General features: G+C 43.8%; 9 protein-coding genes and 1 non-coding gene across 13 annotated transcripts in view; 6 read left to right on the top strand and 4 right to left on the bottom strand.

The window, feature by feature from the left end:
• Nucleotides 1–27,934: 27,934 nt before the first annotated feature.
• hspa9 (heat shock protein 9) lies at nt 27,935–37,370 on the bottom strand. The gene is made up of 16 exons (XM_070836528.1): nt 37,072–37,370; nt 36,257–36,315; nt 35,595–35,682; nt 34,195–34,376; nt 33,991–34,115; nt 33,835–33,908; nt 33,176–33,282; nt 32,891–33,053; nt 32,711–32,803; nt 31,825–32,034; nt 30,898–31,125; nt 30,553–30,775; nt 30,243–30,337; nt 30,045–30,137; nt 29,750–29,890; nt 27,935–29,175 (listed from the first exon to the last, which is right to left on the bottom strand). Exons 1-16 carry the CDS (start codon nt 37,150–37,152, stop codon nt 29,089–29,091), a joined length of 2,049 nt encoding a protein of 682 aa, XP_070692629.1. The 5' UTR covers nt 37,153–37,370; the 3' UTR covers nt 27,935–29,088.
• An 8,504-nt stretch (nt 37,371–45,874) lies between these two features.
• On the top strand, nt 45,875–47,939 carry rab33ba (RAB33B, member RAS oncogene family a). Its single transcript, XM_070836888.1, has 2 exons — nt 45,875–46,324; nt 47,262–47,939. Exons 1-2 carry the CDS (start codon nt 46,097–46,099, stop codon nt 47,763–47,765), a joined length of 732 nt encoding a protein of 243 aa, XP_070692989.1. The 5' UTR covers nt 45,875–46,096; the 3' UTR covers nt 47,766–47,939.
• A 1,571-nt stretch (nt 47,940–49,510) lies between these two features.
• On the bottom strand, nt 49,511–53,190 carry LOC139207233 (uncharacterized). Of its 2 annotated transcripts, none has more exons than XM_070836890.1 (6): nt 53,016–53,190; nt 52,651–52,710; nt 51,038–51,169; nt 50,561–50,707; nt 50,033–50,090; nt 49,511–49,930 (listed from the first exon to the last, which is right to left on the bottom strand). In XM_070836890.1, the coding sequence occupies exons 1-6, from the start codon at nt 53,178–53,180 to the stop codon at nt 49,821–49,823; spliced, it is 672 nt and encodes a 223-aa protein (XP_070692991.1). In that variant the 5' UTR covers nt 53,181–53,190; the 3' UTR covers nt 49,511–49,820. The 2 variants fall into 2 exon arrangements, with proteins under 2 accessions (XP_070692991.1, XP_070692992.1); XM_070836891.1 differs by having other exon boundaries at nt 49,511–49,927.
• Nucleotides 53,191–53,914: 724 nt separating this feature from the next.
• setd7 (SET domain containing 7, histone lysine methyltransferase) lies at nt 53,915–60,981 on the bottom strand. Its single transcript, XM_070837272.1, has 8 exons — nt 60,869–60,981; nt 58,625–58,754; nt 57,691–57,892; nt 57,265–57,454; nt 56,327–56,408; nt 56,068–56,185; nt 55,782–55,939; nt 53,915–54,912 (listed from the first exon to the last, which is right to left on the bottom strand). Exons 1-8 carry the CDS (start codon nt 60,972–60,974, stop codon nt 54,720–54,722), a joined length of 1,179 nt encoding a protein of 392 aa, XP_070693373.1. The 5' UTR covers nt 60,975–60,981; the 3' UTR covers nt 53,915–54,719.
• Nucleotides 60,982–62,944: 1,963 nt separating this feature from the next.
• Nucleotides 62,945–64,193, top strand: mgst2 (microsomal glutathione S-transferase 2). The gene is made up of 4 exons (XM_070837158.1): nt 62,945–63,083; nt 63,314–63,413; nt 63,609–63,761; nt 63,851–64,193. The coding sequence occupies exons 1-4, from the start codon at nt 63,023–63,025 to the stop codon at nt 63,957–63,959; spliced, it is 423 nt and encodes a 140-aa protein (XP_070693259.1). The 5' UTR covers nt 62,945–63,022; the 3' UTR covers nt 63,960–64,193.
• A 2,381-nt stretch (nt 64,194–66,574) lies between these two features.
• LOC139207136 (short coiled-coil protein B) lies at nt 66,575–71,008 on the top strand. Its single transcript, XM_070836771.1, has 4 exons — nt 66,575–66,701; nt 67,372–67,440; nt 67,545–67,625; nt 69,146–71,008. The coding sequence occupies exons 2-4, from the start codon at nt 67,425–67,427 to the stop codon at nt 69,286–69,288; spliced, it is 240 nt and encodes a 79-aa protein (XP_070692872.1). The 5' UTR covers nt 66,575–66,701; nt 67,372–67,424; the 3' UTR covers nt 69,289–71,008.
• A 1,919-nt stretch (nt 71,009–72,927) lies between these two features.
• On the bottom strand, nt 72,928–98,909 carry LOC139206925 (alpha-1,3-mannosyl-glycoprotein 4-beta-N-acetylglucosaminyltransferase B). 3 transcript variants are annotated; one of them, XM_070836539.1, is made up of 15 exons: nt 98,781–98,909; nt 98,041–98,214; nt 97,308–97,436; nt 97,030–97,163; nt 95,660–95,706; nt 92,863–92,976; nt 92,686–92,761; nt 91,870–91,984; nt 91,494–91,624; nt 83,555–83,662; nt 82,128–82,321; nt 79,563–79,641; nt 75,811–75,886; nt 75,126–75,238; nt 72,928–73,180 (listed from the first exon to the last, which is right to left on the bottom strand). In XM_070836539.1, exons 1-15 carry the CDS (start codon nt 98,869–98,871, stop codon nt 73,163–73,165), a joined length of 1,599 nt encoding a protein of 532 aa, XP_070692640.1. In that variant the 5' UTR covers nt 98,872–98,909; the 3' UTR covers nt 72,928–73,162. The 3 variants fall into 3 exon arrangements, 2 of the variants coding, with proteins under 2 accessions (XP_070692640.1, XP_070692641.1); XR_011585023.1 differs by lacking the exon at nt 75,811–75,886; XM_070836540.1 differs by lacking the exons at nt 72,928–73,180; nt 75,126–75,238; nt 75,811–75,886 and adding an exon at nt 79,253–79,467.
• Nucleotides 98,910–99,426: 517 nt separating this feature from the next.
• On the top strand, nt 99,427–99,498 carry trnaa-ugc (transfer RNA alanine (anticodon UGC)). The gene has a single exon. It is a non-coding gene; the product is annotated as a tRNA-Ala (tRNA).
• Nucleotides 99,499–107,356: 7,858 nt separating this feature from the next.
• On the top strand, nt 107,357–117,028 carry mmp17b (matrix metallopeptidase 17b). The gene is made up of 11 exons (XM_070837341.1): nt 107,357–107,558; nt 108,021–108,153; nt 108,486–108,642; nt 108,879–108,987; nt 109,089–109,266; nt 110,224–110,400; nt 111,689–111,782; nt 113,729–113,802; nt 113,948–114,097; nt 114,291–114,554; nt 116,622–117,028. Exons 1-11 carry the CDS (start codon nt 107,430–107,432, stop codon nt 117,026–117,028), a joined length of 1,872 nt encoding a protein of 623 aa, XP_070693442.1. The 5' UTR covers nt 107,357–107,429.
• An 18,838-nt stretch (nt 117,029–135,866) lies between these two features.
• Nucleotides 135,867–142,359, top strand: part of LOC139206844 (F-BAR and double SH3 domains protein 1-like) — a 15,579-nt gene continuing 9,086 nt past the window's right edge. The window contains exons 1-9 of the mRNA XM_070836439.1: nt 135,867–135,961; nt 137,218–137,315; nt 137,425–137,470; nt 139,189–139,262; nt 140,620–140,764; nt 140,930–141,066; nt 141,391–141,454; nt 142,032–142,160; nt 142,356–142,359. The exon at nt 142,356–142,359 is cut by the window's right edge and continues 119 nt beyond it. Of these exons, the coding sequence (XP_070692540.1) occupies nt 135,941–135,961; nt 137,218–137,315; nt 137,425–137,470; nt 139,189–139,262; nt 140,620–140,764; nt 140,930–141,066; nt 141,391–141,454; nt 142,032–142,160; nt 142,356–142,359 (718 nt within the window). The 5' untranslated portion in view covers nt 135,867–135,940. The remainder of the gene's footprint in view (nt 135,962–137,217; nt 137,316–137,424; nt 137,471–139,188; nt 139,263–140,619; nt 140,765–140,929; nt 141,067–141,390; nt 141,455–142,031; nt 142,161–142,355) is intronic.

Genomic DNA, 142,359 nt, shown 5'->3' with positions numbered 1-142,359 from the left:
AATCGTAACTTACTACTTATTTGAAATAAAATTTTCAAAAACAACAGAATGATATTACTTACATGTTACTGTATATCATTTTTTTCTTCTGGAATAGAAGGACTGACAGGATATTCCAGCAGTGGTCAACAAGTGTGGCTGTCTGTCGGCCATCTTGGATTCAGAGGAAATTCACTTGCAGATAATGTGTGTCTTTGTGCTCAAGGGAAGAAATTCAGTAAGATTGTGTTCTAAGAGGTCAAGATCAGCTCCAGTCCACTTTCTCTATAGCAGGAAGTAACCTGCGTCATCTCAGCAGGGCAGATAGTCACCAAGTCTTCTCTGGAATCACTGCGTCACACATTCAACAGAGAATATTTCCAAGACAGCATAAATGACACTTTATATTCTAGACAGGGAAATCCCCCCCTCTATCTGCTCTACGTATGAGGCAGCTCGGCTGTGTTTTAGGACGCGGACAACAGAATATTATCTGGGAGGGTATTGTAGTGTCTGATATGTGCCTTTAGTGAGTATAAATATGAACGTAGTGTTTGGTATGTGCCTTTAGGGCATATGATGTTGGTAGTGGTCAGTGTTTCTCTGTTTTGGATCTGTGATCGATTATCTGGAGACAGAGAGACTGGGAATTGCCTGACCTGGCCAGGCGAGATCTGACCTTTGCTCCCCCTTACTAGATACTGGGGGATGGTGTCCTTCTAATATATCCTTGTACCCCTAAAACAAAGAATAGAACTGTTATATGGATGAAAACCAGATGTTGGGATGGATGGTCAAAGGAGGTATAAGAAGTGACCAGAGAGGTGGCTCGAGGAAGACGAGGACAGAGAGACAGCAGATTCGGCTGGGGGTTACGCTGTCTGTTCCTACAATTGGCTGAACGTCTTCCCAGGCTTCCATGGTGCCTGTTAGACAACTGACCTTTTTGCAATAAACCTATTTTATTCACTAAGTCGTTGTCAGCGGAAGTTTCCTTTCATCAACTGCATATCATCATCATCAGAGAAGATACGACAGTATCATGGTTGTATGATCCTCCTTTGCAGATAAAAGTGGCAGCTTTATACAGCTTATGCATTTTCACTGTCCATATAAGAATGAACAGTGGAGCGAAAAAGGTGGTCTGGGAGGTGGACGTCTAAACCAAGGACTGTGTGCTCCTCTCAGTGCCCTGAATTTATTCCCACATCAACATAAACTATTCCTTACTCCCTCCCACTTTCTGTACTTGTGTACATTCTTTGCAGCATTTATATTTGACTTACTGATACTTCTGTAAAAGTTGTCTGAAAATGTCAGTGGGCCGACCAGATTTTACATGGTGATAAATTTATCAGCTGTTCAGAGAGGAGAATCATCTCCGAGGAAATATGAAGTTTATGATTCTGCTTTGCAGCCTGGAACAGATTGGCGACATACACTGATTTAGTTTGAAGGGGGGAGATGAAGAAGAGAAGAAGGTGCAGGAATTTAAATCTTACAATTAAACAGTTAAATCTGCCATAGTGAGAGGCAATAAGGTAATAAGGTAAATAGGGCAGTTAAACAGGGAAAGTAATCAGGGCAATTCCTAAAAGCCACTGCTCACTTTTTGTCCACCTCCGTGTGTTCTCATGTGCAGTCAGTTGCCCATTTAGACCTCAGGACCATGTGGGTGCACTCAGTCTCCTTTTACTTTGTCAGTTGGTGTAGGATAATTTACATTTAGCATTTTTATTCATAAATGGACACCAGCATGTCTGCCTACTTTCCTGCCTGAGCTAATGGAAACAGCTGTGTGAGTCTTTCAGGACAAGAACCGGAATGATTTGTCCTGAAACCCAAATGAACATGTTGAACTTTAGACATTAAAAGAAACGTTAAAAATGAAATTTGCAACAAGTGGTTATTGTGATTGGCACAAAGGAGGAGGAAAAGATTGAGAGTGGCAGAGGCTTTCATAGAAAACAAGATTTCTTCAAGTGGAGATTGTCATCCACTCCAACACACACACACACACACACACACACACACACAGTAGGAAATGTATGATACATTATAATGACAGTGTGAAATTGCCTTACTCCCTCAATTTATTTAAAAGCATTAATTTGCTGCTTAACAATTACTCACAGACTATCTGTCCAAAAAAATTACTGTGTGTGTGTGTGTGTGTGTGTACTGTGCCTGCCCAGCGGTGTGTTGTCATTCTGTCTTTTAAAGCATCTTCTATTATTCCAACATCTTGACTTGTCACTGTTCAGTCCTGACAGCGATAGCTGATAGGACAGAGACAGACAGAGAGACAGAGACAGACAGAGAGACGAGAGTGCAGACAGACAGACAGACTGAACCAAGCTGAGATGAGGACTCGTCCCAGACAGACAGCATTTAATGATGCTGCAGACACTAGAAGGTGACATTCCAAGTTTCCTCACCAAGTGTGAACGTTACAGATTAAGCACCTTGTGTATACATCTAACTGTCATAGAAACTATCAGTGCATCTTATCTGTGTGTCCACGGATTAACACAGGAGGATGTAATAGTCCCAATGCTTTTCACAACTCCACCCTCCTCACCCTTATTTTCCATCTGCATTGACTTTGAACATTGACACCCAACATAAATGAATCATCCAGCATGAATTGATTACATGACGAGTGGCCGACAATCTACAGCAGGAGAACCAGGACCAGGATCCACAGGAACCAGAGAACCACAGCAGGACAACCAGGACCAGGATCCACAGGAACCTGAGAACCACAGCAGCAGGACCAGGACCAGGATCCACAAGAACCAGAGAACCACAGCAGCAGGACAAGGACCAGGACCAGGATCCACAGGAACCTGAAAACAACAGCAGGAGAACCTGGACCGGGATCCACAGGAACCAGAGAACCACAGCAGGAGAACCTGGACCAGGATCCACAGGAACCAGAGAACCACAGCTGGAGAACCAGGACCAGGATCCACAGGAACCTGAGAACCACAGCAGCAGGACCAGGACCAGGATCCACAGGAACCAGAGAACCACAGCAGGAGAACCTGGACCAGGATCCACAGGAACCAGACAACCACAGCAGCAGTACCAGGATCCACAGGAACCAGAGAACCACAGCAGGAGAACCTGGACCAGGATCCACAGGAACCAGACAACCACAGCAGCAGTACCAGGATCCACAGGAACCAGAGAATCACAGCAGGAGAACCAGGACCAGGATCCACAGGAACCAGAGAACCACAGCAGGAGAACCAGGACCAGGATCCTCAGGAACCAGAGAGATGAGAAAAGCACAGAAAGGCTCCGGGGAAGATACCAAGTTAGTAACAGACATTAAAGAGACATGAAGCATCAGGATGGAGAGGAAGAGGCGGAGAGAGGAGCCCAGTGCATCATGGGAGTCCCCTGGCGGTCTAAGCCTATAGCAGCATAACTAGGGGCTGGTCCAAGGCCTGAGCCAGCCCTAAACTATAGGCTTTATCATTAAGGAAGGTTTTTAGTCTACTCTTAAATGTAGAGAGGGTGTCTGCCCCCAAACCCAAACTGGAAGGAGATTCCACAGGAGAGGAGCCTGATAGCTGAAAGCTCTGGCTCCATCACTACTTTAGAGGACTTTAGGAACCACCAGTAGACCTGCAGTCTGGGAATGTAAAATGTCACGTAAAAACGCTGTTCGAAACACAAACTCAAACTCAAACACACACACACACACACACACACACACACACAAACACACACAAAACCATTCACACTTTCTCAGCCCAACACATGGACAACCCAGTAACAGACTTGGTCTTTTTTTTTTAAAGTTTCACTGACTATTCACTGATTACATTTTTTTTTTAATTGTACAATTTTCACCCCCCCCCCCCTCCTTATGATTGTTTCCTCTTCTGTGTTTGGTTTATTTTTACAGCTTTAGAGCAGCATAGGGTCTTCACTAATGACTCAAAGGTAGACTGGCAAAACTAAGCAGGTGTGTAGGTACAACCTAATATGTTGTACACACAGATGTTTCAGAGTTTACAGAGCTCACTGACTGTTGGGGCAGTAAAGACTGAGCCTCCGGTTGCTGTCCAGCCTGCTGCTGCTGCCCTGTGTCTCTGCTGACGAGAGGTGCTTGGTAAATTATCTTGCCAACATGAGTTTAGGTGGAATGGCTGCTTTTGTTACAACAGAGAAATGAAACATTTCTAAGCTAAATGGAGAATAAATTGTGTTTGTGACAGACAGAGCCCATTAAACCTAAACAGAGACAGAGTGACACTATGAGCAAACCTGTGCATCGTGTTTACCATCATATGAACCGTCTACTTTGTGGCAATGACAGCTTTTTATTGGAAGATGTGCCCATGGTGGGTGTTGCACATGCTCTGTTCACGGTGGTGGGCAATGTAAATGTTCAGTTTGATGTTCACGTTCAGTTCTATTTCTCAGCTCTAACAGTTGCTCATGCCAGGCCTCTGCAACCCACTCACAAGGGGCAGGTTACATTTTACATTTCATCCTTCTGGTCCAGTCTTGAAAATGTACTGAAGTCTGTCCTCTGCAGTCGCTGCACATGCTCTCCTCTGTTTTCTTCATTGTACAGTCAGCCTCTGTGCTCCGGCTCATACCCCACTCACACTCCCCAGCACAGACCAGACCCAGCTTGGCCAGACACTCCTGAGGGCACAGCTGGGGGTGCTGGTGGGCGAGAAGCCAGTGGCGGGGCATCAGGTCCAAAAACACGTCTACAGGTCAGTTACCAACAGCTCATTCTGTCATTTAATTTGGCGTCAGATGACCTGAAGCTGAACAGAGCAAAAGAACTTCCTGAAGAACCTCCGTTGAGATGCAAACAGAAGACGTCCTCATGGACCCGTTGTGTTTGAAGGAGTATTTCGTCTTGCAAAAGATGATTCTGGAGACCCTCATTAACTCTGCAGAGGAGAAGCACCCCTCACTAGACAAAAGCTCTTGATTTGTTTTTCACTGAACATGTCAAATTACAAGAAAAACATTTTCAGAATCATTTTACATGAAAAGGTTTTCCATTTTCTGCTGGGGAAGGCAGACGGGAAAAGACAGCGTGATGCTGCAATAAAGAGATTTAACAAGGGTGAGAGTGAAGTAGAAAAACAAAAAGTAAAGAATACGCTTTCTGCTCATTTAGCAATAGATTGTTTAAACAGAATAACAAGAGCAATGGGACGAGGAAAACTGTAAAAACAGCAAGACATCGAAAAAAAACTACTTTTTCACCTTATCAGCCATTTAAGACAAAACAAACGGATAATTACATTGTGTGTGTGTGTGTGTGTGTGTGTGTGTGTGTGTGTGTGTGTGTGTGTGTGTGTGTGTGTGTGTGTGTGTGTGTCTTGTTTTCACACTTTCAGACTGAGCTGGTCTGAAGTTCACAGGACAGACAGAGTCAGCAGAATGTGTCACAGTGCAGCTGAACACAGGATCAAGAAGCCGCTGGTTCAAATCCGGACTCAGAGACCGGAGGGGGACTATGGAGTGAGATTAGTGGGTTAGCCAGGAGTGTTGAGCCTAAAGCCTCAGAGTCACTAATGTGGCTCTCTTTTCACCTGGCTAGATCACCATGGTAACTGATGCAGCAAACTTCACCTGGTGCGCATCTTCAGAGTTTTGGCTTAAATCAGTCGTAGTAGTCGCTGCCCTCATTTCTCTGATGATATTGTCCAGCTCCATAGTCTCTCATCTGAGCAAAGACCTTGTAGGTCACCTTGTAGGATATCATCATACCAACACGTTGAGGCGCTCTTTATAGCAGGTTCTAGGGCTAGGGTAGGCTTCATCACCAAATGAAGTCACACAGTTACAGTTGTGCAAACTGTAGCATTGTGTTGTCTGAAGAAACCACATGAATTCAGTTGGCGATGCAGTAAATCTGAAATATTACACACACTAACAAACGTTCCACAGCAGGTGATCTTCACACTGAATGAATGATGAAGGCTCAGCAGCTGCAGACCTCTGAGCATCACGTTTTTATGTCTGGTCCTGATTGGCTGCATAGTTCCAGGCCTGAGTTAACAGAGATGACTGATAACCAGTTTCATGTTCCCTGTTTTCTCTGGTTGGAGTTTAAGGGATGTCCAGCCAGCTCGTGCTAAGAAAGCCTGGCTCTGTTGAACTGCTTCTGGGTTTTTCAGATTGTGTGTGTGTGCTTATTTTATTGAGTTCAAAGTGTCTGGGAAGTTTTATTGCTGCGGAATCCTGAGTAATCCTCTTTTTTGTCAGTTCTTGGTAGCTAAAGCAGCTCGACTGTCTCTACGGAGGAGATGACGCTCCGCTTTTCCTCGCTGTCACAGCTTCCTGTTAAACATTTCTCAGCATAAAAACACGACAGTTTCCTTGACAGCTCAACAATACGACGGACTGCCATTAACGCCATCGGTCTGAATGATCTCCTCGATTCAGAAAACAATCACATTTTATAATGTGAAAACAGCTTCGTTACCCATGAGCCTCATCAACTGTTGCTATGGACACAGGTTTTGAAGAATTAGAGCTCTCTATATTTTATGATGCAGAATTATAAGCCTCCAATGTTTGAGTGCTTAATTGTTTTAAGAAACCTAATCACATATTAAAAATCCTCAGCCACATATTCTTCTAAGTATGAAATTAAATGAGCAACTTCACATTTTACAATCACAGGCTATAAAAAGCCTTTTCTCAAAAGATACAGGGCTGTTTGGATTCTGTTTACGGCCGACCAGCAGCAATTTGGATTATTACTATTATTTATAATTTACTGATTAAATTCAATGATGTTAACGATGTAATGTGATAGAATGTAATGCAAAGCGTGTTTGTCTCCACAGCAACAGTTGAAGAGGATCATGGGTGACGACGCTGCTATTGCAGAGATGATAACATAGCTATTGTCACTTCGTAGCCTCCCTCAGGGCTGGGAAACACTGCGGCACAGCATGGTGATGTAGAGGAAATCCCTCAGCAACTTGTCAGAAGATTTGTGAAATCTCCAGAGGCTTCTGCTCCAGCTGCAAAAAATATTCAACAATATTATGTGAGACATTCTAGAGATGTGACGTGATTCAAATCCAGGGATTGAGAGGCCACTCAAGGACATTCCAAGAATCGGAATTTGAATTCCATTGAAAATCTTTAGTGGGATTTAAAGATCAATGGCAGCAAGAAACCAAAGAATATTAGTAAGCTGGAGGCTTCATGCATGAGTAATGTGTTAAAATTACAAGAGGTCTCAGAGGCTTGTGAGAAAGTACCACAAACCTTTTATTGGAGATAAAAAAAGGTCAAAGGATGCTCAACAAAATATTGATTTTTGGTTTAAGGGCCCTTTTAGAAAACATCTTACTTATCTTTAGAACTATCAGCAGGATTAACCTTCTGTTCTGATCTTCCTAATAGCATTAAAGAGGAGTGTGCCTGTTCTCTCTGGGTACTCTGGCTGCCCCCCACAGTCCAAAGACATGCAGGTTCTTTGGTTGCTTGGTTCATTGATAGGTCAGTGTGAATGGTTGTCTGTCTCTATCTATCTGGGGTGGACCCCACTTCTTGACCAAGCTGGATCAGCTGGACTTGGCTGTAAGCCTCGTCGTCACTCTGCTCCTCTTTGACTTTGTACAAAGTTTCTACATCTCTGTTTTGTCCACCTGGAGCTGAGAGTAAATACTGTGAAGTGAAGTGACAAACGCAGCAGTCAGCTGTATTGCACCATGTACTGGAAACCCTGAGCAACAGTCAACAGTGGAGCTATTAGGCACACGGAGGTTAGACTTGTTTGCTGTCAACTCATCTGGAGCCCAACATAACTTTCAAATGAAAAGCTGATTATGAAGCAAGAAAAGGGAAACGCTGTTGTCAGCTTTTCATTAGGAGTTGATGGAGGTCCACAGTAAGCCGTGTTAAAACACCCACACCAGCAAAGAGTACAGCCTTAGCTCCCCCAATGAGTCAGGAAATTCCCTGTAATGCTTTTGCTGCTGACTTCACTGCTATGATGTTAAATACTTGTAGCATCACTGTTCCTTTTCACTTACTTGTAATAAAGTTTTAGTGCTTCTAAAGTTTTGTGATGTTACTTATTCAGATTCTTAATGTAGTTTTAAAGAGTACAGGACCTAAAGTATAAAAGGTCATTCGATCAACACAAGAAATGCCGACCTCTCACTGACAAGAAGGTGTCTTTTAAAAGTGTGTGTCATACTGAACCACCTCAAACCTTGAGGGTCAGGTGTGTGTTTCTTGGATTTGGTTCCATTTCTGCGTATTTGTTAACTTCTTATTTAGTTACTTAGTCAGCGAACATGGTTGTTGTGATCCAGTCCAGACTAATCTGGGTTGTCAGTCTCAGGTTCATCTATTTCAACAGTGTGGGAAATCCAAGCAGCTCAAAGCTCAAATCCTTCTTTAAACTTTTCAAACCATCATTTAAAACTTCACTTACGTTGAGCTCATGAAGTCAGACCCATTCGCAAATGTGAATTAGTTTGAAACCCCTCCCGTCCATTTCGGGCATTATCAACAAGCGCAAACCAAAATGCCACTGGATGGATTTACAATGAAACGTGACTGAGCGCTGAGCATACATTCAACCAAATCCTGTGGGAAGCACAGCAGATAAGAAGTAAGATTGATTATACTGTCCTCAATGGCTCCATGTTTGATAAACACTTGCGATAGGCTGACACGGGTCAGGTGGCCTGGAAGGGGGACTAGACGCATGAGTCAGTGGTGGGAAAGTAAATGAGCGAATTAATAGAAACAATTACAAAGTAAACATGAATAAAGCCAAACATGGGCCCGCTATGCCTGCTATGTTTAATGTTAAGATTCTTTGAAAAAGTCCCTCCATTGTTCTTATTTTTATCTGATGTAATGTTCATGTGCATCTCACGGACATGTAGCGTGAATTCCTGAGGACACAGTTGCTGACAGGATGCAGGATACGCGGGGTCAGGAGCGTGAGACGCCTGTGGTTAGAAGCTGACGTACGTTAATCAGAGTTAAAAATGCACTTTATCGATTCTTATTTAAATGTGTGAATTTTAGCTCTCTTATTTTTGTTATATTTTTTTTAGAGATGTTTCCTGTGGAAATTATGTAGCTGCATATTATCCTTTTTGGGCCTCCTAAGCCTCCTTAGTGCCCTTTGCCCCTCCCTCACAGCGCCATTTTGCATTGCTGAGGGTAAGTAGTGTGGAAGAATCCTGCCACGACACGTTAGAGTTTTATTTAGAAATACAACTGTTCATGTTGTAGCCGTTACTGCACATTGTTAACTGTTACAGCTGTTCTGTTCTCCAGCTGTTTTGTGTTGTTTTGACCGCTAATAGAAGTTTTGTAGAGGTTTCCATCTTTATACCGTGGCGGGCCGCCCTGTGCCATGTGAGCTACACTCAGGGATGTTAGCATCCTGAGCAGAGGTGTGGAAAAGAGAGCAGCAGGTATTTAATGGGTTATATGTCTTCTGCAGGAGCAAATGAATGCTGTAAAGCGGTTCTTTGAGTTGTTCCTTACCCTGCCCTGTTGACCTCCGTTACACAAGCACTCCTATATAACTGTTGGCTAATCCTCCAAGTCATCTCAAATGAAAAACGTTCCATTCATTAAAAGGCTGACTAAGCTTGACTTTGGTCCATACTGGGTGCACCCCCCCAGTGCAAAAACACACGGTGACTGTGCCCAAACTAGTCCAAACACTCTCTGTCTGCCCAGCAAACAGAGTGACGCTGATGTGAAACACTGGAATGACCTCTGCAGTTCTTAGAAACTAAACTGTAGCTCTGCTATAATATGAGACTTTCACCTTTTCCTGCATGGACACGACACTGTCACATAGGATGCCCCCCCCCCCACCCCCCACCCCCTCAGCTCATCTATAAATGATTACCTTTGGTGGAGTTAATATGCCTCACGTATACAGTACCTCTTCTAACGCAGTTCTGTGTTTGGAATGCAGCCATCCTGCTCTGCCTCACACACACACACACTTATGGCAGACAGACACACACTCACATTTCTTACAAACGCACACTCCTGTGGCTGCTGCATATTACTTTTGCTACTCGTCTTCATTTCAGTGTCAGCCTGCAGGAATATTAGTTTGTAAGCAATGTTTTATGGAAGAGTAACTTCACACTAAATCCACTTTTGAAACTAATAAATCACAGTTGCTTTATTACTCTATCTGTTCCTGGTCCCATTTTATTTGGTTCACTGTGACAAATGTAATTATTTTCCTTTTTCCAGAGAAAGTCCAGTCAGTCTGTCATCTAGACCCTCACTTACTGTCTGAAGATGACCCCAAAACACGGAGGCCAGCAGCAGTAGCACAAGAACAAAACTAGCATCTCACACCGAAACAAATGTGCACCAGACAAACAACTACTCAGGGAGATAACAATAAGGTTAGGAATAAGGCTGCCCTGTGAAGTTACCTCCACAGACCGGGCAGCTCCTCTGGAGGCAGTGGAAATCCCTTCAGCCGAAGGACGTGGTTTACTCAGCGGAGGAAATTCTGGAAGGCCTTCAGCTGAGCATTGAGCATCTCAGAGGGGCTCAGATTCTAATATGCACAGGACACCATGACTCCACGGTAGCTTAATACAGCAGATCTCACTTTTATTTGTGCAAAACTTGTTTTTGTGATTCTTCACCGTCCTTCCTGTGACTGAACACTCAAAGTATCGTTGTACAGACCCAGAGCTGAGAACGACAGCTGTGTCGCTCTGTGTCAAAACATCTTCAGATCACTTACAAAAGTAACAAAGCAAGTTAAAAAGTCAGTCAGACATTTGGAACTGCAGCTCTTACAGTTACAACGTGGATATCGAACAGCAGTGCCTCTTCATCTTCACTGTGTGCTCTGAAGATATGGAATAGTCTAGATTCACTATTCACTTCCACTGAATATGAGCGATAACCGCACTAATACAATGAAATAATCAAGAATTCATCTTTCTCTGCATTCATTTACAAAGTGAACATTGCTTTATTTGCTTAAAAAAACTTGCTTTATTTTCCTGATAAAACCAGAGAAATGTTTCTGTGTTACATGGTAAAAACACAGCACAACTAACAGCAGCATACACACAGCAACGAAACCATCACACATAAAGTAAAAAACAAACAAAGTAAGGCAGTGGCAAAAACCTCAGTGTGTAGTAAGCTGAGCAAGAGTGTGTGTTAACTTCTGAATTCAAATCATTCAATTGTAATTTAATGTTGATTGCTAAAAGAGTTCAGCTATCACTACAGCATGAACCCCCAGAGCACGGAGGATTGCAGTTGTCATCTGACGGTGCGTCACAGAGACAGACGGGAAAGACGGAGGGGTGGACATGCAGCGAGGGGCCCGGGGCGGCACAGCAAGGACCCAAACAAGAAACGTGAAGTTAACATTTGGTTTTTGATTAACCAGAGACACCAAAGGAACTGAAATCCTGACTTACACTCAGGCTGCAGTTTGGCTTCAAGGCTTCCAGGACAAGTCAGACACAGAGGAGGGTTCCGGAGGACAGTTACTTGTCGACATAACAAAGAGAGATGACAGATCAAAGTTTCCGACATGGCAGATCAAAGATGTACATCAGCAGTATAAATAGATCAGTTCTTCTCAGCATCTCCTCGGGATAAATGGAATGAACTTGGATGGCTTGAAAGGGGGTTGATGCAACCTCTTGCAAACAGGAAAGATGGGGAGACAGTGAGAAAAAGCTCACTGTAACCTTATAGTGGCGTATTTTTATCAGCTCTCATATTACTTCAATGTCTGTATGCTGATTAATTCACTTAATGCAGGTACTGAGAAATGTGTGGAGAACCAATTTAAACTATGGTAAAGGATCACCATTTTTCTAATGGAAATATTTGGAAATTCAACATTTTCTTGAGGGTCTCGATGGTAAAATTGCTCTAGTGCACTGAAGGTTTAGCCCCCCCCCCAAATCCCAAATTGCAGCATAAAAATCAGTGTGCATCATTTGTAAATTACGTAGTGTCTCAGTGCATGTTCTTGCCAAAATGCCAAAATTAAAAACGACTGCAAAACAAAATGAAATTTACTTCCAATTGATTTGAAGAGCCTGGTGCTGGCTCACATACATGTCTTACAGGGACACTTATATGGAACAAAGCCATCAGTAATGTAATTATGCTACACTTGTGCTTGTTTTGCTCTGAGACAGTGTACTATAAAAAAAACTTGAACTATAGTAGCTCTTGCTGAGAACACAGACCAAATCAACCTTTTAATTAGTTTAACTGGCTGCAGCTGCTCTCAAATGTGTGTGTGTGTGTGTGTGTGTGTGTGTGTGTGTGTGGAAAGTCTCCTTTGAGAGACAGAGTGCAGTCAGTGTGCACAAAACAAGACCAAACAGTTCCCTTACTATGTTAATGCTGTTACAGTTTATTATGGGCATCTTGTCTTATCTTGTCTGTTTTCCGGGCAATCGGGCAAAGCCTCCTTTCCACCACCCTGGAGTAGACTTTCCTGGGGAGGCTGAGCAGTGTGATACCCCGATATTTGGAGCACACCCTCCACTTGAAAATGGGGACCACCACCCTGGTCTGCCAATCCACGGGAACTGTCCCCAACCTCCACACAACACTGAAGAGGCGACACTGTGCGTGGAGGCGAGCCTAACTATATCTAGCTAGTAGTGCTCAGCCTCCCCACACCAGCTCCGGCTCCTTCCCCACCAGAGGGGTGACGTTCCATGTCCTTAGAGCCAGTCTACAATGCCGGGGGTCCACACATCCAGGACCCTGCTTTGGCCTGTCGCCCGGCTTGCCATGCACCCAACCCCTGTAGTGGCCCCTGCAGGTGGTGAGCCCACAGGGTTGTGGTTTCACGTTGTTCCTTCAGGCTTGGCTTGGCTGGACCCCGTGGATCCAGGCCAAGCCACCAGACGCTCACTGGTTTCCCTAACCTGGGCGAGGGAACATTGTCTTTGGGTTCCACTTCATACAGGGTTTTTGAACCACTCTTAGTCTGCCCCCTCCCCTTGAATATGATGTATGATAAGCCTAATGCTGTGCATGGCAACACTTGAGTTTACTGAGGCATCAGTGTGCTTTAACAGTGTCAGAGGTCACGTCCATGCAGTCAGTGAGCCAATTAGACATCACTGAAGTAAGGTAATGTGGGTAGATACAGAGGGAGAGGCAGAGCAGAGGCACGTCTGCAGCAGAAGACGTGATGGCAAGAGTCTGAGACCTCATGTGTTTAGAGAAGGATGTGGGCCGCTGGTCGGGCTCCAATGGAGCTAATTAAGTGACTGCTTCCTGCATAATTTAAAGTGTTTTATGTTAATGAGGCAGAGTGATGACAGCCGCCTGGATTCTGTTTCTAGGCCGGAATGAGATCGATCAGTGGTGCTGCATTTCTTCTCCCAGAATTCCCTCTGACTTAGTGGTCACAAACACAAACACACACACACATACAGTGCACTCTGTGTTCTCTGTGTGTTTCCTGGGACAAGCTGACATGAGATAAAGGAATCATGGGGGTTTATTGACGTGCACGTCTCCTCTGGCCATACCACTCTGTCTCATGCACACACAACCATAAGCAAACTGTATTGACCTGTCCATCAAAAATGAGCAGTTAATTGCATCACCCGGGCTTTGTTAGTTTTGCCTTACACGTCCCATCAATCCATCATTGCTCTGAGTGAATATCAGAATATGAACTAAAATATGCAGATGTGTCAGTCAGCACATTCCCTCCAAATATATTTTGAATCTCTTAGCAAAAGTTAATGAAATAAAGCTGGAAGTGATGAGAACTTGCTACATGACAGCAGTGCCAGGCAATTGCAGGAACAACCGGAACCAGTTACACAATTTTTGGGGGGCATGCAGAAAATTACGATAATAAAAAAGGGAGGTGATGAAATATAATTGTCGTCAAACCGATTTCTCTGCTGGAATCCCTCCAGTCAGTGTTTGCCTTGGGATTCGGTCTGCCTTTCAACTCTCTGACAGTTCATTCACAGGCAAAGTCACAGGAGAGCTGAGCGGAGCGGCAGAGCCGAGCTGTCAATCACACATGCACACACATATATAAGAGCAAGCACACATCTATCCCAGGGACATGTTATAATGATTCCTCCATGTGAGTTGGTAAGACAAGCAGCAGGTGTGTGTGTGTGTGTGTGTGCGTGCATGCATGTGTGTGTGTGTGTGTGTGTGTGTGTGCGTGCATGCATGTGTGTGTGTGTGTGTCTTGATTTTTCATCCGACTGTGGATTTACAAAATGGACAAAGCTGGACTAGCTTTAAAGGAGAACTCTGGTATTTTCAAACCTGCACTCTATTTGTGCAAAAAGTGTTGGAACTGGTCCAGTAGATCACCTCAGCTGCAAAACGGGCTGCAATGTGATCCTTTGGGACAACTGCCCCTGATCACAGTAGGTCCACTAAAAGAGCTTGTTTGATCCACTGACTCAGACTCACCACTCAGAGTGTTATTCTAAGTGTGTGACAGCATCATGGAAAGGATCCCTACAGAAAGAGACCTGGAAGATCCTTTTGGTTTAACCACAGACAGATGTTATATCGCTCTCTGCACACACACACCAGACTACACTGACAAAAACACAGGAGTTGCTGGTCTACTGCTGCCTCCATCAGTCAGTTTGTTTCCGTTATTAAATGCTTAGTTTGCTCATAAAATTAAAGAGACCAGCAACACCTGTGTTTTTGTCAATGGAGTCTGGAGTGTTTGAAGTTAAACCAAAAGGATCTTGTGGGTGTCTCTGTAGGGATCCTTTCCATAATGTTGTTAGAAAAGTTACTAAAACTTAATAACTTAGATGAAACGTTGAGCAGCATTCATTGATTTTTGCCCAGTTACAGGCAGCACAATGTGGAGATACAGCTTTGACACACTGTGACCTTGTGACGTTGTTAAGCTGGTGTTGTTAGTGAACACCTGACAGTTTACTCATTGAGCTGACAAAGAACAGCATCAGCAGTCTTATTTTTCTGTCCGAGTTACAAATGTAAGCCCAATATTGACACTCCTTTTAGCTCTGGTTTGGTCTCCACCAAATCCTGAGAAATATATCTGACTCTTGAGCTGCTTAATGCATCACTGTGTTCACCAGCCGGTTGCTAACTTTGTATGTATGCTGTTTGGTGTTGGGAAGGTAGAGTACAGTGAGTTTATCAGAGCTCTTTCACTGAAAACAGCTGGCTGCTCTTCGTGAGCACAGGACTCAGTCAAACCACGTGTCTGTCTGTCTGTCTGTCTGTCTGTCTGTCTGTCTGTCTGTCTGTTTGGCTGCATTACATGACAGTCAGAAAGGAAAATGATGTATGCAACTGCTTAAAGAGAATAGGCCAAAGGTGGCGATGAAACAAGCACCCAGTCTACATGGTTATGACCGTCTGCCCAGGGGGCCACACGGACTTGGACAGATGATGAAATGTATGCCACCCACACCAAGAGTTGGCTTTTAGGTTTGACAAATGGAAGCACAAGATGGAATGTTGAACACACGGAGGACATTTTCCAATTTGTTTAGTTAAGAGGCAGCAGGGAGAGGAGTTACATCACCTAACAGATGAGAGGAGAATCTTGGCTTGGCAGGCAACTCAGGGAAAGAAAGAACGAAGAAAGAAGATCCTGTGGATCCTGTGGATCCTGGTCCTGGCCCTGCTGATGTGGTTCTCTGGTTCCTGTGGGTCCTGGTCCTGGTCCTGCTGATGTGGTTCTCCATCAGCCAATGGATGTGCGTCTGTCCAAGACTACAGCCTGTCCGTCCTTGGGAGCTGGATCTCTCCTTCACTGTGGTGCTCCCGGAGGTTTCTCTTTTCCCACTGGGTTTTTTGAGTTTTTCCTTCCCGAAGAAGGAGGGTCATAAAGGGCAGGTGATGCCTCGGACTGATCCATCGGACTGATCCCTTGGCCTCATCGACTGCTGGACTCTTTATTAGATTGTTTGTTCGCTTACACTTCTTGTTTATTTCAGTGAACTTTGTAAAGCACTGTGAGACACTCTGTTGTGATATTGGGCTATACAAAATAAATTGAATTGAATTGAATTGAAAAGAAAGAAAGGAGAACTGATTTAGCTGTCTGGTCTGGTGTCTTCAACCCTCCTGATTCTTGACTCTTAGAATATTCTAATATACAGGCACAGCGCGTCCATGTTTCTTGTTGTTTAGTAGGACAAGACACCCTGGAAATGGGTGAAGGCCTCGCTGTAGCAACATGTCGTCCAGTTTGAGAAGTTCCAGGATGTGTCTGACCTGGTCATCGTCTGGCCCTGCCGCTGTGATCCACAGGTGTGTTTAATGCTGCCACACAGGCTCCACCTTCCTCCTCTTGTCCAGATCAGCCTGTTGGTGACCAGCATCAACTTTCTCATCGCAAACTCTCATCTTTAGCTTTATGACATTTACATGACATTTTGCAGTGCTAGTCTGTGATCTGTCATCCCCAGGATCCTGTCACACTGTGATGGAAATACATTTGCGCTGACTGTTCACTAATTGTACATATTCCTCATTCCCGCTAAAGGACAGTGACAGCTGCAATCTCATGCAGAGGACAGAAACTATTTCCTTTGATAAGCAAAGTGAACAATGATGACAAGCTGTGTTCATGCTGCTTTTAATGAATATCTGCAGGCTCCTGTTTCTGAGGTTCAGCTTGTTGTAGTGCTAAAGCCACTCTGTGTCCAATCTGAATGTCTTTTACTCAAACCACATCTTTACTTTTCATTTTGTAAACAAAGTAGTTACATCATTTAAAAGACCAAAACTAAATAAAAAGTCTTGGCCTGCAAACTCCAGTGGGATGAAAAAGGTGACAGTTCAGAGAACACACTGATCCACCGGACCGATCCATTGGCCTCATCGACTGCTGGACTCTTTATTAGATTGTTTGTTCGCTTACACTTCTTGTTTATTTCAGTGAACTTTGTAAAGCACTGTGAGACACTCTGTTGTGATATTGGGCTATACAAAATAAATTGAATTGAACTGCTGCTGGGCCAAGATAGTCAGAAGATTGACTAGATGTTCAGAGCTGACAGACTTTAAATGTTGAACATGTCACAGTAGAGTCAGCAGCCCACTACGACACTACGCAGGTTCCCACACAGTGACTCTCACAGGGACACAAATGGGCCTCTAGAGACTGTAAAAGCTCCACCAGACTCCCTCAGACGCTTCTCATGACTGCTCAGTTCCACATCTCCATCCTGGTCTACCAAGAGGTGGTCAGTCAGTCTGTCCCGTGTGCCCCCCCACCTCACACACTCCACTACGACACCAGGACGAGGCCTCTCCTCCTACGCTGGTTTCTCCCTCACTCCTCCGTTGCATTTCTTAAATGAGAACAAAAGCACTCTTCAGATGTCAAATCACCAGGTTACTGGCTCTGGGGGTAGGGGGGGACTAACACCTCTATGTCTGTGGACAGACTAAAATCAAACTAAATTAAAATCATGTTCATGTCCACTCCGTCCCTTGAGTCTCACCCTGGGCTGAAATCAACACTTCTAACATCAGTTTTCTTGACCAGAATGTGCTGAGATCACCTCCAAATATCCACACGCGTGGTGTAGCAGCTGCAGCTGTGTAACAAAAGTAGTATTTTAGCTCATATCGCTAAATCAATGGTGCAAAGTTACATTTTGCTGCCACAGCAGAAGAAAGCAGTGATGCCCATCAACAGCATGTTTTTGTTTTTATTTTTACCCTTTTTATCCAAAAGTTGTTGTATTCGTCACTTTTACAAGCTCTCACTTGCAGGGCTTTTATGTGCTTAGCCTTTAATCTGTCAACTAGGGGATTGTCATAAATTCTTATTTTCCCAGAACTATTTTCTCTCCGCTCATCATAACAATATTTTCAGCACCACTTGAAGGTAGCATCGTGATAGCTGGAAGAAAAATGTGAAATGTTTTCCATGATGGTGCTTAATAGCAAAAAAAAAAAAAAACAACAGCAAAGTTTCCTCTGAACTTTGTTTTCCCAGTACATGAGCTCAGTTTGCACAAAGCACCAAACTTCATGAAGAATTCAGGCAACAAAGTGAGCACTTTATTTTCGCTTTATCCCACTTCCACTTTTAAATAATCCAAGATGGCGGGATCAATAATGTATAGTTTTAACCTGGCTGTCCACAGGCTCTCACTGAGTGTGTGTGTGTGTGTGTGTGTACTTGAAGCTGTTGTCAGAAGTATAAACAACACTCACTGTATCTGAGGGAAAAGGTTGACAGTGTTGCCCTTTGCGTGTCTGGACGTGAGGGAGGTTGTGTGTGGGTGAGTGTGTGTGTGTGAGAGAGAGAGAGAGAGAGAGAGAGAGAGAGAGAGAGAGAGAGGGTTTCTGTCAGGGTGGCAGTTTGTGGAAAAACTGCTGGCCTCTGTGTGTGACTGTAGGTGTGTGTAAGAGTCCCAATATGTGTGTGTGTGTGTGTGTGTGCGCGCTGGTCTTTGGGGACTGCGGTGACTTTGCTTGGATGACAATCCTTTGCTCACAGCACAAATACACAGACGCAGTAAGCTCTTCTCAATATTTGCATAAATTCAGAAAAACCTTTTGGTCTTTGACGTTAGAGAATCAGAGGTTGTTCCATCCCGCTCTGGGTGAATACTCGATTCCGATTGGTGCAGGGCGCTTATTATTTCATAAGGTCATAAAGTGAGGGATAAAGCCCCTCAACTAATGGACTCATCAGACAGTTCTGCAGCCTCCCAGTCATCCAGTAATTCCTGATAATGGACACCGTTATTTGGGGATTGTCCTGAATATACACTGCCCTGTCTTACAGTCAGTTCCAGTCCATCTAAACACAGGTAAGAAGAATGGGGGGGGCTGTACTTCGACTATCAACCATCCAGCTTAGATTCCTCCTGTATGAATGATGTGTAAATGAGTGAATATTATGTGCACAAAATGACTAGAAAGGCTTTACAAACATAGATCATTGACCAGAAAGTGGCACATCAGAGTTCATCCACGGTCGTCATGGAATAATGGGACTATTTCCTCTATTCCTCCCCTGATATCCAAAATACAACTCTGTTTAGAACACGCAGGGTTAGGTGTAATCAGCAGTGCAGAAAAGATAATGACATCGTCATTTAAACACCGTAATCATTTTCTTTTTTATCTCCAGTAGTTGTTTTGTTCTGAGCGCTCTGCGTGAATTACATGTTGAATACAACTCATCAAATAATTTATTTGATGTGGCCCCCGTCTGATCCTGTGTGTAGATGTTTACTAGTGCAGCCAAGGAAGGAAACTAGAGACAAAGAAAATAAGGCATGTGGTAAGATGAAAAAACAGAAATAAAGCATCAAAGAGTATTTATCGGGCCATTATTAACAATATATAATGATATCATTTCAGACAACAGCCAATACAAACTATAGAGCAAAGAATAAAAAGTAGAAATGAATGTGTTGATGTAGATCAGTGACAGGTTTGTTACAGATGACTGAAGGCAGGAAGACGTTCAGTCAGCCTGAATGAGCTGCAGGTGAAAACAGGACACATTTGTTGAGTAGTCTGGCAGCAGAGCCACCTTCTCCCACCTGGTAGAGTCTTTAATGGATCTCCACTCACCTGTCTGGGCTCCAAAAGGCAGAGACAAGACGATGGGACAGAAAAGTTTGATTACTGTGAGGAGCAGACGGAGACATAATAAATGAGAGACAGGAAGGAAGTGGATGCTCCTTTTTTGTATCCTTGGCAAGTCGAGTAACCACGCTGATGTCCAACAACACCTCTCTTCGTATTCGTACAGTTTCTGTTGGCCACGGACATTAAAGGCCAACCATGCCACGCATTATTTGTAACCTGATCTTAACACTGTATTCCTTGGTGGTGGCACGAAATGTGTTAAAGACACGTCACCACCAAGGAAACAATGTCAGTGGAAATCAAACAACCCAAAGAAGTTCATGAAACAGTCTCAAAATGTAATCTATTGATTCGTGTCCGTCCATTTTGATTTCTTTCTTCTTCAATCCTGGAAAATTGTGTTTTTTGGCGGAAACAGCTCCATCACTTCTACGGAGGTGAAGATGCTCTGCTTTTCCTCACTGCCGCCGCCTCCTGTTAAACATTTTCCAACATAAAAACACAACGGTGTCCTTGAGAGCACAACACGACGGACTACGTCAGTGTGACTTATTTCCCCATCGATTCTTAAAACAAGTTTTTTCACCCGTTTGTCGAAGTGGAAGCGGCGTCTTTATGCGCCTCATTGAGACGAACACGTTACAGAACTTTTATTATTACAGTGACACTAGTAGATCATGTAGGTGCAGTGTTATTACTAATGCACCTGTACCAGATATTTGATATATTCAATAGATATATCTTTATTACAACCCTACTTTGTAATCAAAACCTAATTTTCTAGAATAGTCACTTAAATATCTGACATAAACCAACATATTTATTCTCCTCATAGATCATCTAGATGCAGTGTAATTACTTGTTCGGGTGTACTAGATATGTGATATATTCAGGTCTCAGACCTCCTATTAAAACCTGCTACTTACAGACGTTGAATCACTGATGCCTGAAGTGAATTTGCCACAACAATCAGTCAAAAAAAAAACCCCTCTACATTCCTTTCAGTCTGCCTGTTGTCAAACTGCAGAAAAAGAAAGATAAGGGAACTGAACAGGAAGCAACGCTCACAGACACTCATCCACATCAGACACATCAAACAAAGTCCAAAACATTCCTGTTGTTTTTAGCTGCTGGAACGTCATGTCAGCTGCATCAGACCTGATGTTTCTGCCTGTCAGACCTAAATTAAATCTTCAGAACTAATTACCACCGACATGAAAACAGCCAAACAACACGGCCTGGCTGTCGATCATAGATGAAAGTGGGTTAAAAAAGGCTGTTTCAAACACACTGCGAACAAAGTTCGCCTTTGACAGATAAGATATGAAGATATAGATATAGATAGATAGATAGATAGATAGATAGATAGATAGATAGATAGATAGATAGATAGATAGATAGATAGATAGATAGATAGATAGATAGATAGATAGATAGATAGATAGAAAGAAATACTTTATTGATCCCCGGGGGGAAATTCTGGTGTTACAATAGTAAAGAAGTAAAAGTGACCACCACCATGAATACAAACGAACACAAGTGTGATATACACTATAAACAGTATGTGCAAACCAAATGTAATGTGCAGAGTAAAACAGTACCAAATGTGATGTGCAGAGTAAAACAGTACCAAATGTGATGTGCAGAGTAAAACAGTACCAAATGTGATGTGCAGAGTAAAACCAAAGTGCAAGTTAAATAAAAACTGTAGTGCAAGTTTAAAGTCCAGCAGTAACATGTTAGTGTTGGCAGAGGGTGCTGAGAGTTCTCTGCCAGCCAGAGCTGAGTTATTGAACAGTGTTATGGCTGTTGGCAAAAAAGATTGTCTGAATCTGTCCTTGTGACAGCGGGGCTGAACCAGTCTGTTGGAGAATATGACCTGCAGGTCATCACACATCGAACAAAAACAACTTCATTTAATTCATTATACATACCATTCATTTGAGCCATTACAGATGCTTTTACTATATGATACATTTACATCAGGAAGATGCATGCGAGCTAAAGATGCAGCTGGAGAAGGTAGCAGTAGCTCACATGGTGTCTTCATGAGCTTAAATGAGCTTGGCCATGTTGATTTGAACTTTAAAATGAACGTAATGAGACGCATACTGTGAGAAAAACTGCTCCTGAGAAAGTCTTCATGGTGTGAAATGTGTGAAAACTGCTGTGCAGTCACTGTTTTTTCAGCACCATTTGATCTGAGAGCAGCAAGGCTCCTGTTCATAGATGTTCTCTAGCTTCTGAAGTACAGTTCAACATTTTGGGAAATACAGGTATTCACTTTCTTGCCAAGAGTCAGATGAAAAGATCCAAACCCTGTTTTCTGTGCTTTAAAGCGGCTATAATCGATATTTTTATATTGAAGAGATGGTTCATATTTTTGTTTTGATGAAAGAGGTCAATAATGACGGTAATGGGGGGCGGCTGTGGCTCAGTGATAGAGTGGGTCGTGCCTCAATCAGAAGGTCGGGGGTTCGATCCCCAGCTCCTATGGGTCAACATGTCGAAGTGTCCTTGGGCAAGACACTGAACCCCAACTTGCTCTTGAAGCAGCTTCAGTGTGTGAATGAGTATGAAAGAACTCCTCCAGCTTAGATTCCTCCTGTATGAATGATGTGTGAATGGGTGAATGAGGATGTGATGTAAAGCGCTTTGAGTAGTTGAAATAACTAGAAAGGAGCTGAACAAATACAGACCATTTACCATTTAAGATATGATGGAGCCTGACCATTAAGATCCTTGTAGGTGAGGAGAAAGATTTTAAACTCTATTCTAGATTTTACTGGAAGCCAGTGAAGAGAAGCCAGTACAGGAGAAATATGATCTCTTCTCTTAGTTCTCATCAGAACACGAGCAGCAGCGTTCTGGACCAGCTGGAGAGTCTTTAAGGACTTATTGGGGCTGCCTAATAATAACGAGTTACAATAGTCCAACCTAGAAGGGACAAATGTGAAGACTAATTTTTCTGCATCATCAGTGGATATGATGGGCCTGATTTTAGTAATATTACATAGATGGAAAAAGGCAGTTCTGGAAATCTGTTTAATGTGGGAGTTAAAGGACAAATCCTGATCAAAGATAACTCCCAGATTCCTCACAGTGGAGCTGGAGGCCAGAGTAATGCCATCCAGAGTAGTTATGTTGTTAGAAAAGGTGTCTCTGAGGTGTTTAGGGCCGAACACAATAACTTCAGTGTGAGTTTAGCAGCACAAAATTGCTGCTCATCCAGGACTTTATGTCCTTAAGGCAGACTTGGAGTTTAGTCAACTGATTGGATTCATCTGGCTTTATTGATAAATATAATTGGGTATCATCTGCATAGGCGCAGAGAAGTGTGTAAGACTGCAGCTCTGCTTCCTGGTCTCAACTCTGGACCGTCAAGTTTTAGGACTAGCCAGATTTCTAGATAAGAGAGCAGCTCCGTCCAAAGTGGGATGGATGCCGTCTCTTCTAATCAGACCAGGTCTTCCCCAGAAAGACTGCCAGTTATCTATGAAGCCTACATTGTTTGCTGGGCACCACCTCGACAGCCAGCGGTTGAATGATGACATGCGTATGACATCCATAATAACACAGCGACTCCACATTAATTTAAGTGACGCTTTCGGGACGAAACCATAACATCCACCTTATCTCCCCAACGGCAGATCTCCTGGTCCTGAAGCAGTTCAGAGAAACAAAAGCTGGGATCTCTGAGGCTTCTACCTGGCCAAGGAGACAAGGGCAGACATCCAGACATCTTGCCAAGAGGCAAACACCTGCCCGAGTGGAGACTGCAACCCTGCTTTGTCCATTTTATTTGTGTAAATCCTGCACTGCTCCTAATAATACTATAATTATTATTATTCTTAAGTCCAGAGAGAGCTTAATTTTTGCTAGATCTCTTTACATTGGCACCCCTTGCTGTTCCAACATGATAGTCTCATTGAAATGAGACTATCATGTTGGAATTTTTAATGCTGCTATCATCAGCCTGAGCGTGGCCTTGTTTGACTGGATCTGCAGTTTGGAGCACAGGTGGCATTACGCAGTCTGAATAAAGTCTACAGCTCTGGCTCTAGAGGCTTACAGACTGTGTGTACTGAGGATTGTGTACAGCTGCTGTGAACACAATTTAAGGGGCTTGTGCACCATCCATCATTGCAGCTAGTGGCCAAATGGTTTACAGAGGAGAGGCTGAACAAAGAGGCCAATCCACTGTGCTGCTCAATCAGCTCTTTACTCTCTCCTCTGCAGCTCTGATCAGAGGACTGATGTGTAAACAATGAAAAAAGAGATTGAGAGAGAAGTTCCAACCCTGTTTACTCTCTCACCTCTGCACACCTGGGCAAACACTGCATGAGGAGGGCCTGAGTGGATTTTTACTTTGGGAAAGTTGCAAGACGCTGTTACAGCAGTAAAATCGCTTCCATCACTTTTCATGTGTACACAATGAACAACAAACATGGAGGGGAGAGCACAAGACCGTCTGTATTTTCAGTCAGCCCACCCCTCTCTATGGCATTTGGGTAGAAAGGTAGAAAGACTCCTTCCTTCTCCTCCTTCATCAAGGATGTGAATGTGACATCAACGTTGCTCTCAGATGTCTCCCGTGTTGCTCTTGGAAGAATGTTTGTCGACAGTCAGCTTTCTTAATCTTCATCTAGATGTCGTTATAGCTCTGAGATCACTGCAAATAAAGGAAGGATACCTGGGGCACCGGCTGAAAGACAAGAGTTAGATTTAGCAGAGATTCTCTTAAATCTACTGCTGCCGGGTTAATCAAGGTAATGATAAACTGTATAACAGGCACAGCGTGGCACCAACGTGGCACCTCCAGACGGCCGGGGTGGACGGGGGTCTACGTGACCTGGTGACAACAGACGCAGCACACAAAAGTCACAATGTTCACTGAAGAAATGTCACTACATTGTGACAGCCGTAACCATGGTAACTGTGGCCACAGATGGGCTTGGGTCACGCAGGCCCGGCAGTAATTGAGACATTGTTCCTGTAAACGGGAGCCGACATTTCCCAACAGCATCTGCTCTTAAGAGGAGAGGAATACATTTTCTTAACCGGCTTTAGTTACGCACCGACAGCATCTGATCGGAGTGAAGGTTGTATCGAATGAACTCATCAGTTATACAAGTGCTTCCACTCCAACAGGCTGCTGTGACACTGGATCCAGGTCTCTAATAAACGCCTCCTCACGTCCACGGCAAAGCTCCATCTGTCTCATCACTGCCAGATGTCACAACATTCCACGACATTAGAAGACACAAATTATGATGACACTAAAATGTCTTTAGTTTTGAACTAAAACTATAACAAAAAGCAATTCTTTAGGAGTTGAGCAAAAGTCACCTGGACTTGCTGAAGGTACCTGAAGATGTTTCCCCTCTCATCCAAGAGGCTTCTTCAGTTCTAACTGACCGGTAGGGAGGTCAGGCATATAAACACTGTTCAAGTCGTTAGGTCCTGTGTGGGTCAATGTGAGTCACCCCTGTGTAACCATGGTTCGTTAGCACACTTAGGGTTAGGGTCACCTGATTCAACGTGTGAATGCGTGTTGAGCTGCCTGGGGAGGGGCGCTTAGGACAGCGTTTGTAAGTGGCCGACAGATAACAAAAAAGCAAATGACTACATTTTCGTCAAAGTGAACATCAGATGCCAAAATGAAGGCTGCGTTAGACGTGGTTGGTACAGTGTGTAGCACAGACTGCTCTGAAGCCAGCAAACCTTCATCCATCTGTGACCTGCTGCTGTCATCAGGTTGGAAAAAAGCCTGTATTTGGAAGCTTTCTCCTTGTTTTGTGTAATAAGGAAACATGCTCTCTGTCCATCAGCGGGGGCTGCCCCCTGCACACATGACTCTCTTCAACGAGCCATTAGAGCCCATTTGGCAGTTCTGTCTTGACTTATTGTCAATTAAGGCTTCTGCCCGCTTTCACTTTGGCTAACAGGACGAGTGAGTGGCAGCCTCTCTCTTCCTCCTCCTGAAGGGGAGGAAGAGGAGACACTGCAGCAGCTCAGCCCCCCCCGGGTGTGTTGGCTTGTGATGTTTAAGCATTGCGGATGCCGGGTGGTGAGTGAGCCCGGCTGAGTGCAGGTTCCCCCCACTGGCTTTGTGATGGGCCATCATGATGGGCAGCCCCCCCCCCTTCGGTTTACACTGTGACTCTGACAGCATGTGGACAGCATGTGGGGGAGATCTGAGGTGAAGCTGCTGGCTGTCTGTCCACCTCCCTGTCTGCCTCTCTGACCGACACATCACACACACATCACATCTCACACTGCACAACGTAGCTAAAGAAAGCGTGTCTTTGTATTCATCACGTGTGGTCACGGTGGTGTAGACCTATCTACTGCTGTACGGCAAGAAAAAGCACATAATCCCAGTGACTCACTGGCTCTTACTGTGAGCTTCATGAAGTGATTGCTCCTGTGCCTCCAGCCCATTCTATGTCTTTAAAGCAAGGCTAGGGAACTGTTAATGAGCAGCCTCCGCCGCCTCACTGATAATTACCGGACGTGGGCTTGTTAAATTCTGCTCATAGTTATTCTAAAGCAAAAACATTCTGAGGGAAACCAACTACGACATAAGACCATAAGACCAGGCCAGGAGCAGAGGAAAACTAAAACCACCGAGATAGAGCCACAGAAGCACAGCTGGTGGTGTGTGAGGAGCTTCACATCCCGTCCAGCCGTCCTGAAGGTACGCTCACACTCTGGATCTGCTGCACACGTATTCACTCATTCACTTCCTCGGTGGTCCGGATGTGCTCTTTCAGCCAACAGAAGCACAAATGTAGCATCACTGACATGTCTACAGTGTAGGAACCATCATGCTACATTTGCATACAATAATGTCACTGTCACGATTACAGGCCACACAATGATTAGTCTCCGTTTAAAGAAGTTCCTTTATTCCAAGTATAAAAACAGCCATCCTAAACCTGTCCGGTGAAAATGGAGCAGTGTGGACAGTTCCACACTGAAGACGACCACATGATCCAGCTGCAGATACACTGTAGGAACAAAGCTGAACGGTGAGGCACTGCTTCCCTCTGCTGGATGAGGAAGGGAGAGGATGCTCAGATGCCTGGGCAGACTAAACTAAAGACATGGCCTCAGTAAACCTCCTTAACTTTGACTCTGAATCAAGAAGCCGTACAGAACTTTTAGCCTCAAGTGTCAGTGTGACAGTGAAGTGTTGAACACAGGATGACCCCCTTCTTCAAACAATCAATCATCAGTAGCAGCTTACAGAGGACATTACATGTGCAGTTGGCAGTATCACTATTATGTTGTACCCCCCCCCCCACACACCATCACACCATCACACCATCTCCTCCAAGCTTCATGGTGGGAACCACACATGTAGAAGCAGTTCTCTTCTTCTTGTTGTTCCTCAGTAGTTTCTCCTTTGCAGCAGCTCCACCATGAAGGCCTGACTCACTCAGTCTCCTCTGAACAGCTGATGATGAGGTGTGTCTGCTACTGTTCCTTTCCTGGGGGGTCCTCATGAGAGCCAGTTTCATCAGTTAGATGGTTTTCACGACTGCACTTGAGGAAACAAGTTCTTGAAATCCTCTGAAGGGAATGACCTTTATGTCTTAAAGTAATGATGGACTGTTGTTTCTCTTTACTTAGTTGGCTGGTTCTGCCATAATGTGGACTAGAACAGTAGTGGAATAGGACTGTGCACCAACCCTACCTCTGTACAACACAACTGATGGTCTCAGACACATTAAAGAGGCAAGAAATTTTACAAATTAACTCCTGACAAGGCGCATGTGTTACTGAAAACCATCCAGGTGACCTCATGAAGCTGATGGAGAGAATACCAAGAGTGTGTAAAGCTGTCATCACAGAAAAAGGAGGCTACCTTGTTGATAAGACACTTCACTTTATATTTTAGATTCTTCAGTCACTGTACATCATGTGCTGAACATCACTCTGTAGCCTCTGATGCTCACTCCTAAATGAAACAGAAATATTTTGTTGAGGCTCAACACTAAAGAACATTTCTGTATTTACTCATCTGAAGATCATTCTGTGTGTTGGGCCCATTTAGACATTAAACCTCAGATGTCACCTCTCCTCCGTTTAATCATCTCATTTTTAAATATTGTTATGTGTATTCTCACTTAGAGTCTCCAGCCCTGCTAGCTAACCCTAACCCTGTGAGGCCGTTGCAGGCACAGAGGCGCTTTGGGCTGAATTCTAACATCAGCATGAGAACATGCTCAGTGACGTGCTAAAACGTATTCACATTATGTTAGAATGCTAACATTTGTAGTTTGTACAGGTAAAACTATAGCTGTGTATTCTGCAGTCTACCATCATCAACCAAACGGGGTCATTTTTCAGATTTTTATTAGAAAAGACAACAGTTATCTTGACCCTCAATTGTCACTCCAGTAATATGATCACACCCCCCAAAATATCAACACTTTGCCCCAAATTTGAGTTCACCTGCCTGCCTCTCTGCTCCCCTGGATCCCACCAGGCCGGCACACAGCAACAGTCACTTTCCCCAGAGCAGCTCAGCACCCCTGTGGAGGGGGGCCGACAGCCAGGCTCACACCGCCCCTCAGTCCTGTACCGCTTTGGCCCCCCCCACGCCAACAATACTAAGGCCTCATCCTCTACTGTGCAATGTCAAAAACACCCAGCCGCCTGACTCCTCTCCGGTTTAACTTCAGACGTGATTCAGAAGGAAACACGGTGCAGAGAACCAGAGCACAGGGCTCCTCACAGATCAAGGACATCCATTCTTCCACTAGTGAGACGCCATCTAAAGTGTCATCGCATCCTCACATACATTCTATTTATTTATATTCTGCCCCGCCCCCCCCCCGTTAGTCGGAAGGAGAATGATGCCATCTGGCTTAAAGGAGCCAGGGGGACAACGGCAACAGTTCAATAAGAAGATTGGTGAAATGGAAGCAGCTCATTAACACAGCTCTGCATCGGTTCTTCAGAGTGACGAGCTCCAGCCATTGCAAGCCAAACGCACACACACGCCTCCGAGGTGCTCTGAGCACACTACTTGAAGAGGAAAGCTAGAACTGATTCAGAACAGTGTACACATTTGGATCATGTCGACGGAGGAGGGCTTTGAGCTCAGCTCGGCTCATACAAGCTGAGCTGCTTCAGAGGACAGAGCCAAAAACATGAAACCTCCATGATGTCTTAAACAAAAAGAAGAACTTTTACTACCTCAGAATGTAAATTATCAGCTTCGTAAAAATAAACATACATGACATTGTTGATGGGACGATTAAATTACAGACAGACAGGATATAACAGGGCATGGAGAAGAATACAGTGACATTTATCTTTTCACTAGAGTATTTTACTGCCAAAACACAGTAGAAGAATATATTACGTTGAGAATGACTAAGATTCAGCTCGTCACTCAAGACCGACACCCTCCCAACCTAGTCCGCCCAGTCAGCCCCCACAGTCCTCTGTTGTCATGGAAACCCAGTGACGCCCAAGTGCAAAGGTCTACTGCTGGCCTTCTTTCTTCTCTCCCTCTGACGAGCCTGAGCTGCTGCTGCTGCTGCTGCTGCCGCCTTCCCGCTCTGCTGCCATCTGCAGGGAGGAAGGAACACGGTGGAATTAAGTAACGTCAGTGTCCCACTGGAGCCGTCAACGCTTCGCTTTACAGCTCCCGTGTCCTGCTCATTCTCTCATCAGCGACAAACATTTATGCTCATGTAGTTTGGTACAATGTTATATACATTCTTATATCATACACACTAAGGTACGAACATCTAACTCATGACAAATAATTGCTAGTGTAACCCAGAGCCTTCTAGTCAGGCCATAGCAGTCTGCTGAGCATCCCATAATGTCAAAGATCTACAGGCAGACAGAAATAATAGAGCTGAAATGATCAACTACCAACTTCTTCTTGGAAAACTTCCTCCCAATAAGATCCTTTAAAGTAAAACATAATCTCACTCTTCTGTTAAAATGCCACCAGAGTGCTGTTCTTCATTTAGAATTGGTCCAACAGCAAGAGCAGATGGTGTATGAACAGGCAAACACACTGAGACACATGGTCTCACATTTATCAGACACCACCACTATCTATGGGCTGAAGCTCAGACATGAAGAGCATCCTTTCTGACATCACATTCAGAACGTGAACGCCTGCTCCTACCTTCTTGTAGGCCATTTCGAAGAGTTTGAGTGAGGCCTGCTGAAGAGTGTTGGCCGCCTGTTTGATGTTCTCTCCGGTTTCTGAGTCCTTGTTGGCCAGAAGGTCTCTGACCTTCACGATCTCCTCCTTCAGCTTGGTGCACTGTGAGAGGAAACATGAGTCAGTGAAGCCGGGTCACATGCAACAATCTGGAAGATCGCTCACAATCACAGTGGGATCATCCGCTCAACAAATACGTAGTGCAGCACACAGCATTCCACAGCTGTGGTTCCACCCCTCTGGATAAAGGTCCTACCTCATCTGCAGGAAGCTGGTCTTTGAACTCCTCCATCTTGGATTCTGTGTCATGGATGATGCCCTCAGCCATGTTGACTGCCTCCACACGGTCCTGTGCACAATAAAAAGAGGGTTAAAGAGGGACGACAGCGTGGGTGCGAAGAACATGGAAACACAGGAAATACACAGAGATGCTGTGAGTGTTTTCCTTCTCTACCTTCCTCCTCCTGTCCTCCTCTGCGTACTTCTCAGCATTCTTGACCATGTTCTCGATGTCGTCTTTGCTGAGACCTCCCGATGACTGGATCACAACTGAGGACAGAGCAGGGAGATGAGGACGCCCACACACACTTAACTGGGTAGCAGTCTGTAAATTAAAACTAGTGACCTAACAGTCAAACGCATGTCGTCTATTCTCCAAGAAATCCTCTGCCTTTATATCGACACACATGAATAATCACATTCAGAATACGTGTAATCATGTGTAACAACATGTGAACGCAGCACTTGTCGGTGTGTCCTCTTACTCTGCTGTTCTCTGCCGGTGCCCTTGTCCTTGGCGGAGACATGGACGATGCCGTTGGCGTCGATGTCGAAGGTGACCTCAATCTGAGGAACGCCGCGGGGTGCAGGGGGGATTCCCACCAGGGTGAACTGGCCCAGGACCTTGTTGTCTGCCGCCATCTCTCTCTCTCCCTGACACACCTTGATCTCCACCTGAGTCTGTCCATCAGCTGCTGTGGAGAACACCTGGGGGGGGGGGGCAGACAGCGGTACTTCAGGACATGATTACTCACGTATCAAAGCGTGAGGGACTGCTCTAGACTGAGCCGTTTGCCTCCTTCTGTAGACTTCAATGAGGTTTTAAGTACCTGGCTCTTCTTGGTGGGAATTGTGGTGTTCCTGTTGATGAGTTTGGTGAAGACTCCACCCAGGGTCTCAATGCCCAGAGACAGGGGTGTCACATCCAACAGCAGCACATCAGTGACGTCACCGGCCAGAACACCACCCTGGATGGCTGCTCCTATGGCAACAGCCTCATCAGGGTTGACGGACTTGCTGGGAGCGCGGCCGAACAGGTCCTGGACCGTTTGTTGAACCTGTAGAGGCAAACTGAGTTACACTTGTGTAGTAGTGCAAATAAGTATAAAATTACATTAGCAATTTAAAAAATAGTTTACAGGAAGTCCAAATTTTACATAAAGGATGAGATGAACAGACACACGGGTATAAAAACACTTACTAAAAGTAAACCATTTGCTTTACAGTCTAATACACAAGTAAAACGCCATGTGGTTTCATGCTTACAGAAACACTGCACACTTTTACATCACAGGAACAAAATACAAATATCCTGTGGCTGAGAGCAAGAATCTATTTTTAAAAGTAGTGCATGACGGAGCTGAACACCAGTGGGTTAGAACAGTGGGCTCTGAGTGAAACAATGCTGCTTAAACCCTCCACAGCAGCAGAATCCACATTAGATGTGAAGCTACTCTTGGTCAGCAGATGTCACTCTTCACAACACTGCCTGGATAATGTCACCTTCTTCAATGACAAACGTGTTGTAACCGTTATTGACTGCCAGGCAGCCCAGCGACCACGTTTCCCCAGGAACCGAGGATTGTGTTGGATTGTGGGCACAAAAATGTCACCCTGTCATCTTTACATGGAGGACCACCGTGGAAACAAGTCTTGGAGTTTGGAGCTGTGTATGATTTTATGCCCTCCTCCTCATAGTGTAAAATACAGTGGGGAAAAGAACTGTTAGGGCCTGGGGCTCAGGGCTCATACGGTACCTTGGGCATACGGCTCATGCCTCCGACCAGCAGCACCTCTCCAATGTCACCCTTGGATACCTCGGCGTCCTGCATGGCCTTCTGACAGGGAGCCACAGTGCGGCGGATCAGGTCGGCCACGATGCCCTCAAACTGCGAGCGGGTCAGCTTCATGTTGAGATGTTTAGGACCAGAGGCGTCCATGGTCAGGTAGGGAAGGTTGATGTCAGTCTGGAAGAGAGAATACGAGTCAAATCATCATTCAGATCACCAGGAACAAAATGCCTGATGCTGTCAAGCCATAAATGCTTATTAATAGTTCAACTTTGTCAGTATTAAGAGTTGAATATTCAATGGAGAGGAAACAGATGTGTGTCAAGAACACCCCTGCAACAGCTTTAAACATGATCTCATTTCAGCCATTCAAATGAAGGCTTAAAAAAAAAAAAAAAATCATATTTTCATTATCAAACATGATGATCACTAACATACCTCAGACATGACACAGTAGAACTGATCAATACGACACAGCACACATGGAAACAAACAGATCTCCAACGGCTTCCAACATGATGTTTCTATCCAAAATGATGGCATGTGCCAACTAAAATCATGTATGGATGTTCTCAACTTAAATCAATACATACACCAGTTCATTCCATGAGTATCTGCACAAGGCTGCATCAGTCTACAAATACACTTCTTTACCTGCACTATAACACTGAGACACACACACACACACACTCTGGACAGCTGACTGAGAGCTGGGCTGTGGGTTCAAAGATAAAGACCTGATCTTAGATCAGTAACATTGAAGATCACACTGGAGGTTTTCAGTGACTGTCTGGTCTGGAGTATTTTGTGGTCAGAAATGTGTACTGTACACCTGTGAGGACGTTCTATGTACCTGCAGTGAAGAGGACAGCTCACACTTGGCCTTCTCAGCAGCCTCTCGCACTCTCTGAAGAGCCATGTTGTCCTTCATTAGATCCACGCCAGACTGAGAACACAACACATAATTTGTGAAACCCTGACAAAGCAGACTCAACTACAGGAGAAAGGCCTGACCAAAATTACAATGACTGACCTCTCTCTTGAACTCCTTGACAATGTGTTTGAGGAGGTGCTGGTCAAAGTCCTCGCCCCCAAGGAAGGTGTCGCCGTTGGTTGACTTCACCTCAAAAACTCCCTTCTGGATCTCCAGGACTGAGATATCAAAGGTCCCTCCACCCAGATCATACACAGCAATGCTGGACACAGAAACAAGTCAGTTCAGTGATGAAACAAACCAAAAACAGAGTAAAATATCAAGCGTGTCTCTATGAAGAACATTCATAATGGCGTCTCAAAAAGCAGCAGTGGCATTGCTCACATCTTATCCTGGGTTTTCTCCAGGCCGTAGGCCAGAGCAGCAGCTGTCGGCTCGTTGATCACGCGCAGGACGTTCAGACCAGCGATCTGACCAGCATCTTTGGTAGCCTGGAGGTCACACAAACACATCGTACAGTTGGGAATAGTGTGAGGTGCTGGCCACACAAGCTCCAGGGATGATAAGTAGAAAGCAACAGATGGATCAAGTACTCCATGAGAATAAAAATGCATCATCAGAACAAACTGGCTGGTTCATATCTCAGTAGAAGAATAATGAATTTTGTTTCCATCTCTTTGTGCACATTTTAATTCTTCAGTTCAATCCAAGGTGCTTCAGCAGCATCTTTCCCAGGGACCAACACTAGAACGGAGGATTTACTGGTTTGGGGAGATAAAAAGAAACTTTCTGTTTCTAAAGTCCAGGAGGTGAACACTTGATAAAATTCTAACACCAAAACACATCATGGAACCAGTACTGGTGCAGAGTGCTTGACATCCCGCAGTCTTGGTGGAGGCCTGAGTTTAGCATATTGGACATCTTAGAGCTACTCTTTGTCAAATGTGACACCTTAGCTTAATGCTCTTGTATATACTTTCATAGAAATGAAGATCAGACTGGATACACACAGGCCTACTAAACTGCTACTGTAGAGTGTGTACCTGTCTCTGAGAGTCATTGAAGTAAGCTGGTACGGTGACCACAGCATTCTTCACTTTGGTTCCCAGGTAGTTCTCTGAAACACACATACCACATCGTTACCAAAACTGACGCTCAGACACACTACAGAAATGTATCCAGTGTAGTTGTGGTCCTACCTGCAGTCTCCTTCATCTTCATCAGGACAAAGGCTCCAGACTGGCTGGGGGAATATAATTTCCCATGAGCCTCTACCCAAGCATCACCGTTAGATGCACGTACAATCTTATAGGGGACGTTCTTCCTGTAAAAGAAAGTAACATGTAATATATGTAATATCAGTGAGTGAGGTTTTTAACAAGAAGGGCAAAAGGTGCACTCACATGTCTTTCTGGACCTCGGAGTCGTCGAAGCGACGTCCGATCAGCCTCTTGGTGGCGTACAGGGTATTCTGAGGGTTGGTGACAGCCTGCCGTTTGGCGGGCATGCCCACCAGCCGCTCCCCGTCAGCTGTGAAGGCAATGACGGAGGGTGTCGTCCTGGCTCCCTCTGCATTCTCTAACACCTGACAGGCAAAGAGAAATCCTTCAGCCGTTTTGTCAGACTGGGGGCATCACCCCCACGGATCATCTGTTTGACAGACATGTGGAGTAAAGGCCAACAAACTACTGCCTCTTATCCGTGTCATAGTCTCTTCCCAGTGTCGGAGCACACTGACAATGATTGCCTCTTCAATTATTCAGTAAATTGCCTTGTTTGACAAACACATTGCTCGGGTTGAACATAAAGGGAAACTGGACCTCCTGGAGAGTCTGACGAGCCACGTGTCCACACACACAGGTTCGGTCATCCTTTGACTGTTTTCTGACCAAAAACAGACTAAATGTTTCTATCATGCTTCCACATTTTTCAGTGTGGGAGAGACACCGACTGCAGCTCACTCCCGAGGCTGATGATACCAAGCCTTTTGGAGCATGCCGTCATGTTTCTGAAACGCAAAGTGAACGCTCACCTTACGATACTCACTCGAGTTTGCTCGCCAGATCATTTTTGTTTAGTCACATTACTTGGGCAAGTAAACACGATGACAGGAGAGGCGGAGCTAATGCTTGTGCTGCTTGGAGCTTAAGCCAAGCAAGAAAAGTACGACCAAACACTAGAATTAAGTAGTTAAGGTAGTTAAAGTCACATATTTTCAGAATTTAACAGGCAGTTCGACTTTCCGCTGGCTTTACTCCAGCCCTCTCGTCTTCTGTCTGTCTCTCTGTAACGTGGCGAGTGGCATCATTGAGCTCTGGGTCCTAGTAGACTCCAGCTGGATGACAGGATGTCAGGGCCTGTTGGCGTTGTGAGTTTCCCCTCTAGGATACGTTCACTGAAGGAAACCGGAGCTCTCTGCCCGGCAAATCTCTCACTCAAGTTGAATATTTTCAACTCAACAATTCCCCTGATTCACATCGCCCACCGCATCCATCACGTCGCCTGCCGCGATTTCACATCTTTGCATTGACTTTGTATAGAACTTGGTCGCACGGAAAGTTTGCTTCCTCATGAATTCGCAAAGAAATGAGGAACATGAGCAATTCAAGAAAGAATCCAAGCCAAAAGGCACTAATTGTTGTTTGCATATTAACACTTAACTAACACTTCTATCAATGCTGCCCATAAAGGGGCCACTATACTCTTGGTTCAACATACTGAATTGTCCCGTGTTGATGAGCTGAGCTATCGAAGATAGTACCACACACGGTACTTCCCATGACAAGTGTGTGTTCATCCTCACCTTGGCCTGTTTCCCCTCCATGACTGCCACACAGGAGTTGGTGGTTCCCAGGTCGATGCCAATGACCGCACCCTTGACAGCTTCGGACCTGAACACACACACACACACACATAATTATCATCATTGTGATCATTATTTCATTACCATCAGCAGCAGCCTTATAGATGTAGCATTGGGTGTTCTAACAGTCAAGAGCAGAGATGTTTACTTCATAATGGAGGATATTTTTATACTTGTCAACATGCATCCATCATCTATACCATTTATCAGTCAGGGTCGCGGGGGAGCTGGAGCCAATCCCAGCTGACTGTGGGTGAGAGGTGGGGTACACCCTGGACTGGTCGCCAGCCAACCACAGGACCAACACACAGAGACAGAGACAACCACTCACACTCACACCTACGGGCAATTTAGAGTCACCAATTAACCTGCATGTGTTTGGGCTGTGGGGGGGAAGCCGGAGAACCTGGAGAAAACCCACCCAAGCACGGGGAGAACATGCAAACTCCACTCCTTGGCACTCTGATAGCCGAGTACACTGTGAGAAACTATAGTTCTAAGCCCTAAATGAGGACTGGAGCTCACACTGGTCAGTTTTTACACCAATCTAAGTCTCCTTAACTGTTACTGGTTCCTTTCTTAGGTTTTGTGCCACTACTCACGCATAGTCCCTCCTGGACAGAGCTCTCAGTGCATCTGGTTGGAAGCCACTCCAGCAAGCCTGTGAAGACATCACAAACAGACGGTGTCTTTTGGCAACAATTCTCAGTCTACGTGAACATGGTGTGACAATGAGCAGCGTCCGAGACATGGACAGTGTAGACATGGATAATCAGAGCAACTGTTCACAATATCAAATACTGCTATTTGGCTTTCAAATCTGACCGTGGTGCAGTGTTAAGACAGCTGACAGCTCGTGTATGAAAACATTCCGGTAAAGGATTGTTACAGAGGGTCCTGAGTCAGTGGCAGGGAACATCGTGAGGGAAGTGCTGCAGCATGTTGGGAGCGGGGGGGCACCCACAGTGAAGGTCACCGACCACCCATCCGCTTCAGTCCAGTGAGCCACAACACACACGTCGGCTTCAAGCTCGAGCATTAGAGCAGAACTTGATAGTTTCCTCGCAGACACGGCGCAGTGCGCAGATTTGATCCCGACACGTGACGTGGTTAATGAGGGAACTGGAGGCTGTGGGCACCGGGAGACATCCGAGCTGTCGGTCTCTCACAGTGGGCCGACAGCGGTGAGGTGACTTTAGCCTACAACACTTCATGTCCGTGTCACTGACCACACCGGTTCAATAAGACAGGCAGCTTCTTCATAGTGAACAACAAATGACACCTTGATGGTCACGGTTAGATAAGGCCTCAAGCTAGCACTTTCAGCATACAAAGCTAGCCGGCTATTTTCCGATAGCATAACTACGGTCACACTAGCTCATGCACAGACACTTCTATAAGAATGCCTGAAGCTCACCTTCTTTACCAGAGAGGACACATTTCTTGTACAGTTCCTTGACGGGAGAGTCCTTGAAACGCTTCTGGCGACACTCAACATTTTGACCACTCGGCTAATAGCTAACAGCTAACAACTAAATTTAACAAAACGTTCGCGGCGTATAAAGTCGAGGCAGCCTCCCCGGACAGTTGAGCAGAGAAGAAGAGCTGAAAGAGCAGAAGTCTCCGGGAGTGTTCACACGGACAGCCCAGGGTGCAGTTACGGCTCCGGTCCTGTCTTCTGATGGCTACAGCTAAGGAACTGCGAAGCTTCTTCTGGAATTATCCAACACATGTTGCACCATGCACAGCCGCAGGACCCCAAATGGGGCTGCACATGCACTGCCTGAGTGTTTCTTAACAGTTAAGCAAATGTTATGGAGCTGTTTGCTAGACGAATAAATGCATTTCATAGACCATGTGTTATGAATCAAATATTAAAGGCCTTTGATATAGGAACAAAAAAAAATCCGCTAGGTTTAGCTTTTTTTGTGATCATGAAGAGAATAGGACAGACACATGCAGTGGGCATGTGAAGGTCATGATGTAACGAGAGGTACGCGAGGTTTCACGTGTGTTACATCAGGGATGCCGAATGAATGGACGCAGTAGTGTATCATGAAACACTATCATAATAGTTTTCTGTGGACGGTACATGCTATGTAGGATTATTTATATTCACACCTGTGAGGTATCTACAGCAGACAGACTGCTGTGCCCTCCACTGGAGTACACTGAGAGACAATGACCTCCTAACAGTGTCAGCCAAGCACATTACATTCACTAGCAAAGGGCTCTGAAAAAGATGAAGAAAATGTGTACAGGTGATTAGTCTGTTATTACATCATCTGTGGCATCTGCATCATTTTCAGGGGCCAACATCAGTGATCATACACTCTGATTTATTTGTACTGCCGAGGCCTTCTCTGACAATAAGGGTGCAGCAAACAACTCTTTATTAATTTCTCTGTGGCAGTTTTTTTCTAAGAATTATTTTTGGTCTGTAAGATGTCAATAACATAGTGAAAAATACCCATTACAAAGTTCACAAAGTTTAGTGATACGTGACCAGCGCTCCAGTACCCAAAGGCGTTCAGTTTACTATCACAGAAGAAGATAAAAAATGTCAAATCATCACAAAACTCAAACTGAATTCTTATTGTCAACATCTGCTTAGCCTGGAGGCATGAAGAATCACCACAACAGTCTGCTAATTCTCATTATTATTATTACTATTATTATTATTAGGTCTTATTATTGTTATTAGCTTATTAGTTGTGTAGGACAGAGTATGGGATTAATGAAAGAATAAATGATACAGGCTGGAAAGAAATGACCTGTCAAGCATTTTCATTCACTACTGTGGAATTCAGTAGATTCCCTCTGTCATCCATAAAATGAACAATTGAGCAGACTTAAAATTCTTCTCCTAATGTTTTCAGAGTACATGGATTTGTTCTTGTAATATTCACTGATTGTTCCTTTTTATTGGTTTATTGTAATGAATCCCAGATTTCTTGTCCCATTTAAATGTCTGGATTTGCTGTAAAATTGAAGACTTACTTTCCTTCTCACCGAAAAATGTAAAATTTGAAATATATCACTACTTTAGCCAAGTTCCTCATCTTCAGATGCAAACATTGGCATTCACATACATATACTGCACATATGTGTGCACTGCATGTATATAAAGTCATGCATTACATCGATTGTTACAAAAACAGTCTGACTTGTATATAGACCTATGTTGTTGCTTTACATATATATGTTTTATACACACTGTTGCCCATAAAGTTGGAATCAAATGTTTTTTACTTCTTCTCATGAAATGATTGTGACAATGTGATTTATTCTTGATAAATAAAGTGTATATCTTCTCAACCTTATTGATCAAACTCTTCCAAACATATCACAGTGAAACTTAAACCACAATGAACCTTTGCAAACTGTGTATTCAGGCTTTAACTAAATTGGGGGTATTGAACAATTATTCCAACTTTATGGGCAACAGTGTATAATTCTACGGGCATCACAGTTTTTCCTCTGACTTGTATGTACATTATAGCTGAATGTTTCTGTGTACCCATCTTTGCTCAGCTTTGTGTCTGTTTCTGTCTTCCTGTCAGCCGTGTGTAACACCAAGTCATTTCCCATGTATGTGCACATGTACTTGGTAACTAAGGCTGACTGACCTCTGACTCATGTCTCTGTTTTTACACTGTAAATGTTGTGGTGCAAAAATGAAATGTTCATCAGGCTAATCTTATACAGCCATAACTTTTACAACACATAGTGGAACTACATCTCCCCTCTGACCCACAGTGCTGCACAGTCTCCTACAATGACAGTGGACTTAAAGCAACACAACCAGAGTATGAACAGGTCAGCAGTATGCACAACTAGCAAGATATTTACCGCTTGCAGTTAATGTGAACACATGCTGCCAGTTGCATACGGGTATAAAGGTGTATTTAGGTCCTATAAATAGGATCAAATGAATGGATCAACAAAGGGAAACACTTTACATGCCATGTATCTGACTGGCCTACGCTGTGGATTCTATTCCTGAGCAGCAAGCTTTTGCACTGGCACACCTTTATTTATACTGTAGTTGGAGGCTTCTGCATTGTGTCCGTCAGTCACACATCACAAAGTGCAAAGCAGTCGCTCACAGGCTGATCTTACGCTTCTTAAACCAAGTGGCAGAGCCTGCTTTGGAAAAAGAGCAAACGAGGACACTGTGTCTGGATGAGGCTGCTAGTAGCACACTGTTAGCACAAGTGTTGTGTAGCTATTACCTCGTGACCGGCCATCTCTTTATAATTATTGGCTCAGTGTCTTAAAGTCGACAGGACTTTCAAGATGAAGTGATTAAGGTTTCAGAAATGGGGGTGGGGGTGAAAAATGACCTGCATCACTGACTAGTGCAGGTATGTACTCGCCCCACCTCCCCCAGAGAAATCAATCCAGTCCAAAGACAGTCCAGTCTTGTTTTATATCAGTGGTATAACTGGTATTTGTCAGGACAGGGAGCTGTCCCGGCTGCTCCTGGACACTAGCTCTGGTTAGCTGGACTCCAGCTGCCAAGAAGTGATGGCCAGTAGTTGGCCTTGACTGACAGCCCGTCATTTGCCTCACGTGTTAAAGGAGCTATGTGTAACTGTAGGATCAATCAATCAATCAATCAATCAGTCAATCAATCAGGATGACACTGATGGTTAAGTGAACTGCAGTCAGAATTGTGTTCCATAGGCATCCTAGGTGTGACTCACACAAATGGTATGGTCACAAATGTTTATTAAGCCGTCTTGCCGTTATTGTCTTCTGCCTGGCAGTATCACACATTTTCTCCTGGAAGACATTCATAGAGTTGCACTCTAAAGAGAAATACGCATATAGAGTTTTATAAAGAAGAGTTATAATATGTACCCACACTGAAGTGACACTGAGGGTATCTTGGCTAGCTGCTGTAACTTTGTTGTTTCGACACATTAAACATAAGGTAACTGGTGTTTAAAAATACTAGATTTACATTTTAAGTACATCGTCACAGAGCTGCTGTCACTGCTGTGGACTTGTAGTTTTTAAGTGTTATTTTCCTGCTGAAACACCCCATGATTTCCCACAATGCTCACTCAAGTTTCATCTTATTTGATCTTATCATAGGAAAGATGGATGTCTCAGATTTACGCACAAACCGTAGAGATCTACCGTAAGTCATTAAGGGCACACACACTGAGGACATGCACCTGTAATCACACCCAATACATATAAATCATGACTTATTTCTCCAAATGGGGTCTAATGTTTAACCTGTTTTACAGGCTCAGAGTTTGGTACAGCACAGTTTAACTTCTACATATATTCAAGAATATTGTCGTCATCCTGAATCTTTGTGTTTGCCCATACCTACCAGAGGTTCCTGCACACCTGCCCTGACTGTCTGCTCAAGGACACTGTGTGCTAATGGTACCTTGTCCTACACGGCGGCACCAAAATGTTGGGGTTTGCACTGTGTCTGGGGCAATTTGGCTATCAGAGATAATTAATAATTATCTAAGACAATTATTAATTCACTTAGTGTGAAGTCCACCTTGACTGGGGCACCACCTCGATAAACAAGGAAAAGAAACCAATGTATCAGATTCAGTCTCATAAAGTAACTAAGCTATCAATTTGGTATTATGATTAATAACTAACTTAATAACTAAAACCAAAATGACCACATTGACAGCTAGCTGAAGGATTTCAGAGTTCTTGACAGAGTAGAGGTTGGCAGTATTCACTCTTGTACAATATTAAAGAAGACAGCATGTGGATGAACACTTTTCTTAAAACAGAACAAAATCAACATGCAGTACAAACAATCTAACTAAATGTGACTGTGACTGTGACTGTGCCAGCTGAAGATCAGCTGGCAGACTTCCGGTCATACATGCTGGTGCTGATAAACTTGGTTCAGGCAGGACTTTGTGTCGCTGCCATGAAAAAGGTGGTCTGATCTGGTACAGGCCACACTGAGGCTGGAGCTGGAGGAGAAAGCTGCAGGCCTGGAACTGGAAAAGCAGTGAGGGAGCTCTTGTACAGACCCGCATTCTTTTAATGGACAGCCTGAGATTATTCACAGATCAGCCGGAGGGTTCAGTCGGGTCTCAGAAGCGCCTTTAATTCAGATTCACAGGTGAAATACAATGCAATACAATGCTGGGGTTCAGGCAGCGCTGGGCTCATGACAGACCTTGGGGCGAGGTTCTGGCCAGAGGAGCCAAGAACTGGGTTTTCCAACAGATTTTAAAGGGTAGAGTATCACAATATCACACGTAACCATTGTTCGATTGGTCCGGTGGGTTCATGTGTCAGTCTCCACCAGCCGTCAGCATTGTCTGCGTAGGCATGTATCTAGCAGGAAGAACAAGAACTTTCTGCTTCTTACAATCAAGATATTACATCTGCTTCTTAAAACAATAGAGGAGACACCAGTCTGTCAGGTCACACTGACCTGTACAATGTTTGAGGAACATATGAAACACTTTATGATTTAAAGTTCTAATTAACATTGAAAACATTTTGTTGTAATATTCAATCCTAATGTAACACTCTGGTTTTGTTAACCTGAGGTTGTAGGATCATGGGAGACACATTGGCTGTAAAGCTGGATCGAGGGGTGCGTTTAGCACATATGTGTGAAACTAAAGGACTTTGAGTTCAGAGAGCCCTTTGTTCAAGAGACAAAGAAACATGTAGTCCTCACCATTTTTGGTACGTTGAGGGAATAAAAGAGCAGGTTGCCAATTAATGCACTCAGATATATACAAGACTTTAAAATCAGTACTTGGTCCAGCAGACATCTCGACTTGTCAGGTAGACGAAGCACAACTGTTAACATGAACAATGGACTAACGGTAGAAAAAGCCCTGTTGAGAGTAAAAGGAGCTAGAGTAAAAGCTTCTCAGTGAAAGACAGTGAGAATGAATGTCTGCAGGGAGGAATAACACTGTAGCAGCCTCTGACTTGGAGACCTTCAGGAAACAAGCTGCATGCATGCATGCCATAGAACCAGCTACCAGCTCACCTAATCCCCCATTTATCAGTTGTCTATTTGCAGTCCAGTACTGTAATAAAACAAAATGAGCAGGTCCAGATTAGCTTCCTTGTTTTAGCCTTTTCGTGATCATAAAGCCACTTTGTGTAACATTTAGGATCATTTTAGATCATCTACCGTCAAAGCCTGCATGTACATCATTCTGCAAAGTACAAATTCAATTCAATTCGATTCAATTTATTTGTATAGCCCAATATCACAGCAGAGTTGTCTCACAGGTGTAAGCGAACAAACAATCTAATAAAGAGTCCAGCAGTCGATGAGGCCAATGGATCAGTCCGATGGATCAGTCCGAGGCATCACAAACATCCAAGTGAAGTAACAAAAAGCAAAGCACATCCCTTAGTGTCTGGAGAGAATGATAAGTTCTACCTGCTACCTTGAGGCATGATGCCCCTAATGTGGAGAATCGTCACGAGGCAAATCATGCTCAGTTCAGTCTAGACTAGACTTTCACTTTATTCTGTTGCATCACAAAGCATTGCCCTTTCATAGCTCCTTGTATTGCTGCCTGCGTCTTTCACCAGCTGGATGGGAGACGGCCCTGCGTGATCCGCACTAAAGAGCTTAGGAAAGCCGCTGTACTCAGCACTTGATCAGTGGTGGAGGAGTTAACCAGATGTGCTTTTACTAAACTAACCATGTCCAGGCTCAGCACCAGCCCACCCTAACGCCACCACCTCTGCAACCTTGTGTGCATTGTCTTTTAATAATTAATAGGTAGATACTCAGGCGGATTTGTAAAGCACTATGAGACACTCTGTTGTGATATTGGGCTATACAAATAAATTGAATTGAATTGAATTGAATACCTGCAGGACTTGCTATTGCTGTCTGACAGTGCAGTGGCCACTGTGGACAAATCTACAACCAGCACTCAGGAAGGCTGCTGTTGAAGTTGACAAAAGCAGGAAACGCTGAATGTGATGTCTGTTGTGTGGCTGTGTGCCTTAGTCCTCATCCTTCTTTTAGCAGTCTCTTCTCTTTTAGCAGCGAAAAACTTTGGTGGTTTCGCAAAGTCACTTGTGCTTACCTTCCCCTCTACTGGTTAAGTGCACAGCACAGCTGTAAATTCACTGTGGGAAGCATCCATGTCTCCAGTGCAGCATCTCTCCAAAACAGGACACTGTAGGGGTAGAAGGACAGAAGGTTCTGCTGGTGTCAGGGTTCAGGGTTCCTTCTACGCAGCCTGGTGCATCAGAATTCACTCATCCTCTGACAGCACAGGAGTAAAGTCTGTGGTTCTTCCTCTCAGATCTTTGGAAAGTGGATGAGGCCTACGCTTTGAGCAGCCCTGACCACTTCAGCCAGACAATCAAAAATACCAAGAGCTCCCAGACTGAATTAAAGCCTTCAGAGAGCAGACAGTCATTTTCAAACAGACAAGCGTGAAGCGTGAAGTTCTGGTAGATAACCATGTGGCACAATGTTAATATGAAGGAATGTCTGTTTTCATCAACGGCAGAAACTCAGACTCAGAGAAAAATCTGAGGAAAAGGATATCATAGTGCTGGACTCCTGTTTAACACAAAAAACATGTTGTTCAACTTGAGTCTTCACACACATCACAACCTTGTTTGCCATGTTCACAAGATTCTGACAGTCCACACAAAGGAATCACCACTGTAGAAGAGACTAAACTTCACATACACTCACACTCCAAATTGAGGAATTGTGACAGGTTCTGCCCATGAATGTATGGATGCAGAAAGTCACTAACCACTTTCTGACAGACAAGAAAGGTTTTGCCATCAGCTGGCTAACTCACCAACCACCTTCACCACGCGCTTGAGCTGGTGGGCTAACCACTGAAACACCAGCCAGCGGAGTAGTGTTGTGGAAAACCCTTCAGATGGGCCAACATGTCTTCAGGTCTTTACTAAACACTTTACTTTATAATCAAAATAACACACAGGGTTCAATGCATATGGATTTACTGAGTATGGAGTGCAAATACAAAGTAAACTGTAGGTGTGCTCCATGGAAACACTTAAAAACACATCTCAAAGGATCTCACTATATACACAAACGTATCTTTTCTCCGGCTTTCGGAGGGTTGCTATCTCTTCCAGATCTTCTACCACTAATATAAATGTGTCCTGAACGTGTCAGAGCTCACCCTGAGGCTGTGGTGGCCTTTATACCATCCCTGCTCGCTGAGACACCAGTGTTCAGAGTTACTCTGGGGGGAAAAAGTCTTTTTGGGCCCAATACCATTACTTGAGGGACACCATTGTTACACAGTTTAGCCAATACGTCTAATTCATAGACTGTATATAAGAAGTGGATGTAGCGACCATGATGTCACTCATTGGTTTGTGGACCGTCATTTTGAAGCCTGTCCTCCATCGTTACTCAACACCAGCTTGCAGGTTCACGAAGATGTGGAAGGCGAGAGCGAAGCAGCAGGTCGTCTCTTCACAGTGTTCAGACTGGGCTGAAAACAGCGGCAGCAGACAGAAAATAATGTGTTTCTGAACGTCAAACCAAAGAAACCCGCTTAGTAGAAGCTCCAAATACAAGTATGAACTTGAGAGCAAGAGCTAAATGTGGGGCCTTTAAGCTGCACCTGTGGAGCAGAGACGTGTCCTGTGTGGCCTGGTAGTAACCCTTTCTGCTTCTGATTTTGAGTCACTGCTTCATTTAAATGGAGACTATTGGGAATGCCGTACATTTTTTTTCAATAAAAAAAATTCTATATTTCTGTGAAACACATGAATTTCACATTAGGAATTAAAATCAGTGTGCTACATGGGACACCTTTTGCATATTTTGCATATAATATTTTCACTAATATAGGTGAGTCAGCATGACAGAATCTGTTCAACACAGTTTATTGACCCGAAATGTAAGAAGACATCATGTGACTGAAGAGTTTAGTCTCTAGTTTCATCTGTGTAAGCAACTGAAGAGTGTCCATTCCCACCGATGAGAACAACATGATGTGTAGAACAACAGTCATTTTGATAAAGTTTCTCATTGCTGTGTCTTATTTATCATGGTGGCAGACTTCCACACATGTGAATAATATTCTGTATTAGTGGTGTAATCAAATGAATCAGAGGTGACCTGCACTCACCGCCGGGGAGTCTGACTGACCGTTTTCTCCTCAAGACATCGAGGTTACATTCTTTCCCACGGAACCTGAACGCTACATCCGACGTGTCTCGCGCACAGACAGTCTACGGTCTCGCGAGAAGACCTCCTCGGTGAACACGGCGCGTGGCTCCGGAGGGAGAGTGGGTGTGGGAGGCCTGTGTCAGAGGAAGACCCCCGCGGTCCCTGTCACATCTGGACGTCGAATAAGCGTCACGTGTTCTCCACACATGCCGTAGAGGCTCCGAGCTGGTCTCGCGGCAGCAGTCCCGTTACCCTGGCTCGTGCACCAGCCGGTCGGTGTGATATGGCGGACATCGGCTCGTCGGCTGAATTCTCCGGCTCTCTGGCGAGCTCCAGTCTGCCGCCGCCTCGGACCAGGATCTTCAAAATCATCGTCATCGGGGACTCGGGGGTCGGGAAGACCTGCCTCACCTACCGCTTCTGTGCCGGGAGGTTCCCCGAGAAGACCGAGGCCACCATCGGGGTGGACTTCAGGGAGAGGCTGGTCGAGATTGACGGCGAGAAAATCAAGGTATGCGGCGGCAGACGGGGGCCCGTGTTCACAGCCCTGGGTGGTTCTAGTGGGGGCAGGACGGGGCTCTGTGCCCCGTGGACAGTCAGTCATCCTGCAGCCTGTGCCTCTGTGGGAGCAGTAGGGGAGAGCGGGCTCACATGTACCGCTTTAGTGCTGGAGAGGCACGACTAAAAGTAACTTAGGTACAAGGTTACGTGTGTGTGTGTGTGTGTGTGTGTGTGCGCCCACAGCTGCTGAGCAGTCAGTCATATCTGATCATACCTGATCATATCTGATCATATCATATATCAGATCTGATCATACCTGATCATATCATATATCATGTCTGCGGCCCATTGGGGGCCTCCAGTGCAGCAGTTGAGGGTGAAGCTCTGTTCGAGGGCACGTCATAAATGAAGTAGTGCTGCTCACTCACTCTGGTCCATTGACCACTGGCCCCGTGGGGGAACCCATTGGGGTTATTTAGTTTTAGAGCCCCTTTCCTTCACAGCGGGCCAACGAGCCCACACTAGGTACTCTGGTGATTTAGTGTTGCCAGACACATTAAAGAACAGCCAAAGTCAAAGCACCAACGCTTGAACTATTCTGACTGTTAGTATGGGTCGAGCTCCAAAACACAGCATCCTACAGTTCCCATAATGCAACTCCTTCACATCTTTGATTAGATTTCCAGGTAAGGAGAACTTTCAGTTAACTTTGTTGTCAAATCTGAAATAACTACGTTACATCATGAAAAGTGTGTTATCTTATTTAGTGTGTGTTATCTGAGTTGTCACTCAGTGCAACAGTGTGGCTCATCGATGTGTTCTTCAGAGTTGTGGGACACCAAGGCAGCTCCAGGACACACTGGATATAGGATATCTAAGATATGTTAGACTTTGGATCACACACAATTCAATTTTCACTGATCCATTTCCACATTGTCCCCCAACAGATCCAGCTGTGGGACACTGCAGGTCAGGAGCGCTTCAGGAAGTCCATGGTGCAGCACTACTACCGCAACGTGCACGCTGTTGTTTTTGTCTACGACGTTACCAATGCTGCCAGCTTCCGCAGCCTCCCAGCCTGGATTGAGGAGTGCAAGCAGCACGCGCTGGGCACAGAGGTACCTAGGATCCTAGTGGGAAACAAGTGCGACCTCCAGGACTCCATCCGGGTAGGCACGGACGTGGCGCAACAGTTTGCCGACACCCACTCCATGCCCGTGTTCGAGACGTCCGCCAAGAACCCAAACAGCCAAGGAGATGGAAACTACGGTGGAGGAAACAGTGACCACGTGGAGGCTATTTTCATGACGGTGGCTCACAAGCTGAAGTCCCAGAAGCCCCTGGTGTTGAGCCAGCCGCCCGAGGGCTCAGGAGGTACTGTCAACCTGAGCGGGGGGAGGGAGGACAGAGCAGACGGGGCCAGGAGCTGGGGCTGCAGCAGCAGCTGCTGAGGGAAGAAAATGGAGGGAAAGAGGGAGACAAGTTAAGCCTGAAGCTGCTCAAACCCCTAAGAGCATGAAGACAGAAGGGGGTGAGGAAAGAGTGGAGGTGTAGAGAGAAAGAAGAGTGGATCCAGGACACATAGATGAAGTGGATACATCTGTTGTGCATGTGGTTGTGCTCCACTTTATCAATGACTCTACTTTGGGGGGGGGGGTCATTGTATGATTGTTGTTTTTTGAACACCAAAATCAATGGCTGCTTCATGAAGATGATCCTGAACAGGGGGGGGGGGCACAATAACACTGCTGTGTTTGTGGTCAGGCTGTTAAAGAGCTTTGACTCTGGTTAATCTTTAGGCCATCATTGTCTTATTTTGCCCCCCCCCCGTGTGGCAGTGAGCGGGGGCTTGGTTTGACTGAGGGTGTCCTGTGGAGTTCTCCTGTGAACAAACACACTGAGTGTCTTCCTCCTTCAGAAAACATGTGCATGGACAATATTTTCGATATTTGGAAACATTGGTCTTCATATTCATATTTGCCAGCAAGCAGCGTCCCCTGCTTTTGCCGATAGGCTCCTAAATGTACGCCGTGTTGCCACAGAGAGGATGTACACAAAGCGAGGCCCCCTCTGTAGGGGCCAAACACTCCACAGGGCATCTTTCAGCCGGGCTGCTCCAACTACAGGCACTATCTCTTCAAAAAGGAATGTACATGGCATTTAGAGGGAAGTCCTTTCATGTTGCTATTCTGTGTGTTGAAGGTGTGTAAGCAGGCTAACTGAAACAAACCCTCTGTCTCATACTAAAGAAAAGCTGTGGGAAACAGCCAGATCACATTGTTCACACTTATTTACCTGTAATCACAAGGGAATACTCAATCACTCTAGATATTTACTCCCATTTTAAGTGCATTTGGAAGCTTCTTCTGGGCTTTGGAGCAGTTGAGGCTCCACAAAGGCTGATGTGGAAGAGCCAGGAGCCAGGAGCCATCTGCGAACTCAGTGATAAAGGATGCAAAGGGGACCTGTGAGGAATGTGGAAATGGAAGGGGGGGAGAGTTGTCCTCGTCAGTTGTGCTTGCCTCGTCCCTCCCTTGTATATGGAAGGCTACTGTGTGTATGAAACAGTGAAAACACATCCCTCTCATCATGTCTGTACATCCACCAGGCCCGTCAGAGTAACACCACGCCATGAGAAAGGCTGACATTGTTTCAGCGTCCACGCCGTGTTGGTTCGTACCTTTGTGGTTTCAGATGTGTGCCGTGGCCACAGCTGGTCCTGTGGCCCCTGGTCGTGCTGCACATTAATGTCTTCTTGAAGGATATGGGCTATCAAACCAAAAGGCCTTCTCTCAGGACTCACCGCTCCGAGGCCGCACACACTCAATCTGTCTGCGGCTCCTCAGCAGGGTGACAACAGTGGAAGACATCATGTGGGCGTTCTAGTCTTTTAGATTTGGTTGCTGCTTTTTCCTGCTCTAAAAGTGTCCTTTGTTTTTGATAAACGTCTCCATCCGCCTTCACACGGGGTCCTACAATTTCCTTTGCCTTACTTTTCATACAGCCATGAACAACAGATGATGCCACTGTATCTTACTGCAAGTGCGACTGACATGAAAGTACTGGGGTCAGGAGTTAAAGGGAGGCGCTTGCAATGGTTTTGTCATGTGTAACCTTGCAATAAAACTACCTTGAAAATGTCAAAATATGCAGTCATCTCTTATAGAAGTCACAGAATGAGCTCAGACGGCTTTCATCAGGCTTTATTTATCAAATACATAGAAAATGTCACAGCTTTCACACAGTATGCAGGGAGTGGTCTGTGGTCAAAGAGCCACTGAAGACACTGCCACAGTGCAAAGTACCAGATCGAATCAAGAGCACAACCCTCTCTCTTTGCAATGTTCTAGTCTGATGCGCTCAGCATCAGTAGATCTTCCTTCCCTCCACCCATGCTGAAAAATAAATAGTGTAGGCACAACTTTAATAAGGGAACAGAATCATAACCATAACCGCCCTGTCCTCTCTGAAATGGAGAAAACGAACAGGAATGTGCAGGAGCGGTCTCAGGTCAGTCTGCTGTACGGAGGCAGCTTGGAGGGACCCTCCTCTTCCTCAGCGCCGTCCTGTTCGGTGGACTGGGGCGGAGAGTTGAACAGCCTGTCCTCGCCTCCTGCTGGACACACAGGAGAACTACGTCACTGGACTGCCGACGGCCAAGAAGCAAAGCCACAATCCTCCCAAACAGCGATCAGAACAGTACAACGGTAGTTCTTACCCTGCCAAGTACAAACCATCTCGGTGTCCCCAGGGTCACACTGAGGGACCAGGGTCTCCTGCAACACACACACCACAAATAACAGCACGGCCTCAGAGGTAACATCACTCTTAGCTACAGAATGAAAAAACATTAAAGATGTACAGCCTTCTGTCTGAGCTAAAGACAGCTGTGGCTTTAGCCTCATTACACGTATGTAGCCATCATGTGCACATTTACGACCCTCTTAGAGGAGAGTGCAGTAGTTTTAAAACAAGTCCGCTGGAGAGAAGATGAGCTTAATCAGCGAGCAAGCTCCAGCTGATACAAGCCAGCGGTGAGTTTGCGTTTCAGCTGACAAGATGGACAGTCATCTGGCAGAAGTGAGAAGGGGTTGTCATCTACCTCTGTGTGAAATCAAAAGATGCCGTGTTCCAAAGATAACTATGAGTGTGCCATGAGAGTGCCAACAGCTAGACGGGTGTAGCCACAGTGGCGACCTGAGGAGGGGCCTTTTAAAACCACTGGTGTTGACCGCGGCCCCCTTACCAGCCCAGTTCTGGCATCGTAGCAGCCGCAGCAGGGAAGACTCCGGCAGCCCACGTAGGCCACGAGAGAGGACAGAACCAGGCTGATGGTGCAGGTCAGCAGGATGGTGGCGTTGGCCCCCTTCACCATCCGATGGAGCACAAACGTCTGAGCAGAGAGACATGAAGTCACAGCCACTACTAGTGGTGCAATTGGTTCTTACTGTAGCTACTAGTTAGCAGTTTTAAAGGGCTACTCCAGCAATTTATTGTTGTACTTCCATAAAGCTCGAGGACTTGCAAGAGGCAACCTTAAACCAATCCTTCACCCTAAAATTCAATGACATACTGTATGTGCTGGGGACTTACATTTTGTCACCAAAAACATGAGCCACATACACATACCACAATACAAGCCACATCCACACAGACTTACACACACAAAATAGAATTTACTCTACAGCTACTGCTTGTTTCAGTGTGTGTGTGTGGTGTTTACCACTTGGGGGCTGTGGTGGTGGTGGAAGACCTCTTCATCCTCCTCCCCGTAGGTGAGTGTCAGACAGGAGTAACCAGACACAAACACTGTGGCCACACAGGAGAGTCCTGCTGCCGCCACCATGACGCTCACCTGCAGGGACAGGAGGAGTTCAGCACCAGAAAACACTGTGTGTGTGTGACAGAAGTGAGAGTGTGTGTTTCTCTTTTTCTGACTGTTACTTCATGTAATTACTTAATATTCTGTATAACAGCTGTATAACAGCTGTAGTTCAATTAGGGTAGATAAGGGGTACTTTAGAACATCATGTGGAGATGAGCCATGCCTTCCCCTGTACAGATACAAATCTAAGACATCCCTTTGCAAGTTAGGAAACATCCCTCAGCCATGATCACACTCCTAAAATCCAGCCTTTGCTGTGGGAATATTACAGGTAGAAAAAGGACCATTAGAAACAAACAGTGCAGCGTGTGGAGCAGTGTGGACAGTGTGGAGCAGTGAGCAGTGTGGAGCAGTGTGGACAGTGTGGACAGTGAGCAGTGTGGAGCAGTGTGTGGAGCAGTGTGAACAGTGTGGACAGTGAGCAATGTGGAGCAGTGTGGAGCAGTGTGAACAGTGTGGAGCAGTGTGGACAGTGAGCAGTGTGGACAGTGTGGAGCAGTGTGTGGAGCAGTGTGGACAGTGTGGAGCAGTGTGTGGAGCAGTGTGAACAGTGTGGAGCAGTGTGGACAGTGAGCAGTGTGGAGCAGTGTGGACAGTGTGGAGTAGCGTGAACAGTGTGGAGCAGTGTGGACAGTGTGTGGAGCAGTGTGGACAGTGTGGACAGTGTGGAGCAGTGTGGAGCAGTGTGGAGCAGTGTGGACAGTGAGCAGTGTGGAGCAGTGTGAACAGTCTGGAGCAGTGTGGACAGTGAGCAGTGTGGAGCAGTGTGGACAGTGTGGAGCAGTGTGTGGAGCAGTGTGAACAGTGTGGAGCAGTGTGTGGAGCAGTGTGGAGCAGTGTGGACAGTGTGGAGCAGTGTGAACAGTGTGGAGCAGTGTGGACAATGAGCAGTGTGTGGAGCAGTGTGAACAGTGTGGAGCAGTGTGTGGAGCAGTGTGTGGAGCAGTGTGAACAGTGTGGAGCAGTGTGTGGAGCAGTGTGAACAGTGTGGAGCAGTGTGGACAGTGAGCAGTGTGGAGCAGTGTGTGGAGCAGTGTGTGGAGCAGTGTGTGGAGCAGTGTGTGGAGCAGTGTGTGGAGCAGTGTGTACAGTGTGGAGCAGTGTGGACAGTGAGCAGTGTGGAGCAGTGTGAACAGTGTGGAGCAGTGTGGACAGTGAGCAGTGTGGAGCAGTGTGTGGAGCAGTGTGAACAGTGTGGAGCAGTGTGGAGCAGTGTGGACAATGAGCAGTGTGGACAGTGTGGAGCAGTGTGGAGCAGTGTGTGGAGCAGTGTGTGGAGCAGTGTGGACAGTGTGTGGAGCAGTGTGGACAGTGTGTGGAGCAGTGTGGAGTAGTGTGAACAGTGTGGAGCAGTGTGTGGAGCAGTGTGGACAGTCTGTCTACAGGTCCTGTGTTCTCTGCTCTTCATGGAGAACCAAACATCAGTGATGCAGAGAGGCCGTCACACTCACCAGGACGGAGTTTTTCCTCTGGGAGGCAAACAGCGCCAAAACACCTGGGGAGGCCATGATCTAGAGCCAGGTGAGAGAAGTCTACATGAGCTCAGACAGACAGGTGCACAGACAGACAGACAGGTACACGCTGCAGCAGGTGGTTAACACTACAAATGGCAGCCAGGCCTCAGTTCGCCCTGTTATCTCTGACATGAGCTCCCCCCGCCCAGACTACAGGACTGCAGGCCAACATACAGGAAGTTTAGCGAGACCTGCTGCCAGGTTTGACACGGGGGGGGGGGCTCGTAAAGGTCAGTCCATGAGCTGGGACACTGCTTTAACGAGCGCCTGTTGATTAAAGTGTTAGAGGGTCACCGTCTCACCAGCCCCCCCCACAGCGGAGTCCTGGTGCCACTCAGGGGGGTGTCCTTACGGAAAACAGCGTCCATGAACCCGCACACCACACAAAGACCCGCACACGCCACCTGGAGGACGCCGAGGACGAGCACGCTCTTCTGGTTGAAAATGAAGTACCTGTGCCGGTCCATCTCCGGGTATTAACCCGCTAGAGTCCCCCTACAGTACCAGTCCGGTCCTCCCCACGGTCACGGGTGAAGTTCGACTCGTGGGTCAAACTTGAGGCGAGCTGTGGGCCGTTTTTCTCCGTGTCTAAAGCAGCAGTCCCGCTGTGCCTTTCCCAGACAGCCGCACCTGTCCCGGCCTTGTGTCTTCCGGGCTGCAGGCTGGTGTCGGTGCTGGCTCTCTGGGTGGGAGGTTTATCCATTAACCTGGCTGGCCGGGGGGGGGGGGGGACTGTCGGGCTGCCAGGCCCTGCCCCTGCCCCGCTCCGGCCTATTGATTGACAGAACATTAAAGGAAGAGTCCCAAAAACAGTTTCCCTGCCTTCACGGGTTCACTCTCTGGATACTTGTCTTACTTATGACGTATAAAGATTACTGTAAAGAGAGAGAGAGAGAGAGAGAGAGAGAGAGAGAGAGAGAGAGAGAGAGAGAGAGAGAGAGAGAGAGAGAGAGAGAGAGAGAGAGAGAATCCAAACAGTCACTCTTACTGACAACTTGTTGTAATGTGACTGCTTTTTCCGGTCTCCTTTGAACACACCATTTTATTGTCTTTTCCAAAAGCCCAAATCCTAGATGAACTTAGTTCTGTTTAATCTGTTAACACCAGACTGTCTTCACTAGTTAAATAGTAGGAACAGTTTGACATAGCGGTGCTGCACAAATACACAAACTAATTGATACACATACACAAGGCAGGTGGGTTGACTTAGTTTTAGTCTGACTTTATTTCGCAGGGTATGGACACATACAGTAATTAGGTTAGAAAAGTGGAACAAGCTCACTGCAGGCCTTTCCTGTAGTGGTAGACCATCCATTATTTCCTTTTTCTCCAGTTACAAATCACCTCTACAAAAGCAAATACACATCTTTTCCAATGTCATATTATAGATAAACTAGTCACCGTCATATATTCTGTCTATACTGTATGCAAAGACAATAGGCCTATAAAGTGACACTTACAATGTATGGATCATGAATTAGTTCAAATAAGTAAAGTGAACTAAAGACAGAAATACTGTGTGGCAAAATAGTGCTGTTACAATGGACATGTTGAGGGGAGCCCTGTTTAGTCAACTGCAACTGCTGTGTAAAACAGCTGACTTACAGTTGGGTGAAGATATAGACGGTGAAAACTGTTTTCATCATAACCTGCATTTAGAAGCACCAACCACGAGCATGTGAATCTTAATTTCCATATGAGTAATATGTGATAAAGAGGACAGTGGTAAAATCAGACAGAACAGCACCTCCCACCAGAGACGTCTCCTCTAATATCTTTTGGTTTCTTGCATAGTTCTTGTGAGGATCTCCAAGGCCTCCATCCTTACTGAACTGATGGAGCAGTATTCCATCTGAATACAATATCAAGCATGGTAACTTCTCAAATATCTACAGTGTGGTTTGCAGCTGCAGAGGATGTCGGGTGCCTTGATGCTGCTGGAGTCTTGTCAGGTGGTAGCACAGGTACAGGAGGGTTTTATTGTCCTCAGGAACTCATCTGTACTCTTATTGGCCAGTGGGAGCCGCCCGTCTCTGCTGGAACTCCTCCAGCTCCTGCTTGTACCAATCAGGGGCTTCGGGGCCATTCTTCCCAGACGGCTCGTGATCATAACCATAAGCAACCAGTAGCTCCTCACCTTTCTGCACAGCCCTCAAGGTTCGGATGCACTTGATATGTCCAAAACGAGGGTGGACAAACCTGAACAATGAAAAAAAAAAACATTATGCATTTATCGGAGATGTGACGGTAGAGAGATGACCAGACGTGAGGGAAGAGAGGGATCAATATGCAACAGAGGTGCCCTATCACACAGCAAAGTTGTGGCTCTGGTCATATCATTGTTGTATCATTTTACAAATTCAATTTAAATGAATCATTTCCAGATTTGATTTTATTTGAATACTACTTAAATGAGTTTAAGTAGTAACCTTAGAAGATGGGAGTTTCTGATTGCTGCCTCAATCAGTTCATTAGTTTGTGTTATTGTGTTAAACTAAAATAACTTAACTTCTTTTTCTCAATGCCGACATCTGCCAGTCACGTGTGCGCATCAACAAATCACCATACTGCCCACACTAATCAGACATCCATGGAGCTGACCCACAAAGCACAGCCTCTGAGCCCAGTGAGCAGTAACTCTGAGGTAAAGGTAACCTTACGCTCATGACGGATAGCTCTCGTAGGCTTGTATGATTGTGACAGTTAACAGAGTTGTTTATTTGAGAGAGGCTGTCCGTCAGCTGTTGGGTACAGAAAAAACTAGAGACTTGGCTGATGAACTGTGGCAGGTTGCATACTTTCACAATCTAGCTTTCTGTCTCCAATTCTGCAGACCCTGTTTTAAATATAATTAAAAATCTGTTTTAGTTAGGTTAATCCAACATGGACGAGAAGTCTTGAAAGTGTTCAGAAACAATCTACAATTCCATGACACCAGCTGCTGAGGCAGACTGTGTGACGCCAATGAAAGCTCTGGAATAGCTTCTACATGAACCTTGTTCTCAGTCTCAAACCTTTGGAAACATGACCGTCTTCCCCTTGCTGTCCTCCTGTCACTTGGTACTCACGGGTCATATTTGCAGTTGGGGGTGAAGGAATGGTTCGCCTTGTGACCCGTAGAGGCACAGTATCTCTCCATCTGGTCAAAAGGCTGAGGGACGTCGATCACCGTATCCTCGTCCAATGAGATTGTGTTCCCGTTCAGTGCCCAGTCTCTGCTGTCCACCTGACGAGTCATGTAGAGTTGTGATTAGTAGAACTACTGTAAAATGACCCCAGGAAACTAAGGATACATGTAAAGGGTGGCTTATCCATTACTTCGAGCAGGCTGTTTCGGCTGTCCATGTGTCATACCTCAGAGTGTGTGATGCGTACTCCGTTATAAAAAGCCATCACAGTGTCGGCCTCAGCATCTGTCTTGGCAAACAGGCCCTGTCCCGCTCCTTTGATCATGGAGTCTGCTACAAACACCCTGACAACAATAGGGAGACAAAATGAGGAGGACCTCAAGTGGCTCTGCTACAGTATCACAGTGCCACAGTATCAGTGTGAGGGTGAATCCACATGCCAGATGTTTCAGGCCTGCTCTATGTACAGTACAAAGCTCACTTACCTTCGGCTCTCATAGGGGTCAGGAAGCAGAGTGTGGGTGCCGATACAGGAGGACGTGGACTTGTCATACGAGTACACAGGACCTTCAAAACAGAGTATGTCATGTTCATGTCCAGTGGAACAAAAATAGACCAGAACCACAGCACGTCCTGATGTCACCACAAACACATGCAGTACACGGTGAGATTATAATGCATATAATGGATTAGTTCAATGTGACAGACAGTAAATACACATATACACAAAGCAAACATTGCTGATAGACCACATTCTGTATTGTTCACACTATACATGCTGCAGACTGTCACTGTCTTTGTTTGACATTTGCATAGTCGTGCTACATTTTGGATATTCATAGTGAATTTATTTCATATTTTGATTGTGCAACATTTTGTATTTTCACTTTGTGCTTTTGTTTGTTGAATTCAATGTAGTGAATTTCTGGAGTAACCCTCTGGTCATGTGACTTCAGGTACAAAGTCAGTGTCAAGTGATCTGTCAAGTATTCATAGGTATTTCTAAACAGGTGGTGTGTCTGAATGGGTGAATGTGAATGTAGTGTTGAAGTGCTTGGAGAAAGGTGCTATACAAGTACAGTCCATTTACCATTTAACTGCACCTGATCACAGTAGGTCCACTAAAAGAGCTTGTTTGATCCACTGACAGGCTCAGAGTGTTATTCTAAGTGTGTGACAGCATCATGGAAAGGATCCCTACAGAGAGAGACCTGGAAGATCCTTCTGGTTTAACCACAGACAGCCGTTATATCGCTCTCTGACACACACACCAGACCACATTCACAAAAATCGCTGCCTTTATGGATTAGTTTGTGTGTTATTGTATGAAGTCACGGTTATCCAAAAGGTCACCTGTAGAACCTCTACAAACTAGAGCCAACTCAACTCAAGTGCACTTCATAAAGATGACATCTGTACTTACTGTTGGGTGCAATTTCGAAGCGTGGCCGTCCACCCTCATTGGAGATGAGGGTGGCAAGGCGAGCTTTGATTAGCTCCCCATCCACAAAGCTTCCGTAGAGAGCCGTGTGTCCGTCAGGGTAGATGTACGCTACAGATTCACCAGTCATCTCCCCCTCCTCATTCACCTCCCCAAACACACAGCCTCCATCCTAGATGTACCGCAGTACACACCAAAATGCACAAAGTTAACCAAGATTCATTTCACTTCTGTGTTCTGTGAGTGCAGAGCTCATGCATTATGTCAGAGTGCCATTATAGAACTTTTAATGGGAAGACAAATAGTTGCTAAATGTGGCCTCAGCGGGCTTGAAGTCATGTAACCAAGTGAAGCATCCATACAAGTAAACATAGCCAGGCTGCTGTAAAGAGCACTGGGCTGACTCACAGGGTAGTAGACCCGGCATTCCCCACAGCGGTTGTTGTCTTTGTACTGGCCCTTGAACACTAGGCGGCCCTCTCCATCAAACTCCTGGGCAGGCCCGTTGAGCTCACCATCCACATACGCCCCGTGGAGGACACCACCATCTTCATATGTATACATCCCCTGGCCCTGCAGAGCATCGTCTACGTAGAAACCCTCCAGAGTGCTGCGGGGGTGGGAGCAGCAATCAGAGTTCAGCAGGAGTGTTCAGATAAAAGGATCTATACAAGTTCAAAGTGTATGAGAAAAATCTCAAAAGTACAGAAACGGAAATATTTTAAAGTAATGAGGAAAAAGCTGTAATATCTTTTCAAGAAAAAAAACTGTTGTGTACAGGGCTGCAGGGCCGTGCTCTGACCAGTGCATGGCTGTGCTTCCCCTCTTGTTTGGCCATATGACAACTGTAGAGGTCCTCTACCCCGTATGGGACGGTCTGATGCACTGCGTCAAAGCTGTGCGCTGTGTGCGAGCATCTGGATCATCTTTATGGGAGGTCTTTTCAAAAGTGTGTGTGGGTTTTAAAAGGAGAAAAGCCTTCAAGGATGAAAACGGAATATTTGCTTTTGCAAATGTTTGTCTTGTTCACTTCCACACTCCCGACCCCGAGTGGTGCAGAGGACCTGCCATGAGCTTGTCAATGGAGTCACTGTACCGTCGAAATGGGGAATTAGCATGATACCAGCAGAGCACTGCTTCGAAACACGTCAGGCTGTAGACACCAACATGCATTTAAGTGGGTTTCTCTCATTTATTTTCACAAACTCTAGTAAATATGGTGCTTTTTGCAGAAAGTTGTCAGGCCGTCTGTGACATGGAAAAGCTGACAGATTGCTCTCTGTGTACTGCTCTCACTAACATTTGTGACAACTGAGCACGTCATTTTTTTTTCCTGCAGTACCTTCCATCAAAGAAGAAGAACTTGCCCTTGCCGTTCTTCTCTCCGTGGATGAAATGTCCTTCAAAGCGGTCACTGGATGAGTAGGTTACTGTGCAGAACCCATGGGGCTGATCGTCTTCATCCAATGGACCTGAACACGCACGCACACACACAAACAGACCAAAGTATTTGATCAGGCTGAATGCATTCTTGGCTCTTTGTGTTTTACTTTTGAAACGTCTCTCTGCCTCATGACACTCTGCGTAGCTGCTTTTCTAGCACCACTGTATAAAACCTCATTTAAGTGGCTCCCAGTAGCAGCAAGTGCAACAAGACACGACTGAAAGGCTCCAAATGTGCACAATACAATATATACATCTACTGATATGGCTTTTAGAGTCTGATGTGGCTTATGTGTTAGCAAACAGGGGCTTCTAAACACACTAAGCAGTGTCTTCTCTCCTGTTAGCTAGCTCAGATCTAAAATATCTGATGGAAACAGTAAACCTTCCAGCTGTACAACCAAATCAATGAGCCTGAGGACACTGAACCGCTCTCTAGATCTGAGGGGAACTCTTCACACAGTCACTTTATCCACCGGTTATAGAACAATACTGATTAGTGCAGCTTTCTGCGTCTTTGTTTTTCGGGAGTTGTACGGTGCTGTTTCAAGTTCTGTATTGTCGCAATGATTACAGTAAGGCAGTGGCATTCTTCTGCTCAGCGCCACACAAAAGGTACAACAAGAAGTCACATGAGTAAAATGAGAGATGAGGGGAAAAAAACGAGACATCATAAATAGTGCAAAGCTTAAATGTAGAACTAAAATATAATATAATACAATATAATATATATAATTAATATAATATAATATAACATAACATAATATATAATATATATAATATAATATATATAATATAATATAATAAAATATATATATATAATATATATATATAATATATATATAATATATAATATAATATAACATAATATAATATAATGCTTGGGTAAACTGGTGTTCAGCAGTGATAAAATGAATAAAGCCATCAATACTGGAAAAAGCAGTCAGATCTTTTACTTTAGTAACAGAAGAACTGCTCTGTGAAATACTCTGTTACTCTGACACTCAAGATTTCACTTTAGTAAAAGTTAAAAAGAAAAAACAGCCAAATGTTCCTTCAGTATTAAAGGAGAAGTACTTTGACAGGGACAAGTCTGTCATAGAGAGTTATATTATTTCATTTCATATCATTCATTTAAAGCATGTAAGCAGCATCTTAATGACAAAACTACAGGAGATGGAGCTCATTTACTGTTAGACAGTTCAGTCCACAGCACTGTTACAGTCCATCAGTGCATCACGTAGTCTGACAGTTTGGAACATTTCCCATCTGAAAGGTAACTAGTGAGTAAAGCTGATCTATAAAAGCAGTGGAGTAAAAGGTAGAGCATTTCTCTCAGGTGGAGTGGGGTGGAGGTATTAAGGTGGAGGACACTGAACCAGGCTGCTCAGCTGAGGGGAACGGACCTGAAACTGGCTGCTTCCATACAGCACTTAGTTAACATCCAGACACAGGTCATGTCAGTCTTAGTTTTAAAAGTTAGTTTTGCTGACTAGCTGTGTTATTAGTGTGATCAGACACCAACACCCCCCCCCCACACACACACACACACACCCTCCTGGGTCATAATGTGGACACACACACACAGACACACAGGATCCTTTCTGCCCATTAACCTTCAGTCTTCTGATCACTGGGTGTCTGCCATGTGATGGTGCCTGGTGTCCCTCAGAGAGGACCGGGGCTCCGTGGTGCTTCACCAGAGGACCTCATGATGTTGCCCACATTTCAGAGCAGCGACCGCTCCATGTTTTCCGGCAGCGTCCGCGTGTCACGGACCACTTCCCACCCGGTCAGGTCCTGTACCGTCAACTCCTCCACGGTCTAAAGTCTGGGCACCTCGCCGGACGGCCCTCGTGTCAGAAACCAGCATAGTGTAGCAGAAAAAAACATTTTACGTTTCCTTTCCTGCTCTAACGGTTCCAGCGGCACACCGACACCACCCGGGCCGCCCCGCTCGCCTGTCTAGCCGTTTAGCTTCTCAAATAAAGCCCGTGGCTCGGTGAGCTGACCGGGCGGGCCCACTGACTCACGGAGATTCACGGCAGCACCGACAGCAGAGCCTCAAAGCAGCACAGACGTGTCAACACACGCAGCCTCCATTTGGTTGTCGGCAGTAAAAGAGTGAGAAGGCGCCGCTTACCCTCCACGGCCTCCTCCACGGTGTCATCGTCGCTGTCCATGCTGCGGGACGCTGCTGGGAGCTCCGGCTGCTTCTCCTCCTCACAGCCGTGGGGCGTCACAGGCATGGCATGACGGGCCTCTGTCCCCAGCCCATACCCGATCCTGGAGGCTTCCACCGTCCAATGACATGCTCAGACCTGACTCCACATCTTAATGCCAGGCCAGTTCTGAGCTTGGTAGAATCAGTTCTAAAGAGGGGATCTGGTCTGGTCTGGGTTTACACCTGGGATTTTATTTATTTTTTCATTTTCAGTTCGTCCTGGACAGGACATGAGCCCTGTGCCCACCTCCCTGATCCAAAGCACCCGGTGACAGGGTGTAACTGCTGAGACACTAGGTGCTGATGTATCTCCCTGAAATAAGCCACATCCACATGGTAGACTGTAAAGGTCTCTCGTTTCATGACATGTTGTACTGTTCCCTGTGCCTAAAGTGTGTTTTTGTTCCTGTCAACCTGCCTGTCACATTTGGCATCTCTACAATCTGTAGTAGTCACCATTACAATCTAAAGCCAGTGTTGAGCACCAGGGGGCAGAAAACCTACACACACACACACACACACATCCCTGGTTCATCCATGTCTGATGGCCACAAAGCCTCCTCCTTTTCTTACTAAAGTCCCTCTGAACACGGTCCACAGGAGAAAAGATGGGAATGGATAAAAATGTTAACACACTGGTCTGAGTTCCAGTTACCATGCACTCACAGTTTAGCAGCAGCAGGTGTGTGTGTGAGTGCTTTGTAGACAGTGTTGCCTGGTGGGAAATGTAGCATTATTGTACCACAGACTCGAAATGATCGTATTTTGGGGTAAATTACCGTACACCCGTCATAACTAAAATAACATGCTTACTGTTATTGCGACTGTTATGTTATGGCACCGCAGCAGCTCCAACTTAGTTGTGTTACACTAATGTGTCCCCCATAAACAAATGACAGGTGGGAACTAATGAGCTAAATCATTAACTTTTTTTGAGCCAACCATGCTTGTTATTCTGAGACCAACGTCACTTGTATCCAGGTGCTCATATCTCACGCTAAACCAATTACGATTGGTTGGAAATGTCACATGATAAGAGATGCCTTCAGAGTTCACAAAAACTGTATGTCAGATTTGAGCAAGGCTGTTTGGAACCACACGTTCACGAAACTGTCAAATTATCGTACCTTTGGCCTTTTTTTGGATTATTGAGGGGGCAAAATTATCGTACAAATACAAACACTGTTTGTAGACCTTACTTTACCCTGGGTCTTGCCTCTCAGGTTACAAACTACCTTATTGCTGGAGGTTGCTGGGGCTGTGTGCAGTCTGATATGAATACCTGCAGACACTATGTTTCTCAGGTTAAAACAAGCATTTAATCTAGATTTTAATATTATCCTTAAAAACACTAAAACTGAGATACCTGCTGAAAATATTGATTGCTTCAGCAAAGAAATCAATAACTCGTAAATGGTTACAGAAGGATGCACCTACAGTAGACAATTGGGTTGAAGTTATTAGGGAGATTTATGAGATGGAAAGACAGACCTTCTTACTACGCTTAAAAGGAGTTGTACGTTGCAAAATAGACAAAACTAATGAAATACTTGTAGATATAAGATCCCCCCCCATATACACACACACACACACACACACATGCACAAGCACACATACTACCTGTGCATTGCAATAAAACATACCTAAAATGCTGTACAACCCCCTTTCTAACAATTACTTTAAGAATGTCAATCGCCTGGAGATACAGTGGAAAATAATGCCTGACAACTGAGTTGTACTGTGATACTGTGTTTTTTTTGTTTATATTGTTGTATGTTCTATGTGTTCCTTTGTGTTTATGAGGAAAAACTAATAAATTTCAAGTATAAAAAAAAAAAAAAAACCACTAAAACTGTCGGTCAATCCAGAGTAAGATAGTTCTGTGTGACAGACAAGCCTTCCTGCCTCTCATCTGTTCAGCAGCAGAGCTTGGCTTAAATAAGGCAACGTGACCGCACATGCTGTGGGATGTGCCAAAGTTGTTTTTCCTCAGGAAGTACCTCCTGCTTCTTATGTAAAGATCACTCTGTTCCAGAGACAAACGGTGTGGAGGGCTGTATTTTCAGCAGAGCGATGGAAACAGACTCCCCTTTTTTGCTGGCTGCAGTGTCTCTTCTGTCTGCCCTGCAAATGGGTGAGCTCAGTATGTCAGCATGCTTACTTTAACAGGCTTGTGCAGTAGTGGGAAGAGTGGATATTTACCAAGTGCTGTGGGAGTGTTCGTTAGATTCATGACATCGCTGCAGCTTTAGAAATGGTTGTTTGAAAGCCTTTTATATGGAGTCCTGTAACCCTGGTGCTCCGTGGACTACTGTACCTTCATATACAGTATGAGCTTTTGTTTGAGTCACTGTCTCCTTCTAGGCTACCTGGCCCGGCGGGTTGGTTTGTCCAGGATAACCCATAAGGTGCTGCCTCCCTCTGTCACTGGACCTCCAGAGTTTGAGAGGACTTTCCGTGCGCAGTAAGAGGCCTGAGACGTCTTTTCATGAGCTGCTACCGTACAGCCGGACACTCATTACACCTGAGCAGTACAGGCTCTGAGTGTCTGTATTGAATATCAGCTATCCAAAATCATAATGTGCCATATCAAGTCAGAGTCAGTCAAAGCTGTCGTGCCGTTAAAGGTGAGTGTGTGTGCTGTGTGTGTGTGTTGCAGTCAGAACTGTGTGGAGTGTTACCCTGTGTTCCTGGTCACACTGTGGACCTGTGGTCTGTTCTTCAGTGAGGTGACTGCAGCTGCTGGAGGACTGCTCTACATAATTGCCCGTCAAATATACGTCAACGGATATGTGAAGTCCACCAAGAAAAGGTCATTTACCTGACTGAACCCACAAAGCTTTTACAAAACCCTTCACTGTTAAAGTATTTGACGAGTGACTTGTGTTTTGTGCGTTGCAGGTTGCTCGGCTTTTACCTGACTTTGGCTGTCTTTGTCACTCTGTCCCTGCTGGGTTTAAGTGGAATACTGCATGGAATACTGCACAAGTACTTTCACATCCACCTCTGATGATTTCACCTCCACCTAATTATGCAGAACAACCAATTAAATACTGGGCCTATGAATTTGCTATGTACGTGACTCAACTGCACCTCTCCGACATGTTCTGCTAGACTGAGTTGCTTTCGTATGCGTCAGGATAACTTTAAGCCTGACATATTTTATGGAACTTAAGCCTAGGTTTGTCCTGTCGGCTAGTTAATATCACCACACTCTGCACAGTGACTCTGTAACATTATAATAAACAGTGTGTTTTTAATCATTAAATGGTGTATATGTACCTTTAAATATACACATGTACACACACACCTACACCAAGGAAATACTTCATAAATCATGTTTTGAATTTGCATCTGGATGAAAGTAAACAGCAACAGGAAAGTGATGACGATGATCTGCTCTTCTTCTTCACATTAATGGATCAACATCTGGGAAACACTGTCCATCACCTTTGACTGTGTTTGAGCACTATGTCATTGGAGTCCCACCCTGCTCAGTTTAAGTCTCTGTAAAGACATGGATCAGGTCTCTGTAGAGACGTAGAGACGTGGATCAGGTCTCTGTAGAGACATAGAGACGTGGATCAGGTCTCTGTAAAGAGATGGATCAGGTCTCTGTCTCTGTAAAGAGGTGGATCAGTTCTCTGTAAAGAGATGGATCAGGTCTCTGTCTCTGTAAAGAGGTGGATCAGTTCTCTGTAGAGACGTGGATCAGGTCTCTGTAAAGACATGGATCAGGTCTCTGTAAAGACATGGATCAGGTCTCTGTAAAGAGGTGGATCAGGTCTCTGTAGAGACGTGGATCAGGTCTCTGTAAAGAGGTGGATCAGTTCTTTGTAGAGACGTGGATCAGTTCTCTGTAGAGACGTGGATCAGGTCTCTGTAAAGAGGTGGATCAGTTCTCTGTAAAGACGTGGATCAGGTCTCTGTAGAGACGTGGATCAGTTCTCTGTAAAGACGTGGATCAGTTCTCTGCAAAGAGGTGGATCAGTTCTCTGTAGAGACGTGAATCAGTTCTCTGTAGAGACGTGGATCAGGTCTCTGTCTCTGTAAAGAGGTGGATCAGTTCTCTGTAGAGACGTGGATCAGGTCTCTGTAGAGAGGTGGATCAGTTCTCTGTAAAGACGTGGATCAGGTCTCTGTAAAGAGGTGGATCAGGTCTCTTTAAAGAGGTGGATCAGTTCTCTGTAGAGACGTGGATCAGGTCTCTGTAAAGAGGTGGATCAGTTCTCTGTAGAGACGTGGATCAGGTCTCTGTCTCTGTAAAGAGGTGGATCAGTTCTCTGTAGAGACGTGGATCAGGTCTCTGTAGAGAGGTGGATCAGTTCTCTGTAAAGACGTGGATCAGGTCTCTGTAAAGAGGTGGATCAGGTCTCTTTAAAGAGGTGGATCAGTTCTCTGTAAAGACGTGGATCAGTTCTCTGTAGAGACGTGGATCAGGTCTCTGTAAAGAGGTGGATCAGTTCTTTGTAGAGACGTGGATCAGTTCTCTGTAGAGACGTGGATCAGGTCTCTGTAAAGAGGTGGATCAGTTCTCTGTAAAGACGTGGATCAGGTCTCTGTAGAGACGTGGATCAGTTCTCTGTAAAGACGTGGATCAGTTCTCTGTAAAGAGGTGGATCAGTTCTCTGTAGAGACGTGAATCAGTTCTCTGTAGAGACGTGGATCAGGTCTCTGTCTCTGTAAAGAGGTGGATCAGTTCTCTGTAGAGACGTGGATCAGGTCTCTGTAGAGAGGTGGATCAGTTCTCTGTAAAGACGTGGATCAGGTCTCTGTAAAGAGGTGGATCAGGTCTCTTTAAAGAGGTGGATCAGTTCTCTGTAGAGACGTGGATCAGGTCTCTGTAAAGAGGTGGATCAGTTCTCTGTAGAGACGTGGATCAGGTCTCTGTCTCTGTAAAGAGGTGGATCAGTTCTCTGTAGAGACGTGGATCAGGTCTCTGTAGAGAGGTGGATCAGTTCTCTGTAAAGACGTGGATCAGGTCTCTGTAAAGAGGTGGATCAGGTCTCTTTAAAGAGGTGGATCAGTTCTCTGTAGAGACGTGGATCAGGTCTCTGTAAAGAGGTGGATCAGTTCTCTTTAAAGAGGTGGATCAGTTCTCTGTAGAGACGTGGATCAGGTCTCTGTAAAGACGTGGATCAGATCTCTGTAAAGACGTGGATCAGTTCTCTGTAAAGACGTGGATCAGGTCTCTCTATAGACGTGGATCAGGTCTCTGTAGAGAGATGGATCAGTTCTCTGTAGAGACGTGAATCAGGTCTCTGTAAAGACGTGGATCAGGTCTCTGTAAAGAGGTGGATCAGTTCTCTGTAAAGACGTGGATCAGGTCTCTCTATAGACGTGGATCAGTTCTCTGTAAAGAGGTGGATCAGTTCTCTGTAGAGACGTGGATCAGGTCTCTGTAAAGAGGTGGATCAGGTTTCTGTAAAGAGGTGGATCAGTTCTCTGTAAGGACGTGGATCAGGTCTCTCTATAGACGTGGATCAGGGCCCTTTTTAATCCAGGGGCCCTGAAACAGCACCAACGAACTGTCAGGGCCTTGAACGTCCCATGCCCGGCAGGTGTGTCGCTGTCACGGTCCTCCTGGTGTCATGTCGCCCCCTGGCGGATGGATGGATATACTTGGCCTGAACGGGACATACTGAACACAGCTGGTGTCAAAAACAAGCTGTGGGAATTTACACAAACCGTTTGAATTTTCTGTCGAAATTCTGCATTTGGGCGCAGCAGTCATTGTTTTTCCCGTCGTGAGGTATGTGTATGAACCCATGATGCTGTTCACTCACTGGACTGTATGTAGCAGCTGAGGCTGAACACCGTTGTGTTAGCATGCTAACGGCTAACTAGCTAGCAGCGGGCCTGGCTCCTGGTTTGCTTTCTCCGCCTGCTGGCCTCCACTGTCACCGTTTTAATGTGGCTATCCGACAAACTTACAGCTCTTTTCAGCAAGCGCAAGACATGCTGTCATTCTCTGTGTGGGCCGTTGGGCTCAGCTCAATAATATGATTTTTAGTTTAAGCTAACCGCACGGTATGTAATGTAACGGTAACGTCATTCAGTAACGATGCATTACTTGCACGAAGAGCTCGTAATGCGGAACTCCATTGAAAAGATGAAAGAAATGTATTCAGGCAAATAGGCGTAGCATACACATGGAGTTATGGTGTGTTTGGGAATCGTGATGTTCTTGAAACACATTCGGCCTATCATTAAATAGTACTTTGTGAACGTTTCTTTCAAATTTATCCTCAAAAGTGGCGTGGCTGACGGTACAAGCCCCCGCACACCACGGTGTATTTAGGCGAGATGACTTGAGGGAGTCTGGTGAAAATGCACGCGCTGTCAGTTTGATTTAGTACGGAAGTCCTCTTCATCCACGTATACACTGCATTGATTTAATGTTTATTTCCTCAACCTCGCAGTGTCCCTCAGAGTCGCAGCCCTGCATTCCAAAAAGGAAGACGAGTACTTCACCATGAGCTCAGACGATGGTGAGAAAACACACACACACACACACACGACTCTTCCCGTGTTCCCATGGCTGTCAGTGATGCGGTGTGTGACTGTCTGTGACTGTCCCTCTGCACGGCTGCAGGTGACATGGAGAACCAGGCTGAGCTGGAAGAGAAGACAAGACTCATCAACCAGGTGTTGGAGCTTCAACACACATTAGAGGGTAAGACACACACACACGCACGCACACACACACACACACACACACACACACACACACACACACACACACAAATAACTTCAGACAGGCTAAATCAAATACAGGTAGCAGATGACCAGGCGACCAGATTATTGACAGGATATCCCTGTGCGATGTTCTAGACTGGCGGCCCAAATGTGATTCACAGTACGTAGTGATCACATTATTAAATGGAGACTGAAATCAAGTGTAAAAGCTTATATATTTGAATCAGATGTTAACTAACTTGCACTGAGATGAACTACCATGAAGAGTCACAGCCTGACCACTACATCTGTGGGACACTGAATCACAATGAGTCCAGCTTATTGAAGCACACTGCCTGACAGTGTTTCTGTCAGCTGCAGTAGTTTGAATATCATTATTATTCATTATTATATATATTATATTCTAGTTATTTGAGGCCGGAGCTCACACTCACACTCTCAGAAAGCAGAACAAAGCTACTTGACCGGTCAGGTGTGTGTGCGCCCGTGTAAACTAACACAGGTAACAAGTGATGTTTGAAATAATCAGGGGTAGAGGATAGGTATCTCTGTTAGACGTATAAATATACAGTTCAGTGAGCCATACACACTGTTTCATCATTTCTAAAAGCTGCCCACGTAACTTCAATGATTTAGCTGTCAACAGTGTTTGTTTCTGTCCTTTTCAATCAAAATTAGCTTTGGTGTGGAATAAGATGGACCTGTGTGTGATCCATTGAAACACTGAAGTGATGCTGAAATGATCAAGAAAAGTTGTGGGGGAAAGAAAATTAGTCAACATATTGTAACATAATAACCTTACAAGTAGGGATGTAGTGCTACCAAAAACTCACAGTGGGATATTGGCACGGTGAAAAGTCAGCGGTACGATATTTATTAGGACATGAAGGAAAAAACAACATTCAATAAAAGCAGTGAGTAAAGCATCCTCTGACCTGTTGGTCACTCCTGTACACTCAGATACAGGATGGGCACGACGGACTGAAACACACACGTGAACACACACTTGTCTTCGGTCCGTTTTTTGCCTCGTTCTGCTTTTCAACACGTTCAGGTGATGCTGAGCTAAATGACATGTCTGAAGTGTTTTCACAGACGTAGCTGACTTCACACTGTATATGTGTCTGTTTCCACTGGGCTGAGCCGACTACCTGCTCCTGCCCTGACAAACCTGTCTGGGGACAACGCTGTAGGATTTCTGTTTGCTGTGTGTAGGATGTAATAACATGGTACATTTACTTATCCACATTGGGCTAAGGTCACGGGCAAAATAAGTCATTGTGAAGAAGAAAATCTGACGGTGCTGATGGCAGATAAAGGTGAAAATCAAAGTGAAGCAGCACTATCCAGTGTAAGGTGCTCTGCTGTTTATCTTCTGTCATGAGTCGGTGTGTTTTCCTCTAGTCTCTTTAGTGCACACGATCACAGGAAACGCCCATGTAGCCTCCATAGAGCTGTGCTGTATGAAGCTGCTGATGGCTGTGTTTGTGTCTTCAGACCTGTCTGCCAGAGTGGACGCCGTCAAAGAGGAGAACCTGAAGCTGAAGTCGGAGAACCAGGTTCTTGGTCAGTACATTGAGAACCTCATGTCCGCCTCCAGTGTCTTCCAGACCACTGACACCAAGAGCAAACGAAAGTAAGGAGTACCTGGGAGAGCCGTGACCTAGAACCCCACATACACACACACACACACACATTCCAGAACCTGAACCTGAACCCGAACCCAAACTGTCCTGGAAGACTGGACTCTGATCATCAACATCATGGACCCTTAAATACTGCCCAAGCCCAGAACATGTTTGTGAGTGTGCAGATGTGGTCATCGTCACTCCCTCAGCAGGTGCACTAGGCAGCAGTGTTGTGTCTGTCATGTCACAATGTACAGGAAAGAAAAGAGAAAGCTGGAGGATTGAACCATGTTTTTCAGTTTCTTATTCGGCATAACTGTATGCAAAGACGTATCTTTTCAGGAGCATGTTTTAGACTTTAGTTAGCTGCAGCTCAGACTCACTTCTAACTTCATCTTTCAACCCAAACACTGTAAGTCCCTGGACCTGGAGTGCCGAGCTACAGCAGACCCAGCTCTAAACGAGCAGTCGTACCAACGCACAGTGGTGCAGTGAGTCAACAGCAGGCCAGCGTGGAAAAGGAGACGGCGGTACAAGCATCTGAGCTACTTCAGTCAGGTTAACTACTGCCTGCTAAATTAGTGTGGCATTATTTTGTGCAATGGATTGAGTCTAGTGGCTCAGTAGTTGGAACGGATCAAATATAAGCCGTCGCAGCACAATGATTAAGTATTGACTTTAAGAGAGGATCAAAAATGAATCAAACAATCCAGTATGCACATGCTCCCTGTGCCACGCTCTGACAACATGACAGTGACCACACTAACCTAGGCTCCACAGGAAGTGAGTCCCTAAACATTGATGGGGAGCATGAATTAAAAGCACAGAGCCCCACTCCCATGATTAGCGTTAGCATTAAACTATATGTTGGTAACATGGAAACACCCGCTAACGGCGTCAGCTGTCTTAGCGTTATCGTCACTAGTTCCTGTGAAAAACACTGTCCACCTCCTTATCAAAGCCTGAGGCTAACTCTGCTCCCTGAGCCCACAGGAACGATTCCTTTTTGGGGCTGGCTAACATGTTTCAGGCATTACTTTTGCAGTTTGTACAGTTTATGGCACAAAACGAACTGAGACAAAGTCCTGAGCTCTCAGTGGTTTTGGTTGGTTTCCTCTCCCCTGCAGGTCAGACCTGGATGTCTGCCTGTACCGTATGTGTTATGTTTTACTTGTTGTAGTCCAGGTCTTGCTGAGACTGCGTCAGAGCCATGCTGTCCGATGTTCACTGGCTCCCAGAAATGTTCCCGCCCACCCACCTTTCCTTTAGTTATTTATTAGTCAGTATTGCTGCCATTGCTATGGGACGAGTAGCTCTGTTCACATGGTTTATTGTTACTGCTTCGAACCTCTAAAGAGAGGAGGGCCTAAAGGTCCAGTTTGACACGGTTCGGTCTTTGTCATGTCAGTATAATGTCACTTTTCTGTTGCTGCTTATACAAGTTGGGAGTAAATCACTCTGCACCAAAAGGACTTGCCGATGATATTTATAGCCAAAAGCACGTGTCAATTGTCATTTGAACTGAAAGTCTAGTTCTTGTGCTTAGCCTCCCAATAAATCAGTGACAAATATGCATACTGTATTTTATGCAGAAATGTTGAAGAAACTTTATCCATGAAGTCCTGAAACATCTTGACCCTGTTGCATTTGAACACTGTTTACAAAATGTTGCTTTTTGTTGCTATTTGAAACGACTTTGGTTTAATAAAAGTGTTGACCCTTTTACATGAAATGTCACCGATGGTTTCTGATCTCATCTCGTCTGTTTCACTGAGGGGGCTCTATGTACCACACACACAGCCAGGTGTCGAGGCGAAGGAAAGTTTAGACTAATTAAAACAGAAACTGATATAGTGCAATGAGTGCTCACCACGCTTGGAGAGTCAGTGAAAAGGAGCACTGAAGCTGCTCTGGGAACTTTAACACACGATATGATGGCTTGGCCTTTCATCTGTAGGCTGCTATGGTAAATACAAACTGACAGATACATGTAAACCATAAGGAGCCTGTGTGGAGTCATTGTTTCAGTGATTCCTCATTGAGGACATGAGCCCCTCTGTTGAACTAATGTGTATGCTGTGTTTTCCCAAGAACATCTCTAAGGAGAACACTGGGACTACTGACAGGCTCAGAGTGTTGTTCTAAGTGTGTGACAGCATCACGGAAAGGATCCCCACAGAGAGAGACCTGGAAGATCCTTCTGGTTTAACCACACACAGGATTTGTTGGTTTATTGCTGCTTCTATCAGGTAGTTTGCTTGTGACGTGATTCAAGATTCAAGACCTTTGTTTGTCACATACACACTTATACACAGTATAAAGCACAGTGAAATGTTCTGAGTGCCTGTTCCAGACTGAAACAATGATGAAATAAAAATAAAGACACAGTAGAAACCTAAAGATAGAGGTAAATAAATAGTAATGTATTTATTCTGATTTAGTCTGAAACCTGTGCAGAATATGGATGTATATATACAGTATGACAGAATATTTCAGCTTGTGAATAGATTGTCCATAAAGTCTATTGTTTCAGGTTCAGCAGGCGGATGGCCTGAGGAAAGAAGCTCCACCTCATCCTGCCTTCAGGCAGCGGTAACGCCGACCTGACGGGGGGGGGTGGGCTCCCTTGATAGCTTCGTGGCCTTTGACCTGCAGCGCTGCTGGTAAATGTCCTGCAGGGTGGGGAGGGTGGTTCTGACCCTCCTCAGGGCCGAGAAGTCCTGCTTGGTGCTGCTGCCCATCCAGGTGGTGATGCTCCCAGCCAGAACACTCTCAATGGTGCAGGTGTAAAAGTTCCTGAGCGTTGGTGTTTTAAAGGGGTAACTTAGTGTCACTTTACCTTTTTGCATACAGATACTGTGGTATTTTTAAACCTGGTCCCTATTTTTACCAGACTCCATTGACAAAAACAGTCATTTTACCTTATAGAACACTGGAATTAACACAAATAAACTAACCGATCAAGGCAGCGGTAGACAATAAATTACAGTGTAGTCTGGTGTGTGTGTCAGAGAGCGATATAACGGCTGTTTGTGTTTAAACCAAAAAAAAGTGGACCAGTTCCAACACTTTTACTACCTACCAGTCACTCAGACACCAGGATGTGGACAGAGAGGAGCCAGGTTTAAAATGACCAGAGTTCGTCATTAATACCAACATTTTAATTAATTTGGAAGTTAACAGAGAAATCTTGTGTTAAGATGTTGAGAAGCAGGTGTAACCTACAGGCGCAGCAGTGATGTGGCTCATAGTTTTTCACTGAGACCAGCGTCAGGAATCCATCAGTTTTAGCATGAGCCCATCAATTGTCTGGCTTTGGATACACACATTCCTTGTCAATGAGAGGCATCCATTGGTGCTTTGGGTGTTTTCGTAGCGTTTGTTGACAATAAGTAAGTTATTCAGTTCATCTCCAGACTCCTTCACCGGTACATTTAAACAGGCTGCATCAGACGCATGTCTGCAGACAAACCTTCACAGCTTCGCCCACTTCCTCTGTTCAGCGTAAGAACAGGGAAACCAATATATGCAGTCCACATGAGAAGACTGTTATCTGTCCTCTGGGGAACCTGTTTTGCCATGAAAGGTTTCATGTAAATGCACAAAACACAAAAACCCCAGGGAAGTGAAATGAAATACACAAAGACAGGGTGGCACTGGATGGTTTTCTTTGTTACAACAAAATACAACGTAATAGTATAATAAATTAGTCATCTTCACCTCGGAGCAAACAGAGCACGGGTGCTCCTCCTCACACACCACAGGCACCCCATGTAATCCTTGGAGGAAAAAGTGTCTGTGGTGCCTTTGTCCAGCAGGGGGGGCAGTTTGTTCAGCTGAAGCACTGGGCTGGGGTGTGTGTGATGTTTCCTCTTCTGTGTGGTCATCAAACTTTAATAAGGATCTGACAGACGGGAACAAGAGTGAGCATTAAACAAACCACAGCTGCTGTAAGACCACACACACACACACACACACACACAGACAGACACACAGACAGACACACACACACACACATACACAGACAGACACACACACACACACACACACACACACACACAGACACAGACACACACACAGACACACACACAGACACAGACACACGCACACAGACACACACACACACACAGACAGACACACAGACACAGACACACACACACACACACAGACAGACACAGACAGACACACACACACACACACAGACAGACAGACACACACACACACACACAGACACAGACAGACACACAGACACACACACACACACACACAGACAGACACAGACAGACACACACACACAGACACACACAGACACAGACACACACACACAGACAGACAGACACACACACAGACACAGACAGACACAGACACACACCTGGTGAAAATTTGCAAATACATGCAAATACAACACTGGCATATTATCACATTTTAAAAGCAGACATGAAGAAACATCATTCATTCATCGTTTGGAGTCCAGTTTGTGTCCACCTGATGACTGTCAGTCCAGTATTCATTCTTCTTTAGCTCTGTTTAGACACACACACACACACACACACACCTGGTGAAAGTTCTCTGAAGTTGGGTAAAGGAGCAGACCAAGTGGACTTGCCTTATCTCAAAGAGGACAATAAAATGATTTGGTTTTGTCCTGTTTAAAGCTGCTCAGTATTACATTAGTTTATCACGTTTCAGGTCATAGTGGGAGTTAGCCCTAACCTCACACAGTGCCAGTTTGTGCTGAGTGCATGGAGATTAAACTACATTTGATGGCTCGTGCCAGTAGTCCTGACCTTATTCAGCAAGAAGACAAAACCATGGGAATCAAGTGCACAGTAAATAACATGCACCACTGTGGCCTGGCACAGCTGACGTTGCACTGGTATTGTGCCGTCTTTGCCAACACGTCAACGCGTCCAAGGTGTCCAACGACGAAATCATTGTGGTTTGGAGTCAGTGTGGAGACGAGTGTCCAGTCATGAAGACGTGTGATGAGTACCGAGCTGAAGCCATGGTGTGGTTAGCCTAGCTTAGCATAAAGCAGGGGGAAAGAGCTAGTTTAAAAGTACTGCTATCGACTTCTCTGAAAATCACCGGACATGTTGCTTGTCATCTCGCACTTGAGAATAAATCAAATGAGCATATTTCACTAACTGTTGAGCAGTAGAACATGCTGCCCTCTTCCCCTGCTTGTAGTTCACCTGAGGGCAGCTGGTGCCAACCAAGGAGGAGCACACTGCTCTGCCTGCTGTTTTCACCATCACCAAATACAAATGCAGTATCACTTGTGCCGCCTCGTGTGCCACCTGTACTTTATGGAAAGCAGGTTTGCCAGGCCTCGCCTGTGTTCACCATACGGCGCACTGGCACCAGCCCAATGGAGTACAGCCAATGAGAATGATGAAAGTGGAAGTGGCCTCAGTCTGACGGGGAATGACAGTAACAGGAGAGCGAGGGAGGTGTCAGTCTTTACCTTCGGAGCTATACAGGAGATCACATGGATCTGGCTGTTCCAATGTGTGATCAGGCTGCTCGGTGTTCAGACTCACTCATGCGTCATGCATGCTGGTGTGGACATGAACGTTACATTTGGTTTAATAATTCGAGTTTATGATTATACTGATGATGCACCTCTGTAAGCACTAGGTATGCTAACATGTTAGCACACGGTGGCAGATTGCTTTGTGCTTCCGAAGTGTGTGTACGAGGTCAATCTGTGCACCTCCATATGTGATCAATACATTTCTTTGTTTTTAAGATTTAGATTAGGATCCAGGACAACTTTCAGAGTGTCGCTGTTTAATTAAGCTATATGTGGAAGCACACACACACACACACACAGGCTGTCAGGTCACCTCGCTCAGCACAGCCCAGACGTCAGCGTCAGAGTGAACCAGCAGGCGTAGCGCTGAGATCGGCTGCAGCACTTCTTCGATCTCCCCCTCAGCTACCCCGTTCTCAAACGCACCTGAAACACAGTGTGAGGCTTTTATGTGCATTTGTAGGCCGACGACAATCAAACTAACTCTGTCCACCATTTTGTCATTAACTCTCCGGTCCTGTCACTGAACACCACCACACCTGACACCTTTCCATTCGGAAAGAAAGCTCAGTCAGTTGTTAGCAATGTTGATCTGAGTGGATCAGCTCAGTCTTTTGTGCTATTAAAAGACTACAAACTATGATGCTAGTTTGGTTAATATTACTGCTTGTTTGTCCTCGGTCCCGGCTGCATCCGTCCAAGTTTCAGTCAGCAGATTTTCTATAACGGTGCTGATAAACAGACGATCTGCACCAAACACTGAACCTCCTTGGAGGGGGTAATGATTATCGCAGCTTATGCCATCAGTGGTGACTCAGAGGCTCTCATTCAATCATTGTTGCACTTCAGAACACCCACGCCCACGTCTCCCTGCACACAAGAATAGTTTCAGTGCTCCAGAGTGCCGCTGCAGCTCGCGCACGCTGTGTGTGAGTTGGTGACGAACGGGGAGGGCTTATCCGTTCGAACAGTCATTGGGTTATGGGTTGATTATTTACCGATAATGATGAAGCCCTTATCAGCTTCTTTGTGGGGAGAGGACGAGCCAGTCACTAGTCTGCCTCGTGCTGCCGCCTGAAGGAAGAAAACACCAGATATCAGACACATCCAGCGCTGTGACTTTACACTCCCCTCACTAAGCTGAGTGTCTACCTGCAGAAAGCAAATACATGCAAATACAACACTGGCAATATTATCACATTTTATCAGCAGATATGAAGAAACATCATTCATTCATCGTTTGGAGTCAAGTTTGTGTCCACCTGATGACTGTCAGTCCAGTATTCATTCTTTTTTAGCTCTGTTTTAGCTGCTGAATGCTCCACCGTGTCCACTGGGTCGTACGCTGTGGGTTTATCAGAGCCTTCCACAGAAAACAGCCGCCTGCCGCTGCTGGAAACGCTCATGCAGGTAACACTGAGCGACATGTCAGAATGTCCCACAGCAAAGACTTCATACAGTACATGGGATTACTTTAACATGTTTTATGACTGATCACACAATTCAAAACTTGTTAGAGCTTCACATTTCAGTGCTGACCTCTGTCAGCCACACAGGAAGTTAAACCACATTGTGGTACATCAATGAAGGAGATTTGCTCAGTGACCATAGCTGACTGTGGAAATGATCATCATCATTAGCGCTAGATGTGACTCATGTTGTCCTGTACAGGGAACTCAGGTCTGTTATTTCATTTTGTTCCTGCGAAAAACAGTCTAGCTGGATTTGAAATCTGAAAATGGAAAATGGATCGTGCTTTAGTGAACCAACAAAGTGCTGTAGCTACTGGCTTTAAAAGCTCCTGTCGGTCAGACCCTGCATCGTCTGTCTCCATCTGATTGTCGCCGTCATGAAACTGCAGCACAAAGCCGCCCTGTGAACAGCTGGAGGTTTCAGGAGAAAGAGCAGCATGTATTGTTGATGCCCCTCTCTGACCTTGTAGCTATCAAACCTGTGAGGCTGGGCTCAGATAAGGAAGCAAAGTCTCACTGAAAACCAAAGTGCAGTCACCAGCTCTTATCATTAAGCCCACATTCCAGGGTCACCACTAAGCTGTTGGGAAGAGTGAGTCACTTAAAGGAGCTGTTCAGATTATTTCAAGTGCGGTTGTATGGTTTACCCTGAGTAGATGGTGGGCAGCATCCCCCCAGTTTGGAGAAGCGTGCAGGAGTCACTAAGCAAAGACAGGAGCAGCAAAACATCAATATCACTTAACGTGTGCGCTACACTTATTTTCACTGCTTTAACTGGATCAAACAGGCCGTTCTGATGAGTAACTGAAGCCTTTCTCTCTCTGCTCTATTCAAAGCTGCAAAGCTCCATTGAGCAGCATTTTGCAAGTTAAAATTGCTGTTTTTCTTAATGGAGTCTGGTGAAAAGTCTGTCTTCAGTTCCCCGTCAGGAAGGGACGTCTGACAGCAGTGTAAAGTCAATAATATTCTACAGTGTCCACTGACCCAGACTGACCCTGCCCTCAGCAGCACATTGCTTACTGCCTGCTTCTCCAAACATGGCACGTGCTGACTGCTATCTTCTGAAGGTAATACACTGACTATAAACACAAGCAGCAGAGTACTGTGGCACCGTCTTATCATTCATATTCTAGAGGACTTCCAGAGCAACAGATCTTGGTCTGCAGTAACACTGGAACACTTTAAATATCACTCTACAATCAAACGTAGAATGACGTGTTGTCATCTAAACTGCACCCTTTTATAACAAAATGTATTCCACACTTCAGCTGACGTCGTGTAAAAAAACGTAAACATGCCTTTGTAACATATTGAGAAAGTCTGGCACTCATTCCATTCTGTTCCAGCTGATTTTACTAAGAGAACAAACTGCTGGCTGTTGGGCCCTCCACTAAAAATGGTGAGAACTACATGTTTCTCTGTCTTTTGAACAAAGGGCTCCCTCTCTGAACTCAGTTTCCCAGAGTCCTTTAGTCCCACACATATATGCTAAACGCACCCCTGGACCCAACTTTCCAGCCACCGTTGGCCGACGTTGTGTCATTTATTGAGGTGGACTTTACACTTTTTTAAGTCCCATTAATCAATATAATAATAATAATTATTATTATTATTATTTTTATCTTTGATAATGATTGATTATTCCTGAGCACAACATCAATGCTATCAACATTACTGTGAACATTAAGGCTCTTGTTTCTGGTTTCTGTGCGTCACACACCTGCACTGGGTGGGTCCATGTTGATGTGGGTGTGTTATGAATACCCCCTCTACACTCCCCTGGTGTTTGGAGACACTGATATCTGATTTAAAAAAAGCGACTGATAAATGTGGATGAAGTCACAAGTTCTAAATACAACAGTGATGAAATACCGTAGGAATATCAGAAAATGTTACAGTGACGTTAACAAAATCATTATTCAGGGATTAAAGGGGAGCAAGTGAACTGTTGGCTTGTTATTCTTATGCACACTAAAGGAGAGTTAGTTAAATAAAGCACTTAATGAAACGAGATACCGAGACAGTGTGGTGGAAACGTGATGGAGGGAGTGTTTCTCCTCAGGTATCTGTCTGCATGCTGGCCACTGCTCATTTCAACAGCACAGTCGAAGTCACGGCGGTTCTCCCTCCTCCATCCTCCATCCTCCATCCTCTGGTGGCCAAGGCTCAATTCTTATTCATTTAGTCACCGATTTATTTCTTCTTTTTTTCATTCAACCTATTTACGTTTTGGATCTTCCAGTTTCAGAACATTTATTCAGGCAAACTTCTTGCACAGCAGCGCATGTTCACACCACATTTCACATTTTTGCCCTCTTTTGTGAAAGAAATAAAAATAACTATACAAATCATGTTTATATATATATATATATATATATATATATATATATAAAAACATGATTTTTTTTTTTTAGGAGTGAGTTTGGAAACTCAGGTAACACATTGACACAAGTAATGTCATTTTTCAAACAACAGCCAGCCCTGCTATGACCATAAATATACACAGCAAGTTTGACAACATCTAATTATACGGTGTCTTGTTCACACAGTGAATAGTGTGGCCTGATTGAAGGTCTAGTTACTCGCTGATTATATTAGTTAGCCATCATACAATCAATGATATTAGAAATAAAGGAGATGACAGGTAATAAATCCAAGGTCCAGTTAGTTTGGTAGTTTTAACGTTTTGAAAGTGCAGCTTTGTGAATAAAGGAATATTTTTCCCCAAACTTTGTGGCAGAGTCTAAGTCATGTTGAGATCAGCCTGTTGCTGTTTCTTTGATTGATTGCCTTTTTAATGTTTGGTATCATAAAGTCTGCCCTCCAGGCCCTGATGCCATCCGTGGTTCATCATGACAAATGTAGCACCTCAAAAAACGCTGAGCTCACCAGGGATGAGCTTATTTATTTAGATTTACTTCATCTGCTGGCTTCACTGTTGGCTCTGTTGGACCTGAACTCATCTTGTGTCACCTGGTTTCCCTCTTATCTTCCACAAAGCGATTCCGTGTCCGTCTAACTTTACTCAAAGGTCACCCGTGGCATGACCACTTTTCCCCTTTGGTGTGACAGAAGTGTCGACTGACAAACACACAGAGCCAGAGGGAGGCAGCTGATAGCAGATAGCTTGTTGTGGTGGGTGTTTCCTGTTGCCTTGCCACTCTTTCCCCAAGGCATCAACACCTGAGATGAAAACCAAGACCTGCTCGACGGCAGTAATGGAACCAAAGAACAGGCGCGCACACACACACACACGCACACACAGGCGGGTTACTCACATTGCCGGGCAGCACTTCCACTGTGGTGTTGTAGAATTGATCTCGGCTTGTCTCGATATTTCCACTGCGAAACAGGTACCTACAGAGAGGACACAGGTGTAATGAATGGTGCTGCAGGGCAGAGGATCAACACACTGTATGTGGGCGCATCAGGGCTGAAACACTGCATCACACTGTAGCAGGTCATTAACTAATCAATCGTCATCCATCAGTTTCCTAAATGACTGTTTCCTTCAAAATGTCAGTGGTGAGTAATAACTGAACTTCCTGTTCACTGTTCCTGTTGCTTCATTGTAAAACTTAAAAACAACATATGATATGTTTCCAGAGAAATTAAAAACAGTTCCACAGTGCACAGATGTTACCCAGGACACCAGATGTTTACCATGCAAATAAAACAGTAAAAGGCTGAATTGGTACTGTGTTCACAGTCCACTACTAGCTGCTATATGAGAATCTTGAAATGTTTTACTGTTTTAAAAAAAGAACAGGAACATTTCAAACTCATTCTCTACCACAAGTGGCAAGTTCCTTCTTTTATCTCTCAATTACAGGCTTCGCATTTTGTTTTTTTCCACAGCGCTGCTAACTGACTACATAGTGTTAGCAGGGTGGGTAGTTCGGACTAAAACACTATAGAATGTTGGTCTAAGGAGGAGTGATGAAGCAGGTAAACAGCCGTGTGAATGGAAGTCCACCTCTCCTGGAGCTGGAGCTGGAGCTGGAGCAGGGCAAACAGTCCGATAAAAAGGGATGCACAGCACGCTTCACACACACCTTCAGCATGTACATATGTGTGTGTGTGTGTGTTCAGTGGGTGTGAGGCAGGTACTTCAAATACAGAACGGAGTTCATTTAAGCTCATTAGTAAATTAGTGACTCCTTGCTGTCACAGTAAATATGACACACCAAACCATCAGTTGCTGCTGGGCTCAGACTCGGCATCTGTGGCCGGTGTTTATGCACAGCAGCAGCACGGCCGCATGGAGGCCGGACACTACTTTGGTCCACACTGAATTACTTCAATGACATTTCCATAAAGTCTGGTACAAATATTCATAGGTGGACTGTAGAGAAAGGATGAATCCTAATTTGGTGACTTTTGAACCAGTGCCACTGTGAAGCTGACAATTTTAGTTGTTTGTGAAATAGTTGAATAGTTGTCGGCCAGCAGCCGGCACCGGCAGATAGATCTGGTTTGGTGCTGATCTTTATGTCAGGATAACTGGCTTTGGTAATCCCCAGATTTCTCTGTTTGTTGGTGCACGTTTGACCAAAGATGGTTCTGTTAAAAGAGAAAGACCACTCTGCAGTCAGTTACAGACAGGTAGCTAGCGAGCAGCTCCGTAGCTGAGTGTGAATGACAGCTGGTGAGTCTGTCTCTTCTTCTAAGCACTTAACATTTGAACATTTTACAAGCCCTGAACAGTAGCAGGCCCTCCTGTCAGTCTGTGAGGCTAACTAGCTCAACACATGCAAAAAGCAAGTTCCTTATTTTATCTTAATGCAGTAACAAGATAGTAGTTTACTGTCTGGAAAAGAAAAATTGCAATGTCAATATTGGTCTGAAGAACTGAAATTAAATATTTGCTTCATGTCATTGAAAGGCAAAGCTAAACTTTAATCAGACATAATCTCAATTTGAACTGATTTTTTAGGTAACAAATACTAAACTTATTTCGGCTCCCACTGGAGCAGAACATGCATGTATGTTATATCAGCTGCAGGCCTTGTGGTGCAGCTTTTAGTAGAAAGTGCAGGGCAATGTGAGGTGTTACAAATTGTTTTATAAGTTCAGCCTTGTTGGTCTTGGAGGTCATCTGGTCTAGTCTTTTTAAATACCAGTGCTGGTATTTGCAGTCACACAAAGGAAACACCAACAGAACTGTCCTGTGCTGGTCTGAAGGGATTCACATTGTGTGTGTGTGGTACTATCCACTGACTTAATGAACTGACTTCAATGGATCCAGTGCAAAAAGTCAAGAAATGCCACAGCACAAGTGCACATCTTTTGCACAGCAATTGTAATTTTACCTCACAGAATACAGAACTTTTAAAACATCAAAGTCACACAATAACACAAACACACACAGCAGACCAGCAGCTCCTGTGAGCTAAAATCCCTGTTTTAGTGAATGTAGTCTGGTGTGTGTCAGAGAGCGATATAACGGCTGTTTGTGGTTAAACCAGAAGGATCTTCCAGGTCTCTCTCTGCAGGGATCCTTTCCATAATGCTGTCACACACTTAGAATAACACTCTGAGCCTGTCAGTGGATCAAACAAGCTCTTTTAGTGGACCTACTGTGATCAGGTGCAGTTGTCCCAAAGGATCACGTTGCAGCCATTGCAATGAGCCCAGCTTTTAAAATACTGGAGTTCTCCTTTAAACATGTGAATGAATGAATGAAATGATGTGAATGAAAAAGGTGTGCTGCCCATCTGTCACCTCCAGGTTTACTGATTTTTTTCTGAATGAGGTGTTCCACACAGCACTCTCCCAGCAGAAGACTGATTGTGTTACTATGATTTGTGTTATCAACTTTTAGCAATACATTTTGAACTGACCCAGATATGTGGATTGGCTGGGGGAAGGTGAAGAGGATGTAGTCATTCTGGACGGGTGTTAGTGCCCAGAAGAAGTCCACTCCTTTGTAAGCCCTTTCCAGACTGTGCTGCTGGTAATGTTTCAGACTGCTGCCCAGCTCTGCTGCTGGGTTATTGTGGGCCAGGTACAGAGCCTGCTTCCCAAAGTCCTTATCCTGGAGGGGGGAGGGACAATTAGACACAGACACACACACACCCAACACTGTGTGTGTATCTTATCATTAGTTTGTTTACATCGTGCTTTGATGACAGCATTACCATTTACTCACAAAGACAGCTATGATCCATTTGGCTCACAACTTAGACGGCGACACCCTTTTGGTTCACAATGTCAGTAAAATATTTCCACGCCCCTTTTACCCACACAGGCAGCAGTCAGCTGCTCCTGGACAGTGCTGTGCTGCTGTCTGACAGCTCCTGACACTAACCAAACGGTCTCCAACTATATGAATCAACTCTCTCTTGACTGCAACTGTATTTAGTCTAAATGACAACAAGTGGCTGCAACAATCAATCAATCAGTCAATCTTTATTTGTATAGCGCCAATTCATAACAGCGTTATCTCAAGACTCTTTCCATAAAGAGCAGGTCTAGACCAAACTCTTTAATTAGAGAGAGACCCAACGATTCAGGAATTCAACATTAAGGATTCAAGAATCCCCACATGAGCAGCATCAGATATTATATTAGGAAACAGTGGAGGAAGAACTCCCCTTTAACGGGAAGAAACCTTGAACCGACCCAGGCTCAATGTGGGCGGCTTCTGTAGGGGTCTGTGTTGGGTGGAGTTTGGACAAAGAGAGAGAGAGAGAGAGAGAGAGAGAGAGAGAGAGAGAGAGAGAGAGCACAAACAGCAACCAACATACTAACAGTGACTATAGCACTAACAATAAGAGTGTGACTAAAAGATTAACAGTATGATATTACAACAGAGAAGATTTGTCCTGTTTCTGAAATACTAGATTTGGGTAGGTCTCCGTTTTCTGCATGTGAGAGTTCAAACTAACAAACAAAGACATTTTGGGTGATAAAGTCCTAAAAACTGAAAGTTACTTCTCACTTCCATCTGTGGCCACCAGCAAACCAAATTAACTTTAACCTGCCCTGAAAGCTGTACTGGGTACTGCATAAAATCTACTTGTGACCGTGTGTCCCAGAGGCACTAACATGTGTGCAAATCAAAGAGGTTTCAGGAGGTGTTCACTACTAGAGACTGTCTGCTGTCGGGGGTTCACCTGTTACAGACAGTGTTGGAAAACTACATTGAAACTCCAACCTACAGTACACTTTACGTTTACTGTACAGAGTACTAAGCCACACTACACCTGTTTTTCACAAATCCACGTCTGTCTGATGTGAAAATGCCTGCGAGCAGAGGTGCACCTACCTTCAGATGCTGTAATTTCCCAGGCAAGGAGGAGTGGAGGCCTACATGCTGGAAGAGGGAGGGCTTGTACCTCTGCTTGAGCAATGCCTTCTGTTCATCACAGTTTTTCTGGATGAGACAACACATCAGCATGTAAGTGAGTGCAGCCACATACACTCTGCTTCACTATCAGTTATGTACGCTCCACTGAAGAGAGAAGGAACTTGTGGTTCATGAAATGAGGATATTAGAGAGCCAGAGGACATGTTAAGACAATGCTTACATGTGGAGTCTTTATTATTCCTAATCACCACAGTCTCTTTTCCTTTATGTGGAAATTATTTCTGCTTATATCATGCACATTAACAAAGACGCATATGCAGTGTAGTTTATTGCTCTTGCAGTGGTTTTATGTTTTTTTTCTCTTATCTTTTATCTTTCCAGTGCTTGTGTCCTAATATTCACTTTACTGGATGGGATGTTTTCTTTGGTCTTGGTGTGTCCTGTTTCCAAATGAATTTCCCTCTCCTTGAATGTTACATTAAATGTCAGATTACTGATGTGGCAGTGAATAGGCACACACTGGGTTATTAGACCTGTACAAACTTGAATGCCACCCTTCAGCTGCACTTCTCTCCTGCTCATGGACCAAATATGGGGTCACCCATGTCCCTTTCTGGGTGACCAGAGGCCACATGACCGCAGGCCCAGCCCATCTGTGCATGTACCCCAATGGCTGAGATGTGTGTATACACAGTACTCTGCAAAAGTTTTGCACAGGAGTGAAGAAATGCTTTCAAAAATATTAAATTTAATTGTGTAGTGGTGTGCTTTTGTATTCCGGCTAACTTTAAGCCCCTGTCTGGTATGTCTCAAGGGGGATGTTCCATCTGCTAATAATGAGAGGGGGGGTTACGGATTTGTAGTGCTTTCATGACTTCATGTAATATTCAATTATGATGTTTAACATAATATGTAGAATGATTTAACATCGTCATGAGATTGATTAAGCACTAGCAAAATTAGTAATATTCTATATACCTTTTGTTTTCATGTGAATACGTTGAGTATTTGGATTAATAGATCACCCGCAGCATTTGGTACAGGCACGTGAGACGTTCTCTTTCAGTCTGTGTTTGGAACTGAAAGAGACAGGTATGACGACTGAGTGTTCTGCTTCTAAGTTCGATTCCAGTGTTTAATTTACAGTACAGTAACTATTTTAGGAAAGAGCAATGTCAGACAGTTGTAACATAAAAGGTGAAAGCCTGTACTGTAAAGTGTTTTAAAGTTATTGCAAGAGTTTGCATCACATTGTTCTCAACTGTGGTCCCTTCAAGTGCCAGTGCTAGCTTAAAGTCACCTTGTAACTCACAGCGTCATGGGGAGTGTATCTTTCCTTCAGGATCTATATTAAATGAATGTGAGGTGTATTGTTACTTTACTAATGTTTTGTGTGTGTGTACACATGCTGGTTAATTAATTATGCTTATCCTGTGATGGATTTGACATGTGGGGGGAACTGAAAGAGACAGTAGTCTGAGGAGAGGGCATGAACTGATGCAGTCCCTGTCACATGTGTCATTACAGACTCACTCAGTAAAAGAGATTCAAGAAAGAGCTGTGGTGTCTTGGTGATTTTGTGGTGTGACCTGAACTCGCTACAAATTAGTGCCGTGACCCGGATCAACAGATCAGCTACTGCAGGTTGCTGGGGAGTTTCCTTGACATCACAAGTGTACAGTAACTGGAGAAAAAAACAAAAAAACAAAAACAGTGATGACCCCCCTATGGAACTTGTATCAAATAGAGGTGTTAATTCTGTGTAAATATGATACCTCTTCACACGGGGGGTAATATTTTGTCACAACACAAGGGGGAACCCCCAGGGTGGGACGGGGAGCTCAGTTAGCTAGTTTGATAGAACAGAGTGTTAGAACCTCTCCTGTTCAGTCTCCAATTGGTGACCATAATTGGTCACGTCTGAACCCTGCAGGCGGTGAACCATTAAATCTGTTGCAAGGTGTTCCAGATTTGATCAAACAGCCAGGAAGTGAGATAGGAAATCAGATCTCAGCTAGTTTGTCTCAAGCAAGCCAAGCCAGTGCTAATGTCAGTTCAAACACTTCCCCAAACACAGCTCAAAACTTTGACAGGTCAAAGATGAACCTAATCCTCAAGTCTGACATTAAAGAACCACCTCACTTCAGGGGTGACAACTCAGACAGATGCACTGTGACTGAGTGGCAAGAAATTATGCAAACCTCTCAAGAAAAGGCTGTAGTTTGTCTGAGCAAGGCCAGGAAATTATGGACAGATTAATGGGTTGAGTGAGAGATGTAGTGAAGATTTGCATTCGCAACAATCGATGGATCAGACTTAATAAGGCTATTGACCTTGCTGATGAGTGCCTGCGAAGACAGGGGAAAAGAGTGGAAGACCCAGGTCATGAAGTAACCATGATATTTGTAAAACACTGTCCTGATCCCAGCCTATGCACAGCTCTTAGAGGTAAACCTCTTGAGACATGAACAATTGGAGAGGTTCAGGAATTGATTGACAGCCACCACAGAGCCAGGCAATCAGCCAGGGCATGTAAAAGACAAAACATAGTAAAAGTTAATGAAGAGATGAGCCCCAATGCTTGGTGCATGGCACAACAGTCAGTTAAGAGTGCCGAACAACCCACAAATATTGAGCCAGCCTCTCTGAGTAAAATTATCTCTCTTGTGGAAAAGATTCTTGCCATGCAGGAACAGAGTCAAAATCAAACTCAAGCCAGAGTGCCAGGAGGTGAACCCACTACAACCCTAAACTCATGTAGGGTCTGTAGAGCCCCAAACCATTCAACCAAGGCTCACTGCTTTAGAGACGGCACAGAACGCTAGCGCTGGAGGCTGGTTACCAGAAAATAGAAGATGAGGATGATCTTTTCTATGCCGCAGTAATAGTTGAAGGAAAAGTGGAACTCTTAGCTCTTGTAGATAGTGGGTCCACAACCTGCACACTGAACGAGTCTGCTGAGTGCATCCTCCAGAGTGGCAACATCATAGATGGGCAATCAAGCCAGCCAACAGAAAAAGTTCTGATAGGTTGTGGGGGGAATGAGGCAAAACCAAAATATACATACGAGTTGAATATAGATTTACTTGGTTGCACCCGGGACAAATGGATGATATGATTGTGGGATCAAATGTAATGAGACAAGTGAAAAAGAGCAACTGGTTTTAGGATAATGTTTCCCAGCCAGAGAAGACTCTCGTGAAAGCCTACTCAACCTGCTGTCCAATGTGGATCGCTGGCGACAAGATACCAAAAGGAGTGGGGACTGTTGTGCTTAAGCAGTGTGTGACCCTGGAGCCACACCACAACATTTGCTTTGGGGAAAGCTTAAGGAGGAAGTGCCAGTGTCTGTTGGGAGCACTGTTATGGTTGACCCCAGTGTATTTGTGCACTGAGAAATGTGTTGGTAGCACGCATTGTCTGTCTTTTGTGGGAAGATACATGGATCCCCATGAAAGTGATCATCCTGTTGTCCTCCATCGTAACACCAAGCTGGCTCAGTTACACCCATGCCTGGCTCTTGAGGTATTCCAGCTTGACATTGTCAGTGAAGGGTGCCCTCACAAGACGAAGGTTGTGCAAAATGTTACCACTAGACCTAGAGTGCTCTAAGAAAACACAAAGAGATTACACGATAAAACTGCAGGAACCAGGTTTAACTGAGATAGATGTACAGTCTTGTGAAGTGTCTGACAGCTGGAAAGCAAAACTTGCTGACCTGATTTCTCAATATGAGTCTTCACCCGTGACAAACTTGACTGTGGAGAGGCAAGGCAAGTTGTCCACAGGATCCGACTGAAGGATGAGCGGCCCTTCCGATTGTCATGTAGAAGGGTCCCACCATCTGACTAGCAGAAACTGAAGAAGACATTGGATGCAATGGAGGAGAAGGGCATAATCTGAAAGTCCAATAGTGAGTAGGCCTCCCCGCTGGTGTTGATTTGGAAACCGTCCGGAGAACTCAGAATATGCACTGATTTCAGATGGCTAAACCAAAGAACAGCGAGGGACACATACCCATTACTGCATCAGGCTGATGCTCTTGCCTCACTGGGTGGCAATTGCTTCTTCAGCACTATGGACTTGACATCTGGATTTTACTATATACCAATACATGAAGATGACCACAAGTATACGGCATGCTCAACTCCTGCTGGGCTGTATGAATATAACCGAATGGCTCAGGGACTATGCATCAGCCCAGCGATATTTGCCAGGATGATGACATCAATCTTTGGAGATCAGAATTATCTCTTCCTTCTTTGCTGTATTTGGAAAAAGTGAGCAGGAAGCACTGGATTGCCTGGAGATGGAAAAATTGAAAGCCACATACCAATAAACCAAGACATCTAAAGCCTGAAGATTGGACTAGCAACTGTGAGCTGGCAGTTGAGAAAATCAAAAGTGCAATTGCTCAGACTGCTATTCTGGCCCACCCAGATTTCAAGAAACCATTTGTCCTCTTTATTGATGCTTCAATGGTTGGGTTAGGGGCTGCCCTTAGCCAAATACCTGAAGGTGAAAAGAGACCAAGACCCGTAGCCTTCGCAAATAAGACGCTGTTTAAGTCACAGTCCCACTACCCAGCTTGAGTTCTTTGCTCTCAAGTGGGCTATATGTGATAAGTTTGCATGTTGGCTGAAAGGGAACCGGTTCACAGTCCTAACTGACAACAACCCCTTAACACATATCATGACAAAGCGAAAATTAGATGCCTGTGAACAACGATGGGTGTCAAAGATAGCGGCCTTTGATTTTGACTTGAAATATATATCTGGAACACAGAACATACCTGCTGACCTCCTAAGCCGACGCCCATTTGCCAAAGCTTTGGAGGCTAGTGAAGCCCAAGAGAATGGAGCACAGAATGTATACAAGAGGCCTTTCTGTTGTCAGTCAATGTCCAAACCAATGACCTGCCACAAGATCAATACAGAGACAGATTGGAATATCTGCAAAGGGAGTTAAAGCATGTCTGGAATCATGTTCTGAATGGGAAAGTAGCCAGCCAGTACGCTATGTCCAGTTTGCCCAGTGTTCTGGCAGTCTATTGCAAGAGGGTGTGCCTGCTCTCCCCACCTTCTCTGCAGAAGAAATCAAAAGGAGTCAGAAGGATGATTGTGTTATCGCTCGTGTGAGTTTCTTTGTTGAGAGGAGGCGACCCTCACGTAGGGAGAGAAACCATGAGACTGCACAAGTCCTGAGGATGTTAAAGCATTGGGAAAAACTTGAAATTACAAATGACATCCTCTACAGGAGATCCAAAGACAGAGCTGGTAAGAAAAGATATCATGCTTCATTTGGTGTGCCAAAGATTCTTTTGGTCTGGGATCAATCAATCAATCAATCAATCAATCAATCAATCTTTATTTATATAGCGCCAATTCACAACAGCGTTATCTCAAGACGCTTTACATAAAGAGCAGGTCTAGACCAAACTCTTAATTAGAGAGAGACCCAACGATTCAGGAATTCAAAATTAAGGATTCAAGAATTCCCACATGAGCAAGCATTAGATATGGAGAGGGATGGAGGGGATGGATGGAGAGGTTAAGGAGTATGTCTCTCACTGCAAACACTGTGCAGTTGGCAAAACGCGTGAGCCCGATGTTAGGGCACCGTTAGAATCAATCAAGACAAGTGCACCACTTGAGCTGGTTTGCATAGATTTTTGGTCTGCTGAATGGAGAGATGAATGGAGAGAATGTTGATGTACTTGTTGTAACGGACCACTTCACAAAGTTAGCCCTTGCCTTCCCTTGTCCAAACCAGACAGCCAAGGTGGTAGCACAGAAGTTATGGAATCAGTTCTTCTGTGTTACACTTGTTTATTTCAGTGAACTTTGTAAAGCACTATGAGACACTCTGTTGTGATATTGGGCTATACAAATAAAATTGAATTGAATTGTCTATGGTTTTCCTCTCCGGATCCATTCAGACAAGGGAGCTAATTTTGAGAGCCATTTGACAGCAGAGCTGTTACAGGTGTCTGGAATCAAAAAGTTCCACACCACCCCATATCACCCCATGGGCAATGGGCAGAGAGAAAGGCTCAACCACACGCTTGGTAACATGATTCGCTCGCTTCCAGCAAGAGCAAAAGAACAATGGCCACAGATAATACAGACGCTGATATTCTCACATATACTATACTCTCTCACTAAACTATACTACACATGAGACAACCAGCTTTGGACCTTTCTATCTAATGTTTGGTTGCCTGTGGATATCATGTTTGGTAGCACATTAAGGAATGAGGATGTGGTGAGTCATGATGTCTATGTTGAGTCTTTCCAGAGAGACTTGAGAGAAGCTGTGAAGATCGCCCAAAGCAACACGACAGAAGCACAGAAGAAGCAAGCAAGAGAGTATGAAAAGAGGGTCAAGGGCATCCCACTAGAAGTTGGTGAGCATGTTCTATTAGCGAACAGAAAAGACAGAGGAAAGGGTAAATTGACTGATCTATGGGACTCAACTGTACATGTGATTACACGGAAGGATCTGTCTGTTCACATCAACAGAGTCAAAGATACTACCACTAAGAAAAGTAAGGTTGTTCATCACATTGCATCACATTGTTCTCAACTGTGGTCCCTTCAAGTGCCAGCGCTGGCTTAAAGTCTTGTAACTCACTCATGGGGAGTGTATCTTTCCTTCGGGATCTATATTAAATGAATGTGAGGTGTATTGTTACTTTACTAATGTTTTGTGTGTGTGTACACGTGCTGGTTAATTATGCTTATCCTGTGATGGATTAGACATGTGGGCTGGTTAATTATGCTTATCCTGTGATGGATTAGACATGTGGGGTAGGGCATGCTTATTTTATTTTACACTATTATTTTATGCATCCCTCACAGTAGTCTGAGGAGAGGGCGTGAACTGATGCAGTCCCTGTCACGTGTCATTACAGATTCACGGTGATTTTGTGGTGTGACCTGAACTCGCTAATTGTTTATTTTTATCAATTCACAAAACACAAAGTGAGTGAACAGGATAAAAATCTAAATCAAATCAATATTTGCTGTGACCTTCAAACCAGCATCAGTTCTTCAGGTACTCTTGCACACAGTTTGTGAAGGAACTCAGCAGGGAGGTTGTTCCAGACATGTTGGAGAACTAACCACAGATCTTCTGTGGATGTATTCTGCCTCAGATCCCTCTGTCTCTCTATGTGATCCCAGACAGACTGGATTTTGGTGAGATCAGGGCTCTGTGGAGGCCACACCATCACCTCCAGGACTCCTTGTTCTTCTTTACACTGAAGATAGTTCCTGATGATATTGGCTGTATGTTTGGGGTAAACCTAATGTGTCCTTCATCTGCTGTTTCAGTTCATGTTTCAACCTACATATGAAACTGATGGTCATCAGCACCTGAATATGATCCTACAAACTCCCTGACTGTGTGCAAGTGTACCTGAAGAATTGATGCTGTTTTGAAGGCAAAGGGTGGTCACACCACATGTTGATTTGATTTAGATTTTTCTTCTGTTTAAACCATTAAAATCTGTATTTTTGAAAGCATTCTTACTTTACAGCATGCACAGTACGGTATATATTTGATTATCTTCCATATCTTTTTCTTTACCTTTTTTTCTGCTTTATACTTGTGGAGTTTCATTTTGAAGGCCACAGGCCATAACGCATTGATCTAACTATTGAGTGTTGCTGGAGTCTTGATCTCTTCAGATCTTTTCCCCCTCTCCATGCACCCAGGAAGTAGATGAAGTTTGCCAGAAATCCCTAGTCCCTACTCCTCTACAGAAGACTGTCTTGGCTTGTAGCACCGCTATACCATGCAATGCTGGTAACTAACTAACTAACAAAAGACACCACCTGCTTGTCAATTCACTATCCAAACCACAAAACACACACCACAGCTTTGGGTGACTTACTGCATCTTTCTCTGGGCTGCACACTTTCACCCACAGAATGTGGTCTAACAGCCAGTCAATGGGTTTGTCTCTGTGGAACATCAGGAAGAACTCTGCAATCATCGGGAGGTCGCGGGTTCGGAACATCTTGCCTGGTCGCAGACACAAACATCTGACTGTCAGTGTAAAATATAAGTAATATAAGGCTTCAACAAGTGAATTTACTTCAATACTTACTACAATATTTACTACAACACACACACACACACACACACACACACACACACACACACACACACACACACACACACACACACACACACACACACACACACACACACACACACACACACACACACACACACACACACACACACACACACACACACACACACACCTATAAATCCGAGCTGGGAAAACTCCAGGTAGAGCCATGGCTTGGAAGCTTCCTGACTGGTGTAGGTCTTCATATCACTGTAGTAGCCTGCCCTTGCAATAACATCATCCTCTAACTGGAAAACACACAAGACAAACACAGCTCATTTTCAAACCTAATTCCAGCCATCAGCTACAATTTGGTTTAAGTGACTGACTGCTCCGTTATAAATATCCTATTTCAAGCTGGGCACTTGGTAATGCATCCCAGTCGAGTCTCTCTCGGTGGAGGATGGGTCTGGCCATACCAACTGGTTTTGATAGCTTAGAGAGAGTAGAATGACTCACTTTTCTTCCTTCTGTGATGCTATCTCTATCTTTGGTGCCCTTTCATGAGTGGTTTCACTCTGCAAGCCATCAATTGTCAGTCAAAGAGCGTGGGTGTTGTGATGTATTGTTCTGCTGAACTTTGAGGTTTTATTTGCATGTGTCTCTTCTGAGCCTGTTTGAACATGGTGGACGCTGCTGCTCATGATAACTATCCAGCTGAGGTTACCCTGATGTACAACGCAAAATCCCCTTTTGCTCTCCAATCTCTACAGTCTACAATGACTGATGGTTTTCATGAAGTGACAACAGTTACAGTTACACATTGTCAGAGTGTCTGTTTGTGGTGGTTGAGCATGGGGCACTGTAAGCACATGTTCTCCTAGACCGGGCTGTATTTCCACACAGACATTTGAATGCATTTGATTTTTTTAAACTCTACATGGGTGGGCCGCCCGCGTGGATTCTACACACATACAATTACAGCATGGGTCTGACCTCTGACCCCTACCTGAACATAATAGGTTCCTTTGTCCTGAGCATAGAGCATGAGGAAGCTGAAGTCCAGATTCTGCTTTGTTCGCCATCTGACAACAGACACACACACAGAAAGATTTTCTGAAAATCTTGAATAGTAAATTGAAAACTGTTCTAACATTTGAAATAGCAGTAGAAATGCTAACTGTACTTGACTCTGTCCTTGGAGTCTCCAAAGGTCTCTCTGAGGGTGCTGAAGTCAGGGTAGTAATGCTGTGACGGAGAGACGACCTCCAGTAGCCCAGACTGCACCTCTTTAGGAAAACTAGAAAGAAACAGCTAGTTAACAACAGACTTCACCATCATCATTTTGCATTGAAATCACATGGGACAGTATCTTACACAGCAGGCATGATCCTCACAAAGACAAATGACTCGACTGGACAACAACGCTTTTGTGTGGTGAGAAAAGTTCCAGGTTAGCAACACATCACACACATCAGAGAACACACAGCAGTCATTTAGCTCTCATATAAAACAGCGGTTGACTGGCAGTCAAATCTGCCAGCCGCAGAGCCAACTTCCTCTCTGCTGCTACAGTGTTGTACTGTCTGTCTGTCTGTCTGTCTGTCTGTGGATTCGTTTCCTGGTTTTCTCTGTGCTCTTCTTGCTTGTGTTGTCCATTGAGGTTGTGTTTCTTCTGCAGCTCTCTTTGTGTGACTCATGTGTTGTTTCACATGAACTGTAATGTGTTGTGTACTGTACTGTTGTACTAATGTTGTCCTGTTGTAGCTTCATGTGTTTCATGCTTCTGTAGCTGCCTCCTGCCATGTCATCTTTAGCTGTATTATCATAACATTGTCTAAAGTAACATGTCAATTTTATTAATGTTCTAGTACAGGTTGCTGCTTGCACCCTATTTCAATAATTGTGTCTTTTCTTTACCTTTTTGTTTTGTTCTTTGAAATGAAAACTAGCCTTTTGGCTAATTGTGGCATATTTACAGCAATGAATACTGCACTGTACCTGTCAATTACATTGCTAAATCAAAATAAAACAATACACCACAGCTTTCAGATGAGAAACATGACTGTTACTTTGGTGGTGGATATCAATTTCTCTGAATACTAATGACACCATATAGGAAATAACCATAGCAAAGTGTAATGTTAAAATAATTTTCATCATTGACTAAACTCCAAGTCTGCCTTAAGGACATAAAGTCCTGGATGAGCAGTAATTTTCTGCTGCTAAACTCAAACTGAAGTTATTCTGCTCCTACCTTAGAGACATCTTTTCTACCAATACAACTGCTCTGGATGGCATTACTCTGGCCTCCAGCTCCATTGTGAGGAATCTGGGAGTTATCTTTGATCAGGATTTGTCCTTTAACTCCCACATTAAACAGATTTCCAGAACTGCCTTTTTCCATCTATGTAATATTACTAAAATCAGGTCCATCCTGTCTATGAATGATGCAGAAAAATTATTCCTCACATTTGTCACTTCTAGGTTGGATTATTTCTGTTCCTTATTATCAGGCTGCCCCAATAAGTCCTTAAAGACTCTCCAGCTGGTCCAGAACGCTGCTGCTCGTGTTCTGACGAGAACTAAGAGAAGAGACCATATTTCTCCTGTACTGGCTTCTCTTCACTGGCTTCCAGTAAAATCTAGAATAGAGTTTAAAAACCTTCTCCTCACCTCCTCAAGGGTCAGGCTCCATCATATCTTAAAGAACTCATAGTACTGTACTACCCCACTAGAGCACTGTGCTCCCAGAATGCAGGCCTACTGGTGGTTCCTAAAGTCCTCTAAAGTAGTGATGGAGCCAGAGCTTTCAGCTATCAGGCTCCTCTCCTGTGGAACCTCCTTCCAGTTTGGGTTTGGGGGGCAGACACCCTCTCTACATTTAAGAGTAGACTAAAAACCTTCCTTAGTGATAAAGCCTATAGTTTAGGGCTGGATCAGGCCTTGGACCTTGAACATTTTTTTTAGCTGTCGGCTTATTAATGAAGGCAGCATGACAAACAGGAGCTACTTCCTTAGCTAGTGTCTAGCATGTTGTTGCACGCAGTAAACAGCACATTATACATTACACGGCTTTGAAACATTCAAAGATGCACTGATAAAATGTGCCATACTGTAGCCAGGGGAAAGTGTTGGCCCTTGTACTTGTACTTGCACAGCACCTTTCATACTCAAAGGCACTGTGCTATGTAATGCTAAAGATTTCAAACCTTAAACTGCACTAGATACAGGAGCTAGTGTAAGGGCTCAAGACTGAGTGATTCTGCACCAGGAGCTTGTGAGACAAATAACTGAGTGTTTCAAAAAAGGTCATTTTTGTGAACTTGTGCAAAAGCTTTCTATAAGAAATGCAGCAGAGTGTCTAGACACACTTTATACTGTAGCTGTGGGCATTCAGAGATTGTGTAAATAAAGTGTGTATACCCATGGTGACAAAAAATACTGTGTTCCCCCTTATCCACTTCCTTTGTTCCAATGCTCCCTGTGATATGTCAGAGGGGGCAGAGGGGGTGTTTCTGCGGATACATGCTCACACTTCTGGTGCTTGTCTGAGAACCGCGTGTCTCTCTTTTCACGTCGTTAAAAATCAGACTCACTTGTATTGATCTCAATAATCACTTTCTCCAATGTGGTGAGGTTTACCGATAAGGTGAGGACACTTCTTGGACAGAGGTCGTCTGACCACAAATGAAACCCAGTACAGGGTGAGCAGCGAAACAAGTCAATCCATGACGTCTCCGTTGGGACGCCCTTCTCAGTTGCAGCCCTGCTTTGTGATACAGGCTGATAATACGACTGGTATATACTTACATTCAGTACAGACCTGCCGCTTTAAACTCTAAACACATTTAACCAATGAGATTCTTATTATTATTCTTCTCTGTTTGACAGGTTTACAGATAGAGAGGTTAAAAGCATAAACACAAGAAGCTGCTAGCGTAGTGAAACTGCCCCATGGGAGGAAATCTAGAGTCACTCACTTCTTCCTCATGGTTTCTGCTACGCTGCCCACATAGTCCGAGTCCGTCTGATGTGACAGGGGGAGAAAAAGGAGACTGTCAGTGATGATATAGGGGATTTCTGATGCGGTGAGTTAACACCAAACAGGAGGTCATGAATGCTTTAACAACAATGAACAGAGTACGGAGGGCTTATGGTTTGAAACAGCATCATTGTGCTTGTCCCTCCAAGGCTAGACCTCATATAACCAGTTTCAGTTGGTATAGGGGTGATATGGCCTCCTGCTGTTTCATCCAATCATGTTATTCACTTACACCATAGGATGACAGTCTAACACTAACACACACACACACACACACACACACACACACACACACACACAGGTTCTAGTTAGACAGGTTCCCTTTACGCACACACCAGATTGAGTTACTTTTGGTTACACAGTGGTGGATTAGGAATGTCTACTTTGCATTACATTACATGGTCGTGCAGCAGCTACATGTCCCAGCGGCATAAACCCGACCTGTCAAACCACTTCGTGTTAGTCCGCGCCGCACACATGCATGAGCACGTCTGCTGCGAGTGCGAAAGAGAGGGCAAAGTTTATGGAGAGGAAGCTGACTTAACCCTGGCTTCTTTCACTGATCCTCATTTATGACATGCAGTTTACAGGCAATGATATGGGGAAGTTGTGAGGCGTTCTCTCTAATGAGATCAGCCTCAGAATAAGAATGTACAGCCACTGCTCAGGTTTGCTTTGTGATACAACAGCAGTAAATCCTATGCTTATGTGCAGCTTCTTTTTTTTTTTTTCATTTTTACACTTGCTGGTAAGCATTTAGGACGTGAGATGAAACTTTAAGAAATGCTGGGCAGGAAAATATCAAACCAGTCTGGTTGGACTCTCTCTTTCATATTTTGACATGTAAATGCTTATTTGAGATTGATGCCACTCTTGTGTCTGTCCACTAAATATGAAGCTATGCCAGTGGGGGTCAGCTTATCTTAGCATAACAACTGGAAGCACGGGGAAACAGCTAGCCTGGCTTTGTCAAAGTAAAAAAAAAATCGCCCTAAAGGTCACAAATTAGCATTATATATTATCATATCATATCTAACATCATCTCATCTCACCTCATCGACTGCTGGACTCTTTATTAGATTGTTTGTTCGCTTACACTTGTTTATTTCAGTGAACTTTGTAAAGCACTATGAGACACTCTGTTGTGATATTGGGCTATACAAATAAAATTGAATTGAATTGAATTGAATTGAATCTCATATCTAACGTAACTGCCTGCTGCCTCTAGCTCCAGATATAGTGTACAAACTTAGAAGTGGTATCAATCTGAACATCTAACTCTTGGGAAGAGAGCAAAAAGTGTGTAACCTCGGCAACAAAGACAATTATGAGGAGATCTAGCCGCTGCGAGAAAGTCAGGCTGTAGAGGAGAGAGCTGAGTGTGGCGACCAAGTAGCTCTGCTTCTCACGCTTTACTGTAGGGATGCCCAGCACCATGGTCACTGTGGACACACACACACACACACACACACACACACACACACACAAGTAAGTAATGAGAAGATTATTTGGGCCATTTGTGTTTTACAATAGTTTCATAGTAGGGGTGTGTGTTTTTCTGGGTGTATTAAGGCATGGGTCCGTACCTCCGCGGCGCCCCTGTCCCAGGACGATGTTGGGAATGAGGCTGTCTGGATGGTGTCGGAGGTGGGGCATGTAGACGTAGACACTGGGCAGGAGGACTGTCTGTCGACCTGTCAGCTGCCTTGTCGACTCTGTCCACAGAAGGGGAGGGGGGAGAGGAGGGGTTCACGTTCAACAGTCCATCAGGAAGTTTCTGTAAACTACTAGAAAGTAGTAAACTCAATTTGAAGCCATTATAAACAGCACGCAGGAAGAGGGTTTCCCCTGAGTTTAGGGGTTAAAACATCGACCACTACCCACAGTTCAAATCCAGACAGGGAATTTTGGAACATCTTTCTGTCCCTCATTTCCTGTCATTACTCCACAATTACAAGCCCCCCAATTATCTTGAATGTGTTCTGGTCTTGTCTAGTAGACAAGAGTCTACAAGAGACAAGAGTCCTGTGACAAAGTTTTAATAGCTTTATCATTTATTCCATCAATGCTGTTGGTCAGGCAGAGTTTTAAGATGGATTCAGGGTTATGGTGGACCTATGAAAACGAAACATTTTGTCTCCCCCTCATCACAAAAAATAGGCATTCCACAAGGAGTGCTTCGAGGCTTCTGCAGCTTTTCCACCTTAGCACCAGTGATCACAGTCTTTAAGCACAGTACTAGTTTTCACTGCTGATGCAGATGACACTCAGCTCTTGATAGCTGGTGAACCTCATGAACTGCTGCTGCAGAGACACTACCTGTGGAGATGTTGGTGGTGGAGTTACTGGTTGGATGGCTGACGTTGGCAGCTTTGGAGACATTCCTCAGCTGTTCCAGGATGATGTTGAGGTCCCTGCTAACCTGCCCTCCCAACCGTTCAGCCACCAGCAGACGCTCATACACGGTCTGCAGGTCCGGCCGCACTGCTGAGTCTGAAGACGGCGAGACAAACACAGAGAGGCTGAAACTATGAAGGAGCTGAGCTGTAGGAAGCATAGCTGGAGCTGCATTCCCACAGTGCTGAACTTCAGGAACTGAGGCACATCATACATGTCAGACAGGTCTACATTTTTCAGAGTTGTAGTTCTGGTTGAACAAGCAAATTTACTTCCACCCCCTAAGTAAAACCTGTAAGCTGCTCAGGGAGGAAGAAACTCTCTGATTACTTGGTTGCATTTACAATATTTTACAATAGCACAGTAGTTTAAACTGTGGAAATCCCAAGCTCAGTCCTCACAATGCAGACATGTCACAGCTTCAACACTTTCTGTACATATCAGTCAGTGAAGCACTGCAATACATCTTCAAGCACTTCTCCTTCTTTCAACACCATCAGCGTGAGTGTGTCCCGCACCTGATGTTCTATGATAAACTGTGATATCAGATGAGTGAAGCAGCTTCACCATACAAGTTCAACAGTGTTTTCAAAGTCAATTAAGCCCAAATTAAAGTTTTTTTTTTATTCCAGACTAACAAACAGATTACACTGACAGATTACCTCCATCACTGGGGATCGATTTAATCCAAGTAAACGACACAAAAGACGCGAAAGCCAGCAGACTTCCAACTCTGAAGGAGGAACACCTCATCTCATGTCGCACTGACGGTCCGTCCGTGTCGGGGCCGCAGGTGGATGTGATCAGGCTCCAGGTAACGTCACGGCACGCAACAGGCTTCACCTGCGCTACGTCACGAACAAAGAAAAACACGCAGAGGCCTTTGGGGGCCGAAGGTGTCACACGGTGACAGCTCATTTACATACGCTGGAAAAGTGTCCGCGGGCCGCCGGAGCCGTGCGCGGGCAGCAGCGACACCTGCTGGCCGGTGAGGGGAACAGCGGGCCGTCAGCTGCTAAGCACAAAGTAACAACCATCGGAAAAGAGGCGCTGCTCTAATAATGTTCCTAATGATATTGTGACTGTCGGTCCGTGGATTTCTACACATGTTTTTACAAGCTTTGACAGAAAAGGTTTAGTTCTGCTGCTAAATGTGTGCTCGTTGTGTGTCACCTGATATTATACTTCTAACACATCCTGAGAAGCCTGAGCGGAGTGAAGTCCGCACTTCCATCACGAACACTACAGATGTGAAGAGCAGCACGCATTCTATGGAATAACATCCTGGTGTCACCGTGGGTGTGACATGGGGATGTAGCTCAGTGGTAGAGCGCATGCTTTGCATGTATGAGGCCCCGGGTTCAATCCCCGGCATCTCCACTTTTGGCCTGAGCGCACACAGTCTCCTCACAGCGCGCTCACACGATCAGCTGATCCACAGACATCTGCTGTGTCCGTGTTATCTGTCAGCTATCAAGCACAAACAGCCCCTCACCATGGGAAAGAAGAGTGCAGCTGTATCGCCAGTAATGCAGGCCAATGTGAACAGCAACATAACATTAACATGATATTCATTTGCCTTGGTTTTGACAGACAGTAATGGCTGAGTTGCTGGATTCAGTTGCATTTAAAGGCTCACCCAAATTACAAAAAAGCATATTGTAACTTACCTGAAGTGGTGTCTAGGTATACAGGCAGGTTTTGGTATTTGAGGGCGTTAGCTGCAGTTAAGGTACTGTACGTTACTGCACTATGTGGTTTATACACTGGTGCCCATAAAGTTGGAATAATTGTTCAATACCCCCAATTTAGTTAAAGCCTGAATACACAGTTTTAACAGGTTTAACACAGGTTTAAGTTTCACTGTGATATGTTTGGAAGAGTTTGATCAATAAAGTTGAGAAGATATAAACTTTATTTATCAAGAATAAATCACATTGTCACAATCATTTCATGAGAAGAGGTAAAAAACATTTGATTCCAGCTTTATGGGCAACAGTGTAGATGATTTGTGATCTTCATCACAGGCTTTGTCTTACTTATAGTGCTGTCTGACGTATGTTTCCAAGGCATGAGTAGCAGTGTGGTGTGTCTTCTTCCTTGAATGGTCTGTTTTATGTCTATCATTATTCACTATGCTGGTTATGGGACCATTTTTTGTAAATTTTTTGTAAACTACGGATGTGTCTGACACACACTGCAGAGGCTGGAGGCTGGAGGCTAATGGGCTGGAGGCTGGAGGTTGGAGGCTGTGGCCAGTGATCGTGTCAAAGCTCTGCTCTCGGTGCAAACTGAGAAAATGACTGAATAAATGGATGTTTTTGGAATCAGCTTGTGTTGTGATCAGCTGCACTACAGCTCAGATAGGAGACAGGACGGGTTGTTCATTTTTGTATGATTTAAACTAGAATTCTAGCTTCTTCTTCTTTTTTCTTTTTTTTTACACTTTTACATACCGCACCTTTAAGATAAGGAAGATTTCACTTTCACTTACATTCACTTTACATTTCACTTACATTCTCAGCTAAGAATGCAGTAGCTATGGAAAGACAACTACAGCTGTGTGCACATCATCTCTGTCCTCCACAGTCCAACACTGCTCTCTCTGTGTCAGTGGGACCTCGACCACTCCTCTCCAACATCCAAAGCTCCTCTGACGGTGAAGCCATCGTCAATAACATTTTGATACTAGCCCGTTGGCCACGGGCTAATGAACCACAGACACTGCATCATCAGATACCCACAGTTTTGGAGAAATCTCTACCCAAACTAGAATGCTCGTGGAATCACTGACTGCTTGTCTGTTTTAGGTGAATTTTAGCATAGAAAAGTACTAGATATTTGAATTAAAATGCTGCCTATTGGCAACCTCAGATTATCTGCGTGGGTATTGGCCTTAGAACCCTTTATCCCCTTATGGACTGTAATGCAGATGTGTACCGAGGGATCCCATGGGTGCAGGACTTCAGAGATGGTCATTCAAAGAAGTTAACAGATACATCATGCAGTCCAAAAAGAGCAATTTTGTTGCTATGGACGACAGCAAGATGAGCCCCACACTGTCCCAGACACACACAGCTCCATTCAGCACAGTCCCCACCCAGCCACCCACCCAGCATCCATCACCCATTACTGCCAAGTAACCTCTGACCTGTTCCAGCTGCTGCATTCATGAGGAAGTACCCTGTTGTCACGGTGACAGAGGAACCGTTTAATCTCCACTTACTCCACAAGATTTCAGATTTCATATTTTGCTATGAATCGACTTTGAAAAAAAGGAGAAAGGACTGATGTGTCACAGGGAGTTATTTTATGAAGTGGACATGTGTTCATGGGCAGAGGTTAGCACTGCTGCCTCACAGCAACAGTGTGAATTTTCTCCAGGTCCTCGGGGTATTCTCTGGATAGTGTCAGCCCCTCTTACATTACAAGTAGTCAGTAGTTAATCTATTGGTAATATAAAATCTTGATTACTGGAGACTTCTTGCTGCATTCTCACGTTATGATATGGTGAACATGTCAGCAGACTGTTGCCTTGTACACGAAGGAGATGTGGAGCAGCATTACTGATGTTTTCCTTATCCTTCTGATCCTTCTGATAACTCCACAATGAGCTGTCCACACCTCTCAGAAGGTCAGGGACAGGACCACTGACTGAGTCCAAACTGAACACCTCAGGATATAGTTTTTCTGCACTACATTGACTCCCAGAAAACCGGAGGTCTGCTCTAACCCTTGTGTCTTTTAAATCAAGATTTCAGATGTTTCTGTTTGCAAATGATTTAAATACAATTTGGGATATTTGGGATATTTGTTCATATCTTGCACTGTGCTGTAGCTGAACTGTACGTTTGGATTGCCTGGTTTATCTATTTCATTCTATTTTAGCTTGTTTTATCTTCTATTTTATCTTCTGAATTATTTTACTTTTTTAAAATCCTATTTATATCTGTCTTTTTATATTCCCTTGTGTTTCCTCTCTTAATCGCCTCCTCTCTTAAAACTGACATCCAGTAACATCAGCTGCGTGTCATCTGCATAGCAATAGAAATGGATGTTGTGTCTCTGTAGGATTTGCCCTAGGGGTAGGAAGTAAATGGTAAATATGAGGGGACCCAAAATAGACCCTTGGGGAACCAAACAAAAGAGTGGAGCACAGGAGGAGGGGGCATCCCTAAGCAATACAGAGAAGGACCTGTTTGACAGATAGGAGACGAACCAATCCAGAGCCACATCATTGATACCAACAACTTCTTCTGATGGTTGCTTAAGATATTGTGTGCGCTGAGGTCAAGGATAATTAAAAATGGAGTAAAAGCCTGTGCCGGCTGGAAGCAATAAGTCGTTGGTGACCTTGACCAGAGTGGTCTCAGTGCTGTGTAGGGAGCAGAAAGCAGACTTAGATGTCTCAAAGATATGATTGTTGTTCATAAAAGGAATCAGCTGAGTGGCAACAGTGTTTTCTAGATTTCTTTTTCAAAAATGACAGCTTGGAGATGGGTCTAAAATAATCCCTCTTTAGGATCTAAAGAGGGATTCTTTAAAAGAGGATAAACAGTGGCATGTTTGAAAGAGGAGGGAAAAATATCCTCATGTAAAGCACTTTGAATTGTCTTGTTGCTGAGAGGAGCTGTACAAATGAACTTGTCTTTTTGATTATGCAGTCATGTATGTGGTGAATAGAGAACTTCATGTGTCGTGTAGTGATTTATGTGTGCACTGTGAATTTGAATCTGGTGAATATTCAACTGATTTGATATTACAACACTAAGTAATACTAGCTCCTAACACTTGAGCCACCTTCATTCACTGAGGGAGACAGTGAGATGTGGTTGAAAGCTTGGAAAAAGCTAGAAATGGACCTTTGGTTTATGATTGTGTTGTCACACATAATGGAATTAATGGTATTTAAACAGAACTTATTTTCATAATTTCACCAAAACGTTCATCACGTCCTCAAACCGAAGTAACAGGTCAGGTCGATTTCCAACTCCAAAAACAACATGTCTGCATTTCCACTGTTCCACTGTTGTAAAAGAGAGTGTAGACTGTAGACATGATCACTTATGAATCTTTGTATTGGATATTTTTAAGCCATGGGGGTTTAATCTTGATAAAACGTTTCCAAAGCCCACAAAAGTCTTTTTATGCTGAATGATGCCGCTGCTGTGGTACGAGGCATGATGTGATGACCACTGACTTATTCAATGGGCTGCAAAAACCTGAACCAAACCCAGAAGGTGAGCAATTCTCTTTGGTATCTTATAATGTGTCCATATGTTAGCCCCTTTGACAAAATAATTAACTTACTGTTGTTGGTTTGGGTATGACGGCAGCCTGAAAAAGTCACTGGCAAAGTCTGTTGTGGAAAGCCCTGGAGGTAGAAGCTCTTGGCAATAGAACCACACCATCACTACACCTACACTAACCTACGTGGGAATGGCACTGCTGTGAATAAACCCACGGGCTACAATGATTCCACTCCAATGAATCAGTGTGTTTGGGCTCTAAAAGCAGAATCAGCAAACTCAAAAAAGGCCCATGACACATTGATTTAATGAGTGAATCTGGACCAGGAAGATCATCAGTCAGCTACTCGATCTGCCTGTCCTGCTACAGAAACACATCAGGGGAATCAGGTTTCCTGTGAAAACATCACATCAGCCCTGCATGTGTTCTTACCATCAGCCATTGTCCCTCAGCAGACAAAGAGCAGATTAGATTGAACTTAACGATCCCAGTGGGACGCTTTGGCCACTAGCAGCACTCAAGAAAGAAAGAATATTAGTACAGGCCTTAGCAGTATGATAAATGTGAACAAGTGCAGCATGCAGTCTTTCCAGCAGGTGGTCCCACTTTATGTTATCTGCTTTTAGACTTGGAATTGATTTGGATTCATGTTTCTCTCTTTACTGGAGAGTTTACTAGAATCATATGAGTTGTACTTAAAGAAAGAGGTCAAAATGTAGGCAGTGTTGACCCTCTAACAGTCGGTCCAGTGGCTTAAACACAAAGAAAGAACATGAGTGAAAAAGGAAACACACATACGAGAGAGGGAGGGAGAGACAAATCTGGTCATCTTCATTTTAGTTTTAGTTTCAATCCTCGCATTAAGAGGATTGTGTGTAAAATGTTAATGCCATCATCAGAGAAGATACACATGAACAAGCACACATGTTGCACACACATGCAAACACACACACACACACACACACACACACACACACACACACACACACACACACACACACACACAAAGTCTAAAGCCATCTTTGCAGTGTAACACTCAGTAATCCTCTGGGGTCAAACGCAGCATTCCACATTCAGAGTTCCACACCAGGACTAATTGTTTTAATTTCAGAACAACGGATTCATATGAAATAAAATCAGCTCTGTTCTTACATGTTAAACCGTCACCGGAGCCGACAGAGTGACAGAGAGCGAGCAAACCGAGGAGGGAGCAGAAATCAAGGATGTTTCTGCAAACATGCAAGCCTACATTTGTCATGGCAATGTGGCAGTGGGTGGGGTAGAGGGAGGAGTGGGGGGGGGGGTATTAGGAGCTGGGCTTTGAGGGAGGAAGCAAGAGAAGAGAAAGGACCCATCTGTTCCTATACTGGCAGATAAAGAGAGTGAGAGGAAGGACAGACGCAAAGGAGGAGGAGGAAGGTAAGCATGAAAACATCTTGCTGTCATGTCTGCAGCTTTAATTCGCTTGTCTTATTTGATTCTTTGTGCAGTTTGTCCGCTGAGTGTTTTGACATTTGTCTGACAGTGAGTGTATCTGATGCATGCATGTGCTGTAGTGAAAGGTGTTAGAAGTCGGAGGCCAGTTACTGCAGTGATATAGTGAGGGGGCTTCTCTACAGCTTTTTAGTCTCAAGAGGAAAAAAGAGTTTTAGAGCCCGTGTAAGGCAGTAGGTCATGAGCCTGAGTACCCACATGCTGTGTGGTGACTGTTGGGGCAATTATTTCCACAACTAGCACAGTTTGGTGAAATCTAATTAAGGGGAAGTATGATGGAAAGACAAAAATAAATACAATTTCCTGGTCTGTAGATTATTCTATAAATTATTTTTAAAACTGCAGTGGTCAGTATCTTTATATTAACAATGGATCAAATGACTAGAAATGTGACAGGTGCCGTTGTACTCAGAGGATTATCACAAAGTCTGCAGCTTCGCTCAGCTCTACAGAGCATGTTAGCTTCTTTCATGTTTCGGTTTTGTGGTTTACAAATTCACCATTTTGGTTCAGTTTCACTGCCCTCAAACTAATGAGCCGACAATATGCTGACTGCCTCGCACAGAACAGTTAGCAGCTACGTGGTGAAGAGCCAGATACTTCCCTCAGGAGTTGGTGGAGACTAAAACAGAGCTAAAAGCAGAGGGAATATTGCACTTACTTTTGTCAGGGTAACAGAAAAATGACTCAAACAAATGTTGCACTGTGTCTGTTGGGTGTGTGAATAATCTGTTGTTTGCTAACATGCAGCTTTAAGTACTCTCGCTTATTCACTTCAGTGCAGATACAAGAATTTTTTAACTGCTTATGAACGTTTAATATTGATGCCTCTTCATGGCCCACATAAGCAAACGAGACCATCAGTGAGAAAATGAGCGATTTCTATTTTGTTATCCTACGTTCCTGTCCCCGGGTCCAATTCCCCACACAATCAGACAAAACAATTTCCAAACCAAAATCTACTCAAAATGACACTTCTTGGTAGTTGATTTAAGAAACAAGATAACAAGATAAATATAGATAATCTGTACTGAACTTTAACAAATGTTACAAAATAAGGTGCATGTGATGTGAGATCCATCAGTTTTTGGTTCAGGGGCAACAAATCCAGAGGAAGCCCTGGAACAGTGTGTTTGGGGTCACGGCCGACCGGATAACCTTCTTACTTACGGCTTACTTCATGCTCACTCTGATGAAGAACAGTGCATCCTAGTTTTTCACGAAACAAAAACGATGTATTACGAAAAATAATTTCCCAAAATGAGGTTAACATTACCTCTGATTTAAGGGCGAATGTTTGCTGCTTATTAACAGTCTTCCCCTTTTGGCTTTTGCCCTCTAGTCTCGGTGCGGCTTCAATCTCATTACTTTAACACTGTTCTCCTCCTCCATTCATCCCTCCCTTTCATCCTCTCTCCTCTGCCCCCGTGCCTTAACTGAAATGGTACACCCTCTAACTTAATTAAATGAAGGATCTTCTGACTGACACAGGCGCACGCACTCACATCACCAGTGTCCTGTACAGCAGTCAGCAGCACCGCCCCCCCCAACCATGTATTTTATGGTAATCTCCCTCCATCTTCTGATTGCATCTGGTAGACTGCCTCTCCCATGGGAATACAGTATGGATGCTTCCCGTCAACTTCATTCACTGACCACTTTAACTCATTCATGCTGTTGTGACATTGGATGTCAGGGTGTTCTTCCTCATTTTGCACCGGGAATTGTCTTTTACCAACGCAGGTTAAAAGGCCTGCATTCAGTTTATTAGTGCATTCTTTTTCTCTAATGTTGGTGTTGGAGTTATCTCTCCCTACTGAGACGTACATCATCTGTATTTTCCAACCTGATCCCACACAAATGATTGACTTTCCTTTGGCATTATTTCCATCATTTTAACACACGTAATGTGAGGATTGCTAGAGGTCGTGGTTGTTTCATTTATTTCTGTGAGATCACTCAGGTATTTGTATACATGATGGAGGGCTGTTAACCCAGAGAGGATTTGGGTAAATTTGAGGCTCTAAATACTTGTAATGTAGTAAAACAGCCAGATTTTAAGAGAGCACCCAGTGGTGTTGTATGGCCATGATGACACCTCTATGGCTCAGGTGTGACTTTACTTACTTAAACTGGCAGTAGGCTCATCGTTATTTAATACCGAAGTCATCAAATCCAGAGAATTATCACCTGAATAGATGGACAAGCACCTATAAACCCCAGCTCCTCCCTATGAGATGCTGAGGCGTCACGACGTCACACTACCTCCACGCTCACCTGTGAGGCTGTTGATTTTCTAGTTAGAAAAGTCTCTAAGACACAAAACATGATGTGAACATTCATGTGTTATTCCCTAAGGACAGTCACCATTATTAGAATTATTCATGAAACGCTCATTTCATATTTTTGGTACTTCGTTAGTGTGTGCTACGCTTTTGTACTTTAGTTATTTGCAGCTGCAAATATTTTTTTTTATTTCACTCCAGGGATAAAAGATTCTCTCCAGACTCCAATGGATTTGAAAATTTGTCTTGAGTGAATATTTCAGTCAAAAATATGCAACCAAAATGAAGATGTGGATTCTTTTTCTGTGCCTGAGCAATGGATGGATACAAACAGTGTCCACTGCTGATGTCACCCCTACACCCTCCTCCCCACCGGTGACACCCACTGAAGATGAGAGCACCCAACTGCTGGTAAAAAAACAACATGAACATTTATGCGGCGCATGGAATGCACATTTAGTAAGACATCAGATATAATGACCTGTCAGCCACTGTGTGCATGCCTGACGCTCATCTTAAAAGATGATGGTTGGGGTTCAGATGATAACGCTATAATGTGATGGAAGTGAAATTGCATGTACCCCCCTAGTAGACCGATGATGACAGTTTGCTGAGAACAGGCTGGTTTTCGCCAGTAGAGCCTTGAGTTTGGATTTTTAGTTTGGGACCCGGTGAGTCCAACTCACCTGATGATGTTACTTCAAGTGATTTGAGCACAAGAATTTGTGAATCTTGAACAATGCTCTTGAACTGTAATTACTCCTAACCGTTCATGAACTTCTTTGACTTGTCTAAACGTAACCATGAAAGATGCAGGGCTGAATTTTTGGAGCCCCCCGTCCCAGATGACTAACAGCTCTTCTGTGCTCATAGGATTGGTTAATGAAGTATGGCTACCTCCCACCATCAGACCCCTCCACCGGTCAGCTGCAGGCCTGGACAGCTGTCACTAATGCTGTCAGGGCCATGCAGAGGTTTGCAGGCCTCACAGACACTGGAGTTGTAGGTGAGGATGTGCTTTGCTTTAAAAATCAAACTCTCTGCCACTGTTGTCTGATATAATATCTGATGCTGCTCATTCTTGAATCCTTAATTTTGAATTCCTGAATCGTTGGGTCTCTCTCTAATTAAAGAGTTTGGTCTAGACCTGCTCTTTATGGAACAAGTCTTGAGATAACGCTGTTATGAATTGCAGCTATATAAATAAAGATTTATCGATTTATTGATTGACTGGTCGATTGATTGATTGATTGACTGATTAGGCTTCAGCGTCTTCAATCTGGAGTTCTGTGTGTGACTCCTTGAGTGTGTGGTTCTCCTGTGCTTTGGTGTGCACAGATGCAGACACACTGGCGTTGATGAAAAGTCCACGCTGCTCTCTACCCGACCAGGACGGATCATCCAAATCACCGGCCAACCAAGAGGGCAGAAACATGAGCAGGAAGAGGAGGAGGAGGGCGGTCTCCATGTGGACACGCAGGAACATTAACTGGAGGTCAATAAGATTAATTCCTCATAATCTATACCAGATTATGCTATAATCTATACCAGATTATGAGATCTGTTTACCGGATTATGATCTGGTAAACAGGACCAATCTATATCTATAATCAATTTCATATTATGATATTAAAACTTTAGTGACACACATTTATTTGTCATCTGTAACTTGGCAAAGTCTTTCCCTGTGACTCTAAACACACACACACACTCTGTTTCATTCATTCTCAGGTTGCGTTCATACCCTTCCTCTTCACATCTGTCCCGGGAAACCATTCGATCACTGGTCTTTTATGCTTTAAGAGTGTGGGCAGAGCCAACACCCCTGGAGTTCCACGAGGTACACCCGTCTGCTGCTGCATGAACAACATATGGGGAAGATGATAGACAGCCCCGAAAATCACCATCAAGCCTCTCCTTTGTGTCGCCCTCTGTCTTCAGGTGGGCAGTCCAGAGGCAGCTGACCTACAGGTCGACTTCCTCCATGGTTACCATGGTGATGACTACCCCTTCGACGGGGCCGGTGGTGCAGTTGGCCATGCTTTCTTCCCAGCAGACACTGCCCGTGCCGGAGGAGTTCATTTGGATGCGGAGGAGGAGTGGGCCTTCAGACAGCCAGGTGGAACAACGTCAGAAAAACTTCTGCACAGTTCATCTTCTAATATCTCATCTCATCTCATTTTCTATACCGCTTATCCGTCAGGGTCGCGGGGTCTTCTAATATTCTTACATTTTTATAACAGTGGCACATCTGACATGATACACTTTGATACTCAGAACATTCATCAGTATCGGGAAAAGATAACAAAAATCATGTAGCGAGGTGGAATTAAGGGCGTAGAAGTTAAGTTGGAGGGAAAGCTGGTTTTCCTGCTTTCTTCAACTGAAGGACACAAATTCACAGGACTGTTTTGCTTTGTAATGAATGACTATTAAGATTCAATGTTGATCTTTTGTCTTTAAGAGTACAAGTTGGTGCTTTTACAGTGTAGTGCTGACATGACCCTTCCCATAGTGGCGGTCCAAATGATCTGCTTTGTACAAGGGATTACTAATGAATACTTAAGACATGTTCTGATGCTATTCCTGGTCGTCAGAGGATAAGGCAAATTCATTTTGATGATTTCAAGGCTATTTCAAGGTCAAGGTCAACTTTGCATGTTTTTTACTTGCACACAACACACTTAATGATGAACAGACCATGCCATGGTACATGTACATTCATGCTTCTCTGTGGAAAAACCTGTCATGGATACGGAGACTCCAACCTGCTCTGGAGTGGCAGCCAGAGAGAAAGCTTTATGCTGCCTTTGTACCAAGACTGTGAGCAGAGCAACAGTGCCAGTATCTTTGTATGTATGTATGTTTGTTCTGTCCATCAGCTCCGACTTGTGGTCTTTAATGAGCACTGCATCCTTTATTAGCTGCTATCAGGACTTAAGGCCAAATCAGACATCCCGTCTCTAGACAGTCACCACCTACCAAAACTGAAAGATAAGATTGAATATTAGAATTACAAACCCCAACACCTTCTCATCAGCTGGTGTTTTTCTCTTCCTCTCCTCTTCCCTTCCAGCCTCTGAGGGGACTGACCTGTTCACAGTGCTGGTCCATGAGTTTGGCCATGCACTGGGCCTCGCTCACTCCTCATCTCGCCACTCAGTAATGAGGCCATACTATCACGGTCCTGCTGGAGACCCCCTCCATTACCAGCTGGGAGCCCAAGATCTGGAGCTCATCACCCAGCTCTATGGTAAGGCTTTTCCTCTGCAAAAAGTACACACTTTGTCACACTTGTGTTTGAAAAGTCAGAGAATTTAGGGAGTAAACATATATTTTGTTAACATGATGATTAATCCTGACCCTGGTTGGTACGCATATTGCAAAATCACAAGAGCACAGAAAGAAGACATACTGACTTCATAACATAACATAACATAACATAACATAACATAACATAACATAACATAACATAACATAACATAACATAACACAACACAACACAACACAACACAACACAACACAACACAACACAACACAACACAACACAACACAACACAACATAACATAACATAACATAACATAATTTAACATAACTTAACTTAACTTAACTTAACTTAACATAACTTAACATGACATGACATGACTTAACATAACATAACATAACATAATTTAACATAACTTAACTTGACTTGACATGACATGACATGACATAACATAACATAACATTACATTACACAACACAACACAACACAACACAACACAACACAACTCAACTCAACTCAACTCAACTCAACTTAACATTACATTACATTACATTACATTACATTACATTACATAACACAACATAACTTGTCAGTTTCAGTTTCAGTGTCAACACATGTTGTCCAGATGCTCATGTGAAAGCCTTGTATTGTAAAGAACCTAAGGATCAAAGCAGGAAGCAGGAAGTTCTGTAATGAAATGTGTTACTATTCATTCCCTTTGCATAATGTCATGCATGCTTCCTTGGGCCCATCAGCAGCTCTTCAGATAGACAGCTGTGTGCTGGAGGGGTGGGGTGGGGATAAATAACTTTGGTGATCCTGCAGGAATCAAGTCACATTTGTATCTTGTCCAATATAACCTCGCAGACTGATGAGTGATCAGTGAATACTTGTTCCCAATCTAAAAGTAATACCATAAACCTCATTTATAGTAATCAACAATTACTATTTCATTATATAATTTCAACCCTTCTTCTTGAAATAAACAGATCTTATAACTCTTATGTTTTTATCTGTTTAAATTCTGGTGACTTCATTAATCAAAAGACATATAAGATAAGAGTGCCAACCACCACACCACAAACAAGCTGTGTTCATCAGAGCTGGAGGTTCTGCCATCTGCATCACAGACATGTAGTCAGTAAACGTTTTTGGTAGTTTCTGCATGCTCACTGTAGCGCTGTATGCTTTATGATAATTGTTTAATCATTAGTGTCAGGAGTATATAGCTGCTTTACTGCAGCTACATCTAAATCTATTTCATTTTTGATGTAGGTAAAAGGAAGCAGCTGCTGGCCACTGACCCTCCCCGCCTCGCCCCAGAGCCTCAGTTGCGCCTCAGAGGTCACCACCATCATCACAGATATGGGTATGATTCACAAGATATAGTGATGAAAAGTGAAATGAAATGAAATGAAAAGTGTATTGTGATGGAACATGCATTGCATTCATAACTAGATTATCTTTTTTTGCATACAACATACAAGCTCGTCAGCTGGCTGCTGCCATTATTTCATTCAAGACCAGACTTTCCACTTTCCGAGTGTCACAAATAGATTACATTCAGCTCCATGGAGCTATTCAAAGGTGACCTGACCAGCAATTATAATAATTACACCTTTATCTGTATAGTGCTTTTCAAAGCAAGTTACAAAGCACTTTACATGAAATTAAAAAGACGATAAGCAAACAGTTAAAAAATCCAATGATAAAATCCAATGAAAGATAATAAAACAAACAGTAAAATCAATAGTTTGAAACAGGGAGTTTTTAAATGTGACGTACAAGAAGATAATGTAGTATGAGCTAGCCTCCCTGATCTTTTACTTTTTTCTCTAAAAAAGGAGGGCGGCTGTGGCTCAGTGGTAGAGCGGGCCATCCCTCAATCAGAAGGTCGGGGGTTCGATGCCCAGCTCCTATGGGTCAACATGTCGAAGTGTCCTTGGCCAAGGCACTGAACCCCAACCTGCTCCTGAAGCAGCTTCAGTGTGTGAATCAGTGTGAACGAATAGTCTCCTCCAAATTAGATCCCTCCTGTGTGAATGAGGATGTGATGTAAAGCTATGTTGAGTAGTTGAAATAACTGGAAAGGGTCTATACAAATACAGACCATTTACCATTTTACCATTTAATTCACAACTGAGAGGCCTGAACACAGAAGGTCTGGTCATTATACAGGGCTGTGGCCTCAGTGAAGAGGTTCCTGGCCAGACACTGACTTTTAACTTCTGCTCATATGCAAGCAGTGTCGTGTTGGTGTGAGGTTCAAATAATAGCGTATATAGTGTTACATCTCTTCCTCTTGTAAAGTAGTTAGTTAATATAAAATTTAATATAGGTTTAAAATAACATAATGTTAGTACAAGCCAGTCTCATGGAGGTTTGTGAAGACATTTTCTAATCCTCATTTCTTAGAACACCAACTTATATCTGACATAAATCAACATGTTTAATTTTTCTTAACATGGATAATCTGGATGCAGTGTTATTACTAATTCGGCTGTACTAGATGTTTGATATATTCAATAGACACAAGATCTGGCAATCCAAACCTCAACCACAAGTTTTCTTGAGATGGATTATCTAGATGCAGTGTACTTATAAGTTTGGGTACTAGATATATTCAGTGTATATATATATATATATACACTGTTGCCCATAAAGTTGGAATCAAATGTTTTTTACCTCTTCTCATGAAATGATTCAATTCAGTTTATTTTGTATAGCCCAATATCACAACAGAGTTGTCTCACAGTGCTTTACAAAGTTCACTGAAATAAACAAGAAGATTGTGACAATGTGATTTATTCTTGATAAATAAAGTGTATACCTTCTCAACTTTATTGATCAAACTCTTCCAAACAGATCACAGTGAAACTTAAACCACAACTAACCTTTGCAAACTGTGTGCTCAGGCTTTAACAAGATCGGGGGTATTGAACAATTATTCCAACTTTATGGGCAACAGTGTATATAAATATATCATATTTTGATGACCCTATTTGCAACCCTAAACTGAGAACTACAACTGTGTTGCTGATTTGTGTCAAGGTGCATGGTGCAGCTCCAGGGAATTGTAGTTTTTAAAAAAATGTATTAATATGAACTGTCTTTATCAGTTGGTCCCGTATGTGCAGCCCCTTATGATGCTGAATATAATATATAAACCTTCAAAGAAGTCAGTTTCATCTTATCAATGTTTTGTCACAGACAAAAATGAACACTCCGTTTATTAACTTAATTTTTCATTCTCTCCTGCCAAATGAATGCATGAAGCTGTTTAAATCAGTCACCCTGTGTGCTTTCTCCCATCAGACCCTTCATAGATCGCTGTAACACCAGTTTTGATGCTGTGGCAAGGATTCGAGGAGAGACTTTCTTTTTCAAAGGTTTGAAGCCATTCGTTAGTCACGTCAGATTAGAAATATGGACATTAATGGCTAGTTTGTGGAGATGAAAGCTGTCTGGTTCAGTTCCACCTCCTGTGCTCAACCATTCCTTCACCTCCCCGTCGTCCATCTGTCATCCTTCCAGGTATGACCATGTGGAGAGTCAGTGGTGGGGGCCTGGTGTCGGGTCGCGGGGCTTCAGTCAGGAGGCTGTGGAGGGGTCTACCACCTGACCTGCCCCACCTTCATGCCGTGCTGGAGAGACAATCAGATCATGCCATCATCTTCATCAGTGGTATATTCCTATCATGTTAATACCGGGGGAATGTTTTGACATCATATGAGATTTATTAAAAGCTCGAATGAATAAATCAGCTGATGCATAGGTGTGTGAATACAGCCCATAAAGACAGAAACAAAGGACAATTTCTGGGCTCCTCTTCGATAAACGTGCCATACTAACCTCTACAGGCCGTGTCTCGCTGCAGGTTCCCACTTCTGGCTGTTCAGGGATCTGTCCCTGCAGGAAGGCTACCCTCAGCCCCTGTCTGCCCTCAGGATGGGGTTGAGCTTAGCTGAAGCAGGTGACAGTGATGATGAGGAGGCAGCAGCAGGGAGATGGGGCCTGGTCTGGGATCCAGAGGAGGGTCCCATGTGGGGGAACATGGGTGGCGCTGAGAAAGAGAAGCAAGAAGACACCTGGACTCAGCTGCTTAGAGAGGGTGTCAGTGGTATCACCACAGACAGTGATGGTGAGGACAGAGAGCCTGGTTTGTGTGTCACGTTAGATGTATCTCTGCTCTTATAAGGACCAAACGCCCTGCCAAGAGGAAAATTCTCTAAGAAGAAGAAGAGGAGGAGGAGGAGAACACTGTGCTGGTTCTCTCTTTAAATGAAGAACCCAACTTAATTATTGACAATGTAAATTTCACAATCATTATTCAAGAAAGAGGTATAATGATAAAAAAAACCAACATCATCAGCATGTTCATAATTGATAATAAAGCCCTGGTTTCCTGGTGTTTACAGGCACTAATGGTGTAAACAAACAGGTTTAACCAGGTTCGCTTTTGCTGCCAACTAGTGGAGATAAAATGCATAGCATTGTCCCTTTAAAGATGTAGATTTTGTTACTGCTTAAAAGTGAAAAAGAATATATGGTACCAGTCAAAAACACAGCTTCTCATTCAATGGTTTTTCTTTCTTCTTGTTATTTTCTACAAGCAGATTAATACTGAAGACATCAAAACTGTGGGGAAAGCAAAAAAGTGTTAAACAAACCAGAATGTTTTAAATTGTAGATTCTTCAAAGTAGCCTCCTTTTTCAATTCAATTCAATTAAATTTATCTGTATAGCCCAATATCACAACAGAGTGTCTCATAGTGCTTTACAAAGTTTTTCTGTGATGACAGCTTTATACACTCTTGGTATTCTCTCCATCAGCTTCATGAGGTCACCTGGATGGTTTTCAGTAACACATGCGCCTTGTCAGGAGTTAATTTGTAAAATTTCTTGCCTCTTTAATGTGTCTGAGACCATCAGTTGTGTTGTACAGAGGTAGGGTTGGTGCACAGTCCTATTCCACTACTGTTCTAGTCCACATTATGGCAGGAACCAGCCAACTAAGTAAAGAGAAACAACAGTCCATCATTACTTTAAGACATGAAGGTCATTCACTTCAGAGGATTTCAAGAACTTGTTTCCTCAAGTGCAGTCGTGAAAACCATCTAACTGATGAAACTGGCTCTCATGAGGACCCCCCAGGAAAGGAACGTTCATCAGAGTTACCCGCCTCAGAAACCACAAATGAACAGCACCTCAGATTAGAGCCACAGAAATGCTTCCCAGAGTTCAAGTAGCAGACACACCTCATCATCAGCTGTTCAGAGGAGACTGAGTGAGTCAGGCCTTCATGGTGGAACTGCTGCAAAGGAGAGAACTGAATAACACAAGGATTGGACACTAGACCAGTGGAAATCTGTACTTTGGTCAGATGAGCCCAGATTAGAGATTTTGGTTCCACATGCCGTTCCATGTGGTTTGAGCTTAGTGGGACCATCATTAGTTTTCCAACAGCACAATGAGCCCAAACACTGTTTGACCAAGAGGGTGATGGAGTGCTGCATCAGGTGACCTGTCCTCCACAATGACCTGACCTAAACCCAGCTGAGATGGTTTGGGAGGAAAAGGACCGCAGAGTGAAGGAAAAGCAGCAAACAAGTGCTCAGCACCTCTGGGAACTCCTTCTCTTTACTTAGTTGGCTAGTTCCTGCCATAATGTGGACTAGAACAGTAATGAAATAGGACTATCCACTGTATAGGACTGTGCACCAACCCTACCTCTGTACAACACAACTGACGGTCTCAGACACATTAAAGAGGCAAGAAATTCTACAAATTAACTCTTGACAAGGCGATAGAGAGAATACCAACAGAGGTAATCAGAGCAAAAGGTGGCTACTTTGATGAATCTAAAATAGAAAAGCATTTTTACTACATAATTCCATGTGTGTTCCTTCATATTTTTGATGTCTTCAATATTAATCTACATGGAGAAAATACTAATAGAGTAAAAAAAACATGAATGAGAAGGTGTGTCCAGACTTTTGACTGGTACTGTACTTGAAGCATAAAAGTACACTACAGGGCACATATATCACCACTGACAGACCATGCAGTCTGTGAGATGGAGGACTGAAAACCATTGTTGAAACTAACACTTTTGAACTGAACTGTCAAACAGAAGAAAATTACATTTTTATAGAGAGCTACAAAACATTCAATAACGTTGCTTGAAAAACTTCTCTCTCTTCTCCAGGCTCCATCTGTCTCTTCAAAGGAAACTCCTACTGGAAGTTCACGTCTCCAGGTTCCTCGCCACAGGACGGATACCCACGATCCTCTGCTGCAGACTGGCTGGACTGCCCTGACTCCTCTTCATCCACACCTGTGGGGGACAAGCTCTCCTTGTCTTTGTCTCCGGCTGCTGGAAAACAGGAGCTCAGGGAGAGATGGCGAGAGGAGAGAGAGAAGGAGGAAGTAGGAGGAGGGAGGAGGGACCATGGGAGGGACAGACGTGGAAATAAACATAAAGACATGCAGGACAGCAGCTCACACATCTGGACACAATGCACTTGCCAAAATGGAGTTGTTGATAGCAGGAGGATATCCTTTAATGCTGCCTTGCTGCTCATTATATGGACACTCTTACTCTTTGCTGTCTAAAGCTGCATAAGAAAGTAAAGTCAGCAACAATCACCATGTGCAGTCATTATTCTGGCCCTTTCAAGAAGAAGTTCAACAATGCCCTTTATGTGAGTGTGACTGTATTCATGCAGGGGAGGTCATTTTAGTGGGAGTTATGTGGACAGTGTATCCGTCTACCTGGCACGTCTGTGCAGCGTCTCCATCTATAGCACGGCCTCCAGTTAAGCAGATGAGCAGGTTTAAGTTTAGTCTCTGCGCAGCCATAATAGCATCGAATAGCTCCAACACATGGCTCACCCTACAACCACCAATAGTTGTTTTTACATTTCTGTTTGTGTATGGATTAAACAAATGAGATGTAATGTGCCAAATGATGAACTTTACATTTATGAAAGTGTATTTTTAACTTTGGACAGAGTCAGACTGGTCATTTCCAACGCTGACTCAAATGACATCACTTGAGGACATTTTTCAGACTTCCCACAGCTCACTCAGGAGATACTTCATCTTTTTTACAACTCTTATCACACGTGCCAGCCTGACACACTGTAGCCTGACATTGCCAGAACAACTCACAAATGCGAATGAGTGTGGAACCTTTCAGTTCATTTTAGATTTCCAAGGGATGTTATCAGCAGGCACAGGCCAGTGCCTCTGGACAGACCTGCAAGCAATTAGACGAATGAAACATGTGACGTAATACTGAGTGGAAATTAAACTTTTACCAAATCCTGTCAGGAGTACAAACACATCTTTCTCATCAGCAAACAAAAGCTTCGAGTGCAATTGTTTGTTCTGCTTTTAGAGGAAACCTACAATCCAGTCTGTGTAATGATGACATATTTTTGCCATCTTGTTTGTTTACAAAAATGCCTCAATGGCATATTGTCAAACCTGCCCTACATTAGACATTGTGACATTGTGACTGACCGATACTTGGAGCAATACTAGAGTTGGGGAATAAGGAGGTAACACTGTATCTAATACTGTAGGTATTAACAGGTACTAATTCTAACATTGTGTGACCAACAAGCAGAAGTTTCTGCAGCTCCTTGGCACCTTTTTCCAGGTTTTAGCCAAAGACCATGTCAAATGGGGTTATCTATCTGAATAGTTTAAAGGTATAAAAGCTATATAGACAGCTTTTTATTTCCCACCAACTCATTTCAGCATAAATTCTGATTTTCAAAGGATATCGAATACAGAGACTGACACCACTGATTATGTCTGTCCCTCTGTGTCTCATCATTCATTCATTCTCTCTCTGTCTCAGCTCTGGTGTCATTACAGACCCAGCCATTCCCCTCTGCCCTCTCTCTCCATTTTTCCCACCAGTTCCATCACCTGACCTGCCCCACCCACCTACTCATTCACTCCTTATTCCCACTGATTAATCCAGCTGTATCTATACCCGCAGACTTCAACAAGTTATCTGCCAGATTGGCTGTGCTCAGAATTACATACTAACGTACATGATGTCAAATTCAGTATGTGGTAGTAGTGCAGAGAAGACGCTCTGCTTGAGTATACTTCAGTGTGAACGCTCTGCTGTCTTCAGTTTGTAGTACACAGTACGTTAGTGTGGGGTTTCAAACACAGCCATTATGTCATCCACCCAGCTAAGATTTCCAGCGTTCCTGGTCCCTGTCTGTCTGAATGCTTGCCCTATTTCCTGGACTTTGATTCTGTGCCTCCCCCTTACTGGTTAAGTCTGCCTTTCTCTATTATCTACTCGATTTTGACCTTTGCCTGTTTGCAGATTAAAAATTCTAGAATTAGTTGTCAGCCTTTCTGCTTTGTGCTGTTCTGTTCTGTGCCAGCGCCACTACAGTGCATTCATATTCAAGTGGCAGCATCTTCTAGCGGCTGTTATTCTGATTCTTGCCCATCGGGAGCAGAGGAGGAGGTCAGGTGACAGCGTCTACAGGCAGAGGATGTCGGATGAATCAACAGAGTCCAACTGCAGACTCCTGGGGATCCTCAGGTCTGTAAGCTAATGGTCCCCTGATGAAAATGCAGTCTTTTTTAATAAATCCTTTTAAAGCGTTGCAGCAAGTGTGTAAAAATTGCAAAATTACCAAAGAAATACAACCTGGTTGCTACAAGCAGATTGTAATGTAATATATATTGTGTTGTGTTGGTAGTGTCAGAGGTTTGTGTCTAAACCCTTAAAAAGACAACAGTTACTTCATTAATAAATACAAAATCACCATATACAACAAGCTGATCTCTAACAGGATCTCTTGGCTTTTTAATTTCACTTACAGCAGATCTGTGGAGATACTGCTGCCCTCTCACTCTGAACCAAAAGAGGTTAAATAGTAGTGGCATAATATGTTTTTGTGGCACATCTCATGACGGGGGACCCGACTGTCTTCCCATTGGCTCACAGAGGGCCCCAGTCGTGAGGTCCACAGCTGGACCTTCCTTGGGTGGATGGGTGGGATAACAGCGTGTCTGACTAGTTTTAAGGTGGTTTCTTCTTCCCTGGCTTCATCCTCAAGAAATTATTGCTGTAACCATGACAACAAAGGTCCTCTAGTCCCAAGACCAACACAGAACCTGAGTAAACCTTAACTTAACAACACCATGGACTGCTTCTTTGTGTTGTCCTGGAGGGCAGCTATGATGTATTTAGCTCTAATTTGGAGTTTGGATTTGAGTTTTTGGTAATACGTCTCTCTTCCTATGACTCTCAGTAAGAGAAAGGGTTGAGGAAAATTTTAAACTATCAAAGAAAATGATAAACCAAGTGTAGCTCAAGCAAAAAGAACATGCAGGCCTCCATAACATTGACTTCCAAATTGAAAGAATTCCTGGGATCATAATTGGTAACATACCGAGTGCGTGTAGAATTACTTCTAAGACATGTGTTAACATTGGGTCATCTCACTGGTTTAGACTGTCTGACAGTGCTAGCACAACAGAAGGCTCACTCAGTTGTTAAGAGTACTGGTACTGCAGCCAGTCTCACTATTCAATTTCAACATGTGGCTTAAACATTTGGTGCAGATAGCATTTGGTGAGCAAGACATGTAAGCACCAAAAGGTTTAGTGGAGCTTCTCATTGGTGTGAGATCTGAACTGGATGTTACTGCACTGTCCGAGCCCAGGCTGTCTGAGAGAAGTAAAACAGAATCATTCACTTTTGGGTTGGAAGATTAATGTATTTAAGCCTCTGTACCTTCAAATATAAATACCAAGTGACCAAAATCATCAGGCAATACTGCATCACAAAGTAGGATTATTAAAATAACTTTCTCTGCTAAATTGAAACTGGCCATTTCCACCTGCAGAGGGTGTAGAGGGAGACCATGTAGACGAACCAACCATTAGCCATCTGTAGTGCGGTGAAAAGGACATACTTCTTCACTGGCTTCTCACCCACAAACACCAACTACCGTGTTTGACAGATAAAAGAAGTGTTGCAGGTGGAAAGAGGGTCTCTGTTGTGGTGGAGAGCTCCTAAACCACTGACTAGCATCAATAACTAATCCCAAGGTCTCTCTAATTGGGCCCATTATGAATGAGGGACATTCTTGATTTGGGTACAGTAATGCACTCCTCCTGCATCTCTTTGCAACAGACATATACTTGATATCCAAACATTTAACACATATACACAGATTTTGCTTTAAATGAACCCCAAATCCCCATTTGGAGCAGTTTTTCTGTACCACACTAGAAACATGGAATATGGATATACAGTAAGTGCTCTACAATAAGACAAATCAAAGCAACATAAAACACAACAGATAAAACTAACTTAGTAAATAAAATGTAAATAAATCAATAAAAAGCTATTTTGAAAAAGTGAGTTTTTGAAATTGATTCAAAAGAAGATACTACCTTTGGTCTCATGAGGAATCCTAACTGCAAATCCTCTGTCACTTTTTTGTTTGAGTCAAGATCTTGGGAACGGTGAGGGGAATGAGAGAAACAGTCTAAGCTTTGAAATGTAGAAGAGGCAGAAAACAGGAATGAACCGTAGTGCTGCTGTCAAAGAGGACACCACCTGGTTCCTACAGTGTGTGCTTCCCACAATGGGACACCCAGAGAGTTCATGTACTCACTCCTTCTGGACCTGTGATCGATATCTCTGTTGGAGATGAGGGTAGTGTGGGAGGGCTTCAGTTTTTTGACAGCTGCTGTTTAACTCTTTACATATAATGTGACTCTAAAGCAGACTTAAGGCCCACGAGATCATTTCATGTGACTATCAATAATGCACTTCCACCACTTCATACTGCAAATCCCACAATGCACTGATCAGCTGCCGTGCTACTCAAGACCCCTGCAGCAACCCCCCCCACCCTCCAGCTGGTGTAATGACGAAGGTATCAGAGTCTGGGGATGAAGGATGGAAATGATAAAGTGCAATCTGAACATTCAGTAAATGCATTCAAACACTATTCCTTATAATAAAAGCAGCTGTGTATGATTTTGGTCAGGGATTTACCTGAACGCTGTGACCTCCCACACTGGAACTCCCCCGGCTGGACTGCTTAAGCTTTGAAAAGGGGAATCCTCTGATTCCATATCATCTGTGTGATTTACTGCAAGTACAGCAGGGAGGTTACTGTGGTTGCCCCAGTACATTCATAGAAAAAGCAGTGGTAAGATAAGCTGCATTCCCGCATGCTCTTTTTGATTTCAGTAGTCTTAGTTAGCATTAAGGAAAAACACAAGTCAATCTAAACATGAAACATAAGTGTACAGCAAAGTTACACCACGGACATCAAAGTGTCTTTATCTGAAATACCTTCAATGTGCAACACTCCCTGCAATCTCAGCTTACTTCTAAATGCACATGAACTCGCTGTATAGACACACAAAACAGGCAATAAAACATCTAATATCTCTAGTTCAATCACTCCTTGTGAGAAAAGCCTCTCTCATAAACAGAAGAACTGACTGAACAGTGGAAGTTCAGAGGAACTCTGTGAATTTTCCCTTTCATGAACAGACAGTCTGGTGGAAAACTGTGTGCTGCTGCATTCAGACCTACTTGTCACGTCATAGAGATAAGACAAGCCAGCTCTCTCCTATCTCAGCCATCATATTGTTGCTGGCCACATAAATCCCTTTGCACCTTTAAATTAGTCAGTGTTTCAGAGTTGAGAAATACGAAACTTTTTCAATTTCAGTCAGACAGACTGACAGGTTTAAGATGGGTTTTAAATGAGTTACAGTGTTCCAACACTTGCTCAACCCATGGACCTCGTCTTACCTCAAGAAAAACAAAAAATAAAGATAAACATTTGTCATTTAGTTATCACGCAAACAAGCAGACATTTAACTTAGCAAAAAGAATTACAATCACACATGATCCTTCCTAGAAGCATTGAGGAATTAATATCAAACAGCCATAAGGCTTTCACATAAATACAAGCCATATTCTAAAGGACCTACATCCTGATTGACTGCTATTCTACTAATCCACTGCTAACTGAAAGTTGAAGTTGATTTCCAACATTTAAATGCTCGATTTTTGTAATTCCTCATTCCTCACAAGGCACTCCACAATAAAGGGGATAAAGGGCACACATTCTCAGACAATCTTTGTCTGAGAATCCTTCTTTCAGATGCTTTTAGGGCTGGCTTGAAGCGTGGGCCTAATCGCTAGCCAGTCCTTCGCATTTCGACAGCTAGGACAACTGGTTCCACAGTGGTACCAACACTTTGCTGGTCTGGAACCAATAACTGTCACTGTCCATAGCAGTCACAAAGAGCAGCACAAATGTGTTGGACCCGCTGTGTTGGGATGTCAGTGAAGGCTCTCTAAGTCAGGAGCAATATGGAAATAGACGATGTAGTCCGCCATCCTTGTTGTCGTACTTGAAGTTGCCATTGGCGTTATTGGACACAGAACCAGACTGAGAACTAGGTTGGTGGAAATGAGGTGGCTTCCTGAATGGACCTAAGAGCTCCTGACTAAGAGTTTCTTCTTCTATTCATAAAACTGCCGAGAGCAAACAAATGGGACTTATAAAGGTGAGAGAACGGGTTGACGAGTTGACCCTTTTGCTAAGGATACCGTCATGTTTCATGAATGAATTTAACCGTTATGTCTATGTGATGGAAAAACAGATAGATTTCATGAAACATATTTAGATATTGTTGAACCTGTATGACAGATTTCATAAAATAAAATATGAACTTCATAAGTAGTTTGTATCCCACACCGAATATGATCAGAATGTGATAGTTTCTTCCTGATGAGGTAATTCTACATGAAGCAGTTCTATGTATTTATTTCAGTTGATTACTGAGAGTGCACTTAATGAACTGTCAAACAAATTGGGTTCTGTAGAGCATTGTTTCTGATGATGCTGGTGCTGATGATCATCCGCCAGCCTGTATTTGTTTGGTTGTACAAACTCCACATCACACCCAGAGGTCTTGGATTGGTCGGATTTGTTGGTGAGACGATGGCTGCCATTGAAAATATGGTTTAGAATATGGTTCATCATGGTTCAAACTCATTAATGCATCACCTCAGTCTGGACTGACATGCCTCTTCTTTTCAGGTGTTTTTCCTAAACTCAGAAATCAGAAGCTACTTTCAGCCCCAGGATGTTTTGTGAATATTGATGACTTTGGCTCTATCAATCTCTATGCTCAAATTCTTATTCAAGATTTACTGTTGTGGTGGATAGGGATATCAGTGGTTAAATAATATAATGTTCAGGTCATTTTGGATTTATTACAGAGGACGTTAGTGTCACTGAAAACAAAAGCAGCAAAAGACCAATGCAGAATAATTAGTGGAGCCTTTTTTCCACATCAAACCCTTTTGGATTCTGTTCTTATGTGATTTACTGTGACTATAAGCTATTGAATTCTGCAGACCTGCCACAAACAGACTGTCGGTCTGCTTTCTGAGAGCTCTGTGGGTTAAAGTCAAGGACCCTCAGTAGACCAGCTGAGACAGCGAGAACAATGAGGCTGCTAAAACCTTATGTGGCAAAGCGCCTTGAGCCAAACATAGACAGAGTGGAAAAAGGACATCTAGCCATCTTCTGTTGGCTACAGACAGACTTTGGTTAACTGTGCCTACATTACAGTTCAGCATACTGTGTCACATGGGAGCCTAGAGATATTGATCACCCTGGAACTTCAATAGAGTGGATCAGTGGCTTGCTCAACAATCCTTCAGCACTAGTTGGTGTCGTAGATACTCCTTCACTTTCCCCACCCACATTTCCAAGTGGTCCACGGATGAACAGAGCAGATATACCAGATGGGTTTGGCTCTATTTACAGCTCTGGACAGCAGAGGAGGTGGAACCCATTCTATCCAACCTATTCTATGGATTGAAGGCAGGGAAAGAGAAGTCTGTCCCTGACAGCTCAGTTAGGAAGGTCATTTCAGACCAGATGAGCAAATTCAGCCAGACAGTGTGGATGGGAGCATCTCCGCTGGCCACGGGCCTAAGGACTCTGAAATGATTCACAGAAATCCCCAGAGATTAACAAGAAGCTCACCTTTATTCATAGATCTTTCTTTGAAGTCTTTGATAACTGCGTTCCAGTCTTAAAGAGGGTTCCTGGAGGTGTGTATTCCTATTGATTTTTATCCGACATACCTTTAGCAATCATCGTCTTTTGGATCCACCAGTGAATTGAAAGGAGACTCGGCCTTGGAAGTCAAGCGAGGAGCCAACTTTTACGTTTTTGGTCATGGATAACTTCATTTTACTCTTCTAGACCAGAAAACAATTCTTTTGACCAACCCAATCCATCTGAGAGACTTGTGAGGAGGCGCTAATTTCAGAATTAGACTTTCAGTTGATTTAAGGAGACGTTAATCATGGGTCTTTGCACAAGCAAGTCTACGGTCACCCTGGATCCCAGTGCCCATACCCTGAGTGCAGACCGCACCAGCCGTGCAGCGGGGGAGGATGTGAGCCCTGAAGGGACCCCAATTTTGGATGAGGGCATTCTGATGGTGCAGCCTGTCAAAAGCAAAGCTGAGGGTGGAGGAGGAGGAGGAGGAGGAGGGACAAAGAGCGGTGGGGTGGTCAACCAATCCGCCAAGGGCTACCTGGAGCTGGGGGGAAAGGGAGGCGGAGAGGGGGAGGCGCAGACATCACGGGAGGCTGAGGAGGAAAATGAGGATGAGGAGGGTGAAGAGGTGGAGGAGCTGATAAACTTCTCAGACAGCGAGGGGAGTCTGAGGAGCGAGTTCTTGGAGTAGAAAGGGGGAACAGTTAGAAGATGGGAGGCAAGAGGACAGAAGGGAAAGGAAATTATGAAAGATAATAACTACAGATGTGTTTTTATGATGATCTCATAATGATTCAAAATAAATCGCATTTTCTGCTTTGGTGGCTGAATTATTTTGTGTTTCATGTTATGAATCAATGCGTTATTTAATCACAGCTAAAACTGCTTTTGACCTTTAAAGCACACTTACAGTCATATTTCACAAGCTGTAATCCTCTGTAGCAATGATTATGATTTATATAGACTTTATTGAACATGCAGCCTGCATCATGCCTGGCGTCAAACTCATAATTATATCAAATTTATCTCTACGTGTCCAGAGCTGTAAGAGACTTACATGGGCAAAAGAGACTAAAAACACAAAACTGCTAGTCTAGCTTTATCTACAGTGACAGAGAGAAATACACCAAAAAACAACTTGTACTGTATATTATATGTTTCTGAAAATGTAATAAGAAATATACATGTAGATAGAAAATTGTAAGAGACCTAATACTTTGCCTCCACATTATTAATCACCAGCTATGGCAGGTGTGGCCTCTCATCTTTGCAGGTTAGTCGTCAGCCTTTTTTAAGTTGTAGAGTTAAGATCCATTAGGTGCCAAACGTAATGTATTTTGCTCAACAACAGAAGTTACATCACTTGTTTCATTACTTTCTTTTGCGTAGCCACACGTTCCTAAAACATAAGGTTACATATCTCAAGAAGGTTATGCCTGCTATGTTTTGGAGAAAGCATGAATTGTGTTCACTGGCTACCATTCCAATCAATGAAGTGTTTACCATTGTCCCGGTGAATAAGTCAGGAGTCTGAGGAGGTGGTAGTCAGCATTTCAATTTTTATTTACTATTTCAAATGACTAGTAGGAAGAATGGAATTAGGCTTGACATGTCTCATCTACTGTAGTTAATGTGAAGAAGGAGAAAATAAGTCATTGGTTGACAGCACCAAGTCTACCAATTGGAGGAATTAGTGCTGGTGCTAAACCCAGTCAGTGACTAGCTAGCCAGATTAAATGACTATGGAGCCACTGAAGACCTGAAAAATCATCATTTTCTATGTGTACGTACAAGTTCATGTGGAAAAACATAGATTACTTTGCATGCACAATGTGGATGTGCATCTCCACTGGGGCTGATGAAGTGCATCACAATATATTGCCAACTATGCGATACATTAAAAATCCACATTAGGCACCGACCAATACAATTCATATGACCGGCCCCGACTGTGACACCATCCACCCCTACCGTGACACCATCCACCCCTACTGTGACACCACCCACTTACTGCACTTCGGCATGATTTGATGCAACACAAAGGGATTCAACACGATATGAAGTGATTCAACATGATGCAAATGAATCCGTAGCAATTCAGTATGGTACAGAGAATAAATAAATTAACTAATAAATAAATGAAGACGTGATGTTTTTGCCTCATATATTTGTTTGGGCCTTGTGGAGACGATAAATCAGATTCATCCAGAATGCGTACAGTCCATACTTTATTAATCAGGGTTTTTTTGCCAGTGCACCAATGTGAACCATCCCGACGCAATAATGGGGCCCTTTAAATTCAGCAACAGTAAACATAAACCAGTTAAAATGAGCTCCATCTCTACATTAAATTGCTGCTTACATGTTAACACACTAATAACAATAACTGCATGTGAATTTATCATCTTAATTTAATTTACCAGTGAGAAAACACATCTTTCCTTATTACACATTTGAGCCCCCAACCCCCCTGTATTTATTTAGAAATAACATTTTGATGTTGTCTGGAAGGAGCAGTTGCCTTGTGCCAGTCACTGATAGGCTTTATTGAGAAAGTGTTGAAATTCTTCATCATGATGAATCATTTTGATTCATTAGGTTTCTTTTATCTGCACCATCAGGTCAAATATTACCCTGAGCAACAATTTGGTCACGCCCACGGTAAGGAATCTTCCATGAAAAATGAAATTTCCATCAAATAATCTGTGAATTCTCATATTTCCCAGAAGTTGAATCCTGGTGTTTTTAGTGATCATGTGACCTTTCTTTTATCACCAACATCAGGTCAAAGTTTCCACTTTCCACACTAGAAATGTCAAAGTCTGACTGTCACAGTGTCACAGGAGCATTTTCAGGAAAAACCTTTCTGGTTTGCAAGTTTCCTACCACCACCGCCCTCTGGACAAAACTAATTTTCAGCCCAAATACTATACTGCAAGGATCTGAGACCAAAGTCGAAAATTGAAAGCGCTTGTTTTATTGGGAATGCTGCATTTTGGAAAATTCAAAGTTTCCTAGTATTAACATGATATTTTGAGTTCTCAGTGTTCTTCTGAATGGAACCTACAGTATTTAAACAAGCTGTTTGAAACATGCTGCAGGCACAGAGCTGCATTTTCTGTACTTTCCTTGCACCTGTGCAGTAGGCACAAGAGCTAATACAGCAGCTAGACTAGTTGTGTGTTTGATGGGACAAGAATATCAGCTTCAACGGCTATTATCTCTTAACCAAAAATATATCATTACAAACTGAGCAGCTCTCAACAATCTGAAGACAGAATATTGGTTGAGTCTGATAACTGTTGTGACCAACCCTCAGCTTGTAATGACAAACACTGGCTGTTTCAAGTTTGCTGATTCTTTTTTTCTTCATACCTTGAGGGGCTTTTGACAAAAACTTCTTTCATGTTTCATGTTTGTGTCACTGGCAAGTGACAAGTGACAAGTATTTATTTGGCTCTCTCACATTGACTAGTCATGTTGGGTACAATCAACTAAAATGAATTCAACAATTTTGTGTTAAGTGGATTACAAAACTGTACAGTTTGGTGAGATCTGGTTAGTAGCACGTAGTAATAATTTATTGTCTTGTCCTTTTCTCATTCCTTTGACCCAGCAGTGTGGGACCATTTGACCTAACTAAATAAAGGAACTGTGACCTCTCATTTCTTAGAGCGTGATTGTTGTACATGCTCACACAACAGCAGCAGAGGGCCAAAGAGTGCATGCACTGGAAGATGAGTGAGCACATGTCCAGAATGTGATCTAATGTGGGATGGATTCAGTGGTATTGTTCCTATGGATGCTGGCAATGATGTCACATATCGCAGTAATATTATGAATATATATGGATTCATGTAAAATAATCAAATTGTTGACAATGTGTTGCTGTTTTTAAGTAGGCAAATGCATTTTCATACTAAAACATAAAAAATCAGTGCATCAACCAATGCATGGACAAAGGGCTCCCTCTCTGAACTCATAGAGTCCTTTAGTTTCACACATTTGTGCTAAATGCACCTCTGGACCCCCGAGGTTCCAGCTCTGCCTTTTTGCCTGGCTCTCAGGGTCCAGTCCTTCCTCAGCTTCCTCCAAAGAAGGGACGAGAACAGTCCAGGACTGTTCAGCCTCCTCTCTGCACCACCCCAAGAGTGGCCGCTGTTCAGCCCCTATTTTTCCACCAGAGAGAAGTGTAGTGCATGATCTACAACTCAATAACACTAGCTTCGTCTCACCTTCACCAGACAGGACTTCGCAGAGTCCCCGCTTTGAAGAGCTCGAGTTTCTAGCTAGAGGCATTGAAAAGTTTAATCCAGACAACTGTGATCACCACATTGAGAACTATTGTAGGGAAGTAGATTATAGACCTAATTATAGATATACTTGGCCTACCCAATGCAACGGAAAGGGAGAAAGTTAGACTTGTGTGGAAAACCAGCTCTAAAGCTGCCCACAAGTTTATACAGTCACGACATCCCAGTGTCAGAAATGACTACAAATTGCTCCGTCAAGCACTCATAGAAGAATTTTCTTGTATTGCTGAGGAGACCACAGCAACAGTTGTACCCTACAGATTAAACATGCCCGTCGTGAGCATCCCAGAGAGTATTTTAAACATTTGAGGCACACATACTTCCAGGGAAAGAATGCACCAGGCTAAGAAGAAAGCTCCACCTTCAAGGCCTTATTCTTATGAAACCTCCATCCATGTGTGCGTACTCACATTGTTCTCAGGACACAAGAAGGTGACCCCTCCATGCAGGAGATACGGAAGATGACACAGGTGGCTGACAAGGGGGCTGACAAAAAAGGGCCACATCGGGACACTGAGCGTAACCGCAATGCCCATCCACTGCCCCGGGATAGACTCTCCCAGCATAGAAGCAGGAGACTGCCATATGCAAAAATTCTAGCCCAGAATAATGACCAGATAATGGGCAGTTCAGGTGATGACCACAGCATCTCTGAGATATTCAGGAGAAACCTCTCTGGTTTGCAAGTCTCCTACCACCACCGCCCTCTGGACAAACCGGATAGTGGAAGATGGATGGTTAATCAGCTGTACTGGTAAAAATAGAAGGAATGTAACTTTATTTTTGTTACACTCACATACAGCTAAAACAGGGACAACAAAGCCTAACAAAGGTGAGCATAAACATTTCATTACTATGTACAGATAGAAATATGAATATATGGATCAGTGACAAGATGTGCATGTCCATTATTTCTTTTTAAAATAATTCAATCATTATATGACATTTAACACTCTATTCTATAAAACCTATTTAACCTATCCGATTCAAAATAAAATACCATGGCATGATTTTATGGTTGAAATCTTTCAAATAAGTTTTACAATAGTTTCAAGTTACTGGGATAGGTTATTGAGATAAGAAAAACTTTTGCCATCAAATTGCATGTTGTCAGCAACAGTAAACATTGCATCATCAAGAGGACCCCACGTGACCCTCATGGCTCAGTGAAAAGGTTTGTAGATTTAACTCAAATAATGATAGAAATAGCTACTGTCAACCCACAGGTCAGCAGGTTCTCTGCATGTCAGGTGATACAGCCTATGTAAAACTACGGCAGTGTTGTTTTAACATAAAACTCTTTATTGTATTTTAAAAATTATACATATGAACTTGATAGCAGAGGTCAATGCATCCGTCCAAGTAGATGCCTGTTTAATTTGAACTGAGTTGCAAAAGTCAGTTGGTGCAACTGCAGCAATGTGGCCACATGAAACAAATAATGTTATTTAACACTCTAAGATGGTTTACTACATTTATAAAATGTTCTCTAATTTTAAGTTAAACATGTTGCACACTTTCAATGACTTTTAATGACTATTTTTAACTATTTATTTTATTATATATGTGTGTGTATATATATTTACATATGCTGACACTAACATTTTCGGGTTAAAAATTAATGTAAACACTTTGTGTGCCATTTGTTTAATAACTTAATTTACTTAAGTAACAAATGGCACACATTCTTCCAGACACAAAATATGCATTACAAGACTTTAAATTACTGGAATAGATGTAGATTAATTAACATTACAGGTTATTTTAAACACATAAGGTAGGTGGATATGGCAGTATGTGTATGTGTACAGTGGTCTGTGTTACCAAATATAGAATGTAGAGTCTGTGGCTCCAGTGGATGTTTAGTGCTACAGGGTTATTGCACAGGGCTGTGGCTGTTTTACAGTGCCACCAGAAGGGAGAACATGGTGTGATGGGCCTGCAGTGATAGTCAAGCTCCAGTTTAGGAGGGATGGAGGGCCTTTTTACATGTCTGTATTCAGGGTGTCATAATCAGTCTTTGGGTACAAGTGCTCTGTTCCTCCACGTTCAGTGTAAAAAGGGTCTCATTTGTCCACATGACATTCTACTATACCAACACTACTAGGGTACACACTGATCCCTCCGTTTTAAAGCCCATACCATGTATTGTGCACACTCTAGCACAGTATTCAGGTGTACTTAGATACCCAGCCATGGGCATACTGGCTGGATGTAAACAGCTCACTCCACAACCATTTGAGTGCTGAAATGCAACATTTGACTTGTTTTCCTCTGTGCAGTGAGAGCCAGGTCTCAGTTCAGAGAGGTGAGGAAATGCCACGACAGTCATAAGCAGTCAGATCTCACTGATATGTGGCTCACATCAGCTCTCACATGCACTGTCAGTCTTGCCTTGTCCTGTTGAGTAAGGATGTTCTGTGTGGGAGCACTTTGACCATGACAAATGATCAAACCATGGACAAAAAGTGCAGGGGTTCCCCAATAGTTTGGAAATGTCACACCCTGGTGTTTTAAAAGCTGCAAACCTGTCACCCATCCATCAACAAAGTGTCAGGAGAAGGTTCAGGCGTGTACTACAGGCAACAGCTGACACAGGAGGAGGCATAAACATCTGGCTGGACCATTACAGCACTCTAATCTGAACTAGACTAACAAGCCTGAACATAAATCCTTAGAATTTATATGCTGGAAAATTGATTTGCACAAAAAAAACATTGTTGGAAACTAAATCCACATTGTGAGCTAGGACTTCTGTGGTAATCCTATACTATCCATTGGCCATGATGTCCTCTACCTCCTCTGCATGGACGCTGCCTCTGCTGCTGCTGCCTCTTTTCATCTCGTCCTGTGCCACATGCAGAGGTATGCATGAGTTCCACATAGGTGTGGAGAACGTGGTTCAGCTTGTGAAGGTAAGATTACACAAGTGTGGTCAGAGATGATACTCATACACTGTGCTGCAGGCCAGGGGGGAGTGCTGCGAGTCTGTAGATGTGCTGGTGCTTCAAAGTCTCTAGATTTACACACGTTCTTTCAGACATGAAGGGAATGAAATCAAAAATGTTGGATGAATGGTTAAATGTACTGCGACCTTCAGCCTCTTTATGAAGGCTGACAATAGACAGCACTGTCAATCAACAGTCAAAAATGTTTTCAGTGACTCTTTACTTTTCCAGTTTTTTTATTATATATTAAATATATTATATATTAATTTGATAGCACGCAGTAGCCTGGTATATTAGTATGGTATATCCAAAGCTAAAAGAACCCTTTGCAGCCCATTAGTTGCTGCTGCTGGGATTCCATTCAGCTGTGCACTTGTTCATCTTTTGATGCTACTGGTGTGATTTCTTCAACTCTGTTTCTCTTTTGGATTCCAAGGACTGTTCTGAGAACTGCAGCTCAGTTCACAACACTGTAAGTCCACCATGATGTCCTCCATTTTTTTTCCCCTTCGAAAGCTTCTGGCTGTTCCAAGTCTGACTATGTCTCACCACTCTGCTTTTTCACTGTTTTGTTCTAAGCTCTGTCTTTTCTCTCTCTCGTTGATGTATTCAAGCTGCTTTATGGATTGAAATGGTGAATGCTTCGTGCAGTCTTTTGAGAGACATTCCTTATTTAATGATATTCCCCTGATATATACTGTAAATAATGAAGAAGCTGATATCAGGTGTTCTCTGACTAAAGCTCCACAGCTACAGTTTTGCTCTTTGTTGCCATGAGATGTGGGAACAGGGACAAAACAAGTTTTACGATTTGAATTTGAACTTGCATGCCTACGAACATGCCTTGAACAACCTACAGACATGAAGAAATGCAATGTAATTAAGTGACGTGTTACTAAAGCTACTTTCACTGAGGAAAGGTTCATGGCTGCACTCTGTTTTATGCCTGTAAGACTTTATTGCAGTGATCTGTAGTGTGCACACACACAGCCTCAGGACCATGATATTGTTACCACTTCCTCTTTGCTTTGCTGTTATCTCATCTGAACTTGCTATAGCTGGTGGATGCATGCTTCTTAATGTTTCTTGACACTTGTGTGCAGAGTAATGGTTTCCTTTCACCTGTGCCCATCCACTTCCAACTCCCTGCTGTGAAAATCCATCTAACTTCACATGAATTTCATAGAATTTGTTATTTCTTCCATAACTAAATTACGGAAGGGATGGATTTACAACAGGCGAGACCCTTCAGACATGGGAGCTGCTCAGGTGAACTCAGATCAATGTCAATGTTTCATGTTGTCTCTTTATGTTATCTCCTCAGGACAGAAGATGCATGTGTTTTAACCTCAACGTGTCACAAGGAGTAAGTGTTTGTGTCTTTGTATGTGAGTGGGAGAGAGAGATGGTTATCATTAATAACATAATGGGAAATCACTGATTGTCAGGGATGGAAATGGTGCTTAATATTCCATCACGTCATGCATTTAAAATGCGTAATAGTCAGAGAGTTCTTTCCACGTGTGTTACATGAGAGATGTTTAACATAGATTAGACGCAGACACGTTTCCCCGCCCGGCTCGGTAAACAGTGAAAAACACCCTCCGACAGCTTTAAAGCTTTCAAGCGCTCAGACTGCAGGGAAAAGTGACCCAAAGCACAGTTTTTGCTCACATCTGGTATTTCCAGCACAAGTCACATGGAGCCTGATCTTCTCAATTCTGATTTGGGCCGCTTTCCTGTGTTTTATTTGAGATTCAGACACAGGAGGCAAGCAGTTACTCTGTTGGAGGCCAAACACACTGGGCAGTTCCAGTGATTTCTGACAGACTGAGCTCTTTTACTTAAATGATAGTCTGGGAAATGCTGATGGACAGAATTGATCAACTTAACAATACAATGTAAAAATCTAAAATAAAGTCACACAGTAGTATTATTATCAGTGCATTATTATCGATGTGGCCTAATGTCGCTGCGCTCTGCCCTCTGAACAGGCATGTCACTTTCCTGGTTATTTCATTGAAGGCCTGAGGTCCCTGCAGCCCAACATATCCTCTCAGGGAAGGAGCGTCGGAATTCTCATCATGATACTGAACAAGCTGCCTCCAGCTTGTCGGGTGAGTGATCATTTGTGTGTGTAAATATAACCACAGTTATTACAACAACTATGTAGTTAGCATTGACCTGCAGCTGCCAGCTCGATCCGACACTCAGTGACACCGTAGTTATTATTCGGTATCAAGCAGCTGTAGACATATTAACATATTATTATAGGGTTTTTATTGTTGACATCATGAAGCATCTGACTGATGACCAATCAAGCAATGTGGCTTCACTCAGACGGGAAGAGGTTCCTCCTTTTGGAGTCTGTCTGTCTGTCTAGGTCAAATCTTTTCCTGCAATTTGGAGAACCACTGGACAGGATGTAAAACTGTGAAATAAGCTGCCACTATATTACTCTGATGCCATATTAAGAAAATGTGTATGCAACGTCAATGCCTGTGTGTTTTCTCCATAGAGCGTGTTCTGTACATTCGATGTGACGTACGAGCCTGTCATTTCACCAAAAAGCCTCCTTAAGAAACTGAGAGACCTGAAAGAGCAGATGAACACCCACCTCTCCCAAACTCCTACTCCTACTCGCCCATGATGCATCGATGACAAAAACTCCCAGATTTTTCCAAAAGATAGTTTTTGAACTGCAAAGTGCTTCAAAGGAGAAAGGAGGAAGATTAGTCTGAGGCACTGCTCCACCTGAAAGGAACACTGATTACAGGATATTGAGTGAAATGAAATGAAATGAAATATCTGCAGAAATCACCATTAATCTCATGAACAGGTCTCTATTTGATGAATAATCATTGGTAGATGCAGGCGAGACTTAATAACAAAATACATCAATCAGATCAATCGGTAATTTTTGAAAACTAAAAGTCAAATCAAACACTATCTCTTAATATGCTACATGACTGATATGTGGGTGTTTGATTTGTTCATACTGATGCTGACCATGAAACATGACGTGTGTTTGGTTTGTTTTAGACAAATTATTTATTTTATTTATTACTAACTTATCAGTGAGTTAAGGACGGATATATATCGAATGTTTACCTATTCACTATTCTCATTACCATCACGTCTCCATACACGCTTGACAACTGCTGAACACAGGGCAGTGTGTGTGGCCTTCGAGGGAGGGGTGATCATTGAACAGACTAAAACAGGAATGTCCACCCAGATGACCATGTCTTTGTTCATTCTTCTGTAACCTTGCTTCTGTTCCTTTGCACCTTTCATGAATCTCTCTGTCAACTGTTGCTTTGTGCCATACAAATAAAAACTCTTATTGTCAGTACTGCAGTCGCTTTGTTGATTTAATCACTTCACACCCTGATGAGCATCTACATGTTAAAGGGGACTATTACAGAATGTTCTGTTGATGAAGGAAAAAACAGAAAAAGGAGGTCCAGAGGGAAAAGCCAGGATCTTTTGAGATTAGTTGCAATTCTTAGATTAAAGCTACTAAAGAAAAAGAAAGAGGAGGCAGACCAGTTTGTGTTCATAACGCTAATTATAAATGATGATGATAGCTAATACGATAATCATTTATGAATGATAGTAGATGTTATTCATAGAGCACTTTTCTTGAAACTCAAAGGTTCAAACACTCACTAAGAGCACAGAACAGAGAACATCGATCACACATTAGAAGCACTTCTGGGAAGCTTTGAGGAGGGAGAGTGTTATGAGAAGTATGAGAACCCAAAGTTTGCCAAAATGAGGATCATATCAGATAAGAAAAGGGAGTGTTAACCCCCCCACCACAGCTTCACCTACACACTTGTAAAGGGAGGGGGTGAGGTGGGGAAGACTCCAGCTGGGTGCAGTCTACAACTTGACCAGTAGATGTCACTAAATCCTACACTCTGGTCCTATAGGGGGGTGTCTGTCAGTTTTATCACAAGAAACAACTGTGGTGCCCTCTATAGGCTGTCTTCATGACAGAGAGAGGGAGAGGGAGAGAGAGAGAGAGAGAGAGAGAGAGAGAGAGAGAAGGAGAGATGCAGATGAGTGAAAGTATTGAGGAAGTAGCAGTGCCTCACAGCTGAGACAAACTAACACAACAACGGAGACAATAACGGACACTGTCAGCATTCAGCCATGCAGCCTCCCCCCAGAAAGGTAAGGTATGAGGTGTTACTGAGAGTGTAATGTGGAAGGAGTTCATGTGAGGGGGCTTCCTACTCCCACATGCTCTGTGTCTCTGCACTGCTTTCATTGGGGCTCCTCTGGCACACATTCCTGTAAAATCCAAAAAGAATTTTAATGAAAACATTTAGCTGATAATAAGTATTTTACACAGCATGCCTCCAGATATACTCATTAAGGTATTTGTTCCATTTTCTACATGAATGCACCGTTCAACATGATGCAGTGTGCTTATGATAAGACATGTGAGAGCTCACAGACATCTCTCTACTGAGAGCTCAAGTGTTCCAGTCAGGTGTCAGGTACATGAGGCTGCAGGCAGGATGTGTAAAGAAGGGGGGGGGGGGGGGTTATTGTTTGTTCTTAAATGTGCTTTTTCATGTGAACTCTGGTCGATGCATCGTGAAACACACATACTTCCGGTAACATAACTGTTTTTCCATCATGTGGAGAGAAGGTGAGAAAACGAGTTGAGGGGGGGCTGGGGGCCCCTCACTCTGTATCCATGTTTAAAACTACTGTGAATTCATATTTTTGACTTGTAGACAGACTTCATCATAGTTTGATTTTCTACCTTTTTCTGGGGTACTTGTGTCTATAGATAGTGTAAATAATGTTTTTTACAACCTAAAACTTTGATGTATTTTGGGTTTCTGGCAGCTTCATACTGAAACACTCATTTGTGCCAAAATGAGAAGTCAGACTTGCTGTGGTTTGGATGCACGTTGGGTAAGGGCAGGGTAAAGTGTGCTAAACAAAGAGGAAAAGTCATGATATAGTGATCCAGCTAACCAAGTTAGGGCTAGCTAGTAATGGGTTAGTGTTGTAGTTAGCAAGGTAGGTGACTTTTGGCACCTTTTTGTAGCAGACTCGTCAGCAGTTAGACGTGATGGGCCCCCATGATCCCAAGCTACTTCACCACGTCATCAGACAAAACCTTTGGTTGTTTTAACTGAGAGACCCCTAGCAGCAAAAAATGCATACTGTGTGCTTAAAGGGCCCTTTTAAATGTAATCTCAATGACACATCTAGATATGTTAACTATATAGATTAGTTGTAAAACGGTCTAGAAGTGAAGGAGTACTGAACACAGTGCAGCGGTGGAAGAAGCTGTTGACTTACTGCAGAATAGCCCACGTCAGAGTAAAATACAGTAAGTATTGATGCATCAATGTGCTCATCACTTTAATGTTGCATGTGCGTGTGTGTGTGTGTGTGTGTGTGTGCAGGTAAAAGAGAGCCAGCAGGTGAAACTGGTGTTCTCAGAGCAGCTGAGCAGACTGCAGAGTAAACAGCATCAGGACACTGAACTGCTGGAGGAGATCAGGTACAACACGCTCAAATCCTCCCAGTGAGACGGAGGTACAGGCAGAGAGATCAGCCCAGAGACAGAGACATGTGAAATGACACATTTGTGTTTTCCTGTGTTCCCCAAGGTCCTTCAGTAAGCACCGAGCGGCTATAGAGAAAGAGTACGGTCAGGTGAGAACACAGACGCTATTCTGGTCCACTATTAGTTCAATTACTGGAGCAGTGTTTACTGGAAATGCTCATCCTTTATTGATTCAGGTCCCACATCAGTACCTGAGTGCTGCGTGTCTAAGTATGCTCACAACACACACCATTATGCCATCCTAACCAGCGATTTCTCTTTCTCTTTCCTTTCCATACTTTTAACACAAGGTCTTTCACTGTTTCCTCAAAGCTCTGGAGAGCTTCATGAAACCATATGGAGTTCTGAAGTGAAGGAAATGTTAAACAAACCAGAACATGTGGCCACCGTTCGCTCTGATGACAGCTTTCACTCTCAGCCAGCTTCATGAGGTCGTCACCTGGAGGGTTTTACAGTTAGTTAGAGTTAGGGTGTACGTGCAAGCGTGGCCACACAAAAAGAACTAAAAGCACTAATTCCTGAGAAAACTATACTTTACAAATAATTGTAATTACCCAGTGAAAATATGAAAATGACTCAGCTGACTATGCTAACAAATATCACTATTTCACTTTTTATTTTTGTTGTTTATTACAAGCAGACGGAGCTACCCAGCCCCCACAATTTGTAGGAGACAAAATAAATAATAAATAAACTGGCACTAAAGAACACTAGCACAGCTGATGGATTTGCATTTCTAAAAATGTGAAAACACAACCCTTCAACTAAAAAGAGTCTAAGAGGTCAGAGTGAAATGTCATGAAATCCGAGCATACTCCATCATGAGGACTTGTTTGTTACTGGAGTCAATGCAAAATACTCCAAGGCATTGTGGGTACTGAAGTCCTAGTTATCACAAATACAGCAAAAGTTCAACTTGTATGATGTTTGTCACATTGGTTATTAAACCGTGAGCATCCAAAGGCAGCGAAGGAGTGCATTTAGCAAATAAGGCCCCCATGACATGATACTGTGTCTTCTTCATGTTGGGTTGTGTTTAAAACAGATTTCCAGAACTGCCTTTTTCCATCTACGTAATATTACTAAAATCAGGTCCATCCTGTCTATGAATGATGCAGAAAAATTAGTCCTCACATTTGTCACTTCCAGGTTGGATTATTTCTGTTCCTTATTATCAGGCTGCCCCAATAAGTCCTTTAAGACTCTCCAGCTGGTCCAGAACGCTGCTGCTCGTGTTCTGATGAGAACTAAAAGAAGAGACCACATTTCTCCTGTACTGGCTTCTCTTCATTGGCTTCCAGTAAAATCTAGAATAGAGTTTAAAATCCTTCTCCTCACCTACAAGGTTCTTAATGGTCAGGCTCCATCATATCTTAAAGAACTGAGAAACATCAGCAACTTTTTACTGATATTAGTCGTGTTGTTATTATTCAGATATTAATTATTGTCATGTTTCAGTGTTACCATACTGATCATTATTAGTCATATTCCTATTGTCAGTACTATAGCTGATGTTTGCCTCCCCCGTCCAACCTCCACCTAACACGGACCCCAACAGAAAGCCCCCCCCCTCTGAGCCTGGTTCTGTTCCAGGTTTCTTCCTGTTAAAGGGGAGTTCTTCCTCCACTGTTTCCTAATATAACATCTGATGCTGCTCATGTGGGGATTCTTGAATCCTTAATGTTGAATTCCTGAATCGTTGGGTCTCTCTCTAATTAAAGAGTTTGCTCTAGACCTGCTCTTTATGGAAAGCATCCTGAGAGAACGCTGTTATGAATTGATCCAGTGGTGAACTGTGTGTTTTCAGGCTCTTCAGAGGTTGGCTGTCCAGTACCAGAAAAGAGACTGGCAAAGAGGAAATACAGATGCCGTCCCTTCTGGGTAAATACACACACACATCCTGTCCACATGCAGTCTTATCTGCTGTTTTCTGTTTCTCTTGAGGGGAATTTTATGTTTCAAAAGCAACCACTAGACTGGTGAAACTGGCAGCTCGGCTTTTACAGTAAGTCTGGATAGTTGCATTAGCCTGTGTGCAGGTAGTGTCATTTCAACAAGTTTTCCAAGATCAGTATTGTCTTTGAGGTGATAATGCATAATAGTATCTCATCTGGAACAACATACACTTTCTAAATACAGATGAATAGCACCTTACTTACAAAATAAACAGTAGGGAATCTGACTCTAATAACTGAACTTACTTGTATGACTTGCATACTTATCTTTGTCTCTAAACAGGATGGCTGTAGTCAGATAATCAGATCAGGTTGTAATACGCTGTTTGCAGTCACTTTTCACTTCCTGCCTCCAGAAACATGTGAAAAGCAGCATGATCGAGAGGCTGTGCTTTAGATGATATCACAAGTGAGGAGGCAGTAAGCTACATAGACATAGCCACGAGAGCTACGCTACCTACAGCCCAGTGTTCACACATGAGCATTATCTGACTCTGCTCCTGCCGACCGCAGACAGAGGTTCACAGGTTCACAGGTTCACAGGTTTGTGTTTTCTGGTCATTTTCTTCCAGTTTTCCAACCTTGTGAACCAGAACTTTTGATATTAACTTAAAGCTCCTCGTGGTTTCTCTGTGTGGTCGGTTTGACGTACACCATAGGCACTTTGAGAGTTTGTGACAGTGCTCCCAATATAGAAAATCACTTTCTGTCCATCGTGCAGTTGTTGCCACAGCAACGCGGTGATGTGACACCATATGCAAACAGGCTATACGGTACTTATGACTGCTGCATTACTAATAGAGTGCTATCTACAATATCTGGCCCATTATGAAGACACCCCTCACGAGATCAGGACCAACAAGGCCAAACAGAGCCATCGTATCTATCTGACAGTGGGCAGGTGACAAAGTCCAAGAAGAAGTTAGGACCGTACTAGCGATGGTAACAATTTAACACGGCTGTAACAACACATTTGAGATTAAACCACTAATCATCATAATATATATATGATTTGTTTGTTAGTAGTAAAGTTGCTGCTAAATGTGTAGTTGAGGAATGAGTAGATGCATGATTCACATCATTAGCTGTACAAATTAAAGTATGCATACATCGAGGAATATGTGCTAATGCGCACTGTGGTTATTTACATTATTATATACTAGGAACACAATACAGGATGGCATGGCACACATTGGTATTAGTACTATGTGCGTGTGTGTGCGTGAGTGTGCGTGCGTGTGTCAATCGATCAGTTATTTCCATGTGTGCGTGTGTGTTCTCAGGAGCGTGTTTGGTGTGTGGCGGTCACTGGTAGATGCTACAGCTCAGTCTGCTGCATCACGACTTGCTGCTGCAGAGGAATATCGCCAGCTGAGTGGACAAGTCTCCAGGAGTCTTCGCAATGTAAAGGACATTCGAACAAAGAGGGTGAGACCAGTGTACACACACACACTGATCACACACTTCAAACATATAGCAGCTCTTTGCTCCAGCATGGCAATCCACTGCATTGTGACCATGAAATATCTACTAATATCTAATCAATCATTTTGTGTGTGTGTGTGTGTGTGTGTGTGTGTGTGTGTGTGTTAGGGCCTGGAGCGTCTTCAGAGGGTGCAGGGGGAAGTGGTGGATGCCCTGAGGGAGCTGCACAGGATCAAGAAAAGCTACCTTCAACTCAGTCACATCTCCAGTGTGGCCCGAGAGAAAGCTGCTGATGCACAGACAAGGTCAGTGTGTGTAATAGAAGTAATACGTTCACTATGTTTGTGTGTAGATTCTGTACAAGCTAGCGAGGTAAAGCTGGGAAAAGCCTAGAGGCTAAAGTGGAGGGCAGTGACAAGGATGGTAAAGACTTACTAGTTACAAAGTAAAACTAATGAGGTCGCCACTGCAATAACTTCCTCCTACTCCAAAATAAGACACGACCTTTGCATCACATGCCACCACTGAAAATATGCCAGATGAGGTCAACCAGTGTGGTTTATTCATGGCTGACACTTGATGGGTGACTTTGACTGAAGGTGCTGTTTTATGTTAACTTTGTCTTCCAGAAGCAGAAAGAACGAACATGGGATTTTCCACTTTAAGACTGGACTACATAAGATGACAGCTAAGGTATGAATCTGAAATGAACTGGGTTCATTTCTACGAATCAACTGTACAACAGCACATCCTACATAACAGAAATAAGCACAGACCAATACTGTTAGAGCACTGTAGGATTTGTAGAAGTTTAGTTTTGGTGGTTAAAGGCTGTACTTTATCTACTTTTTTCTTTTTCATGTTAAAAGAGAACTCTGGGGCAACTGTGCTTGATCAAAGTCCTTCCAATTTTAGTTATTCTAAGTGTGTGACAGCATCATGGAAAGGATCCCTACAGAGAGAGAGACCTGGAAGATCCTTTTGGTTTAAGTCATTCTAATGCTTAGACAATATCTTACCCCACATAACACTGGAGCTGCTGGTCCTTGAAAATACCAAAGTAACACAGTAAGACAAACTAACTAAGCGACTGAGACACTGTAGACCAGCAGCCCTCGTGTTCTCCGTTTGGCGGCTGCTGGCTGAGGTGATCTACTGGACCAGTTCCAACACTTTTACTACCTACCATTCATTCACACACCAGGATATGTAAAGAAAAGTTTAGGTTTAAAAACACCTAAAGCAAGTGTGTGATGTTTGTTTTGTGCAGCTCAGCTCCAGGTGGAGAGAGTGTGACGACCGCTTGACTGAAGTTCGTAACGAGTATCTGCTGGCATTAGCAGCAGTCAACGCCCACCACCAACACTACTATACTAATGATGTACCACACATTATGGAGGTAACACACACACACACACACACACACAGGACAGCGAACATATGTAATCCAGTGAGGATGGATGATGGGGTGGGTACAGAGGCTCAGGGGTTCTATTGAGGCCTCCAAAATGTTCATCCAATCCATGTTAATGTTTAATTGTTGGTGGTGCAACAAATTGAAATGATAAAGCTTGTGCTCTTCTTCCTTCTTTAGCAAA

Source organism: Pempheris klunzingeri, chromosome 9 (genome assembly GCF_042242105.1).
Source record: "Pempheris klunzingeri isolate RE-2024b chromosome 9, fPemKlu1.hap1, whole genome shotgun sequence".
NCBI lineage: Eukaryota > Metazoa > Chordata > Actinopteri > Acropomatiformes > Pempheridae > Pempheris > Pempheris klunzingeri.
The sequence above is the reverse complement of the archived record's forward strand: the minus strand, read 5'-3'. Positions and strand labels throughout refer to the sequence as shown.

Coding starts and splice junctions, on each gene's coding strand:
- hspa9 (XM_070836528.1), bottom strand. CDS start 37,152: ATGTTGAGTGTCGCCAGAAGCGTTTCAAGGACTCTCCCGTCAAGGAAC. Junction 35,683..36,256: donor CTGTCCAGGAGGGACTATGC/GTGAGTAGTGGC, acceptor GTGTGTGTTCAG/GTCCGAAGCTGTCAAGGGTG. Junction 33,283..33,834: donor TCAATGACTCTCAGAGACAG/GTACACACTCTA, acceptor TGTGACCTCCAG/GCTACCAAAGATGCTGGTCA.
- rab33ba (XM_070836888.1), top strand. CDS start 46,097: ATGGCGGACATCGGCTCGTCGGCTGAATTCTCCGGCTCTCTGGCGAGC. Junction 46,325..47,261: donor TTGACGGCGAGAAAATCAAG/GTATGCGGCGGC, acceptor GTCCCCCAACAG/ATCCAGCTGTGGGACACTGC.
- LOC139207233 (XM_070836890.1), bottom strand. CDS start 53,180: ATGGACCGGCACAGGTACTTCATTTTCAACCAGAAGAGCGTGCTCGTC. Junction 50,708..51,037: donor ACCACCACAGCCCCCAAGTG/GTAAACACCACA, acceptor CTCTCTGCTCAG/ACGTTTGTGCTCCATCGGAT. Junction 50,091..50,560: donor ACGATGCCAGAACTGGGCTG/GTAAGGGGGCCG, acceptor TGTGTGTTGCAG/GAGACCCTGGTCCCTCAGTG.
- setd7 (XM_070837272.1), bottom strand. CDS start 60,974: ATGCCTGTGACGCCCCACGGCTGTGAGGAGGAGAAGCAGCCGGAGCTC. Junction 56,409..57,264: donor CTTCGAAATTGCACCCAACA/GTAAGTACAGAT, acceptor TCTGTTTTGAAG/GTCCTGTGTACTCGTATGAC. Junction 54,913..55,781: donor CCCAACTGCAAATATGACCC/GTGAGTACCAAG, acceptor TTCATTGTTCAG/GTTTGTCCACCCTCGTTTTG.
- mgst2 (XM_070837158.1), top strand. CDS start 63,023: ATGGAAACAGACTCCCCTTTTTTGCTGGCTGCAGTGTCTCTTCTGTCT. Junction 63,084..63,313: donor TCTGTCTGCCCTGCAAATGG/GTGAGCTCAGTA, acceptor GTCTCCTTCTAG/GCTACCTGGCCCGGCGGGTT. Junction 63,762..63,850: donor GTGAAGTCCACCAAGAAAAG/GTCATTTACCTG, acceptor TGTGCGTTGCAG/GTTGCTCGGCTTTTACCTGA.
- LOC139207136 (XM_070836771.1), top strand. Junction 67,626..69,145: donor GCTTCAACACACATTAGAGG/GTAAGACACACA, acceptor TTGTGTCTTCAG/ACCTGTCTGCCAGAGTGGAC.
- LOC139206925 (XM_070836539.1), bottom strand. CDS start 98,871: ATGAGGTGTTCCTCCTTCAGAGTTGGAAGTCTGCTGGCTTTCGCGTCT. Junction 95,707..97,029: donor TAATTGTCTTTGTTGCCGAG/GTTACACACTTT, acceptor CTGTCACATCAG/ACGGACTCGGACTATGTGGG. Junction 82,322..83,554: donor GGAAATTACAGCATCTGAAG/GTAGGTGCACCT, acceptor TCCCCCCTCCAG/GATAAGGACTTTGGGAAGCA.
- mmp17b (XM_070837341.1), top strand. CDS start 107,430: ATGAAGATGTGGATTCTTTTTCTGTGCCTGAGCAATGGATGGATACAA. Junction 107,559..108,020: donor ATGAGAGCACCCAACTGCTG/GTAAAAAAACAA, acceptor CTGTGCTCATAG/GATTGGTTAATGAAGTATGG. Junction 108,154..108,485: donor CACAGACACTGGAGTTGTAG/GTGAGGATGTGC, acceptor TGGTGTGCACAG/ATGCAGACACACTGGCGTTG.